The sequence below is a fragment of the Sphaerodactylus townsendi genome, linkage group LG12 (assembly GCF_021028975.2).
Source record: "Sphaerodactylus townsendi isolate TG3544 linkage group LG12, MPM_Stown_v2.3, whole genome shotgun sequence".
Lineage (NCBI taxonomy): Eukaryota > Metazoa > Chordata > Lepidosauria > Squamata > Sphaerodactylidae > Sphaerodactylus > Sphaerodactylus townsendi.
The window spans coordinates 10,515,700-10,653,210 of NC_059436.1; the positions used below are offsets into that span (position 1 = coordinate 10,515,700).

Here is a 137,511-nt window from a genome sequence, read left to right on the forward strand (position 1 = left end):
AGGTAGCTCTGGATGGTGGTTCTATTGCCCAGAGAAGTTTGGGTGGGGTATATCTAAAGTTGTCAGCCGTTCCTATCTGAGGATAATACTAGACAACACCTTGTGCTGAAGTTCCCACCTGCTATTTTTAAGGTACAGAAGACCAGATAACTATCCTAAGCCAATCACTGATGATGCTTCAGCAAAACTGTAGTAGTTATCAGGGCTTACAATGAGCCTTCATCAAGATGCTCTGTGCACAAAAACACTGTGGGATATGCAAAAACTGTTTAGCAAAGGTGTCTCCTGTCTTGTTCCCAGCCTATCTAGGAAAAGCTGTTTGTTCTGGTGGGGACTGAGTAGTTGGTGCTGGATTCTTTTGGCAGCTTTGTTAATAATTAATTGCTCAGGGTGATTTTGATTTCCTTTGTGGAAGGAAGGACTGTAATTCTTGAAGGCTTTTACAGCCACAGTCTGGTTGGCTGTTGTTGGTTTTCCGGGCTATGTGGTTGTGGCAAGCTGAAATACTGCAGTCAAAGCTCTGCTCCCAACCTGAGCTTGCTCCCAATAGAAGGTAGTTTCAGGTGGCCAGCTCAAGGTTGACTCAGCCTTCCATCCGTCTGAGATCAGGAAAACGAGCACTTGGCTTGCTCAGGGTAAAGTGTAGTAGATAACTGGGGAAGGCAACGGCAAATCACCTCAAAAACCTAGTCTGCCTAGTAAAGGTCACAATATGACATCACCCCATGGGCCAATGCTGACTGGGTGCCTGCACCTTTACTTTTATTTTAAAAATACTATAAAACTGCTTTTGCACATACTTAAGAGCTGTTCCCCTTTCTTTGTTTAATGCATTTTGTAACGTGAATATAAAACCCATGTAGGTAATTTACACTACAAATGCCTCTGTTAGCAAGGATCAAACATTTGCATAAAAGAACAACAGAGAAATGAAAGATTTAAGTTTCTCAGGCACAGTACATCCAAGGCCCTCAGTGTTTTCCTCACAGTTCTTTTCAGCCATTACAGTAGAACATGTTGGGGTCCTTCTAACAACGTGGAGGTCCTCTTGATATGTGTAGTTGCCATGTTGTTTAACATGCATACATGAACTCAGTTCCAGTTAGTACAAAATAACCTCTGGATTTTTCAGGGGTTGTGCTCCATGCATTCTGAGACTATACACACATGATAAATATGTATATAATATAAAGCTGTCCTTAATCATAAGAACATAGGAAGGGCACTGCTGGATCAGACCATGGGCAGACCAGTTATTTACAGGAATCCCACAAACTGGAAGACTGCAGCAGCATCCTTTCGCCCTTGCCCCCAACAACTGATTTAAAGAGGCATGCTACCGCTGATACTGGAAGGAGCAGATACCCCTCATGATCAGTAGCTAGCCACATTTGAGGTTGTAGGAACTAGTTCTGAGCTCCTGTAAGACCGGGGTATAAAGGGAACACCATGGTGACTCTATTCTATCAGCAGTCTTGTGTTTCAGCGTGATTCAGATCTTTGCTGCGACTGTTTGCTTTAGCACCCATACAAGATAAAGAACAGTCTCAATCTCTGTGGAGTTTCAACTCTGTGGATGAAAGCTGCAGGCAGCCTCTGGAGAAATGGCCCTGGACTTGGTGGTATTTTCCTGCTTGCTCCTTGCCTTCATTTCACTTTGGGGTAAGTACATGAGGTTTGCAAATCAAGGCATGTTAGACACAGAGGGGACTGAAATCACCAAGCAGTGAAATGTTCCTCCAGTTCTATGAGCATTTCCAGGAAAGCTGCTACTGGGTTTGATTTCCTTTAGACTTAGGGCATCGACACATTTACTCTATATTCACCTGTGTATGGACAAATGGAGGCAAAGAGGCTCTCCTGCTGGGCAACCAATCTGCTACCCCACTTCTGATCCTTTGAGAGAATTTGCACCATAAGAGGCAAGGCCTTTACTTTATGCATTTCAAACTGTTTTTTCTTCATACACTGAGGAGTTCCATATCAGGAGCCCCCAGAATTTTAAGTCACTTTTTAGAGTCCTTTATGTGCACTGAACGACATCTTGAGGGTGATCTGTAGTGCATGATTTCCCACTGGAAGAAATAACAATTCTCCAGTGCCATTTCAGATTGAGCAAACGGCACAGGGAAAAGATGTAAGCACCCCTTCCCTTACACAGTTCCCTAAATTCTGTAAGGGAGGTTAGTCTGAGAGAGAGAGAGAGAGAGAGAGAGAGAGAGAGAGAGTAAGAGAGGGAGAAAGAGACACCAACAGATTAAGTCAGACTTACCCACTGAACTTCAAAACCAGGCAAGGATTCAACCACCACTCTTCTTCACCCAAGTCCAGCACTATAGCTACTATACCATAGGGCTGTTGAGAACAAACAGCTAAAAAGAGTTCACGGTGTAAGGGATAGCTGCTCCCATGGAAGAAATATCGGCAGCTATTAAACAACATTAATCTCCTTTATTTTGTCAGAGGTCTTAATTTCTGGAAGGTGTTTTTTAATGAAAGATCCATCCGCAATAAACTCATAATAGTAGCTTTTGTTTAATAAGCGATAGTGACTGCACATATAATCTGTGTACAGTGCATGTGACAGTTCTTTGTGCATTGAATAACTCTCTTGTTGCGTTCTCTGCATGTACAGCTGAACACGTGATTAAAACTTTATGTGTGCTTCGGTACTAGTCCCTGGTTGCCTTTGTAAGGTCAATACTCACTGGCTCTTTCTTATAAATAGAAGTCTGGTATTGCAGGCAAGACATATGTGTGTTCACTGTAACATGGGAGCAGAGCTAGCGCTTGATATCTCTTGGCATAAGTTAGGGAAGTAGCTATGGCAGACTGCAAGGGAGGCCCATAGTGTACAAATTCTCAGCTCCCCTGTTACAATAACAAAGCAAGGGGGGAATGGGAGATAAAAAGGTTGTGGAGGGGATAACCCAGAATGAGATTTAGATATGGTGGATGAGCTATCAAGTAGAGTGCAGAGACAAGGAGACTGGTGCTAATTGATGGAAGATGGCTTTAGCAGCAACCAAATACAGGAAGAATCTATGCCTTGGATTTGGGCATCTTAGTTGATAGTTCCATGGGAATGTCAACTCAATGCATGGCAGCTGTGAAAAAGGCAAACTCTATGCTGGGGATAATTAGGAAAGGAGTTGATAATAAAACTGCAAGGATTGTCATGCCCCTTATGTTATCCGTGGTGCGACCGCACTTGGAGTACTGTGTTCAGTTCTGGTCGCCACATCTCAAAAAGGATATCGAAGAGATAGAAAAAGTGCAGAGAAGGGCAACGAGGATGATTAGTTGAAGGATTGGAGCACCTTCCTTATGAGGGGAGAGGGTTGCAGCGTTTGGGACTCCTTTTTTTTAGTTTGGAGAGGAGACGCCTGAGAGGGGATAATAAGGATTGAAGTCTATAAAATTATGCATGGCTGGGTAGCCGTTGGACAGAGAGAAATTTTTCTCTCTTTCTCACAATACTAGAACCAGGGGGCATTCATTGAAAATGCTGGGGGGAAGAATTAGGACTAATAAAAGGAAACACTTCTTCACACAACGTGTGATTGGTGTTTGGAATACGCTGCCACAGGAGGTGGTGATGGCCACTAACCTGGATAGCTTTAAAAGGGGCTTGGACAGATTTATGGAGGAGAAGTCGATCTATGGCTACCAGTCTTGATCTGCCTTGATCTCAGATTGCAAATGCCTTAGCAGACCAGGTGCTCAAGAGCAGCAGCAGAAGGCCATTGCTTTCACCTCCTGCATGTGAGCTCCCAAAGGCACCTGGTGGGCCACTGCGAGTAGCAGAGTGCTGGACTAGATGGACTCTGGTCTGATCCAGCAGGCCAGTTCTTATGTTCTTATGTTCTTATGCCAGATGTAGGAAAGAGAAAGGCCTCTTCTGCACATGCAGAATAATGGACTTTCATTCCACTGTCACAATTCTTTGCTAGTGGATTTTGCTATTTCGCACAGTAAAATGCAGTGGCAAAGTGCCTTGAAAGTGGATTGAAAGTGCATTATTCTGCCTGTGTGGAAGAGGCCAACATGATCCAAGAGTGATGAAACCTGCTTGCCCATTTTTGCATGCCCCACAGGCCACGGGGCAGGCGTGGAGGTGACTGTTCCATCTGATCCGGTGATGCAGCAGAAGGGTTTGAGTGTGGAACTCCCATGCCATTACAAAACCTCAGTCGACAAGAACTTTGCACTGGAATGGAAGTTTGCATCTGGCTCAGCTTCTACTGACAAAGCAAAACAGGTAATGGAGGGCGAGGAAAGGGTTAATTGCTCCAGGTGGAAGAGGCCAACATTGTTCTAGATAAGCTGCTAACACAAACTACTGTTTGTTATGTTTACTGCTTAGTAAAGACCAGATATATGCTCCAGACTCATCCTCTTCCACCAATCAAATTCAAGTTCTGTTTCATGCTGGCCGATAGTGGAAGTTGTTTCTGGAGTCTGTACCCAGCTCTGAAATGGATTCCCAGGCCCCAATGTCTGATAGCCTTACCTGAAACGAAGCATGGAAACTAATTTTTCTGTTCTGGTGGTTATTGTGTCACGGCCACAACAAGGAATGCCAGCCTTCAGGTGGGGAATTGCAGTTCATCTACAGACTACAGAGATCAGTCTCCTTGGGAAAATGGATGCTTCAGTCCAACTTGGCTGTTGTCAGGTGGCCCCAAAAATAGATTCCACAGTGAGAGCAGGACAGCAGTCAGCTGGTGGCAAAGGTGGTGCTGCCAGGTACTGGAGTTGGTCTTGCTGCTGTCAGGCACCTACTGCAGCCTGCTGCTCTTCTGCTGTACCCCAAAGCCACTGCTTCTGCCCACCCAACACCACCCGCTGCCTACCCACTGCCTGCTGTCAGGTTCTGAGACTGAAGTCAACACAAGACTCTAGATTCTTGATCAAAAGTCTTTATTGATAAGAACAACACGTACCTGGCTTTGTGAAAGCCAGTTCTGATCATACTTGCAAGAACAACTGCCTTTATTTCCACCCAGCACCCCTCCCTCCCCCCTCCCAGTCCCTCAGAATGTGAGAAAGACACAGTGGAAAGAAGGAATTGTTGGGGAGGAATTGTTGGGGAGGACAGAATAGCCACAGAAAAGCCACCTGCCGCCCCCCTTCAGAGTCATTACCAGAGTTGTTCCTAGTTATCTTAAGTTGCCAGGATCAAAGGAAATGAAAGGAAGAGAAATGTCCATTAACATAGGAGAGAGGAGCAAGCGCTGTCCCTTCTCCGGGCTAGGCGTGAATGCCTCCCTCGAGAGCGTCCCTTTAATAGAAGGAAGGAGCACCTCCTGACACCTGCACAAGTCTTCCCGCTTTGCGAAGGAGTGACCTGGGCACCCCCAGTCCAATGCTGTCCAGGGCATGAGCCCCACCCTGCCCCAGCCTAGATACACGTCTGCGTCTGGAGATCAGCAATAATCCTGAGAGATCTCCAGGGACCTGCCCATGTGTTTCCTTCCCTCCTAATGCCTAGTTACCTCAACACCCCTAGGGCATCCTACTCTTTGGCATGAAGTTAATTCCAGACGATTCTGGAGATTCCTCCATCAGAATCTGTGTTCTTTCCACAGATTCTCTACTTCACCAACAACGTGCTGTACAAACCAGGCTCTCAGTCTGAACGGCTAAGCCTCCTTCATGACCCACCCACTTGGGGGGATGCATCCATTCGTTTAGACAATGTGCGTGCATCGGATGCCGGCATCTACTCATGTGAGGTGAATGACCCTCCAGATTTCTATGGAACTGGCATTGGATATATCCATTTGGTAGTTTTAAGTAAGTCTGATTTTAAGTATAATGCGGGAAGGGACATGTATGCCTCCCTGTAAGCTCCATGATACTAGGGCTCTATGTCAACTATGATTCTGTGAAATCACTGGAGGGGGGAAGCACAGAATTTGGTGTTGAGCATAGAAGTCAACATTCTAAGAATTTTAACTTGTATATGTAAAGAGGGCAAGTTTCTAGCCCTCGTGATTGTGAAAATATTCTTAGAATTGTGGGAGTTATGCTTAGTGCAGTTGCAAAAGTCAGTGTTTGGGGGCAGGATAACAAGACCCCACATAGCTTTTTTTCTCCTCTCCCATCCCTATCTGGTATTTTGAGACCACTAGGGATTTTTTTCAATTTAAAAAGATGCTAAGTTGAGTCCATCTGCTGTTAGAATGGCCATTCTTAACTTTTCAGTCCCTCTGAGAGAAGAAGATGCATATTCTTCACTAGTGTGAATGAACGGAAATTCTTGTGCATGGACACAAAGGCATTGCACAGTGCACAGCCAGAGGGGTGTGTGTGTGTTAATAAATAGCAAAAAAATATCCCTCCATCTGTGGCAAGGTAAAGGGAATGAAAGCAGGAAGTGGGCTTTGGCCCACTTTTAATTCTTTTTATAGAGAGCTTTCAGTGTTCAAAATGCTTTACATATATTATCATGACCTAAAACTTGCAACAACCTAGATGAGAGACCATCCTGATGATCTCCTCTTCATCCAGGCATTTTGCTAGTCTCTCTGGATGCCCCCTCTGGGATGCTGGTGGTTTGGGGAGCGGGAGGGGGTGAGGGCTCTGGTGGGATTTGTAACCTTGGTATGTTTTTAAGAGATGGATTTGTGTGGGAATGTTTTAGTGTTGTAGCCATCTAGAGATTTTACATATGGGCCGGGTATAAATTTAATACATTAATAAATAAATATGACTCTTGTGGAAGGCCTAGTTGACTTGCCCAAAGCCCACTGGTTAGCTTGTGGCATTTGAACCAGGGGAATCCTACTTCTGGATCCTATAGCTTCACCAGCTGGCATTTTGAGTTTCAGGTTTCTCTTTTTTTTCCCCTCCCCATCAGTGCCTCCATCCAGTCCAGAGTGCAAAGGGGCTACTTACTCTACTGTCGGCTCAGATGCCACCTTCACCTGCAGATCTTCTGAGGGCATGCCAGCACCAGTTTACTCCTGGACTCGGGTGGACCCCAAGACTCCCCTCCCTCTGTCTAACATGGTAAAAAGTAGGTGGGCAGCTCAATAGCCTTGATGTTTCTTTTGTTTTTGTTTGAAATCAGAAGTCGAAGTCAGCTTTAAAAGAGACCCCTGCATATGTGCAATGTTCCTTCCCACCAACAGGTGGCGAGGCCATCTGCAAACTGGTTTTGAGCCACAGGGCGGTTCATCGTGTGAGTGTTTTACATTCCGATTTGAGAACAGGGCAAAAGCTGCTCTCTGCTTTTTCATCATGTCTGATGAAATCTCTTTGTTCAACTCTCTTCTGGTTAAATGGAGGGGAAAATACTTTGAAAAGACATCTTTAAAAAACCTAGTCCAAGCAACAAATAAAAATCCTACCCAACACACACTGGCATCAAAGCCAAGCATTAACAACCACCTACCTCTCCCTGCCTTTGTCCCTTTCTTAAAGGAATGTGATCAAAGGCTCCCAATGTACAATGTAAGTAAATTGGGAAGAGCCCAACTTGGCCTGGAATGGGCAGGACAAAAATCAAGCAGTCAATCAAACAAATAAAGATGTATTTTCCCTGACAGTAGAACAGAAATGTCCTGTTTACATTCTTGCTAACTGCTGGGTTTTCTACATGCTTTTCTCCGGTTGTTGTCGTTGTTAAACCATTAATAGTATCACTTCTTCCCTTCTTTCAAATATCTAAGAAATGGGGTAGAGAAGCTTATCTTATCTTATCTTATCTTATCTTATCTTATCTTATCTTATCTTATCTTATCTTATCTTATCTTAAGTGATAAGATGCATTGAAAGTGGATTGAAAGTGCATTATTCTGCATGTGCAAAAGTACACTGTCTTCTGCTATAGAAGACAAATTCTGCCCCACCTCTGTCTTTTGTGTAACTGCAACAGTATTAGCCATCCTGAGAGGAGGTTGCTTGTCGTGTCTCTCTGGCCGCACATGCAGAATAAAGCACTTTCAATCCACTTTCCGTGCACTTTGCTGTGCAGAATAGCAAAATCCACTTGCAAACAATTGTGAGAGTGGATTGAAAGTGCATTATTCTGCATATGCGGAAGAGGCCTCTGTGTCTTTGGTCACAAAAATGTCGGAGTAATGTTTTGCACTAAAAGAAACAAGTAGCAACTTTAAAAGGCAATTGAATTACATGAAAACCCTAGTAACGTCAATAGTGTAAGACCAGAAATAATAAAAAACTTATAGTTATTCATATGAGCAAGGAATACAAAAACACCTCGACCAAATTTACAGCATAATCAATTTTTTAAAAGGAACATCTATCCATTATGCAAAGAACTTTGTTTTATGTGTCTTAAACTACTGCCTGCCAACTTAATTAGGTACCCCATTACTCTTCTGTTGTGGGAAAGAGAAAATATTGCCTCTCCATTTTTTAACATCATGTATTCACCTATATTAATATTTCTACAAAAGATCACCATGATATATCAAGAAGCTCATTTCTGTTTGCATATTCCTAACTGAATAGGAAGTCACGTATGCAAATAGCTGCTCTGCTACCCAGTCTGATCCAGCAGCTGAAAACAGGGTACACACTGTCCTTTAAAAAAAAAATCTGAAATCCTGCCTGTCTGTCAACTGAAGGGGACTAAGATGGTGGTTTCAATCCCTCACACACCCACTTCTCCCCAAACAACTGGTTGGCAGGATTAATAATGACTTATAATGACCACCCCAAACTGCTCTACACACATACTGTTGATACTAGCCTTGGTTTTCAAAGAGTCAATTGGCCTTTCCCCACTCTCGTCGTTCCCCTCTATGCCTCGCGCTGTTCTCAGCGCGCAGCATCCCAGGTGCACGCCCGGCCGTCCCCACAACCCCGCGCTCTGCGTGGGGCCATCAAAAGGCGCCGTTAAGAAGAGTGCCTGGGATGCTGCTCGCTGAGGGGCGCGACAGCAGCAGCTTTGGGGCGGCTGTGCTGTTGCCGCCCCTCTCAGTGGGGAGTGCCAAGGGACCCCGCGCTACTCTCCTTGAGTAGCGCGGGGCTTAAGGTAAGTGGGGAAAGGCCCAATGTGATGTAGTGGTTAAGAGCAGCAGACTCTAATCTTGTGAACCAGGTTTGTTTCCCCACTCCTCTGCATGAAGCCTGCAGGGTGACTTTGGCCCAGTCACAGTTTTCTCAGAACTCTCTCAGGCCCACCTACCTTATAAGGTGTGGGGAGGGGAAGGGAAGGGAGTTTGCAAACCGCTTTGAGACTCCTTACAGGAGAGAAAGATGGGGTATAAATCCAAACTTCTTCTTTTCTTCAAAGTCTTTAAATCAAGCAATATATTTTAAGTGTTAAGGCTGGACTGATGGTGAAACCTAAAATATATATATAAATTCAATTTTCTACAAGCAAATTTCAGCTAGGAGAATTTCCTTGAGGGGACCATCTTGTGTGTTCACCACTGCTCTGGTCTAGAGTATAGAATTCTGACCTTTCCATAAACTGTACTATTAAAAAATTGCTTTCATTTTCATTCTATCTCCTTTTGTGTTTACAGATGAACAAACTGGGACCCTGATGTTGACAAACATCTCACAAGAGTTCTCTGGAAAGTATCAATGTGTTGCCTCCAATGAGTATGGCCAGAATAGCTGCCAGGTATCTCTCCATGTGTCAGGTGAGTACAGGATTAAAGGTTGCAAGACCTGAGCATTCTTTTGTTTTACTTCCTGCCTGAGCGATGGATACTTGCCAACAGTACTTGGCTGTTTTGATTAGCAAAAGCTAATGCATGCTTCTACAATAAACCCATCTTGCAAAACGCTCTTCAGTTGAGAGTTAAAGCTCCATGGCCCCTTCCGCATATGCAGAATAATGCACCTTCAATCCACTTTCAATCCACTTTGCAGCTGGATTTTACTGTGTGGAATAGCAAAATCCACTTGCAAACAATTGTGAAAGTGGATTGAAAGTGCATTATTTTTGCATGTGCGAAAGGGGCTTGTGAGACACTGGTGACAACTAGTGGCCGATGTGTAACTTTTTTGGTCTCTATTCTGATTTGCTTGTGAAGTGATTGGATGACTGATTAATAATCAGCAGCATCCAAAAGAGATCTGCCAACTCTTCCTGCACCAATCATTAGGCATAATAAAAAATATGTGAAATTCAAAACAACGTGTGCAAGATCACGACCTTGCATTCTGTATTAATTAACTTGAATTCCCTGCCTTGGAGACTTTTATCAAAGTAGTAATAAATAGCCCAATTAATTATTAACCTGTATTTCATGCCCTGATTACCACACGGTTTATACACTCCACAGGCAGGCAGCACAGCTTTTCCTGGAGTGTATCATTTCTGACTGCAGCCTTGTGAAAGGCTGAGTGCACACACACATGGATTTCATGGTGGGGAAAGATACCTATCTGAAAATACAAAAAGAGCACATCAGGGGTCTGATCTCCCTGGAATGCTATTTTTGCATTGACAGGGGATTTGGCATGAAGGGACATTCCAACATACCACGTACACACCACCTAGGAAAAGGGTTTCATTCTGTCAATTACCTGAAGTGCCCTTCACAAACACTTTTGTGCAAGTATCCTCATATCATGCCTAAACATTCATACACACCCTTACCTATACACCCATGAAGAAGAGGAAGAAGAGGAGGAGGAGGAGTTTGGATTTATACCCCACCCTTCTCTTCCGTAAGGAGACCCAAGGTGGCTTACAAACTCCTTTCCCTTCCTCTCCCCACAACAGACACCTTGTGAGGTTGGTGGGGTTGAGAGAGTACTGAGAGAACTGTGACTAGCCCAAGGTCACCTGGCAGGAATGTAGGAGTGTGGAAACAAATCTGGTTCCCCAGATAAGCCTCTGCCACTCAGGTGGAGGAGTGGGAAATCAATCCCGGTTCCCCAGATTAGAATCCACTTGTTCTTAACCATTTCACCATACTGGCTCTTTGCTTGATACTAGTATCTTTATTAAAAGTTTCTATTAAAGGATTCCTTATAGGCTGCTGCAGAATCTGGCTACAAGCGTGTTTACTGTCACAGTGAACTTTTGATCCAGATACTTTTTCTGTGGGTGTTTCTGTTTGCACCAATCACTGCTGACTCCGTCTTTTGTTCCCTGTTTATCACTGGACTAAATCTCGGACATCAGGTCTCTCTTGCCACCCTGTGACATTTTTGTTAATTCAACAAGAGCTTTCTGGGCCAACAGCCAACTTCTCATTAATGCCTAGGACTGCAATAGGCACTGGGTCATATTTCAAGTGGCGTGAATTGTTTCAGCTCTGCTGGAGTGAGTCGTTAACCAACCTGAAGATATGTCCTTTGGGGATGCATCTTTAGGCTTTCCAACACGATGAGATTAATGCAGTCCATTGGTTGCACCACCTCCAGTTGCCTGTGCAGAGAATCTCTGTGGCTTCTGGGCCCTCAGTGGGTGCACAAATGCCGTTGTGTTCATAAAGAGTAAATAAGGACTGGGAAATTAGTATTAGTAGCATAGTTAGGAGTTTGTGGCTCTGGAGCAAACCATGCTGTTAGATCCCTTCTGGTACCCACTATTTAGTTGAGTATGCAGGGATTAAGAATGCTTTTTAACTGCTAAAATTTCACCTCAGGCCCTGGATGAGTGTCCAAAATTAATTTTAATACTTTTTTCAGTGACAAATTTAATCTCTGGCTCCTGTGGAGCACCTCTGAAAGAGCACATCAGCCATGACCAATTCCCACAACAGAAGGAAGGAGGATAAAAATCACACAATTTGACTTCCTGTCAGAGTTTAAAGAGATTTAGGGTCTCCTGTTTTAAAAGGCACTTCCTCCGGCTGGACCTGTCCAGTGCCAAGGAAATTCCTGGCATGAACCCCTGCCCAGTCCAACTCTGCCACCTGACTGCTGTTAAGCAACTTGTGGAATGTTCTGGCATGCGCAGTCACCTCCGCCACTCACGTTCCGTTTTCCTGCCGCATCTCCCACTCAGGTCGGAGTTATGCATTTAATTTGCCCGCCTTCTATGGGCAACCCCCTCATTAGCTGAGCTTCTTAGCACGGCTCAACGGTGACTGCAGGGAAAAATCAGATGGCATCTGGACGCGTTGAAAGGAGAAAACACCCAGACTGGGAGAAGGGGTAGGACGACGGTCGTAGGAGGAAGGAAGATTAATTAAGAGATTTGCAAATTCAGGTCACAAATATTCAGAACGTTTTTTCAAGGCTTTCAAAGACTTTTGGGGAATAAGCTGAAAGAATCACAGGGAGATAGAATGGGTTGAAATGCAAGGAAGCAAATGGAGATCTTATCCTGAAGCGAATGACTTCACTCAAGACTCTAACAAGATCCTTCTTGTTGGTGTTATCTTTATTGTACATCCATTTAATCCCATCTTTCCTCTGAGCTCACTGCAGAATACTTTTTTTTGCCTTTGAGTCACAGTGGTGCCTTGCCATTGCCTGCCTCCCTCCACGTTACAACCTGGTGTTCCTTGGAAGTCTCCCATCCAAATACTGACCAGGGGGTCAGAGCTGAGAGGGTGCAACAGGCCCCAGGTCACCCAGCAAGCTTCCAAGGCACGAGTGGGGATTTGAATTGGGGTTTTCCAGGTCTAGTTTGACACCTTAACCATTGCACCAAGCTGGCAGAATACATTTCCCCCCCTATTCTACTTTATGGTCACAACAACTCTACAAGGTGGGTTAGGCTAAGAAAGGGAATAGAGTGGAGACTTTTATTCTAGTTTATAACTGGTTTAGCTCCCTACACATATTGTGCGCATTGAAATTAACACTCATGGAAGGGGAGAAGACGTGCATGCTGGTGCTATCTCTACCTGTGCATCAGCACAAAGTCTTTGCATGTAGGAAGTGATCAGGAGCCAAGCAGGAGACAGAACTGTGCACTTTCTATGTTCACTTCCTACGTACATGGTCTCTGAGCACAGGAGCTGGTGATTATTGTAAGTGGGGTCCTGGGCCCAGTGTGTAAGAGCATGACAGACCCCTGGGGATGCTGGTTCTCATGCAAACATGTTCTTATTGTGAATTCTGCAATCGTAACAATGTTTCCTTCCTGTTGTCCCTTGCCAAGGTGGGGGGGCAGGGTTCCAATTTGGGGGAGGGAAGACCCATGCAATTAGTCATTTTTATCCATCGCAGGTGGTGGTGGAAAGTGCTATCAAGTTGCAATAAATTTATGGTGACCCCATAGGGTTTTCAAGGCAAGAGACAAAACAGAGGTGGTTGGCCATTGCTTGGCTCTGCCCAGAAACCCTGGACATCGTTGGTGGTCTCCATCCAAGTACCAATCAGGGCCAACCCAACCCGATTTGGCTTCTCAATATGAACAACTGTAGGGCAACAGTTCATGGTAAAAGTCAGGGTTTCTAGAATTATAGAAATAAATGGGACATAATCCTCTAATCCCAGAGTAAAATGAATTAAATATTCAGTCTAATATTCAGAACTAATTGGTGTTCTGAAGTTTGCATCTCTAAAATCTATTTTTATTTCTCGTAGACTTTAGAAGAATATGCACATAGAAGGAGAGAGAGAGCAGGAATTTTGTGGCTGGTTCAAATTACATTTTTGAAAACGAGTGCTTTATAAAAAGTGGAGCAGTTGGGAAGAAGCATATGGTGTGATGCGGTTCTCAAAGCATCTATATTGATATAATGTGGTGGGGAGCTTTTAAAAAGTAGGATCCAGTAGAAGTGGTAAAAGTAGAGAACTATGTTTTAAAAAAAGCTTTGCATGATTATTGTATAAGCACAAATTTGAGAGCATCTAAGAAAATTGACCAAGGGAGGTGCTAAGAAAAATAATTTGACCCTGCCACCAAAAATACAGTTTTGAATCATTATTGTATAAAATGCTTGGAATATCCATCCTAACCTTTCGGGTGGGTATTTAGAGCTTTATCATTACCCTGAACTGTTGTCTAAAAAACAACCAGATTGGAAACATGGATAGCTAAGATGTGCACAGCTACGATTTCTACCTCCCAGAATGTATTTTTGTGGGGGAGGAGATGATCATTTCCCCTTTATGCTGCCTTTTTATACTTGGCTGAGAGCACTCATGCACTTTTGGACCCTCAGTGGGTGGGAAATGGAGCGGGGAGGGGGGTTTCACTGGGGTTCCTGACAGCCTCTTCTCAGGATTATGGTGTGCCTAGGGTTTAGGGTTTTACTTTTTGCAGACAGACCAAATGAGTTGAAAGGCACAGCATCCGTGGTATAAAATGACCAGAGAGAGAGAGAGTGTGAGTGAGTGAGTGAGTGAGAGAGAGAGAGAGAGAGAGAGAGAGAGAGAGAGAGAGAGAGAGAGAGAGTGTAATGGTCGAATCCCCACTTGAAATTTGCACACAGATCCAAACCTGTTCGCTGTGAAACTGTGTCCTCTTCATCGGAGTTTCTCCCTCCCCACCGCAGGGAGCATACAGCAGACACACCCAGTTGCAGAACTCTTAGCAATCCCCACTACCAGGCGAGCTCGCTTCGCCAGTCTCCCCTGATTGGCTGGCATGCCTTGATGGGGCGGGACCTTTTCCCACTGCGGAAACGTACATTGTGGGGGCATGATAAAAAAAAATCAGCGTGTAAAAGTTTACCGTTTAACTGTTTCAACTGTGCAAACAGTTAATCGCTACCTGTGTAAACCATTAATGATTCAAAGTTACACATTTGACTGTTTAATGTTTGCATCCCCTTCTGCTGGTTGATCGCAAAAGCGGAAATGAAATCAAGGAAAGGCTGCGCGCTCATCGCAGCGCTGATTGGTTGCCTGAATTCTGTGTCACACTCCAGGGTGGGAAACGAGTCAGGGTTTCAACCCTCATCCCTCCCCTCAGATCAGCTCTGAACCGTGTCAATGGGGTCTATGCCACTTGCAACCAGATCCTGCCAGAACACGGATTAACGGGGAGAACGAGCACCAGAAACGGAATCTGCCACACAAGCAATGGGGAGGTCGTCCCTTAAACCTGGTTAGCTTGTGTTCTGAAACCTGGCTAAGACAGTAGTGGGGATTCGACCTAATGATGAAAGCAGGCCAACTCAACATTTCTGAGCTGAACCTTTTGCTTAGAAAATCTTAGTGTACCCCACTGAAGCAAATGGCACCCCACAGCTATTTCCAGTTAAGAAACAGGATGGGGGGAGGGTTTAAGCCCCTTCTTCTTGCACATCGTAGTTCCAATTTGAGTGAAGCCTGCAACAGGGCTTTGAAACATGCATCTGATTTCAAGGGGGGAAACGTAATGAGAAGTTAGGTCCCAGTGGCTGTAAAAAACATGGTTTTGTGTGATGAAAACAGGAAGCAAAGTCCCACCAGCAACGGTTCATGAGATGGGAAGTGGGCCATGCAATTCGCTGCCTTATATGATTAACAGCAACTGGTGGTAGAGGGGAAACCACTGGTTCTGTGACTTTTCCTTATCGCTGTCAGAGTTTGAAATCGGCTAAGGTGGTCTCTCTTTGTGTTTTGAAGGCATCACGCAAGCTGGAACAATTGCAGGCGCTATCATTGGAGTCCTCTTAGCTCTTCTACTGCTTGGTGCCCTGGTAATCTGTTTCTTACGCCACCGAAAGCAGCAGGAACAGAAGAAAAAGACACAATCGATATACAGTGGGAATGAAATAAGGTTAGAGCCATTGTCTAAACTAAGGGGTCTGCACCCTGCGGCTCTCCAGATGTTCATGGACTACAATTCCCAATTGGCCATGCTGGCAGGGGCTGCTGGGAATTATAGACCATGAACATCTGGAGAGCCGTAGGTTGCAGACCCCAGAATGGAATTTTGTTGCATTGGAGAATTTCTATTTATTTTCTAAAATAACAATCCTCAGTGGTGAACTTATTCCTCAAGCAGCCCAAGCAGCTGTTCTGCTTCACAAACCTCAGCTCCACTTTGACTTATATTCTTTGTAACCAGTTTCTATAACTGCAAATGGTAAAGGGTGAATTCAGGCAAATAATTATTATATTTAATCAACCTTCCATGTGCCAGCCGGTACTCGCCCGCCCCCCACCCACCTTTTGTCTATTCTGTTTGGGATGGCTACCGCCTTCATACTCTCTTCATTATAGAGAATATGTGATGTGTATCTCCAACAGAAACAAATTATTTCATGTGCTTTACTGCTGCATGTCTGTTGATAAATGCACAGGAGTAGACTGAGTTTTTAAAAATGCTAGAAAACCAGATGGATTTCTTTGGACATAATTAGTTGTGCAGAAGCATGTTGCTCTATAACCAAAATTACCAGTTTCAGTGCCTCTGTGTCTCTTTTGTAATAGCAGTTATTGTGAAGGGAGACACAAAATGGATATCAGGAAGGCAGCCAAAAATGAAAGATGGTAAAACTTGAAAATTTGTCACAAGTGTCCATCTTTGCCGTTAAAATGTGAAAGGCCAGATTAAACTTTGAAATTTGTATGTGACATTTTCCTGTTATTATATTTTGTATGTTTTGGATTTGGAGCCTTTTGTTATTGGGACGTATGTAAATGTCAAATCACATTGTTATCCAGAAAATAGTAAATACTATTGAATGTCACTGATCAAATACTAACAAACGGTAAAGGCAAGTATTGCCAGATATCAAATGCTGATCTCAAATATATGATGAACATTTTTAAAAGGCACATCACACATTAATATTTGCAAAGTAAAATTCCGGACAGTGAATTCCATCTAAGGCCCCTTCCACACATGCAGAATAATGCACTTTCAATCCACTTTCAATGCAGCTGGATTTTAGTGTGCAGAATAGCAAAATCCACTTGCAAATGATTGTGAAAGTGGATTGAAAGTGCATTATTCTGCATGTGCAGAAGGGGCCTAACTCTCACCTGGAGGCAGTCAGTTCTTCTCTAGGGGACCTGCCACAGCAGAGGTCAAAAATTTCACCTGCTGATTGCAGGTGTCAATAATGGATTGCTGAACAACTGATGGTGTGTGTGTGCTAGTAGCAAAGGTAGATAGATTCCAGGTGTTGCTATAGAAGGGGTTATTTAAAATGCCACACCCTTGACAATGGATTTAAAATTGAAATTACTTCTGAAAAGTCTATGCAACTAAATTAATGTATGCGATCTGATATTAATTCTCTTTCATGATTCTTCCTCACTCCCTCACCCCCGTTTAAAGGGAGGATGCCACAGCCCCGGGGATCTCAGAAGATTCCTTGGAGAAAAGAGACAGCAGGTCAGAAAGTCACCTCTTGGAACAGTCATCCTCCAGGCCTGGATCCGCCAGCACCACAAAATCACAACGGCAAAACTTTCTTGTTTGAGTTTATGTCGAGATGGCTTCTGGGCTCGGTGTTTGTGTGCGTTCTGTTTCGTTGCAGTGCAAATGTTTCCTCTGGAGACAACATGCCATATCCGTTTTAGGCAACCCTTTATCTGTTGTCCCCAATCTGCCTGCTAAGTTGCAGTACATGATGCTTTATTCATTATTTTTAACCCCTGAATATGAAGTCAATCTGTACATCTGCTTGTAAAATTGTTTCAGCAATGCACATTAAATAAGAACATAAGAAGAGCAAGAATCCAGCTTAATGACTAACAGAGTCCATTCAGCTCTCTGCTACTCAAGTAGTGGCTCCACCAGGTTTTGAAGAGGCAGATGTGGAAAGCAATGGCCTTCTGCTGCTGTTGCCCTGAGCACCTGGTCTGCTAAGGTATTTGTAATCTGAGATCAAGGAGGATCAAGATTGGTAGCCAGATTGATCTCTCCTCCATAAATCGGTCCAAGCCCTTTGTAGTTATCCAGGTTAGCAGCTATCACCACCTCCTGTGGTGCCATTCCAACACCAACTACACGCTGTAATGAAGAAATGTTTCCTTTTATTAGTCCTAATTCTTCCCCCCAGCATTTTCAATGAATGCCCCCTGGTTCTAGTATTGTGAGAAAGAGAGAAAAATTTCTCTCTGTCAACATTTTCTACCCCATGCATAATTTTATAGACTTCAATCATATCCCCTCAGACGCCTCTCCAAAACTAAAGAGTCTCCAAACGCCTCTCCTCATAAGGAAGGTGCTCCAACTCTTCAATCATCCCCATTGCCCTTCTCTGCACTTTTTCTATCTCTTCATATCCTTGAGATGTGGTGACCAGAACTGAACACAGTACTCCAAGTGCGGTCGCACCACTGCTTTATATAAGGGCATGACAATCTTTGCAGTTTTATTATCAACTCCTTTCCTAATTATCCCCAGCATAGAGTTTGCCTTTTTCACAGCTGCCATGCATTGAGTTGACATTCCCATGGAATCTGCCCCCATTCCTTCCTCTCTGCCCCCATTCCTTCCTCTCTGGGCTGGGCGGCAACTGGGAAGATGCTCCCTACACCCCACTTCTAAGATACCCTGACAGCCACACCTTCCAGCAGGTCATAATTAAAGCAGACTCATGTGAACAAACCAGAGATTCCTGATGGAACATTGTGTGCGATGTTGTGTCCAGCTCCTGCCATTAAAACTAGAGCATCCACCTTCATCCAAAATGAGGATAGGTGCAACGAACTTTCCTAGCTCAGTAACAATTGCACCAAATGGCTTATTCCAAAATGGAGGATGATAGCTGAATGAAGGGATTGTGATTAGCAAGCTGTCCAAACAGAAATCTACAGCCTCTTGCGGGTATTTCAAATCATAACCAGAGAGTGTATGCATAATCCTGGGCCAGTTGGAAGAGACTTACCTCAGGATCAGAACTTACTGAAATCTGCTCATCTCGGAACACATCTTATGGTCCTGCTATTATTAGTGTCTTGTTTAATTAATGATGCTGCATCTTCTGTTTGTGCAGTTGATTTGTGTTTAAGGCTTTCATCGTACCATGAGTAAGACAACTGTAACTTGTACTTTTACATTTGTTTTCCGTGCCTTTATTTCTTTGAGTTACGAGGTGTTGTATCAGACAGAGATACTGTATATTTGATTTTATTATACTGAATAAGTGTTTTTGGATTATTAAGTTAAGTTTTTGGATTATTAAGTTAAGTTTAAGCCAACATTTAAAAAGTTGCTGTTGCTTTAAGATATTTTGGAGTAAGCCATTTGGTGCAATTTGTTACTAATGCTAGAGCAGCACTTAGAACCAAGATAAATGATGGTTTATTTTGGTTTATTTAAGGAGGTTTGCACAGCAACCTCCAATTCGCATCATTCTGGCCAGTTCAGGTTTTATGTCTGCTTAACAAGTGGCTGGGTTACCTGGGTATCCCCATCTCTGGAGCTGAGGTGGGCAATGGCTGGGGGCTGGGGCTGTTTAGTAGTGGTGCCACATTGATAAAATACTCTTCACTTCAGCAGGCTTACCTGGTGTCACCTTTGCTGATATTCAGGCATCAAGCAAAGGCCTTTTTTTCCTTCTGTTGTCTTTGTTTGAGCAGTGTTGCGTGTTGTGAATTTGCACTAAGATTACCCTAATTTTAATGCTGCTTTAGCTGATTTGCCTTTCCTTGATGTTTTAATCTGCCAGCATTACCATTGCAGTTTTTAATGGAAGGTAATATGCTACTGTATGTCTGATTTTTCCACCTTCTTAAATGTTCCAGTTCAACGAATTACGCTGCAATAATGTATATACTTTACGTGGTTTTGTGCACCATTTTGAATAGTCTGGCAAATAAATGACACTTTATGCAGGAACCCTCAAAGCCTCAAGGGCAAGAAGGCTCTGAAATCTGACATGGTGCCTGAACTGTTGGATTCTGTGCCTGGTGCCAGTTTCTGTCCTTGAAACCGCACAATTGCCAAATCCACATTCCTGTAATAGGAATCCCTGCTAGGTGCAGAAAGACCCAGGCTGCTCCAAGGTTTCATATCAACATTCCTTTATTCACATTCCATCTTGGTAGAAGAAATCACATGCAAAAACCAAAAGGATATTTCAAAAGACAATTGCACTAACTCCTGCCGACTGCGAAAGATGCGGAGAGAGGCGTGCACAAGGACAGGGTAAAGAGGACGGGGTATTTGCAAGCCAGAGGAAGGAACAGGGGGATGATTGGAAGGTTCTGAATGGGCAAGAAAAGTTCCTGCATGTTGTTCTCTTTAGAATTCAAAGAGTTCCCTGGTTTCTTGGCATTTGCCTCTCCAGTTCGGTTGCTGTCCTGCCTCTAACAGTTATAAAAGAAAACTCAGCCACTGTTTTATTGTTGTTTTGCTCTTCTCCATCACATACACTGTTCTCTGTTCTGCTCTGGAATCTTACCTTCAATCAGTGAGAGGGAACAAGGTGGTGGGATGAGGGGAACAGGTGGGCAGATGAAGCCCTGGCTGCATGTGACTTCTTTTTCAGTGTCAGGTGTGTCAGGGATCCCTTTTCAGCAGCTGGTGTGTCAGGGAGCCTCTTCCTTTTCAATAGCTGTTGTGTCAGGGATCCTCTTCTTTTTCACTGTCAGGTGTGCCAGGGATCCTCTTCTTTTTCAGTGTGTCAGGGAGCCTCTTCTTTATCAGTGGCTGGTGTGTCAGGGATCCTCTTCTTTTTCAGCAGCTGTTGTATCAGGGATCTTCTTGTTCAGCAGCTGGTGTGTCAAGGAGTCTCTTCTTTTTCAGTGGTTGGTGTGTCAGGGAGCCTCTTTATCAGTGGTTAGTGTGTCAAGTATCCTCTTCTTTTTCAGTGGCTGTTGTGTCAGGGATCATCTTCTTTTTCAGTGGTTGATGTGTCAGGGATCCTCTTCTTTTTCAGTGGCTGGTGTGTCAGGGATCCTCTTCTTTTTCAGCAGCTGGTGTGTCAGGGATCCTCTTCTTTTTCAGCAGCTGGTGTGTCAGGGATCCTCTTCTTTTTCAGCAGCTGTTGTGTCAGGGATCTTCTTGTTCAGCAGCTGGTGTGTCAAGGAGTCTCTTCTTTTTCAGTGTGTCAGGGATCCTCTTCCTTTTCAATAGCTGTTGTGTCAGGGATCCTCTTCTTTTTCAGCAGCTGGTGTGTCAGGGAGCCTCTTCTTTATCAGTGGCTGGTGTGTCAGGGATCCTCTTCTTTTTCAGCAGCTGTTGTGTCAGGGATCTTCTTGTTCAGCAGCTGGTGTGTCAAGGAGTCTCTTCTTTTTCAGTGTGTCAGGGATCCTCTTCCTTTTCAATAGCTGTTGTGTCAGGGAGCCTCTTCTTTTTCAGCAGCTGGTGTGTCAGGGAGCCTCTTCTTTATCAGTGGCTGGTGTGTCAGGGAGCCTCTTCTTTTTCAGTGTCAGGTGTGTCAGGGAGCCTCTTCTTTTTCAGTGGCTGGTGTGTCAGGGAGCCTCTTCTTTTTCAGTGGCTGGTGTGTCAGGGAGCCTCTTCTTTTTCAGTGGCTGGTGTGTCAAGTATCCTCTTCTTTTTCAGTGGCTGTTGTGTCAGGGATCCTCTTCTTTTTCAGTGGCTGTTGTGTCAGGGAGCCTCTTCTTTTTCAGTGGCTGGTGTGTCAGGGATCCTCTTCTTTTTCAGTGGTTGGTGTGTCAGGGATCCTCTTCCTTTTCAATAGCTGTTGTGTCAGGGATTATCTTCTTTTTCAGTGGTTGATGTGTCAGGGATTCTCTTCTTTTCCAGTGGCTGTTGTGTCAGGGATCATCTTCTTTTTCAGTGGCTGGTGTGTCAGGGATCCTCTTCCTTTTCAATAGCTGTTGTGTCAGGGATCATCTTCTTTTTCAGTGGTTGATGTGTCAGGGATCCTCTTCTTTTCTAGTGGCTGTTGTGTCAGGGATTATCTTCTTTTTCAGTGGTTGGTGTGTCAGGGAGCCTCTTCCTTTTCAAAAGCTGTTGTGTCAGGGATCATCTTCTTTTCCAGTGGCTGGTGTGTCAGGGATCCTCTTCTTTTTCAGTGGTTGATGTGTCAGGGATCCTCTTCCTTTTCAATAGCTGTTGTGTCAGGGATCCTCTTCTTTTTCAGCAGCTGGTGTGTCAAGGATCCTCTTCCTTTTCAATAGCTGTTGTGTCAGGGATCCTCTTCTTTTTTAGTGGCTGGTGTGTCAGGGAGCCTCTTCTTTTTCAGTGGCTGGTGTGTCAGGGATCCTCTTCAGCGGTTGCTGTATCAGATCCTTTTTCAGTGGCTGGTGTGTCAAGTATCCTCTTCTTTTTCAGTGGCTGTTGTGTCAGGGACTCTCCTCTTTTCAGTGGCTGTCGTCAGGGATCTCTTCTTTCAGCAGCCGGTGGCCGTCAAGTATCCCTTCTCTTTCTTACGAGGTGGTTGGTGTGTCAGGGATCCTCTTCCTTTTCAATAGCTGTTGTGTCAGGGATCCTCTTCTTTTTCAGTGGCTGGTGTGTCAGGGATCCTCTTCTTTTTCAGTGGTTGTTGTATCAGGGATCCTCTTCTTTTTCAGTGGCTGGTGTCTCAGAAAGGCCAAAAAAATTTAGGACTGTCATCTTCAAAGAACATACAATCAGCATTTCAACTGGAATGAAGAATGCATGATTTGGGAAGGGAGTGTTAATGGGGAATATGAAAACAGGACTTTTCACCATGGTTCCAAAACTAAGGGTTGTAGGACAACTATGGCAAACAATTTTACACCATAAATTTAGAGGCAAATTGGATCTTATGTCAATTAAGACTTTCGATGTTTAAGGTGGAATCCTAGAAATTATGAGCTCCCACCACCCCCCTAACAGACTTGGGAATCATTAAGACCCTGTTCTTTAGCGAATGTTAAGTTCATAGAAAAAGTGCTCACCACGCCATGAAAACAACTGAGGACACTGATAGAATTAATATCTCAACCTTGAATTTACTGATGAATGGGAATGTTAAAGGAGGAGACTGGGTTAAGAAAAGAAGGTTGGCTGCAGAAAATCTTTAAAGGGATTTTCTGAAGCCGTGGAATACACAGGAAAAAACTGGCATGCAGCATGCATGAAAAGACTTCATGGAACACCAAGTTGCAATGAAGGAAAGGGTTATATATTTCTGTTCCAGTTGGAAAAAGAGGTGAGTTTTTTTAGAGGGTTAAAGGTGGTATCAAAGTAGTGCTATACACCAACTCATCCCACTTCTTTGTCTGACAAACAAATGGGGCAGAATCAATGCCCACTCTTGCTCTTTCCCACTCTGTGCATCAGGATGGCTGTTTGCTATATACATTTCATCAAATTAAATACATATGTGTGTGTTTATCCTTTACCTAATGAAAATAAATCTAAAAAACCGTTAAAAACAGTTGCATAAGTATTCTGGGGATGAATACCGACAGTGAAGTCAGTGATAGCATGGACAGCTACCCATGTTATCTATTCTGTTTCTTCTGGCACACTGGAAACTTATAGAATAGATGCAGAATAATGTCTGAGCTTTCAGAACAGTGAAAATGCTTTCAGATCCTCTCTCTTGCAATTAAAATGTTACATCTGGTTATAGGCAGTGATGGTTAAAATTAATGAGAAAATTTACAAGGCTGTAGGGTTTCCAAAAGCCAGTAAATCTGAACGAAGAGAGACAGATCCAGTTAAGTGTGGTAGAAAAGTATGGTAGAAATGGTTTGAACGTATCTGCATGGCACTGAAGATTCTTGTATCTGACTTTGAGCAAGCTCTGGAAATATGTTTCTGCAAGTTTTCACTGCATCAGGCCAAGGAAATTGTGGTGTGGGGGGAAACTGCCAGGAAAATGGTGCATCAGCTGGTTTGAGTTCTCATGAGCTCCCTGCCACACATTACTGGGAGGGGCGGGGAGGAGGTTGTGATGGGTACTTATTGGTTAGTACCTGCGACATCAACATGGTCTCTTCCCTGCTAATCCCCAGAACAGATTTGCTACTCACTGTTTTTAAAGATTTTGTTAACAAACAGGATAAACATTCCTGTGTATAGATACACACATGCCTTTAAAATACATAGCCCAATGAAAGGACAAGAGGAGAGACAAAAGGGAGAAGGGATCCACCATTCAACTTTAACTACTCACAAAACACATACAGACGTGTATGCAAGTTATGGAGCTAGTTCATACCCCAGGTGCAGAGTCTGCTGTGATCATTGCTAAGAATATTATGCCTTTCTTTGCAGAGATTACAGTGGGTAAAACCTACGTGCACCAGTACATCTATCTTACTATTCCCAATGCTATGTTCTGTCTCCAGTTGCCAAAAAGGCAGCAAAGAACAAGCAATGCAAGAAGTAACCTCTCCCCACACTGTCTAAGGAAATGGGGCTCTGCAGGAAATGCCCAGATGCTCTACAGGGCTGGTCAGGGGTATCAAAGAAGTAAGATCAAAGTGGGCATGGAAAGTCAAGAAACACAGGACGGATTATCAGTTCTGCACATAAAAGACTGTGCGTTATATGTTTATGTAATGATGTGTGCAGTACAAGATATGATCTGGGAGTTGAGGAGCTAATATGTGCAGAGTAAGGGCAGAGACCTAGCGCAGAGGAGGAATCCAAGGTCTGTGCGGGAAGGGGATAGAAGGGAACATCAGCATCATGTTTCGAGTGGACGGGATGGTAATGACGGTTCTGGAATCAAAGGCAGTCCAGGGAGAAAGCTGCAGAGCGCTGTGTCTCTTCTGTGGTCAGACTGGCTAGGCTGATGATTGCTCTTCTGGAAGCTGGAAGGTGCTGTTCAGAGGACCAATCAAAAACCTGGCTGGATGCTGCTGTTTCATCCACTTCTTCATAGCCACTGCAGGAAGAAAAGAGCTCAGTTAAACTTGCCCTGGGCTGACTGCACTCAGCATGCTGTTCAACCACCTCCCAGAAAATTAAAAAATGAAAAAAACACAGTAGAGATAGGGTAGAGATAGGGTAGAATGAGATGCAGCCCTGAACTTCTGGTTCCTAAGTGAAAGTAGAAAAATCACAGATTTCTTTATAGCACATTCAGTTGGGCTTTTAGATGAAGAGTAGAAGAAGAGTTTGGATTTATACCCTGCTTTTCTCAACTGTAAAGAGTCTCAGAGTGGCTTACAAACTCCTTCCCTTCTTCACCCTACAACAGACACCTTGTGAGATTGGTAGGGGCTGAAAGAGTTCCATGAGAACTGTGACTGGCCCAAGGTCACCCAGCAGGCTCCAAGTAGAGGAGTGGAGAAAAAAAAACCTGGTTCATCAGATTAGAGTTTGCCACTCATGTGGATGGGTGGCGAATCAAACCTGGCTCTCCATATTAGAGTCCACCTGCTCTTAGCCACTACACCATGCTGGTTCTCAGGATCTTCTCAGAAGGTCCCTGTTGTTATCAGGGCATGAGCAGTAGAAGAAGAAGAAGAGGAGTTTGGATTTATATCCCCCCTTTCTCTCCTGCAGGAGACTCAAAGGGGCTTACAATCTCCTTGCCCTTCCCCCCTCACAACAAACACCCTGTGAGTTAGGTGGGGCTGAGAGAGCTCCGAGAAGCTGTGACTAGCCCAAGGTCACCCAGCTGGCATGTGTGGGAGTGTACAGGCTAATCTGAATTCCCCAGATGAGCCTCCACAGCTCAGGCGGCAGAGCTGGGAATCAAACCTGGTTCCTCCAGATTAGATACATGAGCTCTTAACCTCCTACGCCACTGCTGCTCCATAGCTTCATGGTAGAGCAAATGCTCTGCATATCATGATGGAAAGTGGCATAAAGTTGCAGCCTACTTTTGATGACCCAGTAGAGTTTTTAAGGCAAGAGATGTCCGGACGTGGTTTGCCATTGCCTGACTCTGTGCAGCAGCCCTGGTCCTCCTTGGTTGGCCTCCTGTCCAAGTACTACCAGTGCAGACCCTCCTTAGCTTCTGGGATCTGAGGTGGCTACACACAGACAGTATCCAATTTAATCCCCAGCACCTACGGATAAAGGAAGCAGCAAGTATTCGAAAAGACCTTTATGACCAGAGACTGGAGAGCTGCTGCTACTCAGAGGGGACAATAGTGAGCTAGGAGAACCCAGGGCCGATTGGGCATGAAGCAGTTTCATATGTTCACCTGTCTTGCCTTGCTAGCCCTTGAAGCCAGTCATATCTATTTTCACCAACAATGTCAACATCTGGTGCAGGGATTTGTGCCTCTTCCTTGATGAAACTGTATATTCATTGTGCAGACACCACCCACAGATCTCCTAACTGTGGCTAATGATATATCTGTATTGAAGAGAAGCAATTCCTTCACATTTCTTGCATTGTTTATGGCCAAAACTCCTCTTACATTTCAGCTCAGCCTTCCCCAAATCTACACTAATGAGTAGCACACACCATCTCCCTAGTACCCCCTTGATTAAAATGGCTTCAAAGTGGGCAATGCAAAACTCACATAGATGCAAATGAAATTGCAATTTTGGGCCATAATATCTTTCCCCTCCTGGCTACAGATCTGCATTTTATAGGGAAAGCAGCTGGATTCTTGCAATATTAATGACACACTAGCTGTTTCTAAGCAAAAGACCACAACTGGAGATAACCTCCCCTAATTAGAGTGAAGAAAGGATTTTACAAAAAGAAACTGAATTGTTGAATGTATTTATTTTATTTATTTATTTATTTTTGAGATTTTTATACCGCCCAACCCCTGAAGGGCAGATCCAGGCAGCAGAACCATGGTACTTTGGAGTATTTCTTGGGTTGTGGTTACATATGAATGAATGTCAAGGGTGTTTATATAGGATGGTGCCATAGCACCACTGATGATGAAGGAGCAGGAGGAGCAGGAGCAGGAGCAGGAGCAGGAGGTGGAGAAGAAGAAGAAGAAGAAGAAGAAGAAGAAGAAGAAGAAGAAGAAGAAGAAGAAGAAGAAGAAGAAGCAGAAGGAGCAGGAGGAGCAGGAGCAGGAGCAGGAGCAGGAGCAGAAGCAGAAGCAGAAGCGGAGGAGGAGGAGGAGGAGGAGGAGGAGGAGGAGGAGGAGGAGGAGGAGCAGGAGCAGGAGCAGGAGAAGGAGAAGGAGAAGGAGAAGGGGAAGGAGAAGAAGAGGAAGAGGAAGAGGAAGAGGAGGAGGAGGAGGAGTTTGGACTTATATCCTCCCTTTCTCTCCTGTAAGAAAACTCAAAGGGGCTTACAATCTCCTTTCCCTTTCCTCCCCCCACCCCGGAACAAACACCCTGTGAGGGGAGTGGGGCTGAGAGAGCTCTGAGAAGCTGTGACTAGCCCAAGATCACCCAGCTGGCGTGTGTGGGAGTGTACAGGCTAATCTGAATTCCCCAGATAAGCCTCCACAGCTCAGGCAGCAGAGCAGGGAATCAAACCCGGTTCCTCCAGATTAGATACACAAGCTCTGCGTAGGAGGATTTATGCTCCACTTTTCTCAACATAAGGAGTCTCAAAACACTTTACAAATCCCTTCTTCTCTTCACAACAGACCCCTTGTGAGGTAGGTGGGACTGAGAGAGTTCAAAGAGAACTGGGACTAGTCCAAGGTTCATGTGGAGGAGTGGAGAAACAAACACAGTTCACCTGATTAGAGTCCACGTGCTCTTAATCACTATACCAAGTGGCATTCACTTAACAAATGAAACCAGGGGTCCTTACCTGGAGAAACATGAGCCTTAAATCACATGTCCGGTTGTATATATGTTGAATGTAGCATGAGAAATATTCAGTGAACACATACAAAAATCAAGTGATCCATGTCCGTGCATTACACATGCGCTCATTGCTACTTGTGAATATACTTGTGAACTTGGCTCAAAGGTACACTGAATGTTGTGTGTGCCTTCGCTGTAACTTGTAAACAGGACTCTAGTGACTGCAGAATGCAAGCCTCTTAAATCTGGATGGTGGTTGGCAGGAAAGGTAGATTATAAATATATAAATAAAGAGGGAAGTATTTGATGATAGTGCGGGGGATTGAAGGTAAAAAGCCATTAACTTAGATCAGCCATTCTCAACCAGGGTGTACCATGAAATTCTTGGGGTGCCGTGGCAACACCATATCACTCTCATTTTTTTGTGTCTCCCAATCGCACCCGCCAGGCTCACACAAGGTCAGAAGCCACACACAGACACGCCATGCTTCCCTTCACCCTGGGGGGGGAAGGTGGGGGTGCGGGTACAGGGCAATTGGAGGGGAAGGTGGAGGGTGGCGGCAGGGGTACCGTGAGATATGAAGAGTGAGGTCAAGGGTACCCTGACCTCGAAAAGGTTGGGAAACACTGACTTAGATCCTTGATGAAGCCCCATCTTCCTTCTCAGGGATTTGATGTTTGGAGCTGTCCCGGGTCCTGTACAGACCTGTCTCTTAGTGAAGCAGGTGATTATTGCTGACTCTTTCCACTGACCCAGCTTCTCCAGGCCTAGATTAGCACCCTCAAGGTACGAAGCCTGGCTACAAGAACAGGCCACTCCTGACTTGGAATCAACATCTTACCCAGAAGGTCAGCTCAAAGCAAGTAATTCTGGCTATTTAGCCTCTATGGGATTGTGCCGGGATGGATGTTAGGAGTAATTTTGGTTGAAGCCTGGTACTGAGCCCACAGGGTCCATCTTGTTGGGAAGAGTGCCTAAAGGCAGTAGAGAAGAAGAAAGCCAGTGTTGTGTAACAGCTGGAGTCTCAGACTAGTATCTTGGACAGCCAGGATTTGGGTTGGGAGTGGGTGTTTTGAGGAGGCCACATGACACAATTCTGTTTTTGCTCTTGTATTTTGCTACTTATACCCTGCTTTTCTCCCTAGCAGGGCTCCAAAGCAGCTTACAACAACATTTTCCCTCCATTTGATCCTCATTACAACAACCCTGTGAGGTAGTTTAGCTGAGAGAGTCTGGTTCCCTGGTAACCTTCCATGGCAGAGTGGAGATTGAAAGGGTCCCCCAGGTTTTAGCCTCTTTCTCTCCCTACACCACACTGGCTTTCAATCCCCACCTAACAAATCGAAGGCAGTATCTGGCAGTATTTGGCAGTATCGAATTCAGCAGGTCTTACTTTTTTAGCCAGTTTAAAGGTTTTACCATTAAAAGTTTAAAAGTTTTCAAACAAAAAACAAGGGAAAAAACACAGGGAATATATTTAACAAAAGGACTCCCGATTTCGTGTGCACCAAAATTACTGAGTGGGTCTTACTTCTGAGTAAACGTGCACAGGATCTGGCAGCCCTCCAGCTGGATTTGGCTCCTGCAGGATGAACTGACAATGTTACATCCCTAACGTCTGTCTCATGTGGAACAGTCAGAAATGCTCTGAATCACGGGCAGGCGCCATTCCCTCGTAAGGCTGGACTGGCTGTGCTCAACCTCTGGGGGAGTGGAAGCTGGTGTCCTGTCTGTTGGTAGGAAGGAACGATGGGGTTAGGAGAGCGGAAGGGAAGAGGTGGGACATGCAGGAAGCACGGGGAAAGCTTTCAGAACTCGCCGTCTCTGTTTGGAGGAGGAAGTGGAGGAGAGAACGGCTTTCTTTCTCGCTTATAAACAGAGATTTGCAGAGGGTGTGTGGGCGTCAAGGGACTCTGGTTCCTGCTATTTTCTGCCAGATGGTTGCTGATAACTACTCTCCTCTCTTGTATTTTGTGGCACGGGGGGCTCTTGTTTTTCACTTTGCTGCTGCCACATAAAGCCTTGCGCAGTCTGGCAGAGAGAGCTTTCTCATCATCCTCAAGGGAGTGTGAATCATCCCCCATGGATTCCTGGTGGTGATACGCTGCTTGCCACCACCTGCAAATCTGGCCTTCACAAAAAACAGGGGAATTAGCCAATGTCTTAAGAACCAGCTCTTCTCTCCGCTACGGGGATTATTTGCATTATTAGGATATTCTTATTTCCTAATAATGAGGTGTTCCTAATGTACGCCAGCAAATAAATAAAAATAATCCAATATGGGAAAATATACTAATACATCCTTGGAGGAAGGATTTGGCTGGGTGCTGCCCCTCCCCCCCTCCACATACACATGGGACAAATGTTTCTTCTTGGGTGCTGTGTGGTTTCCGGGCTGTATGGCCGTGTTCTAGCAGCATTCTCTCCGGACGTTTCGCCTGCATCTGTGGCTGGCATCTTCAGAGGATCTTCAGCAAGTAATCTTCAGCAAGTAATCATCTTCAGATGATCCTATGAAGATGCCAGCCACAGATGCAGGTAATCTTCAGTAATCTTCAGATGCAAGTAATCTTCAGCGAGTAATCATTTTCAGATGATCCTCTGAAGATGCCAACCACAGATGCAGGCGAAACGTCAGGAGAGAATGCTGCTAGAACACGGCCATACAGCCCGGAAATCACACAGCACCCAAGTGATTCCAGCCGTGAAAGCCTTCGACAATAAAATGTTTCTTCCTCTGTTTTCACATTTTCCCCTTCAGTCTTGCCTACTTCCGGTTAAAATTCCTGGAGATTTTGGAAGTGGAGTCTGAAGAAAGTAGAGTTTGGGGAAGTTCAACTTGGATCTGGCAATTCTGCCCCCCATCCCTCACCAATGGCCAGATGAGAACTAGCAACCCTAGCAAACATGCATATCAGGTTGAGCATACTCTCCCAGTATGTGGGATAGGTGTACCAGTTGAAACAACTGACCCTCTGTCTGTCTATATCATCTTTCTTTCAAGGAACCTAGGGTGGGATACAAATTCCCCCCCCCACACACACACACACATTACATCACCTCCAAAATTCTAACAAGGGACAGATCAGCCAGCCCCCTCCAGAAGGTTTTTCCTCAAAGCGTGGAGCTATTACAGAACAACTCCAGAGCTATCATCCCAGAAGATGGCCTCTCTGTCTTCTTCTATTCTCAGCTGGGGGAATGGCTTAGCGTTGTTCTGGAACACACTAAGAATGTAACTTACATTTCTCAACAAAGATTAAACCATGCTTGGAGCACTTCAAAGCATATAACTCGCTTCCACAGCTACCTGATCCTGGGAAGTCATGCCTTTAGGATGACTGCTGTTATGACCCCCCCTAATGACACTGTGCAATAAGGCTAATAATTTAAAGATAAGCATTAAGTTGGCATTTGCTTTTTTTTAAGAACTCATTTGTTATACCTTATTGGATTCTTGCCACGTTTCTATCTCGTCTATCTTTGTTTATGTCTGTGCAGCATCTGTTTTTGTAGTAGGAGGGCGTTTTGCATGAAATTGTAAAATGGGATCTGTTTTACATGGGGGTTTGGTTTTGCAGAATGGGAAAGGTCTTCCGGTAGGCCTCTATTCCTTGGCACACAGATGAACATACAGAATCCCATTCACCTTCCTCCGCCCATGTTGAGGAGAAGTGGGAGCCCTGCATGTTTCGAATGGCAAAATGATTGCTTTCCCCTAAACCCGATGCATTCTGCCTTCCATGCAGGATTGCCAGCCCCACCTTCAGAAATTTCTGTAAATCTGGGGGTAGATCCTGGGGAAGGTGGGGCTTTCAAAGGGGCACGCATATTCCTTCCTAATACTGAATCTGACTGAATCAGGAACAGTACTGTCTACTCAGACTGGTAGTGGCTGTCCAAGATCTCAGGCAGACGTCTTTCACTTCTCAGTCTGCCTGTTCCTTTTAACTGGAGACCCCAGGGATTGAACCTGAGGATCTCTGCATGCCAAACAGATACTCTACCACGAAGCCACACCCTTCACTAGCTCAGCATGGATGCAATGCAATGGAGCCCACCCTCAGAAGTGTGTTCTCTCCTGCCATCAAAGTACAGACTTGTGGTGCAAGGTTTCACACCTGGCTGAGGGGAAGAGATGATCTTCTTCATCCCCAGATAGGTTAATGGATCTTGTTCTTTCCTTTGATGCATGCAACTGTAGGTAACTAGAAGCACCCCTGGCACCTTCCCAGAGGGAGGGGGTGGCAGGTGGCTGAGAACAATCACTGTGCTGATCTTGAGATGTTCAACTCCCAAACAACCCTCTTTCTGTTGTGTGATTCTCACACCCCATGGGAATCCGGGGTGGGTGGGAATGGGACGATTTATGGTGGGAACTCTGAGGGGATAAAGGCAAATGTATTTTTGTAGATTGGCAGAACAGGCTTTCTGAAAGCCAGATTACTAACTGTTATCAATAAAGACTTCAGATCCAGCATTCAGAGTCTGCTTATTGACTTCAGCCTTAAGACCAGACATGAAGCTGCCATTCTCTCCAGGGAAGCTGATCTGGGTAGCCTGGAGATCAGTTGTAATTCCTGGAGATCTCCAGACCCTGCCTGGAGGTGGGCAGCTCTATTATTTGGGCTGATACACATAGATCGTCTGCTTTTCCTGTCCTTCTTCAGCCCATAGTACATGGGCCATTTCACACTGCCCCACAAATTCCCTGAACCTAGATCCCACAGAGGCATGAGAAATCCCAGCTCCGGCTTGAAGTGGTTGTTTGAGTTTAGGTCCCTTAGTGCAAGACCCCTGCAAGTCGGTCAGTAACTCAATGCATGGATGCACACGAAAGGCAGAGATTCTTGCACAATATCTATCTCTGATTTACTCCATTCTATGTACTTTTTACTGCCAGGCGATGGGTTTAAAAATAACCTCTGCTTAGGAGAGGCATTCAATGTAGTGTTGCTAAGGAAGAAATTAAATTCAAATTCAGGTCCTTCGCCTCCTTTGGGGAGTTACTATTGGTTTCCATGATAACTACCAGTGTGTAGGGTTCGCTTGCCACATAAAACTGGGACATACAGCTGTGACTCTTCAACTACATTGGGGGAGCTCACAAAAGCCTTTTGACTCTGGCTAAACAAACCAAAGTCATTGTCGGCGGAAATACTTCCCTCCGTGTGTCAATTAAGTTGTGAGTGAAAAGCAGGTGCATATTTATAATTCGCTCTACAGTGAAGGAAGATTTTAATTTCACTATATCCTGCTTTTCTCCCTGATGGAGACTCAGAGCAGCTTTCATCATTTGCCTCTCCTCCATTTCATCTTCACAACAACCCTGTAAGGCAGATTTAAACTGAGTGACTGGCTGAAATTCACCCAGCAAGCTTCCAGGCCAGGGCGAAAATTTGAATGTGGGACTCCTATATCCTAGTCTGGCACTCTACATGCGTATACTATGATGGCCATGGCCCCAGGTGGAGGATTTGGGAGAGGCACCTGTCTCCAAAGACCCTGGGAAATGATGAGGAAAGGTGTTTTAGGCACTCTGTTTTTTGACCAGGGAGTATGTAAAGCAGGGGGTGGCTTCCTTAGATGGCAATGGGCTGCAGCAAGCCCCCTTCTGCACAGGCCAATAAACACGGGCTAACCACAGTATGAAACCCATGTTGGAGGGGGACTTTGCATGGATCCCACTCCAAATGCAAGTCCACTCCTCATTTTCCCCTCAACTGGGGTTTTTCAAGTATTACACTATCAGCGATTCTTTAGTTTTAACACAGATTGCAGCCGCGGCCGAGCAAATGGCTTCCCCAGGAAACGTGTTACTTGGCCACACTTCCCACCCCCCCACACACACAGTCTCTGCCTCTCTGCTGCGTAGCTACAGAGGCCACAGGGACAGCAGCATAGCTGTGGAAGTCCATGCCTGCCTGGTTTCATAGCTACTCAGTGGAGGGAAGTGAGTGAAAAAAAGCACCTCCATGCAAATGTGCAATGGCAACCTGCGCTGCCTCCATGTGCTCTGCTGCCTGCATGGAGGCATACGAACGCCCCAACGGCAACACTGGTTGTTTCACCCCGACTGCAACCCGCTGTACTTTGCCTGTGTGGAAAGGGCCCAGGAAAGTTCTGTTCCACCAACAGAAGTGAGAGGAATTTTCAGTCTGGTTCCAACCAGTAGAGAACTTCAATGGAGGCTGTACGTTGGTCTCAGTGATGGAACTACTTAACCTCACTCAGAAGCTGGTTGAGTACTTCCCCCTTTCCATCCTTAAATGCAGAGTTTCATTGGTCAATAATGTATGCTGATATATTAAAGTCTTCCTATGGAAATGTAGAAAGACATTCTTCCTACAGTGACTCACTATCCCATGCGAGTACGCAACCGATAACTCATTAGCAAAGTTGGTTCTAGGACAGTTAAAAGAAAAAGATGAAAGGACTCGCTCTCTTTCTCTTCACTTACTTTTTGCAATTTTAATTTGTCATAAGGCCCCACTTTTTAAAGGTTTTTTTTTTCCTTCACTGCATGGTGTGCAAATGGCGTTCTGGAGAAAGTTCTACATTTGCATATATAAATAGCTTTCACACATGGATTGGGTATGTGGTTGCTAATATTTGCAAGGGGGAAGTATGGTTGCACAGGATAGAGACGGCAACTTCAGATGCCCTAGAAGGGTCTCGTCTAACTACACCAACTCAGGCGTCATCCATCTTTCCCTGGTCATTTCCCCACTTACAAAATGGTGGTTGATAGCTGCGGTTTCCTTTGCTGCAGGACCTTTTGAGCGCGGGCTCACAGTCCCCACCACAGCTTCCTCCCCTTGGTCAAATGAATTTTGCAGCCATGCAGCAGCTACGCAGGACTCCCCACAATCTGCTCAGGGGCTGTCCTGATTGGCTGCTGCGCTGTTCTGGGGTGGGGATTTTTTTATTTTCAAAAGAATGAAACCATGTCTCCATGCTGTGCCATGGAATCCATGTGTATTTGAACAGACACAATACACCTCTATGCCCATGTGCACTCAGAACGATGTGGAGACGTAGATTTTTAGCGTGAAAAGAAAAAATTAAAACCCAGGCTGCATGCGCATAGCGCACACCCCGCTGTTGCCTAACTGGAGGGAGGGCTCTATGTAGGGTGACCATCCATCCCGATTTTCGCGGGACACTCACGCTTTTGCGTGATGTGTCCCGCGTCCCGCCGGGCTTTAACATTGTCCCGGTGTTCCGGCGGCCGCATGTATCGCAAGAGGAGCACACTGTTTTGTAGCGGCGCTCATTAGAAGACAGGGAAGTTTCCAGAAGGCACCTCTTTTCGCTGTAAGGCTAAACTTCTGGTCACCTTACTCTACGTCACCAGCAACGGCGGGAAACTTAAACCTGGAGTCACCCCCCGGGCTTCCCCACTCCCCTGCGCACCCCCGCGCTCAGCTCGGGGTTTTTGAAAAGGTTTTCAACCAAACAGGAACTGAAATAACGCGCATAAAGGAGGACGGAGAGTGGCAGAATCGGCGTCGCTGTGTTGTCGCCACTTAGGTAGTGGGCAATGCAGCAGGCCCCCGGATTATTTGGTGCAGGTACCTCACAACAAAAAGTGATTGGGGAAACAGCTCCTGTTTCAGTGACAGTGCAAAACAATTGCAGATGTTTGTCATACCAATCAATGGAAATGGTTTGTGATGAAGATATGAAGCTGCTTTTTACTTTATAAGACTATCAGGTCGTCTAGCTCAGTAATCTATTGGCAGCATCTTTTCAAGGTTTCAGGATGATGAAAATCTTTCACTAGAAAGGTCAGTGAGTGGAAATCTTCTGAATGCAAAGAGAAAAAGGCTACCATTTAGCCGTTTGCACATGGAGGTTTTTCTCCTTCCTGGCTTCCAAACCAGAATGCTTTTTGGGCAGGAGGGGATTCCATATCAGACAGTTGTTCTGTTTCCAGGTTTTGCCTGACCAGCAAACCCTCATCCCCAAATTTTAGAAAGAGGATAGTCTGAATGCCTTAGCATATCGTCTAGGAGGAATGGCATGCATTATCTCACCACATCCCAGAGTTCAATTGAACTTACTCCCAAATAAATGTTTACACACCTTTTGCCCTGGCTTCTTGTGCTGATTTTCAGTGTCTGTCTATTACTGACATGCAGTTTCAGTCTTGAATGCAAAGAAGCCTAGTTTTAAAACAGATGGAATGTTCTGTAGGCAGGTTGATTGGCAGTGCGATCCTAAACAGTTATTTCCTCATTACAGTGAAGTTAACAGGCTTAGAAGACTATAACACCGCTACAAACTTCACATTTTCTGTTGCTGATGAACAGTATGAACTAATGTGTTGTACCTGAACCAGATTATTATTTCTCCAGTCACCATCTGTTAAGATATATTTTATATCTATGCATATTCTACAGTCACTTGGGTAAACATTTTTAAGAACTTGCACAATTAATTTGGTTCACCAGGGAGGTCAGATATATATATCTGACCTCCCCAGTGAACCAAATTAATTAGGGTCGGTGCTAACATTTATCTAAGATTCAGGGGTGCTAATCAAGTTATTTTCTTGTCACATAAAAATATTCCCAATCTGCACACATAGACATCTACTGAGCTGGCTTGCCTATTCATTACATATTTTCCTCTACTAGTTTTAGGCAGCTGATGGTATAAAAATAGTTAAAGCTTCCTCTCTTTTTTTAAAAAAACAGATGGTTGATTCTGAAGTGCTTGAACCATTTATGTACATGAATTAGTGTGATAATAAAAATAATGAGCTTGTTAATTTAATGTATCCATCTCAAAAGGAATTAATCATGTTTGCATAATTTTTTTGCAGTCGGAATGTTATGTTTTGGAATTAAAATGTAGCTTTCCTAATAGAATGAAATTTTGCGGAGGGATGGTCAGACAACCTTGCAGGGGCAAGATCCTGAAAACCCATAACCCTCCTTTTATCTTTGGTGGCTACACAATGCCTAATTCTAAGGGAAAGTGGTGGTGCGGAGAGGATAAGGGACACAACATGCATTGCTTGGCCCATGCAGTGCCCTTCAATTTGTCTTAATGTAACAACCTGCGTGAGAATCCTAACTCGAAAACGTGCCTTCGAATGGCACCATGAAGTTCATTAATTGCCTCTTCCCGCTGGTGCTCCAGCTCAGCTTACTCAGAGGGGTGGGAGGAAGCTAAGTGGCCCCTCGCTGCGTTAATAACCATTGAGAACAATTTACTTCTAAAGGGTAATCCCATTCCCTGGAACCTCAGTGGCTTTTCACAACCACATTGGAGGAACAGATTCAACATCTCAGGCAAGTGTGCTTGAAAGAGAACTAAATGGGCCAGAGATTGGTGTTTATCGATAGGAGGGTAAGATTCTCATAATCATTTGTAATTGATATTCATAATTCATAAACCAGGAATTAGTTTCACTTTTAATCGTGATGTGTACATCTAACTAGCTCTCTGTAGAGATTCCTTTCCATTCATGTGAACTGGGAACCTGCCAGCTATCTTGCTCTGCTGTCCATTCAACCCAGTTGATAGCGTGGTGTAATGGTTAGTGTCGGATGAGGCTCTGGGGAGCCCAAGTTGAATCCCCAGTTTGCCATGGAAGCTCACAAGCAATGTTGGATGACCCTGGGTCAGTCAGGCTCACTAAGCCTAACCTACCTCATAGAATCATTGTGTCAGAATATAATGGAGGAGGACAGAGTGGATCTCCATTGGAGAGAAGAGCAAGATTTATAAAGTACAAACTGTGGTTAGCAAACCAGTTAGAAACCCAAGTTTGAAATCCACTTTTGGTGCCAACTGAATGGTGTAGTTAAGAGCAGATGGACTGTAATCTGGAAAACCGAGTTTGATTCCTCACTCCTCCACATGAGTGGCAGACTCTTATCTGGTGGACTGGATTTGTTTCCCTGCTCCTACACATGAAGCCTGTTGGGCGACTTTGGGCTAGTCATCCTTCTCTCCGAACTCTCCCCACCAACCTCGCAAGGTGCCTGTTTGGGGGCGAAGAGCAGAAGGGAGTTTGTAAGCTGCTTTTAGACTTACAGGAGAGAAAGGTGGGGTATAAATCCAAACTCCTCCTCTTTCTAACTGATGCTTGCTTGATCAAACCATGATTTACAAACCTCACAAGGGGAGAATGCAGCTTGAGCATGTCTTCTTGGTGGTTTCATTGCAACTTCCAGAGGGAGAATCTGAATAATTTCTCCTGTCATGCAGTTTGATCCAGAAAGAATGTTTAATCTCAACCAGGGGAACATCTTTCCCTTCAGTTTCTCATGGGATAGACAATTTCTCACTATGCAAGCCAGCATGGCCTAGTGGTTAGAGTGCCTCACTAGCATCTGAAAGACTTGGGTTCAAATGTCCAATCTTCCCTGGAAGCTCATGGGATGCTGATTCTCTCTCAGACTAGATAAACTCACAGGGCTGTTGTCATGAGGATAGGGGAGAATATTTAAACACTTTGGGTCACCATTAGTGAGAAAAGAGAAGTGTAAGTAGATAAATAAGTGAACAAATGTTAGTTATAACAGGAAATGAACCCAGCACTTGGTTGGGCTGAGCTCACATGGGGCTATAGTGTGACACAAACACAAATAGCCCCAGAGAAGATCTAAGTTTGATCCTGTCTTGCTATAACAATCACGCTGCTAATTTTATATTAAATCAACAACACCAAAAAACACCTTACTAGAGTCAGCAATGCAAAACCAACTTGGCTGAGCACAGAAGGCATGGAAGGAAAAACACAGAGGAGTTTCCAGACCTAGCAATCTTGCACAGCACCTGTCTTTATCACATTGAATAGGAAGGGGTGTCAAGAATAATCTAGTCTGATGGTTTTGGCAAGATTCCCTAGAGGAAGGCCTTCAGAGAAATCCAAATTGGCATCTGGAATAAATTATGCAAAGTAAGCATGCTTGTGGTTTTGTGCTGGCATTCTGCTCCCGAGAAATTTAGAGGACTGGAATCCCTGGGTTCTAATGACAGCAAATGCTGCTCACACCCACATCCCCAATGGTCATTTGTACTCTTGTGGTCTCCTTCACATTGAGTATTCATTCCCTTTGGGTTGGATTTTTGGTTACGCACACATTCCCCCCTCTCCTGAATTCACTGCGCCTCAGATCAGAGAATCTCCACAGTTTCTGAAACCTCTGAAAGTGTGACTTTTCCTCTCCCTTTGCAGGTTTTTCTCACTCTGCACGACTTTCCCCACCCACACAGCAGCAGTTACTCCTGCTGCTCCGGCCACTACTTTGGAAGGAATGAAAGGGCTTTTAAAAAAAATGTTCACATTGATGTCCTATAGCTTAAGTCTTGAAATTGACCTGAAATTGACATGGTCTAGGAAATTTACACCAGACCAAAGATGGCACCCCCCCCCCCAAAAGGCAGCAGTCAATGTCCCCAGATGGAGGTTGCATGAATAGAATAAAGGAGTGAGGGGCAGGCAAAATGGTGGACACGTCACAGCAGGAGAACTCCTGATTAAACAAAGAAATGCACAAAAACCCCACTTGCAGGTGTGTAGAAATGTCTCTCTTTTCCGTTCATGACTCTAGTTTCCAGACTTAACATTGAAGTTTCTTCAGTGGTGAATAGGGTTTTTTTCCCCCTATAAGGTCCTAAGTGAACTTCATGACAGAGTCAGGATGTGAAGCTGGATCTCCCTGGGAAGTGGTAGAGCGTTAGACTTGCCTGCAGAAGGTGCATCATGGTTCAGTTCCTGGCATCTTCAAGTATCAGGTGACGTGAAAGATTCTGCCGTGGGATCCTGAAAAGCTACTGCCAGTCAGACAATATGAACCTTCGCAGACACCATGGCGTGGTCTGATTCACTACAAGGAAGCATCACGTGTCCCTAGCTTCTCCGGATTCATATTCAGCTGCAGAAATCCTATACTTTTGACACTACTCTTATTATTTGCTGAAGGCCTAAAGCCAGCCCCTAAGGCATGCCAGCATCTAGCTTTTGGGAGGAATGAACCAACATACAGTGTGGTGAACACATGATTTTGAAACACTGCACCATCTCAGCAATTCCTATCTGCCTGGATGCTCCAGTACTGAAACAGAAAATATTGGGAGGGAAAAGGAAGAGTTGGATTACCAAGAAATACAACCTAGCAGGCAGGGATGTGATACCATTGCAATACCATCGGTAGAATTTCATTCTCTGTCCTCAATTCTAGACCTGTGGAGGGCAGGCTGCACCAGAGACTTGCTCTGACCCACTTTTGCGCATCTATTTCTGCTTCAATCTCATCTTGCTCCGCACACCCCCATCTTCTCCTCCCTTTCTCACTATCAGTTGGCAGAAAGCCCACCCTGCTACTGTCTCAGCAGCAGAAAATTCTCCGGGCTGCTGAAGACATGAAGACAGGCTGATGATAACTTGCTAAAAGAAGCGAAAAGCTGCCTTGGGGGAGGGGGGGCTGGCATGCCAGGCAGCCACTGGTGAAACATCTGGCTCACTGGAGTTAAGGAACTTCTTGCCACTCTTTCCGAAGGGATGTGGGCTGTAAAGAGGCTAAATATAAAGGGGGTGATGAGCTGGGGAAAGGAAACAAGATAATGAACCGACTTTTACGAAGCACATGGCAGGGCAGTGAGTTCCATGGAACTGTGCGTCTTCGTAAATGCAAAACATTTAGTCGCCATCTTGGACAGAGAATCTGCTCTTTAAAGACTTCCAGGGCTGAAATGTTTGCCGTGTTCCCTTCACCCTGCCCCTGTCACAGTGTGGTTTTGAACAAGATGAGAGAAACTGCTATTTGCCTTTTTTTAAAAAAAAAACCCTCTGGTGAGCTTCCCTTGCAGACCAGTGGCTTTTCTTACACCACTGTAAATGTCTGAAAAAGCACGTGGTTAAACAGAGTACCCATTCAGAATGTATACGGATAGTTCATCTCTTTGAATCTCTGTTCATAAGATGTAGGAAACTAATTACAGATTAATTCTTGTCCCAATTTTAAGTGACCGCTTTCAGAACAAACTTCAGCCAGCCCTGTCTTTGATTTCAGATATACTTGAGGAACAAGCAAACGCCAATTTTCTCTCTCAAAGAAAAGGCTACCTAATGAAGGTTATGCTGCTCTGCAGAAATGGGCAACGGAAGCAGTGGCATTTCATTTATCATACTCACTCTGAAGCTGTTGGGCAGAATAATAAGAGGTTATCATGATGACCATTAGACTAATGCACTGTGCTAGGAAGAAATACAGAAGGGTAATGGGTAATTTGTTAGCTGCTGCCAACACAGGAGTTGCAAAAAATTAGAAAACTGTGACAGTTTCTTAGAATGGAACGGCATCGTAAAACCTAGCACGTGTTGCGAATGAATAAATCAGTGCTCCCTAAATTTTGTATCATGGCTCCTGCCAATTTGTTTCTTGCATTGTTGCTTCTTGAATCTTGGGGATAAACCCAAAAGATCTTGAAAAAGAAAAAAGGAGGGGGGGAAACAGGAAGTTTTGTTTTGCTCACCCTTGCCTTGGCTGCCTATAAAACCTCACCGTCTTTGGAAGTGGAAAGAAAAATAAGGTCCTCCCCATGGGAGTCGTTTTGTGATTGGCTTTGTCCTCATCCCACCCACTGCCACCAGTTATTCTTGTGGTTCTGTCCATTACCCTTTCTTAAAACCATAAAAATGTCCACAAGCTCTACAAGGTTGGGCAGCCTTAAAATAAAATAATAGTAATAATCAGAACAAGGTTGGTAGGAGTTAATTTTTTTTAATAAAGGATGATGGGAAATCCATGTTAGTGGACAATGGTTGGCCAACAAGAATATCAATGTCCACACGAATTAGCTGGATCTATTGAACAAACAGTGTCTGATGGTGTTGAATGTACTAAAACTAGGTACTAAAACTGATAGAACGATAGAGTGTCAGTATACATTGCTTTAAATAAAATCATAAAGTTGAAGGTTTAAGACTTTGTATCAGTAGCTGTAATAAGATCCTTTCCCAATTTTAACATAAGGGGAAAGAAATGTTAGAAAGCTGCATAACGTTGACTGTAATGTGTGGTCTTCATGCCACAGTGGTCTGTTTTCTTGGATGGAAACTTGGATGGAAAACCAACAAAACCGTTCTGTCCCCAGACTACCCCTTTTGCAAATATATAAATTAATTTCATAAATGAACCTGATTATGAAACAAGTTCTTTCGCAGTCAACTTTTTTTTTGGCATTTTTGCTGCAGGCCTACATTTCCCATGAGATACTGGTTAGATTAAAAGCTTGAAGTGGTATCATGAAAATAGTCTCACTCACACTCCACACAACAATTTTACCCTGTGATAACAGTTGCCACATGAAAACCCTAAAGCAGACACTAGTCTTCAACTACCAGTTCCTCTTCACCAAGGACAATGAAGAAGAAGAGTTTGGATGTATACCCTGCTTTTCTCTCCTTCAAGGAGTCTCAAAGTGGCTTACAAACTCCTCTTCCTCTCCCCACAACAGACAATGCCCTTTTAAAGGCATGAAAATTCCAAAGCAGTGATACCCAGTGGCTCAATTGCTCAAGAACCACATGTGGCTCTTTGGCATGTTACCTGCTGTGCCCCTTCTGATTACCTGGCCAATGTTTAAGGGAGATGGGTAGGGCTCTTGCCTGGTGGGGCTTCAGGCTGGCAGGTGGTTCATACCTTGAGAACCAGTGTGTTGTAGTGGTTAAGAGAAGGTGGAGTCTAATCTGGAGAACCAGGTTTGATTTCCCACTTCTTCACATGAGCAGTGAACTCTTATCTGGTGAACTGGATTTGTTTCCCCACTTCTACACATGAAGCCTGCTGGGTGACCTTGGGCTAGTCAGTGAACTCTTTCAGCCCCATCGACCTCACAAGGTGTCTGTTGTGGGAGGGGAAGGGAAGGAGTTCATAAACTGTTTTGAGACTCCTTACAAGAGAGAAAGACGGGGTATACATCCAAACTCTCCTTCTTCTCCTCTTGAAACAGCCACCACTGGAGGAATGGATCATCTACCAGCTTCCCTCAGTTGCTGGGTTCAGGCTGGGATCATCTACCAGCTTCCCTCAGTTGCTGGGTTTCTTCTGATGGTAGTTGTGATCATGGTGTTATCCATCTAGTCACTGAGGTTAGCCAATTAACCAAGGTTAGGTAGTTTGGTACAATGGTAATTAAACCAGATGCAATGAATGGCTCTCCAGACTCAAACCCCAACAACCTCTTGTAAACAAGGAAATGTGGATTGGAGGTTCAGATTCTTACCCATCTGCTTAATCGCCGTTGCGTAAGTCCCCTGCACGGGCACTGCTTGTACACTCCGGGTCCTTCCTCTTGCGCTCCCGTTCACCCCCTTTAATCTTCTTCCTAGTCATATGACCACGGAAACTGGCTTGGATCTTAGCCGCAGCTGCGTTGGCACCTGGGTCATCCAGGGGAATATCCAAGATGTCTTCATCCAGCTTAGTGCAAGCTCCTTCCTGAAACAAAAAGAAGATACTAATGTCAACACTGCAGGCCATGTGCTATCAGGTCCATCCATCCCATGTCCCAGCATGCTTCTTTGGGACGTCGAACAGCAAGAAATTGGTAGAGAACTTAAGGACATAAGAAAGAGCCTGCTGGATCAGACCAGAGTCCATCTAGTCCAGCACTCTGCTACCAGTACTGCAGTGGTCCACCAGGTGCCTTTGGGAGTCTGGCTCACATGGCAGGGATGTGAAAGCAATGGTCTTCTGCTGCTGCTGCTGCTCCCAAGCACTTGGTCTGCTAAGGCATTTGCAATCTGAGATCAAGGAGGATCAAGATTGGTAGCCATAGATTGACTTCTCCTTCATAAATTTGTCCAAGTTCCTTTTAAAGCTATAACACAAGAGATGTTATGTTAGAAAGTATGGCTAAAAAGCAAACAGAATAGAATGTACAAGGGTAGCAGGAGATGATGGGTACCTTTTGGAAGTAAACGGAACAAAAATAAAAAATGAATACTGATTTGTTTCCAACGTATACCCACTTGTGCTCAATGAGCGCCAGTGTGGTGTGGTGGTTAAGAGCAGGTAGATTCTAATCTGGAGAACTGGGTTTGATTCCCCACTCCTCCACCTGAGTGGTGGAGGTTTATCTGGTAAACCAGATGTGTTTCCGCACTCCTACATTCCTGCTGGGTGACCTTGGGCTAGTCACTGAATGCTTTCAGCTCCACCTTCCTCACAAGGTGTCTGTTGTGGGGAGAGGAAGGGAAAGGAGCTTGTAAGCCACCTTGAGTCTCCTTACAGGAGAGAAAGGTTGGGTATAAATCCAAACTCTTCTTCAATCTGTGTTGAATTTGTGCCTAATATTTCAATATGATCTCTGAAATATACCTTCTTGATTGGTAGGCTTTTCTTATTTTTTTTCAATTAGCTGTGATAGGCCACCCCTAATCTTCCCAGCTCGAGGCAACTTACAACATAGATATGAAACATACATATAAAACATAAAAGCATCTAAGAATATTAAAGCATTCCACTAAATCCCATCAATTCACTATTCAATCCAAGAAGTAAGATACAACAGTCCTGTGGGGGTAAACACATCAATATCCCGATGGAAAAGATGGAAAACCAAAGGGAAGGGGAGGGAGGCCAGATGGTATTATGGCCACCTCAACCATATACCTGGTGGAACAGATCCAACTTACAGGCCCTGCGGAATTGCATAATATCCCACAGGGCCCTGGGCTTGCTAAACAGAGCATTCCATCAGGCTGGGGCCAGGACCGGAGAAGCTCTAACCCTGGTTGAGGCTAGCTGAAATTATCTGGGGCCAGGGAGCACCAGAAGATTATTGCTCCCAGATTTAAGTGCTCTTTGGGGAACACACCAGGACAGGCATATACACAAGTCCAAAGAAATGTTTTAAGTGATGGGCAAAAGTAAATATTGTTTCAAGTTCTTTCTTCGCATCTTGGTAAACCTTAGCCAGTAGCTGAATAACCCAGGTTTTCAGAGCTTGGGAGCTATGCAGAGTTTGACCCGAGGCAGTACTTGGATGGAAAACCAACAATGAAGACTGGGAATGCTATACAGAGAAGGTCAATGGCAAACCACCTCTGTCTGCTCATCTCTTGCCTGGAACGCCCTGCGGATGGGGTCACAATTGACTCAGTTGTGACTCGACAGCATGTTCCTGTTCAAATCTTAGTCACATGGAAGCATCTTGTTCGCATCTCATTTTTACTTCCACACAGAATCACATGTTGTAAAAGAAGCTGAGGGTTTTCACTATTATATACCAATAATTCTGGTGAATTAGCCTGATTCTGATGACCCATTGGTCTCTTTCCCAATCTCAGTTTTCCTCCTATTTGGCATGGCTGGTTACCACATTATTTTTTTTCAGATACTTCTCTCTGTCTGCTGAAAAGAACCCAATGATGGCTGAGAAGCTGAGTTTCCTCCAATCACCATCACACTCCTTTTTGATTGATTTTTATCATCCAATAGGCAGCAAGACTTTGCAATCCTTTTCCTTAAACTTCTCTTTAACCTTTTTGTGTCTTCGTCTCTTTTAAGCCATCCTCAAACACTTTTTGAAAACTATTAAAACCCACCTTCGAACCCCTTGTCACTTTCCAAATGCAATCCAGTTATTCCCCACCTTAGAAGGATTTCCTACAGCCACAGACTAAGCAGCAGTATCTCATCTCATCATTTTAATTGTATGTGGAGTTTGGAAACAGGTTGCTAATGTGGTAATAAATGGATAAATGGATTCAGTCAAAACTGCGAATCTGTCATCTGTGATTCATTGTTTATATAAAATTCCACATGTTCCACTGGGATTAGTGTCTGATGAGGAATTACAATAACAATGAGTATGGGGAGGAACCCTACAACCCTAAGAAGTCTTCTGCTTGTGACCAGAACTCTCAGAATACAAACAGACCATAAACAGTGCCCTGTATGTATTGTCAAGGTTTTCATTGTCGAATATTATGTTGTGGAGTTTGACAAGGCCATGTTCTAGCAGCTGCTAGAACACGGCCATACAGCCCAGAAACCACAGCACCCAAGTGCCCCCCCAGGCGTTGTCGGTTGCCGAATATACTTTGGTGTTGTAGCTGACAAAGGGCTGCTGTTCTAGCAGCTGCTAGAACACGGCCATACAGCCCAGAAACCACACAGCACCCAAGTGCCCTGTATGCTATCATTCTATTCAGCAAAGACTGAAGTTTTTTTGCCAGCTTGAAGAGCCTTTCCCCAACTTCGGTGGTTCTTATGTTGGAAAAAAGGATCCTTAGGATGGAGGAAGGCTTCAGATTTTGATGCATAGAGTAGTAGGAGACAAGTCATTACCAACATAGGCAATCCTTTTCCTATCTGCACCTTTTACTGCTTATAATAAAGATAGTTTAAATGGGGAGTGGACACCCTCGTTCCCTGCTTTTCTGGCAATCCCTGGCTGCTTGGAACCTTTGAGATCACCTACAGTTTGCTGCACTGATGACTTCCCAATCCATGACCCTGCAGCCAATGCCATTGGGACTCACCGACACATGTGCAACAACACCTAGTGAGGAGCTACAAAATTGCCATGCTCCAGTTTGTTCCAACAATTAGACGCTACCATCCTATGGTAGCCATGTGCCAACAACCTCTACCCAGAAACTAAGGCCCCTTCCGCACATGCAAAATAATGTGTTTTCAAACCACTTTCACAACTGTTTGCAAGTGGATTTTGCCATTTCGCACAGCTTCAAAGAGCACTGAAAGCAGTTTGAAAGTGCATTATTCTGCATGTGCGGAATGAGCCTAAGCTTCCTGGTGATGTAGCTCCCAGGTATACCTAAGTTTTACTAGACTAAAATGATTGTCATACCAAAGAAAGAAAGAAAGAAAGAAAGAAAGAAAGAAAGAAAGAAAGAAAGAAAGAAAGAAAGAAAGAAAGAAAGAAAGAAAGAAAGAAAGAAAGAAAGAAAGAAAGAAAGAAAGAAAGACGACTGTTTGTTTCTTCTGTCTTCTCCCTCAAGTTTCCTCAAAGGGTTGAGTTTATGCTAACTTAATTACAGCTTGGCTGACTTCAACCCACCATATCTTCTCACTGCAAATAGCTACAGGTTTGTTGGAACATGAGTGACTTTTTGTTGTAGGTTTGTCAAACAAGTGCTATATTATTTTTTCCCTTTCAAAACAAAGAAAGCTGCCAAGATTGAGGCAAGAAGAGGGGGAAAAAAGAATACCAGAAAGGCAAAAAAACAGATATCTCTTACAGTTGGGGTTGGTGTAATGAACCAGCAAGCTGGTCGGTGGGCTGGAATGACAATAGTTTGGGGGATGCCAAAGTATAAACAATATGCAACATTCATAGCGCATATATTAAAGATCTGAAGCGAATATTATCTTGGTAGAACTTTCTAAAGCTGTCTTGTATTATTTTTCCCATTAGAGAACAGTAGAGAATGGTAGAGAACGGTGCAGTCCCAGGCAGAGCAGGGGGCGTGGCTCAGTTGAAACAGCTTCTGTTTGGCAAGCAGAAAGTCCCAGGTTCAATCCCCTGCATCTCCAATTAAAGGGTTCAGTAGGAGGTGATATGAAATTCCTCCACCTGAGAGCTGATTCAGCCACTACAGTATAGTGGATTCCATAGAGCAGTGGTGGCGAACCTTTGGCACTCCAGATGTTATGGACTACAATTCCCATAAGCCCATGCCAGCATAAACTCAATTGGCCATGCTGGCATGGGCTGATGGGAATTGTAGTCCATAACATCTGGAGTGCCAAAGGTTCGCCACCACGGCCATAGAGCATATTTATGATGATTCCAACTCGTATGAATAGACAACAGAGGCCTTGATGGGTTAAAGGTATCATTCAGTATAAAGACAGCATAATGTGTTACATCCTCCTTAGTCCAATGAAGACAACAGAGTTACTTAAAGCTATCTAATGGCTGGATGGGCTGTTGGAACCGAGATTTCTGAGCTTAGCACTGTTAGCTGGGATGCTTTGCCAGCTCTCAAAAGGAAGCACCAAGCGAGGCATTGAGGTGGGATGTTTCTGTGCGTAAATACTTTTATCCCACTTCTCTCTCACGCTGGGGTCTGCGCATGACTTACAAAGCAAAAGGCACATCAAGAATAGGAATGTAAACAAAAATATACCACCAGCAAACCCAGACTTAAAACAGGACGTGAGTCACAACCACATGCTGTTTGGTGCTGTTTGCACAGGGGACCCCAGGGTGCAAACCAGGGCTTACGAGTCAAGAACCTTTCCGCTCACTCTTCTGGCCAAGAGGCTTTTGGTTACCTGCATTAAGGGAAGGGCATCATGAGGCCCTAAGTCAGGGATCTTCAGCCTTTCTAGAGCTGGGACATGCCAGTCCCAGATGCGAGTGAAATGTTAGGACCTAAAACCACCAGACCACACAGCTTGGAAAACACACAACAGCCAGGAATTTGAACTGGGGCTCTAAGTCAGGGTCTTGAGTTTTTCCCATAGCATTTAGTGAATTGTAAGCACATAACAGGGAACACAAGCTGAGCACTGGCTGTTTACTATAATGAGGAACTTGTCCAGATCACAGGCATGGAGATATTCTCCACATCTGATTTGCCTGGCCCCAGCATCCTGCCCCTCCTATTGAATATCATACAAAGAGATGCAGGAGATGCAGAATCCTTGCTCTCTACTCTAAAGACAATGGCATCTTCAGATACTGTTCACATTTATAGGCATGTGGTAGTGAACTGTATTTGTTTTGAACTGTACCCTATCCACATAGACTCCAGAGGCTGCTTCTGATCTTACCAATAAAGCATTAACAAAGTTAGTAATAACAAATAGATTAATCAGCAATACAACCATTAAAGGCACAACAACAAACAAAAAACACATTAATGCCAGAAATATCCCAAGGTATATAAAAGACAAGTCTGTAAAGCAGTAACACAATTTCCACTTCCTCTCAGCCCTGCCCATCTGCTTTTTAGAATCAGAATCATAGAGTTGGAAGAGACCACAAGGGGCATCAAGCCCAACCCCCAGCCATGCAGGAACACACAATCAAAGCACTCCCAACATATGTTCACCCAGCCTCTATTTAAACAACCCCAAAGAAGGAGACTCCACCACTCTCTGAGTCAGTCAGTTCCACTGTCAAACAGCTCTGACAGTCAGAAAGTTCTTCCTAATGTTTAGGTGGAATCTCTTTTCCTGCACCTTGAATCCATTACTCCATGTCCTAGTCTCTGAGGAAACCAAGCTTGCTCCCTCTTTGACATGGCATCCCTTCAAATATTTAAACATCCCCCCTTGATCTTCACTTCTCCAGACTAAGTAGCCTTCAGAAGCCTTCACTTGAAATGATACTCTGGCTGAATTTTTTCCCATTAAGCAGAGCAAATGTTTGAGGAATTTTTCAGCCTCCTTTAAAAAAATATGTTGGGTAACAAAAATATTCCCAACAAATGAACATACCTGATGAAGGGAGCTTGAATTGAATTGTCAAAGGCTTTCACAGCTGGAACTAACTGGCTGCGGTGGCTTTTCCAGGCTGTGTGGCCATACATGGTGGTTTTAACTCCTAATGTACCAGCCACAGATGCGGGCAAAACATTAGGACCTAAAACTGCCGACCACAGCCACACAGCATGGAAAAATCACAACAGCCAGGACTTTCTCAAAAGAAATCTTTCTCAAAAGCTTATACCCTGAAAATCTTGTGAGTCTTTAAGGTGCTACTAGACTCAAATCTTGCTCTTCTACTGCAGAACAACATGGCTACCCACTTTAAAAGATCTCTCTCGTCTTTTTCTCCCTTTCTATATCCCTGAGTGCAGGTGCCATTGAACTAAATCCTCCAGTTGCTATGGGTAAGGATATGTTGCTGGGGGTAAGGATATGGAAACCCATTTCCTTTTAAAGAAAGCAACCAAATACACACACACACCCTGCCTTACAATGGCTCTGCCCATTTTCTGAAAAGCTCAGCAGACTCTCTGAGGGAAATACTGACAGGCTTCGTGGCACCCATGGGCACCCTGTTGGGGAACCCTGCTTTAACATTTTGGATCCCTAGTATTTGCATGACCCTGCCTCTGATGGCTCAGACTCTGCCCCTGTCTTCTCAGATATCAAGAGCTGATTTGCGAGGAACAGCAAGACTGAAAGTAAAAAATGACAGCCTAAAAAGAGAGAGGGACTTGAGTAAGAGGAGGACAGGGAGAATGTGGTGGCCTTCGTTCATGTTATATGGCATCACGTCGCGACTGTAAAATCCCCAAGAGATTATGCTCAGCTCGGTATAATTGCAACACAACAGCTTCTGCTCTTGGCTCCAAAGTTGCTGACAAGTGACTGCCAGTGCCTTTCTGAGCAGAGTTACACCCTTCTAAGCACACTGATGGCAGCTTGAATTCAGTAAGCAAAGAGCTGTACTTGTCACAATAGGGTCATCGGTGGTAGCTGTATCTTAAAATGTGTCCCTGTTTTCACCTGTGAAATGTTGGACAGTATGGGCTAGATGCAGACCAAACTGGCAATTTCCACTGACTCTTCCCACTGCAGACCCCCCACATTTCATAGCTCAGAGCCCCCCTGTCTATGATTGGCAACGTCCAGGTAGTCAACACAGATAAAAAGGGATAGAAGGGGAGTGGTACACAAAATATCTGAAACAAAAGCAATACCATATAGGTAGCATTAAAGATCAGTTGTTGAAATTTTGATCTCCCATCTCAATATATGTCTAGTTGTATATGCAATCTGTGAGTACTATTTAAAGCTCTGTATATATTGTTAATGAATCTATAGAAAGCTTTAGCAAGACCAAGTTTTTGCCAACGATATACTTTTGATTAGATGGTACCCTCCATGTGGCGGCTGTAGAGCTCCCACTTTTACAACTGATTTCTAGATGACAGAGATGAGTTCATCTGGAGAAAATGGCCGCTTTGGAGAGTGGATTGTATTGCATCCCACTGGAGAACCGGGTTTGATTCCCCACTCCTCCACTTGAGTGGCGGAGGCTTATCTGGTGAACCAGTTGTGTTTCTGCACTCCTACATTCCTGCTGGGTGACCTTGGCCTGGTCACAGTCCTTCAGAACTCTCTCTGCCCCACCTACAGAAATGGGATCCAGCAGGTTCTCACAGGTTCCCAAGAGTAGGTTACTAATTATTTGTGTGTGCCGAGAGGGGGTTACTAATTGGTGATTTTGCCGCGTGATTTTTGCCTTAGTTACGCCCCTCCTCTCAGCAGTAGCGTGCAGAACTTGAAGCAGTCTAGCAGGAGGTGCACCGGTGTACGTGGCAGCCTGCGCCTGCGTGCATTTGTTTCCCGCCCAAGGACCGGCACAGCGGCTGCGTCCTTGCCACAGCCCTGCCCCCGGAATGCCCGGCCACGCCCCGATTGTGCCCCACCCAGCCCCATTGGCGCCATGGGAACCTGTTACTAAAATTTTTGGATCCCACCACTGCCCACCTACCCCCAAAAGTGTCTTTAATGGGGAGAGGAAGGGAAAGGAGCTTGCAAGCCACCTTGAGTCTCTTTACAGGAGAGAAAGGTGGGGTATAAATCCAAACCCTTCTTCTTCTTAGGCTCCACACCCCTAATCTCCAGGAATTTCCCACTCCTGAGCTGGCAACCCTACCGCTTATCCCCCAGGAGATTTTGAGGAGACCAGTGGCTTGCAATCAAGGTCTGGGGTGAGGGGATTTCCAATCGGTCATTGGAAAATTTAGCTAGGATCCAACCATGTGTCTCTGCCAACTGCTGCTGTTTATTCAGTTTTATTCAGTTGTATTAAAATGTGCTTTTACTGATTTTTTTTTCTACAAAAATTGGACTTGGTCGTGATCTTTAATTAGACAATACAAAGAAATGAAAAGAAGAATGACAGACACAAAGAAACTCCGTAATTTTGTTTGTATTTCCATAAGTAAAGTGGATATAATTTTTTTTTCAAAATGCTGAAAGCAACCTGTAATTTTCCTGAAAGGGGCTGGATCAAGCTCCCACGGCCATCTTTCACAGCTAAGGCCTTGTTGGAGGTGGGGTTTTGAATGATGGAAGAAAAATATAGATATTTGTAAAAAAAAAAAACTTGCGTGTGTGTAAAACTCCTAGTGTATAGGTTGTGGAAAGCTTCCTGCAGAATTAAGAGCTTGTTTAAAATGCTGCAATAGGACTTTAAGAATGCCTTTAGCGGGGGAGGAAGATATTAAAGGCAATGGCAGAATCACATGTACTAGTCGCAGTGGTGGCGAACCTTTGGCACTCCAGATGGCCATGCTGGAAGGGGCTGATGGGAATTGTAGTCCATAACATCTGGAGTGCCAAAGGTTCGCCACCACGGTACTAGTGTAATCCTTATTGCTTTGATGGCATTACACTAATGTAAATGATCCGTGATCCATAGATGTTGCTCATGCGCTTGACACAAATATGGCTGTTTCAATTTTTAAAAACACTTTCTTTTAAAGCTTCTCAAATCCTTGGAGGCTTAATATTTCTGGAAGCTATTTTAAGATTCCTTTAAACTAAAATGCCGCATGGTAAGCATTGGCTGCATTGTATCGCATTTTCCATGTCAGTTCAGCACATTAATATTACACAGCTGGCAATGGTTATGTAAGCCCATCTCCATTTGGCGGGTAACAACTAGTCTAACACCCTGCTATTTACAACTCCTTTTTTTATTTCTGGAAGGCGAAAAGCTGACTTTGTGATGCTGATGGGTTCCTGGTCTGGTTTTGATTCATAACCTTGCTCTGTGTAGGTGGGGAACTAGCAAAATTAATGAGGTAAGATTGCCACATTTTATCCTGCCACTTTTTGGACAGTCCAGCCCGCTTCCTGCATTAGTAAGACAAAACAAACTATGCATTAGTCAGATGTTTCAGGAAAGATGCAAGAATATGACTTCATGCAACTTGTGATTGGCTTGTCAAACTCACCATCACGGGATGAACTGAAGGCTGTTTACTTAGATGCTCTTTAAAATGGTTATACAGGTTCAAGATATGTCTGGATCAGTTCTATTGTGAGCTCCAAATGCTGGGGGTAAACAGCCCAGGAAGGATGTTCTTTTGATACCTTGCTTGTGAGCACTCCAGAGTCATCTGGTCTGCTACGGCTAGCGACACACTGCCGGACAAGGAAGTTCCCCAATGTGATCCATTATGTATTAGTAAATTATTCTGTTGTGCACTGCCTTGAGCCCAACCTTGGTTGGGAGGGCAGGATAAATATATATTTCACTTTTACTGCTAGTGGATAATTGCAGCTACTGATATAAATATTAAATCTAGAGTTAGAAAACAGGTCACTACTCTCTCAGACCCCGGAGTGTCCTAGGGTTGGTAAATGGGGAAAAATTCGGCCCTGGTTCGGATTTGAGTCCAGTTCGGGTGTATGGGCTCGGATCCCCCCCAGTTCCGAGCCTGCCAGGTTCGGATACACCTGAATTTGTGGTGACATCCGAGATTTTCGGATGTGTTTTTATTTTTTTGCTGTTTTTTCACGTTTTGGCCTGCAGGGGGCGCATTTTAAAGGTATAGGCATGAAAATGTCAGGGCATCTTCTGAGTACTGTCCTGATGATGTTCCCCAAGTTTGGTGCAGTTTGGTTCAGGAAAGCCCAAGTTATGGACCACCAAACGGGATGCCCCTATCCCCATTGTTTCCAATGGGAGCTAATAGAAGATAGGGGCTATATTTGAGGGTCCATAACTTGTGCCCCCCTGGACCAAACTGCACCAAACTTTGAGTACATCATCATGACAGTATTCAGAAGGTATCCTGAAATTTTCATACCGATACCTTGAAAAATGCGCCCCCTGCAGGCACCCCCAGAAATTTGCCCAAGATTCTGTGTTCTGCATTGAACTGTCATATAGTGGATAAAATCAACAGAAATAGATGGCGTAATGTTCATTCCTTTGCTACACCCAGTTTGAAAACTGAAATGAGCAAGCAGGATAATGCACTCCCATTATTTTATCCTGCTTGCTCATTTCACTTAATGTTGCTGTTAACAGCTTCAGAGTAAATCTTTTTTTGTTTTAGAAACTCAAAGCAGGACTACAGGCTGCATCTGGAGCCTGTGTGTGGACAGCTTGCGGGTTATACATTTTTAAAAGTATGCAATCATGTGCTGCTAAGTCCCAGGGGTATCCCAAGATACAACCAGAGTGGGGTTTGCCTTGTGCAAAGAGCCATCAAATCACAGTCAATATGTGGTGACCCAGGAGGGGCTTTTAAGGCAAGTTGAGAAGCAGAGGTGGTTTGTCATTGCCTTCGTCTGCAGAGTCTTCCTTGGAGTTCCTCCCTTCAGAACTGGATTTACAGATCAACTAAGTAACCTACAGTAATATGAGTGGTTTCTAAATATGAAAAAAATGTTAAATTGTCTCAGTTAAATCTCTGACTGCCCAAGGTCACCCAGCAGGCTACAAACAGAAGAGTTCTCCAGATAAGAGTTCATTGCTCTTTATCACTACACCATGCTGGCTCATTTTTTCAATTACTCAACTCTTTGTCCCCAGTGAGAACCCAAAGCGTCTTATATCATTCTGCTCTCCTCCATTTTATTCTGACAACAATCTGGTGAGTTGGACTAGTCTGAGTGTGCATGATTGGCTCAAAGTCACCCAGCAAGCTTCCATGGCAGAGTGGAGATTCAAACCTGGGTCTTCCAGATCCTAGTTTGATGTTGTAACCACTACACTGCTCTGGATCCTAAGCATTGTCCCCTTTCATGGTGCACCCTTTTTAATGGTAGTGGCAGTACTCTGTGTATCACCTGGTGTGTATCTCAAGACCTTGGAGCTTCCATTCATGCAAGGTCAGTGTTTTTCAATTATTTGAAAAGTATTGCCAAAGCAGTAGATGAAAAGGTCTACAAATGGGAGCAAGACTTGGGATCCACACACATATTACATAGAACAAAATATATAAATACAAACTGAATGAATTAGGAAAAATGGTTTTCTGTCTCTAGAAGTGAACAATTGAAATTTCAATGGAGTGAGTGAGAACATAAGAGGGAAGGACAAGAGTGAGAAGGAGAACAAATAACAGAGAGACCTCAGGAAGTGGGGAAGGAAAGGCAACAAGAGAAGGATGTGAACTGGAACATGTTCAGGCATTAGTTGAGTTGAGAAGGCAAGGACTAAAAGGGTTAAACCAATGGCTTCCTAGCCAAGGGGAGGGCTATGAGCGGAGAGAGGGAAAGCAGGAAGTTGACCCTGAGAAGAAGTGATGGGAGATAGTTGCTTGAGAGAAGCTGGGAGGGGTGGATACTCAAAGGTCACAGGCCAGGGTACAACTGGAACTAAAGTCAGAACAGGGCAAGGCACTGGAGTACCAGTTCCAATGACTGTTAGAATGGGCTGGGCTGGAAAACGCTATAACACATAGAGCAGATCAACCCTACGGAAAACTCAGCATTTGCCATTCAGAACTCACAACCAAGATTCATTGCAAGATATCTTTTTGTCTGGTAAATCTGAATGCCTGCCCATTTATGCTCTGCAGTTACTGTTCTCCTCTCTGGGAATGAAAAGGGCTTCACAAGGTCCTGAGATCTTATATCTCCTTTGCAGTTTAAAAACAAATTTGACATCATGGTGGTAACAGTGGTTGTGTGCTGAAACTAGAACACCCCCCCCCCCCAGCTTTTCCCATCAGCACATATGCATGCTGGATTAAAGATTCACTAGCAGAATTTCTGCCTGGCTGCCTTTCTTGTTAAAAACACCAGACTTCTTCCAGGGGCGAGGGAAGAGTCCATGCTCCTCACTTGCATGAAGAATGTACCTCTTTAGTATTTGGGGTTATAGGTGCTCTCAAATCCCCAAAGTGTTAGAATGGCAGTTGCCTTCTAGGGTTGTTCCAATTCAATCCTAGATTCGCAAACATTTCTCATTGTGTGCTGTGTGGTTTCCGGGCTGTATGGCCGTGTTCTAGCAGCATTCTCTCCTGACGTTTTGCCTGCATCTGTGGCTGGCATCTTCAGAGGATCAAAGCCTTCGACAATACATTTCTCATTGTCCTTGTCGAGGAGAAGAGATACTGTTGGTGGAGCTTGTTCACGTTTTTGCTATCGTGACTTATTCCTCCTGAGAGATGAAATACAGTGAGGCGGTCACTTCTGAAAGCCGAACGGAGCAACTCTGAACAGAGCTCTCGTTTCATAATTATTTGAGAGGAAAGGGTTTCCAAGGACAGTGAAGAAACAGAAAGCTTTATTTTAAAAAGGAAGGGTATATTGTTTTGTAGAAATAATAAGTCACGGGGGACCATTCTACACATAAAAGGAGTCTTCTGCTCATGGAAAGCTGCTGTAGACGTCATGCTAGAACATTGCTTGAGAAAAGCTAGCTCAAGCGAACTATGGTATTCCATTTCTCAAGAGAGTGAGCAACCTCCAGTGCACATGGATGTGTGAAAACTGTATGGAGTGACTGCTTGTTGAACCAGTTCTTCTACAATTGGTTGCAAAACAGCAATAGCAGTTCGGTTCCTTTGGTTTGGGGTTCACTGGATAGCCAACCATAATGTCTTGTTTATAAACGATGTCCCATGCTGAAAACTGAAAAGGCTGAGAAGGATGCTGAGGAGCTTCAACATACATTGTCTACCTAGGACAGAAATGCCTGTCTCTGGGAAAGGGAATATCCAAAATGTGATATAATAATGTTTAACATTTGTATATCACTGAAGACGCTGGATGTCCTTCATACAGATTATCTGGTTATAAAACTTAGGTGAGTAATTGCCTATAGACTGGAATTGGTGGCAGGACTGAGGATGAGAGCAACTTAGATAAGGCAATCTATTGAGTTCATGGCAGAAATGAAATTCAAAGGGGGAAGGGCTGGTTTGGAGTTCAGTCTTAGCCAGCACACCACACAAGGGGTCTTCAGTTCATGGGTCAGGACAGGTGGATAACAGATACTGGTTGGGTTGCGAGTCCTTATCAAGTCACCATATTAATAACATAAGAACATAAGAAAGAGCCTGCTGGATCAGACCAGAGCCCATCTAGTCCAGCACTCTGGTACTTGCAGTGGTCCACCAGATGCCTGTGGGAGCTCACATGCAGGATGTGAAAGCAATGGCCTTCTGCTGCTGCTGCTCCCGAGCACCTGGTCTGCTAAAACATTTGCAATCTCAGATCAAAGAGGATCAAGATTGGTAGCCAAAGATCGACTCGATAAATCTGTCCAAGCCCCTTTTAAAGCTATCCAGGTTAGTGGCCATCACCACCTCCTATGGCAGCATATTCCAATTCTGCCTTTTGGAAGGATCTGCTGTTAGTGCCGATGCAGGAGATATTCTCCTCCTATCTCTTGGCATGACAAAGTCAGTGCAGAGAATTCCTCCATGTCTATGACCCTTGGCTTCTTCCTCACTGTGGCACACAGCCCCCTATTCAGCTTGCATTCCTTGTCCCCAGCTCTCTTGGTCTGCTGTCCATGGTCCTAGCCTGGTCTCCAATGAAGTCACTACTGAAGTCAATCCTCTTCCCATCATGGCATTGTGAAGTCATATGACTGATGTAATGTGCTATAGCTCAATGGATCTCAGAATTGGAAAGGTCAACCAGCACTTGCTACACAGAACATTTTAAAAAGAACCATCCAAAAACCAGTAGGAGAACTTTTCAGTTTCCCAGGACTCTGCTGTTGTTCTATGTCATCATCTCTCAACAAAAACTCTGCAAAGGGGACAGGAATAAAAATTGCTCCCGTTTGAAATTAGAACACTAGAATTTATCATCAGATCTGATACCTGTACATTTGCACTGCTCTGACCCAAGTTACCCCGATCTTGTCAGATCTCAGGAGCTGATCAGGCTTGACTTGGTTAGTACTTGGATAGGAGGCCACCAAGGAAATCCAGGGTTGCTATGCAGAGGCAGGCAATGGCAAACCACCTCTGTTCATCTCTTTGCCATAAGGGGGTTGGTCCAACTTGATGGCACTTTCCACCACCACCACCACATTTGCACTTGAGAGCATGGACTTCTTTCCCATTTCAGGTGTTAGATTAGCACAGCAAGAACGGTAGTGCTATCACCTATAGCTGTTGCTGTAAAAGGAGTCATTCTGTTCTCATTTGTGCTTTGCATAGTAGTAATGTTGCAGACTCATCTCTGTTCTCTTCCTTTATTATCCCAATAATTTAAAGGAGGCTACTCTGATTACCCTGCCATTGGAATAGCCTTAATATCCTCTTGTTTTGCTGACCTGTGTCTTGCCAGCTGACCCATAACCCTTAGAATGGTTCATGTTCCTCGGCCATTTGGAGAAACTTATTGTGTATTTTCTGCTTGTTGCACACTGGGAAGTGCATTGCTTGGTAAACATTCAATGCTCATTCTCCACCTGAGCCACCCAAGCACCTGCTTGGGGTAACACAAAGAAGAGGTTGCCTGATGTTCCCCCAAAGGCTCCATTGGCTCCTGGCCATAGACAGTGTGGTAGGCAATGTGCATTTCCTATAGTACTTGCTAGATGTTGAGCCACTGTGCCCTTGCCAGAGGGGTTTAACTCAGACACAGTAAGCAGAAGCATAGGAAGGGCATTGGGCACATCTTGCTGACATATATACATATGTGCTGCCAAGTCACAATGGATCTATGGCAACTCCGGCAAAGGACTTTCAAGGCAGGGGGCAAGCAGAGGTTGTTTGCCATTGCCTGCTTCCTCTGCAGAGCTTTCCTTGGTGATCTCCCATGCAAGTACTGATCCTGCTTAGCTGCCAAGATTTGATGAGCTCAGGCTATACCCTGCTGCCTGCCCTCCATATCTTGCTTAGAAAGTCAGAATACCCTGAATTGGCCCTGTGGTGTTTTGGGAAACTGCAGTTTGGGAGGCTCCAGAATAGCATAGACCAACCCACCAACTTGCCCACCCTGCTCTTGGATGCCCTCGCAGTTCCAAACCTTCCATGTACAGCGAGATGATGCAAATTTTTATTTCCTGAGACCACATGACCTGGTTTTGATTCCACTTCATCAGATGCAATATAACTCTGCCATCTCCTAATTGGAATTGCTGGAAATAAAACCCAAGTCCCTGTTAGAACCAAGGGGAAATCAGTGCTAGAATCTGCTCGCTGTGCAAATTGGATTGTGTTCCAACTTGAGTACTCAATGTGCATGTCAAATTCTTCTTCATATGGCTCCATGGATTTTGGGATCAGGCTCTTACAGTGATTAAAGGCTTCTGGTTAACTCTGGTCTCGTGGCAGATCGTGGCATCTACCTGGACTGGACTTCACTTTGTATTGTTAATAGAAAAGGCCTTTCATCTTTTGGATCCTTAAATGTATAAACCCTGGTGTGGAAATAAGGGCTTCTTGGCTTTTAATATCCAAAAGGTGAGACTTTTTCCATCTCTGCATTTGCCTTCTTGGAAAAAGATTCCCTTAATACATTTTTGTGTGCCAAGAAGATGCTAAAAATCACAGTCGTTCTACAAAGGTGGAAAGTACACACCTTGGCTACCTTATTGAGAAACTTTATTTCTTTAGGTATGTACACCTCACTTTTCTCCCCCAATGAAAACCCAAACTGACTTTCAATATTGTTTTGCTCTCCCCCATTTCATCCCCACCACAACAACCCTATGAGGTAGATTAGGCTGACCCAGTGAGCTTCCATGGCAGAATGAAAATTCGAACCTGAGTCTCTGAGATCCTAATCTTCCACTCTAGTCTCTACACCCAGAGCCCTTCATCTATCTATTTTTAGCTCACCTTTTCTCTTAGGAGCTCAGGATGTTGTACATGGTTCTTTCTCATTTGCCTCTTACAACCCTGTGAAGCAGGTTAGGCTGAGACAGGATGACTTGTTTGAGGATCATTCGTAAGCAGGGATTTGAATCCAAGTCTTCTAAATCCTAGCCCAGCACGCTGACCACTACACAATACTACACAGCACTCCGTGCATGAGCACTGGACAGCATTTGGCTGGTGTGCAGCCGTTTTCTCCCACTCCTGTCTGCACAGCATGGCCAGATATGCCTCTCCATGCATTATTACCCCTAGTGACTGAGAAATTGCCATGAACAGAGTTGAGGAATAGGTTGAGCTCACGTATCTAGCCATTTAGCAAGACCTTGCGTGGGCACTGCTAAGCACTGACACCGGAGAGTGGGTTAAGAGTCTGTGCTTCTTTGTAGGCTCAACACTTAAGTAATAGCAGGGAATAAACAACACAGGATACGTAGCCCACCCATATGAATAAACTTCACAGGATGTCTTCCCCACCCCTACAATTTCAGCTTTTTGCTGTTGAAAAACACAATTCTTCCTGTCCCTTAAGAGTTCTGGTTGTCTAAAGTTCAGCATTTTAGTGAGTATTCTTATAAACGGGGGGGGGACACCCCAGCCCTGTACCCAGCTTTTATCTAGCAATCGCCTCTTGTTCTCTCTCCCCCACCCCACCGCCCCTCATCAAAGGACTTAGTTTTCCCCTCTCCCTCTTTCTCACCCCAGTTTGCAAGAACAGAAATAAGCAGCGACTCCCACACACAAACTAAGTGTTCTGCCAATCCTATTATTATTATTATTTCATGTTTAAAATTTCGGCAACAGGAAAAACCACTCTACCGTGCAGAGAAGCCTGTGTCCCAAAGCAACCTCTTTTGAAAACAGTGAAAAAAATCTTAGACGAAACTCATCTCCTTTGGAAATGAAACAGACTCCGAAGAGTTTGGCGAATACAATATCCTCCAAGTAGAACCATTTCCAAGATCGCAAGAGTCCAAGTCAGCAGTGCATGCAGATCAGAGCTCAGTTACCTCCTTCCCCAAAGGTCTTGGACCCACAAAGAACAGTCAAATACCTCACGCAGGTCCACAGCAGTTCAGCAACGAAAGTCACAATGGCACAACCAGCCCCCCCCCCCTTGCAATCTTTTGCACCACCAGTTCATGTACAATTTCTGTGCCTTAATAAAAACATATACAAGATCTATACGTACATTACAGCAATCCATCCTGGATGCCACTGTGATGGGAATTTTCCAGGCAGCACGAGGCTGGTACAACAGGAAGGCAGAGATCCACTTTTTTTTGGCTTTTGAGAACTTGCTTTCTCTCCCACTTGTCTCTGGAGCAGCTCTTTCTGCAGGTGCCCAAGTTGTGTGGGGCTAATTGCCTACGTAACCCAGTTACTCGCGGCTGGGGAGCCTATCAGACCCACTCAAGCAGCTCCAGTTCGTATGCTTTTTAATTTCTCTCTCGCTCCCTCTGCCTCTCTCCCCAGCTTATTTTACAGCAGCAACTCCCCTTTGCTTCCAACATCCTTCAAATGCTTAAAGACACAGGCAGGCTGGCATTAGGATGCCTTTTGTGCCATAGAAATACACTATAGAACAAGCAGTCCCAAACATTCAGCGGCTGCTTTCGCAAGGTTCCTTTGTTAGGGCACGACCAGGAGTTCTCTTCGTACCTGGGCTCAATCAGATTTGATTAACTGATTGGAAAGATAATCCGACTGAATCCTTTTCTTGCTTCCTAACCTGTTTCAGTTACATGTTTGGGAAGGGATCCTTTGCCTGTATGTGCTCGGTATACATTTTTCAACATGGCTGCTGCTCTGTGGCCATCAGTTCTCGATCTTCTTATTTGCTTTAGGTAAGACCTTCAGGCAGTTCCCTGAGTTACTTTTTGAAAGCCAAACGAGGAGGAAGTTGCATTTTCTTTTGTCACAAGCAGTGCATTGATAACTCTGTGTGTTGTCCTACCTGCTGCGTTAATCTGACTTCAGATCAGGTAAAATGTCAACCTTATCCTCCTTGGTCAAAACTTGGGATACCAAAGTGGTGGTAGTGGTAGTGGTAGTAGTAGAAGAAGAGGAGTTTGGATTTATATCCCCCCTTTCTTTCCTATAAGGAAACTCAAAGGGGTTTATAATCTCCTTTCCCTTCCCTACCCCCACAATCCTGTGAGGTGGGTGGGGCTGAGAGAGCTCCAAATAACTGTGACTAGTCCAAGGTCACCCAGATGGCATGTGTTGGAGTGCACAAGCTAATCTAGTTCACCAGATAAGCTTCCACAGCTCAAGTGGCAGAGTTTTATGCCATCAAACCCTGTTCTTCAGGTTAGAGTGCACCTGCTCTTAACCACTGCACCGTGCTAAGCCAATCTTGTCCTCCCTGGCCAAAACTTTGGATACCAAAGTGGTTATATAAGCCATACTAACATAAACATACCCTGACCTGGATGGCCCATGCTAGCCTGAACTCACCAGATCTCATATGCTAAGCAGGGTCGGCCTTGGTTAGTACTTGGATAGATGATCACCAATGAACTCCAGGGTTGTTATGCAGAGACAGGCAGTGGCAAACCACCTCTTAAGCCTCCTGCCTGGAGGGTCTTCTTAAATTGGCTGCAACTTGGCAGCTCTTTACACATCCACAACATGAACATAATAACACGGGAGCCCTCCTGCTTGTGGAAATTCCTGGAGATTTGGGAGCAATATGCAAAGAGAGGGGATTGAGGGGAGGGAACGTAATAGGGATCTGAAGGGCTCTACACTCTGCCTCCCACAGCTGCCATTTCTTTCAAAGTAACTGTTCTCCATAGCCTGGAGACCAACTGTAATCTCAGAACTCCAGGCCTCACCTGGAGGTTGGCAACTCAAGTATGAACTTGTGAACTTGCAGTAACAAGTGGAGTGAAAGAGAAGGTTCCTTTAGCTGCCTTTTTAAAAAAGGAAGCCAAACAGCAACCTCCACCTTTTGCACACTGAAGTCATAAAATCCAAGCTAATGACACCAGCATTGTAATGCAACAAGCATGACATGCTGTAGCTGACCTACTTGCCTAAAGAGACACCCCACTTTCTGGAATCTAAGATGAACTAAAATACACTTGTCTCATTACAGACGCTACAATCGCTGGGTACGTGCAGATGACAGCTTCTTTTGCTCCTCAAAGAATCTACAAAAAGCAGAAATGGCTCTCATTTCAGCCGTGTGTTTTGGCAACAGATAAGAAAGGGGGGAAGCTCTTTGTAAGCTAATACATTGCTAGGGGTGTGTCTGTGCTGGAAATGAAACACAAATCTGGTGGCACTTTGGAAGCTAGCAAATATTTCAGTACGAAGAGATTCAGAGAGGTGTAGGAGTGGGAGATTTGGACTAGGTTCTGGGAGCCCAGATGGAAAGCTTGCTGGGTGACCTTGGGCCAGTTGCTGTTGTCATGAGGAGAAACTGGAGAGGGACACGATGTAAGCCACTTTATGGTCCCATTGGGAAGAAAAACAGGTTACAAATAAAGTAAAATAGATGAAATAAAAATATGGCCTTTCCACACTTCAGACACCCGTGGAAATCAAGCTGAGCATCCATTTCATGGGGAAGGTTATGGGGTGGGAGAGTCAAGGCAGTAGGATAATTCCATCATGGGTCTTTTCAAGCCAGCGTGGGGTAGTGGTTAAGACTAGGTGGATTCTAATCTGGAGAACCAGGTTTGATTCCCCACTCCTCCACCTGAGTGGCAGAGGCTTATCTGGTGAACCAGATGTGTTTCCGCAATCCTACACATGAAGCCTGCAGGGTGACCTTGGGCTAGTCACAGTTCTCTCAGAACTCTCTCAGCCCCACCTACCTCACAAGGTGTGGGGAGAAGAAGGGAAAGGAGCTTGTAAGCCACCTTGAGTCTCCATACGGAAGAGAAAGATGGTGTATAAATCCAAACTACTCCTCCTCCTCCTTCTAGTATAAATTCACTATTTCGTAAAAATGAGGTAGGGATGTATGAATCACATAATAAAATTGCAAAGTGTGACCTCAGATAGTTGAAGTAGCATGCCGAGTTGTGAAGTTTACAGTAAAATCCTTAGGAAAGTTACACCCTCCATGACTATTGTGAGCTTCTGCTTAAAAGGGTGTAACTCTAGGATTGCCCTGTTACTGGCATAGCTAGAATACTTGGGCCCTAGGATGTATTATTCCACTCATCCTAACCTTGTGCTTATACAGGGCAACTACAACATTTCAGATGATGACCACTTATAAACGCATACCAAAAATTCCCTTCTCTCCCTCCATCTTGCTTCACTAATCCTTAGCTTTTCCTGTAACCAGGTTTCGGAATGGAAGATCTTGTGTAAACTTTTTTTTCTTAAATGATAAAAGCTCATAGTTGCAAAGCCTTCCTCATTACATAGATTTCTATACTGTAAATGTGAAGGACAGTCAGCATGGTGTAGTGTACAGGTGTCAAACTTGCGCCCCTCCAGATGTTATGGACTACACTTCCCATCATCCCCTGCCAGCATGATGCTGGCAGGGGATGATGGGAACTGTAGTCCATAACATCTGGAGGGCCGCGAGTTTGACACCTATGGTGTAGTGGTTAAGAGCAGGTGGACTCTAATCTGGAGAACTGAGTTTGATTCCCCACTCCTCCACGTGAGTGGCGGATCCTAATCTGGTGACCAGATCCTCCACAAGAAGCCTGCTGCTGGGTGAGCTTGGGCTAGTCACAGTTCTGTCTGAACTCTCTCAGCCCTGCCTACCTCACAAGGGAAGGAGTTTGTAAACTTCTTTGAGATTCCTTGCAGTTGAGAAAAGCGGGGTATAAATCCAAACTCTTCTCTTCTTCAGGTCATGCTGTACAAAATATTGTGATGTGATTATGTCCACAGTATATTTAATACACAAAACTCCCGACATTTACATAGATAGGTCCAGATCAGAATTCATCATGTGAGAACAGATACAAGGAAAAGCTGCCATGCCACCTTTCCATCTGGCCTTTTGCCTCCTCTAAGCCTCCGCATTTTGCGCCCAAACCAAATGCCTCTTTTGCCCACTCCTGCCCAACCATTCGCTTGTGAGCAGCTGCAACCCAGGATTTTTTAAAAGACTCACTAATATTGCGATTCTCAAAAAACCCGGTTTGGGGAAAATAACAAGGGGCAGACTTGTTTTAGGGGTGGGATCTGTGAAAAGTCCCTCCCCACCCTGTGGGTTTTTTACCATCCTTAACCCGTTTGATTTGGCCCGTGTGGAATGGGCCAGGATTTCTCACTGACATGAGATCTCATTGCTGCGATGTCTAGGCAATTGAATATATACTGAGAAAGCTGGGAGAAACTTTTGTGCTTGTCTGCATGCGAGGGAAGGAAGAGTCTGAGAATCAGTCAGACTCAACTGTGTATTTTCTCCCATCTGAGCTCCCTGCCTACGTTAAAAAATTCACTGCCATAAAATAAAGGCTTGGATGTTGCTAAGCAACCTTACGGTCTCCCACTCTGTGTTGCTACTGTTCAGAGGGCTCTTGGTTTCTTATTGCCTGGAGAGTTGTTTCTCCAAAAATCTTTGCACTTCCAGGCACAGGGTTTTATAAGGCTTTTAAAGAAGCACTAACATTTGCATCTGAAAATCCAATGCAAAAATCAACAGGGCATCCACTGCTTTGTTCCCCAAAAACACCAGTTAGTGCAAGCTGACCATCTGGCACTGATGTATATTACTCAAGAGTCAGAGCCTCGAATTCAACAGGATTTACTTCCTATAAAGGCTGCGATCCTGTACATGCTGATATGGACATGGGATCAGCTGAACACAGGGAGACCTATTTCCAAACCAGTATGAACAGGATCGGGCTCCTTGTGTTCTAACAAGCTTAACTTTAATGCATCACTCAAAAGAAAAAGATGCCGGCTGCCATTCTCGGCAGTTAAACTGTGCGTTGGATTGTAGCCATTATAAACTGGGAGTGCAATTACTGTCATGTACATTCTAAAACTTGGCAGGTTTTGTTTGTGTTGATGTAATGATGCTGAACAGTGTAATATGCAATAAATGTAATGTGGTTTAAAGGACTAGAGCTGGAAGCTCCCAAGCACACAGGTAGTAACGATCAGATATGCTGTTTGCAACCTGGCCTGCAATGATGCCTTCTCACAAACATGTTTTATCGGCTGGCAAAGGCGATAAACATCTTCCAGGTATCCGGCAACAGGAATTTCAACTCAGGGTTTCTGAGAGTTGAACAATGGGGCTATGATCTCTGCATGACTGTGGCTTGCTGAAGGACAGAGCTGCTGGAAGATGATCAAAGGTGGCATTGCAGCTAATAACTCCTGGGTCAATGGGGTTTCACCTAGTCCTAGACTGTTTTTTTCACACAATAACTGTGTGGGGTCAGGAGAGATATTTCCCTGGTATTGCACGTGCGCAGATGCTCCATGGGGCGTGGCAAAATCAGTGAACTAAACTCCTCCCTCCATAATAGTTTTTGCACAAGAAACTGGGGGGGGGGATCCCTTTCTCTCCCCACAGTGCAATTCAAAATCCATTTAGACTCTGCTTTTTTAAAAAAAAGAAGAAGCAATTTCCCGCAGCTGCTGTGGGGCTGCAAGGAACACAGGAAAACTAGTATACTCTAGTGAAAACATGTACTGTGTAGTTTGCCACTCAGACGTGACCAGTGGCAACAACAGTGGGCATTGTAGAATGGCCAGCTTCATGTTGGAGACTGGAAGGTGGGGTTTGAACCTGAGGGAGGACAGGGTTTGGGGAGGGGATGTATCTCAACAGAGTATAATATTATGGAGTCCACACTCCATAAGAGCTATTTTCTTCAGGGAACTGATCTCTGTATTCTGGAGATGAATTGTAATTGCTGTATTGCTGCAGCTCAGCATGGCTGGCTCTTAGCCTGGTGGCCATCCAGAGCAGCAATGCAGTGGGAACATTTCCTGGAAATTATGGGCCTGATCCTCCTCTGGTGCAGGGAAAGAGTAACCCTCTGTCTCCCAGCATCACAGTCTGCATCAAACCCCACCCCCCACCCTCTGGCATCTCTTAAATAAAATTAAAGACATCAGGAGATCTGATCGCGGTTCTCCCACATCTTGTCTAATTGCAGAGGACACGTGGGAACCAGAGCTCTGTCTACAGAAAGCGGAGAGTGTTTGGTTACCAGATTGACTAGAAATTAGGCAAATGTGATTCCTCCCCCCCCCCCTTTTAGCTGGCAAGTTTTTTCCTTCTTTTTTGGAATGGGAGGTTTTTATAGCACCTCTCGAGTCCTTATCGTCTGTCTCAGCAGCTCTTACTTGCAAACATAAGGTTCGAATTCTTGCAAATGTCATTCTTCCCATCACTGTCAGTGGGGAGGAGGTGTTTTTTAAAAAAATCTTGCCACTGTTGTTTTCAATAACATTTGCATTAAAATCATCTCCCAGATTTCTAAATAAAGGCCTCCATTTCTGTGGCTTGAATCCCAACTCTGTGCAAAAGAAAGCGAAGTTTTCTATTGCTTTTAGTGGGTGTTACAAACCCTGTTGGCAGTCCTCCACGGGAGACTATTTTTCTATTTGATCGTAGACAAAAGTTCACATGTGCTTTTGGATTGCTTTGAGATCTGATAGCATTTTTTTTCATAGCTTTTCCCACTGCTAAATTTTCCCTCTTTTCTTCTTCTTTTAATCAGCCATTTTCACTTTGCTGGTTAGCTTTCCCAACCGACGGCTAATTTCTTTGGTCTTCCCTTATTGCTTGGGCAATGCAACAATGATAGTTTATAGACTGTAGGATTTAGACTGGGGAGATCCTGGTTTCAGTCCCTGCTAATCTTGGCTCATCTAGAGTCAGTCACTAACCATTTCTTGGGTTCGAGGTAGACTGCAGCCTACAGCCTGTATGAGCATTTACCAGGGTGGGGGTGGGGGACAAGTGAGCTAGCATCATACTGGTGAGCAAGATCACTTCTGGTAAAAGATGGATACGATGTTATGATTTCAGGGTAATGCTGTAGGATTCACACACAAAAAAAACCCCACTCTCCAATTAAACCATGGAGTTTTTAGTGAATTTGCCGCCATTTTTCTCCCACCAACCTTTCAGGCACCTTTGGACAACAAAGGATTCCTGGGCCCCTTCCGCACATGCAGAATAATCCACTTTGAGCCCAGTCTGTTTCCCTTTACAATATCTGCCAATCTCTATACCCTAGTAGCCTAGAGAGAAAGCCAGCAATGGCCAGTCAGGTCCCTTTCCCTTAGAACCTTTGTAGAGAAAAGGGGAGGGAAGGAGCAGAAGAAAAATAACTGATAAAATAAGTTTTAGAGGTTCCTTAAACAGGCTAGGTATCACACAGGTTAGGTATCACACTCTATTTCATCAGGTGGAAGTGAGGAGTTTCGTATAATGGCCTAGTCTGGCACACACTGGTTGATGGTTGTCCTATGTAGTCTTTCAGGGTTATTTGAAACCTACAGGTCTGTGAGGCTTAAAAGACTCTAGTGAAGAATTTTAAAAATTAGGAAACTGATGGAAGAAAGCAACTGCTTTTAAAGTCCAAAAAAGGTCATCTGACAGTTATTAAGATGCTCTATCTTGGTGTCTCAATAGGTTTACACTTATACAAAGTTGGTCCTGAACACCCCCAGTTTACTTTTTCCTCTCTGTAAAATATTTTTACTCTTCTTGTGTTACGTCTTTGTTCTCTTCCTTGGTTATTAAGGGCAGGCAAGGACAGAGCAGGGTTTTACTAAGGCAAGGGAGAGGCTATCTCAGAAACACTGTCTCAATTTACCTCAGAGGTGGCAAGCTATAAAGAGTACTAAGCATTGGCAGGCTAGTTACTGAATATTTCTGAGGCCTCTTTCACAGCTGTGCTTGGTTATGTGACAGGGAAGTGTGGTGTGGGTTGTAGTCTTCAATTAATCCCAAAATAAATACATCCTATCATCCTGAGGACAGTATTACTGGACTGAGTGGGGGTTTCCTGCCAAAAACATACTTGTGCCCTTCTTGACATCCTAACATTTACCAAGTGTTGGCAGAACAATGGGATCTTTATATTGCTGCCTGCTTTATATTACTGGTTGGAGCTGTTGGAAAGGTAAATCAGTTTTTATCCAAGAAAGTTAAATGAGATTGCAGGTATGCATTTGGGTTTTGCTTGCTTGTTTTTTTGGTGCAATCCATGCCTATGAATGACTGTTTAAACTGGTGGATATTCTGAACATTGTTACCTACTTTTTTCTGGCATGCTCCTCCACCATTAGACACACCATCACCACCGCTAGTACCACAACCACTGCTAGGAAAATCAGGCGGCAGTAAGAATGACTGAGAAAGGGATGTGCAGTCCAAAAGCAATTTACTCTGTGCATGAATAACTGATGGAGGCCCATGTCAAGAGTCAGTGGCTTTAAAGGACTAGATGGAATTTCATCACTATGCCATACCATACCACAGAAATTTTGTTGCTTTGGCTCTTACAATTTCTATAGACCAGTGGTGGCGAACCTTTGGCACTCCAGATGTTGTGGACTATAATTCCCATCAGCCCCTGCCAGCATGGGCAATTGGCCATGTTGGGAGGGGCTGATAGGAACTGTAGTCCATAACATCTGGAGTGCCAAAGGTTTGCCACCACGGCTATAGACCATAGTGTTGGCTGTATGGGAATTGGCAATTAAAACACACAGGTTGATTGGGGTATATAGGACAGGCAATGGGAGTATAATAAGAGAAGATATATTTGATACAACAAGGCTGACTCAACCGCTGACAGTCTTGAAGCCAGCAGTGATTTAAACCACCTTGGCTGCATTCTTGTTTACTCTTCCATGTTCAGAATTGATCCAATATTTTCAATCCTCCTAGGTACCAGTTAGAGGTGAGGTTGACATAATGTGCAGTTTTATTCAGGAAAGAAATGCCACTCAGCTGATTTTGCGGAAAGAGGAGGAGGAGGAGCTGATGCTAAAATGGGCTTGGTTCCGATGGGAAGAGAAGTGGGCCTGACTATGGAATGGAGTGGGAACGGACGCAGGATTAAGGGATCCAGTGTGCTTACACTGGCCGAAGACACATTTAGTGCTTTCAGAGTGCCCAAAATGTAGGCTGCTGTTACTGTTAATTTGTTTTTTATGACATTGTCATATATCCAAATCCCATTGGCTGTATTGGAGGTTTCCAATCATGTTGACTTTGTGGGCAATTTTGAACTTTGAGAACCACCAGTGGATACTGCCACAAAATGGTTGGCAAGGTGGGGTAGGGCACAGTCAGGCACAATATGACTCCTGGTGAGGCTGAGGTCTGACTAAAACGTTGAGAAGTTCCAAGATATGAAGGAAGAGGCACTTGGATGGTCGAAGGCTTTCACAGCCAGACTCGACTGGTTGTTGTGGGCTTTCCAGGCTGTGTGGCCGTGGCCGCACAGAAGATATGAAGGAAGAGGCACTTGTTTCCAAATGACTTTTCTATGCACAAACAATATCGGTTTGATTCAATATGAGGCAGCTTCCTGTGTGTACTCTACTTCTTGCTCCAACAAGATAGTGGAAAGCCAAGAGAAACTGTTTCCTTTGGAGAAGAGATGCTTCAGAGAGGAAGGGAGAGAGCACCAGAAAATACACCAGTGGATGCCAACTGTGCTGAGGATTGCTGAATCACAAGATCATTGCACTGTTCCAGAATAATCAGGCAGTCTGGGGGGAAAAATTGAGCCAGTGCAGCTGACAACCGAGACCACAAATGCCAGCAAACCAACAGAAAAGAAGTGGACGTTGATGGAAGACTTGGAGGACATTTCAGCTGTTCTGAAATTGCACTGAAAAGGTTTGTTGTCAACTATTCAGCTCATTTATAATTCGGACAACTGTCACATCCGTCCATTCTAGATTTTGTTTTAAGTGTGTTAGTCGTGTCATAATAAAGACAAGAATACAGCCGGGTTTTATTTCAACTGCAAACTGAGCCCAATTGACTCAGAGTTAAGCTGACCCAACCCATGTGATGCCAATTAAGTTGACAAGTTGGACTGTACAGGGATTAGCTATGCAATTATTCCACTATCGGTTACCATTCCGAGAGACTTGCTTCCAAATTACCGAAGGAAGATGACCCTAATGGATACAGTGAAAACTCTTTGATTTAAGCAGGCTTCCTGACACTTTCCCTGTTCCTTACTGGTATTTTGCAGACGCTGTTTTCTAACAGGAAAGGAAAGTCAAATGCCAAATCATTAGTAGCATATTGATTTTGAGCTTGTATATTTTCTTCTGCTATACTTCTTGGGTTGAGAACATGGTTGATGCATTGAGCCAGATATTACTGTTGCATTTTTTCTAAAAAAAACATGTACTCATATTTTTCTTGGCAAGCCACTCTTACATTAATTTCAGCTTCCTTCTTCTGCAAGAGAATCGCAAAACTTTGTTTTCAAGAACAGGCTAAGTCCAAATAAAGTGTACACCTTTAAAATGGTCCAGCCCAGCTCTTTCAACCTTTCATTCTGCACCTCAGAAGAAGCTATGCCATAGCTCTTCCTCAGGTCCAGTATCAACACACCCACCTCTTCAGAAACCTGGACCTCGAGTTGGCCTATTTTTACTGTAAAACATCCCAAGGTAGTTCTGAGTTGTGGATAGCGTATGAAAATCAGTAATGTCACGAAAGCAAGGAACTAGTATTGCATGGATGCTTTAATCTAACCCCCAGTCCTCATTCTTGCCTGGAACAAAGCTTACGTCTGTGTCATGGTCTCTGCTCACATTCATTTCCACTCACACTCCACCTGGCAGAGTTTATATACTCCTGATGCTATGTGTCCATTTAATCAAAATATACAGATTGTGCAAAGCAGTCTCTGGTTTATGACAAGTGTTATTAAGCGGAAGGCAATCCGAATCAGCTCTGATAATGCTTGGAAAAAACACATTGTACTATTGGGACTATGCCACTTCAGAATGCAGGTAGAGGACTGGCAGGTATCCTTTCATGAGGTGATGGATTTACAAGAGCTGGACATCAATCTACAGTTAGGTACAACTGCCCCCTTTGGGTATACTCCAGTATCATGTCCAGATCAGATTCAACTCAGTCCTCTTCTATGCTTTAAAATGACAATATTAACAGCAATAAGCATTCAAATGGCACATTCCAAGATTTGAACAGATTCATGTGCTTTATCTCATTAATCCACACAATTCCATATGGTAGGCTAGTATTAATGTCACAAAAAGTCCAGTAGTACCGCAAAGACTAACAGCATTAGTGAGTCACTGCCCACTTCTTTAGATAAATATTTGAAGGGAAAATCACACAGGGAAATCTCATGGGGAAGGTGTGTAAAGGGGGAGCCATGAATCATTACATCATCACTAATCTCTAAGAGAAAATCTCAGCCTGAAGGGGGAAGGGTTAGGTGTGAGCCCAGTGGTGGGATCCAAAAATTTTAGTAACAGGTTCCCATGGTGATGGGATTCAAACTGTGGCGTAGCGCCAATGGGGCTGGATGGGGCATGACAGGGGCATGGCTGGGCATTCTGGGGGTGGGGCATTCATGGGCGGGGCTGTGGCCGCTGTGCCGATCCTTGGGTGGGAAACAAATGCACGCAGGCGCAGGCTGCCACGCACGCTGGTGCACCTCCTGCTAGACTGCTTCAAGTTCTGCGTGCTACTGCTGAGAGGAGGGGCGTAACTAAGGCAAAAATCACATGGCAAAATCACCAATTAGTAACCCCCTCTCGGCACACACAAATAATTAGTAACCTACTCTCGGGAACCTGTGAGAACCTGCTGGATCCCACCTCTGTGTGAGCCCCAATGTAAATCAACAGAAACAGCAGTTAATGGGTACTGGATGGTGAGGGAGGCCAGAGGTTCAAACAGATATATAGTTTACGTGAAAATTAGCTGATGTTGGTATCAGGTTATCAACTGATAAAACATGTTAAGAACATGTTAAGATCAGCCAATTAAAATTCCTAAAACGTTTAATAGAGCTTTCAAAGATGGGAAGAAATCCAACCACCTTTATTTTTAAACTTTATTTTATTTTTCTATTTATATTCCACCCTCCCCAACTGGGCTCAGGGCAGTGAACAATAAAAACAACCATAAAACCATTTCAAACATAAAACTGGTTTAAAAAACCCCCACAACCACAGATGGCGGCATCCCTCCCTCCCCACCGTACCCACAGAAGGCCAATGGTGGTAACAGTCAAGTCAGTCGGGCTGGCCAGATGGGAATGCCGGGCATAAAAGCTCATTCTTACAGGCCCCACAGAAACAATTTAGGTCATGCAGGGCCCTGATCTCATTTGGGAGTTTATTCCACCAGGTAGGGGCCAGAGCCGTAAAAGCTCTGGCCCTTGGGGTGGCCAGCCAAATATTACATGGACCAGGGACCTCCAACAGATTCTCCTCCAACGAGCAGAGGGACCTAGTGAGGTAATACGGCAAGATTGGGGCCTGCAAGGTCAGAATTCCATCATGACAACTTGAGACATCCAGCTCAAAACAGAGGATTGACATTCGGGAAAATGTGGCTCAGTACCCTTAAAGAGGACGAGGGTAAATAGCCAAGGCAGCTGCCACCAGAAGCAAAGTAGTCCCAACTGGGCTGAAGTGCAACAGGGCAGGCTGCCCAGAGGATGGGCTCCTGGTTACGTGGGGTCTTTCCAGATGTTGGGCTGGGCACATAAGGCAGAGGTGAAGTGGGGTTGGGAGTGGCCAGAAATAGAGGAGGAAGATCTACAGAAGACAGGAGAAGTCAGAAAGTGCTGGATTGTGAAGAGCTGTAAACACTTGGCAAACCCTAAGTAAAATGAAGAACCCTTGAACCATGGAGTGCCCCTTCTTATTAAACCACTGAGGCTCATCTGAGTTTACAGTATCGGCCCTCCAACTACCACGTGCCTGCATCCCAGTTGCAGCTGCACCAGGTCTCTGTTTAAGCCAGGATAACATGTAACCTGAGTTCGAATTCACTGTTGTATATTCTCTCCCTACTTGTCCCAGTTCTAGGGAATAAAGAAAGTTGTTTGGAGCATACAAAGACTATTCATCTGCTGAATAATAACAATGCCAAGATAACTGGAAAAACCACTGAATTTTTATTAGAAGTGCTCAAGTCAAAGACATAACGGAAGCTTGACCACCTACTTTGTACCAACCTTACATGCTTTCTCCAGTTTTATGTCCTGTTTTAGCACCCAATCTGTCCTGTATTTTGTTTTATTTTTACTGATATGCCTAATGAAGGTCAGTTGAAGTTGGAAGAAGTTGAAGTTGGTATATTCTCTTTGAAGGGGTTTTTTTTTTGACAGAACAGTAACTAATAATATGTCCTGGACTCTTCGTGTTGTGAATTCTTACATCCAGTTTAGCGCTCACTGATTTTCTCATGCAGAGCCTGACATGTTTGTCCAATGCTGTCACTTTATTGGCATAAATATTCCCATACTGCAGAGTGATGATCTGAGGTTAACAAAATAGTGGCTTGCCTGCGGTCGCCTAGGGTGTTTGTGGCTGAAATCAGAACCCAAGACTTCTTGGCTCACACTCTGAGACACTGTGCCACATCGGCTGTATCTGTGTTGCTGGCAAAGGCAAGCTGAGGCAGCTACATGGAAGAGATTGATGTATCTGAGGATAACATTGTGATCTCCACCTGCTGAAGAGGCCTTTGTGCCAACCTTCTACTAGCATGGGCTATAAGCCACCTGTTGCTTCTTCTGTTGTGTTACTGCAACTAATAATAGAAGCAGCAAGGCTGTTTCCTTTTACTAACCCATCTAGATCCTTCACTTAGCAACCAGGTTCACATTGTTTTGTCCAAAGAAAGAGCCCTGAAATCAGGCAACTTTTCCCTACAGATCATCCCACAGGATCCTTTAGGTTTTGGGATGGTATACTACCTTGTCCCCATTAGGAAACATTCACACCAGTGTTGGTTGGGAAAGACCAAAATAGATGTTGCATTAGATAGTTTCTCATCTAGAGAACTGTTACTCTGCCAAAGTCCATTTCTCCAACAAACAGCCTCGGAATCGCAGCACTCTACAGCCAGCCTTGACGGCTGTGAGATATAGCAAATAAACAAAGATAAAATAAATTTTATATAGGAATGGACACATTGCTATCAACTTGGCCTTCAGCTATTACAGTTTGGTGGTCCTACTTTGTACACCAGGACAATGAGCTCAGTCCTCTCCATACACGTGATTGCCACTTTCTGGTTTTGGTGTATACAATATGAAACCAAGTGGTGTTGTGAACACCCATTTGCATGCACTGAGGCTGGAAAAAAGATGTGTTGCCTTATGCCTGCAAAATGTACTTTTTGCAATTTACTGCACTCAAGATCTAGCGTGGTGCAGTGGGTAAGAGCAGGTGCACTCTAATCTGGGGAACAGGGTTTGTTTCCCCGCTCTGCCACTTCAGCTGTGGAGGCTTATCTGGGGATCCAGATTAACTTGTGCACTCCAGCACATGCCAGCTGGGTGACCTTGGGCTAGTCACAGTTCTTCGGAGCTCTCTCAGTCCCACCCACCTCAAAGAGTGTTTGTTGTGGGGGGAAGGGAAAGGAGAGTGTAAGCCCCTTTGAGACTCCTTACAGGAGAGAAAGGGGGGGGGGTATAAATCCAAACTACTAATCCTACTCTTCTTTTTCTTCTTCTTCTTCTTCTTCTTCTTCTTCTTCTTCTTCTTCTTCTTCTTCTTCTTCTTCTTCTTCTTCTTCTTCTTCTTCTTCTTCTTCTTCCACACTTCCACGATTGGGCAAAACTGCTATATTAACCAAATGTGCCCAGTACCATCATGCAGAACTTGCTTACCAAAGCCAGAAGTGTGTGGGTCTTGTTGATGTCACCTTCTTGCTTTTCCTTCCCCAGATTATGAGGGATGGCTTGGAGGAGGCAGGATGCTCTGTCATTAGCTACCACCAGTCTTCTGGTCCCAGTCCTGCCAGGTGGTCCTTGAAGTGTTGGAAGAATCCTGAATCAGACAGCAGACACCTGACTTTATTTTACTTTAATATATTACATAATTTTGCCTTCAGGGCTGAGCATGATCTCAGCAAGGGGAGCGAGGAGGCGGCGGCAGAGGAGTTGCCGCCCATCCATAGTGCGTGCGGATTGTTCATATTTTGGAAGTTTGGAGCTGTCAAAAGCTAAAAATGTATAATGGATAGAGTTTGTTATTTGTGTGAGAAGTTAGCTTTAAATCACCCCTGTCTCCAGCTTCAGAAATGCACATTTAAGGTCCCTGAAGGCAGCAAAAAGAAGCATTAAATATGCTTTTGACAGACAAACCACACAACTAAGTCCGATTGTTTTATAGAGACTGGATGCATAGTGAGTCTGTGCTGCTGTTGGCCAGATCTAAACCACAGGGGCTTGGTTTGGATTTGACTACTGGTAGTAGTCCCAAGCAGTTGAATGTACTTTGCTTGAGATAACAAATGCCTTCAACCAGCGCTGGCACTTGGAGACACTTCTGTGTCAAGGGCAAAATGCTTTCCTCTCCTGCTGTTGGTTCATCCTCCCCTGACAGAAACCCTGTAGGCTCTTTTTTGGCACACTTTGTTGTAATTACAAGTTTTTAGCTATAATAGTTGTAGTGGTTAAGAGTGGTAGATTCTAATCCAGAGAACTGGGTTTGATTCCCCACTCCTCCACATAAGTGGTGGACTCATATCTGGTGAGCCAGATTTATTTCCCCACTCTTACACATGAAACCTGTTGGGTGACCTTGGACTGGTCACAGTTCTCTCAGAATTCTTTCAGCCTGACCTTCACAAGGTGTCTGATGTGGGGAGAGGAAAGGAAGGAGTTTGTTCTTCCGAGCTCTCTCAGCCCCCCCCCCCCCCTCACAGGGTGTGTTTACATTTTGTGGGGGACAGAAGGGGGGGGAAGGAGACTATGTAAGCCCCTTTGAGACTCCTTACAGGAGAGAAAAGTGGCGTAGAAATCAAAACTCCTCCTCTCCTCCGCTATCACAGTAGTAGTCCTTACCTGGATCGGCAAGGTTATGATCTCATGAGATCTTCACAAGCTAAGCAGGATCAGCCATGGTAGGTAATTTGATAGGAAATCACCAAGGAAGTGCTTCAGAGTAAGGCAATGACAGCCTCCCTCTGTTCATCTCTTGCCTTGAAACCCTACAAGGACACCATAAATGGACTGCAGCTTGTTGGCACTTTCCACCACCACCGCAGTGATGGTCAAGTTAAGTTTATCTGAAGAGACTTCTATTCAGGCCCATGGCCACAGTGGTGCAAAAAGGGGCTGGGCCCCATCAATCTTTGGTCATGCCCCTCCAATCAGCACTAGGGTCGGTGCGGAAACCCATTAAGAGTCTTTCAAGTGTAAATCCTCTATGGGAAAAAAGGAAGGAGCTGAAGGAAAAAGGTGTGAATCCCCTAATAAATCATCCAAACGTGACTTCTCTATGCAATTGTCTGGAACAGAATTATCAATTAGCAGGGCTAATTGTCCCAATTTTAAAAGCCCAGGGTGGGGGGCGGGGAGAATGACATAAGGATGTCTAATACTTTTTTGCACTTTTCTAATTTTTGCAACCCTGGCTCTATTGCACTGCTAATGAGATCCCTCATTGTATTAAATTACATAGCTTTAGACCGTGTATGCACCTAGAGTCTCCAGCACAAAAATTGGTAAATAAATAATAAAGCACAAATAAATAATAAAGAAAATAAATAATGATGGGCTGACCCCCACTGTACTCATTTGCTCCCCACCAAGAAAAGGTTTTGGCTACGGGCCTACTTCTATTCCGTGCCACGGAGGAGGAAAAGTGCATTTGAAAACCTGTCTATTCAGAACTGAGCAGCGCCTTGTACGTGGGAGATACTGGCTTGACAGAGACTTTCCCTGTGACCTGCTCACCATAGAGCTGCTTCTGGCCACTGCATATTCATGAGGCAATGAGATAACAGCAAATGTCACGTTCTTCCCTCACGAAGGGAGCTGAGACAGCCTCCTGAGTGCTGGGAGACTAAAATTAGCACCATGAACGGGATCGTCGAGGGAGAGGCACATATAGATAACTTTCCCTAACACGCATCCTTGTGGGATGGAGGTTCTCAGAGAAGACAGCAAGAATGTTCTTACCTTAGACATGCAGTGATGAGTAAGAAGTCTCAGGGGATTTATTATAATAGCAGCAGGCCTCTGGGGAAACATCCAGTTATTGATGGCAATTTATTAAGTTTTCATTAAACAAACTTTTCTCCTGATGAGCGACCCTCCTTCCCAAAGAGTTTTGAAGAAGCTCTGTGGTAAAGGGAGATCTTTTGTTCTTCCATCATTTGTTTTTAGACGTGTTGTGATGATGGGAAGGGAAGCGTTGATCAAAAAGAACTGACAACCACTGTGCTCGGTTTGGCAGGCTGTGTCCCAACATCACGTTTTCATGAGGGGAAAAAAACCTACGGAGATTTAATTTCCTACACCTTGGATAATCAAAGTGTAATTCCCGCTGAATTTAAACTGGAGGCACACCACACTGTGGAAGGATAAGTTGGACTCAGAAGAGTTCCGTACTGAAAAGGATTTTTTCCCCTACAGCAATGGGCAAGCACATCTCTCCTCAAATCACAATCTAATTGCCGATAGTAAGCATCACCCTCGGACACTTGAAAAAAAATGTTTGTTTTATACAAAGCAATTGGAAAAGTCAAAATCATATTGCAGATGTCTCATGTGTTCATGTTTTATGCTGTTCTCCTGCAAATGGCTTCCTCTGCCATTTGCCCAGCCCACTCAAGAGGGGAAAAAACACACACATTTAGAAAAGAAATGTTTTCTTTTATTGTTTTGAGCATGCTTCGGCAAAGGAAAACTATGTGCCTTTCTCTTTATTACTGCCAGCTCCAGGAGATTTGGGGGTACAGCCCGGATAGGGAGGGGCTTGGAGAGGGGAGGGATCTCGGCAGAGTATAATGTCATGAAGTCATGGAGATCAGTTGTAGTATTGGGAGATCCCAAGCTTTCCAGGCTTCACCTGGAAGTTGGCAACCCTACCCACTGGCTTGAAACACATCAGCAAGGGGGCAGGGGAAATTCACAGGGGGTCTCTCTTTACTACAAACACTTCAGAATAGGACAGAACAATCCTGGGCCCAGCGAACAACAGACACAAAGCTTAGTTCAGTATTGTGTTTTCCTCTGAAACCAAATTATCCGCCTGGAAATTCAGCATTAACAAAGCTGCTATCTTGTAGCTTCACTTAGCAGCCTACACCCTTTTTAGTCCATTGACTTCAGCGTACTTAGAAGGGTGCAACTCTGCTAAGGACTGCACCATAAACCAGCTGCGTTGGCTTAAATCTTTGCAAACTGCACCGAGAAATTATCTTCCTGAGTCTAGCAGGATGAACTGTGTCCATGTCAGTGATTCCCACATAGAGGGCAAATTGTCTATCAGTCCAACAGCTTTTAACACACCCTTCCTCCAAGGAGATCAGGCTGACACATAGAGATCTCCCTTCCCTCATTTGATCCCAGCTGGTGGAAAATGATTCCTACAAGAACAAAACTGCATGACAGTAATAGGCCCATGGTCAGTGAGAATTAAATGAAAGGGAAAATTTGAATTCAGGTCTTCCACATTCTACATCAACACATGAACCACTACACTATAGTGACACTTGTGCGTTGTAATGTATAGTACAGGTTACTACATGGAAGAAGTGCACAAGGCCTGCAGCCTACATTTCTCTGTGGGGCACTTTTGGAGCTCAAAGGCAGGCATGAAAACCCCACGCTTGGGCTGCAATCCATAGAAGCACAAACAACTATTATGTATGAGACCAGCAGCCCCTCTAGTGAAGACCAACATGGCTACACTCCGAATCTATACACACAGTGGTGGGATTTGACAGGTTCTACCACTTCGGCAGAACCAGTTGTTAAAATGGTGCTTGTAAACAACCAGTTGCTAAATTATTTGAATCTCACCACCGGAACCGGTTGTTAAATTATTTGAATCCCACCACTGTATACATAGCTATGTATTTCACAATCATGATGCAGAATGCCCCCACTGGTGGCAGTTGCTCTTCTGCTGCTTTTCTGCAGCAAGTTGTTAACAGGGTCGCAGTTTGATTAAGAGTGCTGAACTGGGATCTGAGAAACGCAAGTTCAAATCCCCACTCTGCCATGGAATCTGAACACTGGGAGATCTAAAGCAGCCAAGTCATACTTTGGGGAGGGGCAAGTGGGGCATAAATAACTTCAGCATGAATACATTTTTTGAGCTTTCATACACAACCCTGGAGGACCGGTACCAATGACGAATGTTCTAGAGCTGTCTGGTTGTGGAAGAGCTTTTCCAATCTGTTCTGACACTGTTTGGAAGGCCGGAAAAGACAGGAAACCGCTTCCTTCCTCTTTGCAGAGGTTTTCACACCCCGACAAGCACCATCTGGTGGCTATTATTTGCACCTCACCTAATATCAGATTATTTATAACTCCGAGATAATGATTACAGAATTACAGAAGCATCTACGCCAACACAAGGCTGTTATTATACTTTGTTCGCTCCTAACCCAGAATCCTAAGCAACTACACCCACAAAGGATCTGAAATGTTTACTATTGTGCTATGTAAATGTTTTCCCATTTTTTTTACCTAGGGGATATTTAAATGCGAAAGATATTAAATGTCTTAGTGGAAGATTTTCAGACATACTTAAAGGAGCCAGAAAATATACATAAGAATTACCCACAGAAACGAAAGCAGTAAGGAGGAGGGAAAATATTTTTAGAAGCAGGATCGTTGTGAAATCAAAACCTTCTGCCTTAGATGACCGCGTGTCTTCCTGCTCGGGTGGCACTGAAGGTTAATGCAAATACACTATACTTCTGTCACACGTCTACTTTGGCAACTGCGCCATTGCTGACTGCAGGGATGTAGGTAAGGGGAGCTTCTCGGGTTCAAACCCCTCCCATTACATGTCCGGCTTCACTAAAACAATGCATGGAATGGAACAGCCGGGAAGCCCTCAGTCACCGAACCCATCCCATAAAAAATCTATACCTACGTCGCTGGCTGACTGTGTGTTTGTCTGCAAGAGATGTTCATTGTGCATGTGGCACCAACATTTGTGCCCACTTCACTGTGCGAAGTTGCAAGGATGCTGCGTTGGGCCACACACCTAAGCATTGGGCTACCGTGAATCTGAAACCCGGATGCTGGCCCCTGCAGTGGCGAGCACTCCTTTGAATTGGGCTGAAAGTATTTTTTAAAAAGTATTCCTCTCCAGTGGTGTCGAACTCGTGGCCCGCCAGATGTTATGGACTACAGTTGCCATCATCCCCTGCCAGCATGATGCTGGCAGGGGATGATGGCGGGGGGGGGTGGGGGGGGGGGGGGGTGGGGGGGGGGGGGGGGGGGGGGGGGGGGGGGGGGGGGGGGGGGGGGGTGGGGGCGGGGAGGGAGGGGGGGGCGGGGATGGGGGGGGGGGGGAGGGTGGAGGGGGGGGGGGGAGGGGGGGGGGGGGAGGGGTTGGGGGGGGGGGGGGGTGAGGGGGGGGGGGGGGAGGGGGGGGAGGGGGAGGCAGGGGTGGGGGGGAGGTTGGGGGGGGGGGTGGGGGGGGGGAGGGCGGTGGGGGGGGGGGGGGGTGGGGGGGGGGGGGGGTGGGGGGGGGGGGGGGTGGGGGGGGGGGGGGGTGGGGGGGGGGGGGGGTGGGGGGGGGGGGGGGTGGGGGGGGGGGGGGGTGGGGGGGGGGGGGGGTGGGGGGGGGGGGGGGTGGGGGGGGGGGGGGGTGGGGGGGGGGGGGGGTGGGGGGGGGGGGGGGTGGGGGGGGGGGGGGGTGGGGGGGGGGGGGGGTGGGGGGGGGGGGGGGTGGGGGGGGGGGGGGGTGGGGGGGGGGGGGGGTGGGGGGGGGGGGGGGTGGGGGGGGGGGGGGGTGGGGGGGGGGGGGGGTGGGGGGGGGGGGGGGTGGGGGGGGGGGGGGGTGGGGGGGGGGGGGGGTGGGGGGGGGGGGGGGTGGGGGGGGGGGGGGGTGGGGGGGGGGGGGGGTGGGGGGGGGGGGGGGTGGGGGGGGGGGGGGGTGGGGGGGGGGGGGGGTGGGGGGGGGGGGGGGTGGGGGGGGGGGGGGGTGGGGGGGGGGGGGGGTGGGGGGGGGGGGGGGTGGGGGGGGGGGGGGGTGGGGGGGGGGGGGGGTGGGGGGGGGGGGGGGTGGGGGGGGGGGGGGGTGGGGGGGGGGGGGGGTGGGGGGGGGGGGGGGTGGGGGGGGGGGGGGGTGGGGGGGGGGGGGGGTGGGGGGGGGGGGGGGTGGGGGGGGGGGGGGGTGGGGGGGGGGGGGGGTGGGGGGGGGGGGGGGTGGGGGGGGGGGGGGGTGGGGGGGGGGGGGGGTGGGGGGGGGGGGGGGTGGGGGGGGGGGGGGGTGGGGGGGGGGGGGGGTGGGGGGGGGGGGGGGTGGGGGGGGGGGGGGGTGGGGGGGGGGGGGGGTGGGGGGGGGGGGGGGTGGGGGGGGGGGGGGGTGGGGGGGGGGGGGGGTGGGGGGGGGGGGGGGTGGGGGGGGGGGGGGGTGGGGGGGGGGGGGGGTGGGGGGGGGGGGGGGTGGGGGGGGGGGGGGGTGGGGGGGGGGGGGGGTGGGGGGGGGGGGGGGTGGGGGGGGGGGGGGGTGGGGGGGGGGGGGGGTGGGGGGGGGGGGGGGTGGGGGGGGGGGGGGGTGGGGGGGGGGGGGGGTGGGGGGGGGGGGGGGTGGGGGGGGGGGGGGGTGGGGGGGGGGGGGGGTGGGGGGGGGGGGGGGTGGGGGGGGGGGGGGGTGGGGGGGGGGGGGGGTGGGGGGGGGGGGGGGTGGGGGGGGGGGGGGGTGGGGGGGGGGGGGGGTGGGGGGGGGGGGGGGTGGGGGGGGGGGGGGGTGGGGGGGGGGGGGGGTGGGGGGGGGGGGGGGTGGGGGGGGGGGGGGGTGGGGGGGGGGGGGGGTGGGGGGGGGGGGGGGTGGGGGGGGGGGGGGGTGGGGGGGGGGGGGGGTGGGGGGGGGGGGGGGTGGGGGGGGGGGGGGGTGGGGGGGGGGGGGGGTGGGGGGGGGGGGGGGTGGGGGGGGGGGGGGGTGGGGGGGGGGGGGGGTGGGGGGGGGGGGGGGTGGGGGGGGGGGGGGGTGGGGGGGGGGGGGGGTGGGGGGGGGGGGGGGTGGGGGGGGGGGGGGGTGGGGGGGGGGGGGGGTGGGGGGGGGGGGGGGTGGGGGGGGGGGGGGGTGGGGGGGGGGGGGGGTGGGGGGGGGGGGGGGTGGGGGGGGGGGGGGGTGGGGGGGGGGGGGGGTGGGGGGGGGGGGGGGTGGGGGGGGGGGGGGGTGGGGGGGGGGGGGGGTGGGGGGGGGGGGGGGTGGGGGGGGGGGGGGGTGGGGGGGGGGGGGGGTGGGGGGGGGGGGGGGTGGGGGGGGGGGGGGGTGGGGGGGGGGGGGGGTGGGGGGGGGGGGGGGTGGGGGGGGGGGGGGGTGGGGGGGGGGGGGGGTGGGGGGGGGGGGGGGTGGGGGGGGGGGGGGGTGGGGGGGGGGGGGGGTGGGGGGGGGGGGGGGTGGGGGGGGGGGGGGGTGGGGGGGGGGGGGGGTGGGGGGGGGGGGGGGTGGGGGGGGGGGGGGGTGGGGGGGGGGGGGGGTGGGGGGGGGGGGGGGTGGGGGGGGGGGGGGGTGGGGGGGGGGGGGGGTGGGGGGGGGGGGGGGTGGGGGGGGGGGGGGGTGGGGGGGGGGGGGGGTGGGGGGGGGGGGGGGTGGGGGGGGGGGGGGGTGGGGGGGGGGGGGGGTGGGGGGGGGGGGGGGTGGGGGGGGGGGGGGGTGGGGGGGGGGGGGGGTGGGGGGGGGGGGGGGTGGGGGGGGGGGGGGGTGGGGGGGGGGGGGGGTGGGGGGGGGGGGGGGTGGGGGGGGGGGGGGGTGGGGGGGGGGGGGGGTGGGGGGGGGGGGGGGTGGGGGGGGGGGGGGGTGGGGGGGGGGGGGGGTGGGGGGGGGGGGGGGTGGGGGGGGGGGGGGGTGGGGGGGGGGGGGGGTGGGGGGGGGGGGGGGTGGGGGGGGGGGGGGGTGGGGGGGGGGGGGGGTGGGGGGGGGGGGGGGTGGGGGGGGGGGGGGGTGGGGGGGGGGGGGGGTGGGGGGGGGGGGGGGTGGGGGGGGGGGGGGGTGGGGGGGGGGGGGGGTGGGGGGGGGGGGGGGTGGGGGGGGGGGGGGGTGGGGGGGGGGGGGGGTGGGGGGGGGGGGGGGTGGGGGGGGGGGGGGGTGGGGGGGGGGGGGGGTGGGGGGGGGGGGGGGTGGGGGGGGGGGGGGGTGGGGGGGGGGGGGGGTGGGGGGGGGGGGGGGTGGGGGGGGGGGGGGGTGGGGGGGGGGGGGGGTGGGGGGGGGGGGGGGTGGGGGGGGGGGGGGGTGGGGGGGGGGGGGGGTGGGGGGGGGGGGGGGTGGGGGGGGGGGGGGGTGGGGGGGGGGGGGGGTGGGGGGGGGGGGGGGTGGGGGGGGGGGGGGGTGGGGGGGGGGGGGGGTGGGGGGGGGGGGGGGTGGGGGGGGGGGGGGGTGGGGGGGGGGGGGGGTGGGGGGGGGGGGGGGTGGGGGGGGGGGGGGGTGGGGGGGGGGGGGGGTGGGGGGGGGGGGGGGTGGGGGGGGGGGGGGGTGGGGGGGGGGGGGGGTGGGGGGGGGGGGGGGTGGGGGGGGGGGGGGGTGGGGGGGGGGGGGGGTGGGGGGGGGGGGGGGTGGGGGGGGGGGGGGGTGGGGGGGGGGGGGGGTGGGGGGGGGGGGGGGTGGGGGGGGGGGGGGGTGGGGGGGGGGGGGGGTGGGGGGGGGGGGGGGTGGGGGGGGGGGGGGGTGGGGGGGGGGGGGGGTGGGGGGGGGGGGGGGTGGGGGGGGGGGGGGGTGGGGGGGGGGGGGGGTGGGGGGGGGGGGGGGTGGGGGGGGGGGGGGGTGGGGGGGGGGGGGGGTGGGGGGGGGGGGGGGTGGGGGGGGGGGGGGGTGGGGGGGGGGGGGGGTGGGGGGGGGGGGGGGTGGGGGGGGGGGGGGGTGGGGGGGGGGGGGGGTGGGGGGGGGGGGGGGTGGGGGGGGGGGGGGGTGGGGGGGGGGGGGGGTGGGGGGGGGGGGGGGTGGGGGGGGGGGGGGGTGGGGGGGGGGGGGGGTGGGGGGGGGGGGGGGTGGGGGGGGGGGGGGGTGGGGGGGGGGGGGGGTGGGGGGGGGGGGGGGTGGGGGGGGGGGGGGGTGGGGGGGGGGGGGGGTGGGGGGGGGGGGGGGTGGGGGGGGGGGGGGGTGGGGGGGGGGGGGGGTGGGGGGGGGGGGGGGTGGGGGGGGGGGGGGGTGGGGGGGGGGGGGGGTGGGGGGGGGGGGGGGTGGGGGGGGGGGGGGGTGGGGGGGGGGGGGGGTGGGGGGGGGGGGGGGTGGGGGGGGGGGGGGGTGGGGGGGGGGGGGGGTGGGGGGGGGGGGGGGTGGGGGGGGGGGGGGGTGGGGGGGGGGGGGGGTGGGGGGGGGGGGGGGTGGGGGGGGGGGGGGGTGGGGGGGGGGGGGGGTGGGGGGGGGGGGGGGTGGGGGGGGGGGGGGGTGGGGGGGGGGGGGGGTGGGGGGGGGGGGGGGTGGGGGGGGGGGGGGGTGGGGGGGGGGGGGGGTGGGGGGGGGGGGGGGTGGGGGGGGGGGGGGGTGGGGGGGGGGGGGGGTGGGGGGGGGGGGGGGTGGGGGGGGGGGGGGGTGGGGGGGGGGGGGGGTGGGGGGGGGGGGGGGTGGGGGGGGGGGGGGGTGGGGGGGGGGGGGGGTGGGGGGGGGGGGGGGTGGGGGGGGGGGGGGGTGGGGGGGGGGGGGGGTGGGGGGGGGGGGGGGTGGGGGGGGGGGGGGGTGGGGGGGGGGGGGGGTGGGGGGGGGGGGGGGTGGGGGGGGGGGGGGGTGGGGGGGGGGGGGGGTGGGGGGGGGGGGGGGTGGGGGGGGGGGGGGGTGGGGGGGGGGGGGGGTGGGGGGGGGGGGGGGTGGGGGGGGGGGGGGGTGGGGGGGGGGGGGGGTGGGGGGGGGGGGGGGTGGGGGGGGGGGGGGGTGGGGGGGGGGGGGGGTGGGGGGGGGGGGGGGTGGGGGGGGGGGGGGGTGGGGGGGGGGGGGGGTGGGGGGGGGGGGGGGTGGGGGGGGGGGGGGGTGGGGGGGGGGGGGGGTGGGGGGGGGGGGGGGTGGGGGGGGGGGGGGGTGGGGGGGGGGGGGGGTGGGGGGGGGGGGGGGTGGGGGGGGGGGGGGGTGGGGGGGGGGGGGGGTGGGGGGGGGGGGGGGTGGGGGGGGGGGGGGGTGGGGGGGGGGGGGGGTGGGGGGGGGGGGGGGTGGGGGGGGGGGGGGGTGGGGGGGGGGGGGGGTGGGGGGGGGGGGGGGTGGGGGGGGGGGGGGGTGGGGGGGGGGGGGGGTGGGGGGGGGGGGGGGTGGGGGGGGGGGGGGGTGGGGGGGGGGGGGGGTGGGGGGGGGGGGGGGTGGGGGGGGGGGGGGGTGGGGGGGGGGGGGGGTGGGGGGGGGGGGGGGTGGGGGGGGGGGGGGGTGGGGGGGGGGGGGGGTGGGGGGGGGGGGGGGTGGGGGGGGGGGGGGGTGGGGGGGGGGGGGGGTGGGGGGGGGGGGGGGTGGGGGGGGGGGGGGGTGGGGGGGGGGGGGGGTGGGGGGGGGGGGGGGTGGGGGGGGGGGGGGGTGGGGGGGGGGGGGGGTGGGGGGGGGGGGGGGTGGGGGGGGGGGGGGGTGGGGGGGGGGGGGGGTGGGGGGGGGGGGGGGTGGGGGGGGGGGGGGGTGGGGGGGGGGGGGGGTGGGGGGGGGGGGGGGTGGGGGGGGGGGGGGGTGGGGGGGGGGGGGGGTGGGGGGGGGGGGGGGTGGGGGGGGGGGGGGGTGGGGGGGGGGGGGGGTGGGGGGGGGGGGGGGTGGGGGGGGGGGGGGGTGGGGGGGGGGGGGGGTGGGGGGGGGGGGGGGTGGGGGGGGGGGGGGGTGGGGGGGGGGGGGGGTGGGGGGGGGGGGGGGTGGGGGGGGGGGGGGGTGGGGGGGGGGGGGGGTGGGGGGGGGGGGGGGTGGGGGGGGGGGGGGGTGGGGGGGGGGGGGGGTGGGGGGGGGGGGGGGTGGGGGGGGGGGGGGGTGGGGGGGGGGGGGGGTGGGGGGGGGGGGGGGTGGGGGGGGGGGGGGGTGGGGGGGGGGGGGGGTGGGGGGGGGGGGGGGTGGGGGGGGGGGGGGGTGGGGGGGGGGGGGGGTGGGGGGGGGGGGGGGTGGGGGGGGGGGGGGGTGGGGGGGGGGGGGGGTGGGGGGGGGGGGGGGTGGGGGGGGGGGGGGGTGGGGGGGGGGGGGGGTGGGGGGGGGGGGGGGTGGGGGGGGGGGGGGGTGGGGGGGGGGGGGGGTGGGGGGGGGGGGGGGTGGGGGGGGGGGGGGGTGGGGGGGGGGGGGGGTGGGGGGGGGGGGGGGTGGGGGGGGGGGGGGGTGGGGGGGGGGGGGGGTGGGGGGGGGGGGGGGTGGGGGGGGGGGGGGGTGGGGGGGGGGGGGGGTGGGGGGGGGGGGGGGTGGGGGGGGGGGGGGGTGGGGGGGGGGGGGGGTGGGGGGGGGGGGGGGTGGGGGGGGGGGGGGGTGGGGGGGGGGGGGGGTGGGGGGGGGGGGGGGTGGGGGGGGGGGGGGGTGGGGGGGGGGGGGGGTGGGGGGGGGGGGGGGTGGGGGGGGGGGGGGGTGGGGGGGGGGGGGGGTGGGGGGGGGGGGGGGTGGGGGGGGGGGGGGGTGGGGGGGGGGGGGGGTGGGGGGGGGGGGGGGTGGGGGGGGGGGGGGGTGGGGGGGGGGGGGGGTGGGGGGGGGGGGGGGTGGGGGGGGGGGGGGGTGGGGGGGGGGGGGGGTGGGGGGGGGGGGGGGTGGGGGGGGGGGGGGGTGGGGGGGGGGGGGGGTGGGGGGGGGGGGGGGTGGGGGGGGGGGGGGGTGGGGGGGGGGGGGGGTGGGGGGGGGGGGGGGTGGGGGGGGGGGGGGGTGGGGGGGGGGGGGGGTGGGGGGGGGGGGGGGTGGGGGGGGGGGGGGGTGGGGGGGGGGGGGGGTGGGGGGGGGGGGGGGTGGGGGGGGGGGGGGGTGGGGGGGGGGGGGGGTGGGGGGGGGGGGGGGTGGGGGGGGGGGGGGGTGGGGGGGGGGGGGGGTGGGGGGGGGGGGGGGTGGGGGGGGGGGGGGGTGGGGGGGGGGGGGGGTGGGGGGGGGGGGGGGTGGGGGGGGGGGGGGGTGGGGGGGGGGGGGGGTGGGGGGGGGGGGGGGTGGGGGGGGGGGGGGGTGGGGGGGGGGGGGGGTGGGGGGGGGGGGGGGTGGGGGGGGGGGGGGGTGGGGGGGGGGGGGGGTGGGGGGGGGGGGGGGTGGGGGGGGGGGGGGGTGGGGGGGGGGGGGGGTGGGGGGGGGGGGGGGTGGGGGGGGGGGGGGGTGGGGGGGGGGGGGGGTGGGGGGGGGGGGGGGTGGGGGGGGGGGGGGGTGGGGGGGGGGGGGGGTGGGGGGGGGGGGGGGTGGGGGGGGGGGGGGGTGGGGGGGGGGGGGGGTGGGGGGGGGGGGGGGTGGGGGGGGGGGGGGGTGGGGGGGGGGGGGGGTGGGGGGGGGGGGGGGTGGGGGGGGGGGGGGGTGGGGGGGGGGGGGGGTGGGGGGGGGGGGGGGTGGGGGGGGGGGGGGGTGGGGGGGGGGGGGGGTGGGGGGGGGGGGGGGTGGGGGGGGGGGGGGGTGGGGGGGGGGGGGGGTGGGGGGGGGGGGGGGTGGGGGGGGGGGGGGGTGGGGGGGGGGGGGGGTGGGGGGGGGGGGGGGTGGGGGGGGGGGGGGGTGGGGGGGGGGGGGGGTGGGGGGGGGGGGGGGTGGGGGGGGGGGGGGGTGGGGGGGGGGGGGGGTGGGGGGGGGGGGGGGTGGGGGGGGGGGGGGGTGGGGGGGGGGGGGGGTGGGGGGGGGGGGGGGTGGGGGGGGGGGGGGGTGGGGGGGGGGGGGGGTGGGGGGGGGGGGGGGTGGGGGGGGGGGGGGGTGGGGGGGGGGGGGGGTGGGGGGGGGGGGGGGTGGGGGGGGGGGGGGGTGGGGGGGGGGGGGGGTGGGGGGGGGGGGGGGTGGGGGGGGGGGGGGGTGGGGGGGGGGGGGGGTGGGGGGGGGGGGGGGTGGGGGGGGGGGGGGGTGGGGGGGGGGGGGGGTGGGGGGGGGGGGGGGTGGGGGGGGGGGGGGGTGGGGGGGGGGGGGGGTGGGGGGGGGGGGGGGTGGGGGGGGGGGGGGGTGGGGGGGGGGGGGGGTGGGGGGGGGGGGGGGTGGGGGGGGGGGGGGGTGGGGGGGGGGGGGGGTGGGGGGGGGGGGGGGTGGGGGGGGGGGGGGGTGGGGGGGGGGGGGGGTGGGGGGGGGGGGGGGTGGGGGGGGGGGGGGGTGGGGGGGGGGGGGGGTGGGGGGGGGGGGGGGTGGGGGGGGGGGGGGGTGGGGGGGGGGGGGGGTGGGGGGGGGGGGGGGTGGGGGGGGGGGGGGGTGGGGGGGGGGGGGGGTGGGGGGGGGGGGGGGTGGGGGGGGGGGGGGGTGGGGGGGGGGGGGGGTGGGGGGGGGGGGGGGTGGGGGGGGGGGGGGGTGGGGGGGGGGGGGGGTGGGGGGGGGGGGGGGTGGGGGGGGGGGGGGGTGGGGGGGGGGGGGGGTGGGGGGGGGGGGGGGTGGGGGGGGGGGGGGGTGGGGGGGGGGGGGGGTGGGGGGGGGGGGGGGTGGGGGGGGGGGGGGGTGGGGGGGGGGGGGGGTGGGGGGGGGGGGGGGTGGGGGGGGGGGGGGGTGGGGGGGGGGGGGGGTGGGGGGGGGGGGGGGTGGGGGGGGGGGGGGGTGGGGGGGGGGGGGGGTGGGGGGGGGGGGGGGTGGGGGGGGGGGGGGGTGGGGGGGGGGGGGGGTGGGGGGGGGGGGGGGTGGGGGGGGGGGGGGGTGGGGGGGGGGGGGGGTGGGGGGGGGGGGGGGTGGGGGGGGGGGGGGGTGGGGGGGGGGGGGGGTGGGGGGGGGGGGGGGTGGGGGGGGGGGGGGGTGGGGGGGGGGGGGGGTGGGGGGGGGGGGGGGTGGGGGGGGGGGGGGGTGGGGGGGGGGGGGGGTGGGGGGGGGGGGGGGTGGGGGGGGGGGGGGGTGGGGGGGGGGGGGGGTGGGGGGGGGGGGGGGTGGGGGGGGGGGGGGGTGGGGGGGGGGGGGGGTGGGGGGGGGGGGGGGTGGGGGGGGGGGGGGGTGGGGGGGGGGGGGGGTGGGGGGGGGGGGGGGTGGGGGGGGGGGGGGGTGGGGGGGGGGGGGGGTGGGGGGGGGGGGGGGTGGGGGGGGGGGGGGGTGGGGGGGGGGGGGGGTGGGGGGGGGGGGGGGTGGGGGGGGGGGGGGGTGGGGGGGGGGGGGGGTGGGGGGGGGGGGGGGTGGGGGGGGGGGGGGGTGGGGGGGGGGGGGGGTGGGGGGGGGGGGGGGTGGGGGGGGGGGGGGGTGGGGGGGGGGGGGGGTGGGGGGGGGGGGGGGTGGGGGGGGGGGGGGGTGGGGGGGGGGGGGGGTGGGGGGGGGGGGGGGTGGGGGGGGGGGGGGGTGGGGGGGGGGGGGGGTGGGGGGGGGGGGGGGTGGGGGGGGGGGGGGGTGGGGGGGGGGGGGGGTGGGGGGGGGGGGGGGTGGGGGGGGGGGGGGGTGGGGGGGGGGGGGGGTGGGGGGGGGGGGGGGTGGGGGGGGGGGGGGGTGGGGGGGGGGGGGGGTGGGGGGGGGGGGGGGTGGGGGGGGGGGGGGGTGGGGGGGGGGGGGGGTGGGGGGGGGGGGGGGTGGGGGGGGGGGGGGGTGGGGGGGGGGGGGGGTGGGGGGGGGGGGGGGTGGGGGGGGGGGGGGGTGGGGGGGGGGGGGGGTGGGGGGGGGGGGGGGTGGGGGGGGGGGGGGGTGGGGGGGGGGGGGGGTGGGGGGGGGGGGGGGTGGGGGGGGGGGGGGGTGGGGGGGGGGGGGGGTGGGGGGGGGGGGGGGTGGGGGGGGGGGGGGGTGGGGGGGGGGGGGGGTGGGGGGGGGGGGGGGTGGGGGGGGGGGGGGGTGGGGGGGGGGGGGGGTGGGGGGGGGGGGGGGTGGGGGGGGGGGGGGGTGGGGGGGGGGGGGGGTGGGGGGGGGGGGGGGTGGGGGGGGGGGGGGGTGGGGGGGGGGGGGGGTGGGGGGGGGGGGGGGTGGGGGGGGGGGGGGGTGGGGGGGGGGGGGGGTGGGGGGGGGGGGGGGTGGGGGGGGGGGGGGGTGGGGGGGGGGGGGGGTGGGGGGGGGGGGGGGTGGGGGGGGGGGGGGGTGGGGGGGGGGGGGGGTGGGGGGGGGGGGGGGTGGGGGGGGGGGGGGGTGGGGGGGGGGGGGGGTGGGGGGGGGGGGGGGTGGGGGGGGGGGGGGGTGGGGGGGGGGGGGGGTGGGGGGGGGGGGGGGTGGGGGGGGGGGGGGGTGGGGGGGGGGGGGGGTGGGGGGGGGGGGGGGTGGGGGGGGGGGGGGGTGGGGGGGGGGGGGGGTGGGGGGGGGGGGGGGTGGGGGGGGGGGGGGGTGGGGGGGGGGGGGGGTGGGGGGGGGGGGGGGTGGGGGGGGGGGGGGGTGGGGGGGGGGGGGGGTGGGGGGGGGGGGGGGTGGGGGGGGGGGGGGGTGGGGGGGGGGGGGGGTGGGGGGGGGGGGGGGTGGGGGGGGGGGGGGGTGGGGGGGGGGGGGGGTGGGGGGGGGGGGGGGTGGGGGGGGGGGGGGGTGGGGGGGGGGGGGGGTGGGGGGGGGGGGGGGTGGGGGGGGGGGGGGGTGGGGGGGGGGGGGGGTGGGGGGGGGGGGGGGTGGGGGGGGGGGGGGGTGGGGGGGGGGGGGGGTGGGGGGGGGGGGGGGTGGGGGGGGGGGGGGGTGGGGGGGGGGGGGGGTGGGGGGGGGGGGGGGTGGGGGGGGGGGGGGGTGGGGGGGGGGGGGGGTGGGGGGGGGGGGGGGTGGGGGGGGGGGGGGGTGGGGGGGGGGGGGGGTGGGGGGGGGGGGGGGTGGGGGGGGGGGGGGGTGGGGGGGGGGGGGGGTGGGGGGGGGGGGGGGTGGGGGGGGGGGGGGGTGGGGGGGGGGGGGGGTGGGGGGGGGGGGGGGTGGGGGGGGGGGGGGGTGGGGGGGGGGGGGGGTGGGGGGGGGGGGGGGTGGGGGGGGGGGGGGGTGGGGGGGGGGGGGGGTGGGGGGGGGGGGGGGTGGGGGGGGGGGGGGGTGGGGGGGGGGGGGGGTGGGGGGGGGGGGGGGTGGGGGGGGGGGGGGGTGGGGGGGGGGGGGGGTGGGGGGGGGGGGGGGTGGGGGGGGGGGGGGGTGGGGGGGGGGGGGGGTGGGGGGGGGGGGGGGTGGGGGGGGGGGGGGGTGGGGGGGGGGGGGGGTGGGGGGGGGGGGGGGTGGGGGGGGGGGGGGGTGGGGGGGGGGGGGGGTGGGGGGGGGGGGGGGTGGGGGGGGGGGGGGGTGGGGGGGGGGGGGGGTGGGGGGGGGGGGGGGTGGGGGGGGGGGGGGGTGGGGGGGGGGGGGGGTGGGGGGGGGGGGGGGTGGGGGGGGGGGGGGGTGGGGGGGGGGGGGGGTGGGGGGGGGGGGGGGTGGGGGGGGGGGGGGGTGGGGGGGGGGGGGGGTGGGGGGGGGGGGGGGTGGGGGGGGGGGGGGGTGGGGGGGGGGGGGGGTGGGGGGGGGGGGGGGTGGGGGGGGGGGGGGGTGGGGGGGGGGGGGGGTGGGGGGGGGGGGGGGTGGGGGGGGGGGGGGGTGGGGGGGGGGGGGGGTGGGGGGGGGGGGGGGTGGGGGGGGGGGGGGGTGGGGGGGGGGGGGGGTGGGGGGGGGGGGGGGTGGGGGGGGGGGGGGGTGGGGGGGGGGGGGGGTGGGGGGGGGGGGGGGTGGGGGGGGGGGGGGGTGGGGGGGGGGGGGGGTGGGGGGGGGGGGGGGTGGGGGGGGGGGGGGGTGGGGGGGGGGGGGGGTGGGGGGGGGGGGGGGTGGGGGGGGGGGGGGGTGGGGGGGGGGGGGGGTGGGGGGGGGGGGGGGTGGGGGGGGGGGGGGGTGGGGGGGGGGGGGGGTGGGGGGGGGGGGGGGTGGGGGGGGGGGGGGGTGGGGGGGGGGGGGGGTGGGGGGGGGGGGGGGTGGGGGGGGGGGGGGGTGGGGGGGGGGGGGGGTGGGGGGGGGGGGGGGTGGGGGGGGGGGGGGGTGGGGGGGGGGGGGGGTGGGGGGGGGGGGGGGTGGGGGGGGGGGGGGGTGGGGGGGGGGGGGGGTGGGGGGGGGGGGGGGTGGGGGGGGGGGGGGGTGGGGGGGGGGGGGGGTGGGGGGGGGGGGGGGTGGGGGGGGGGGGGGGTGGGGGGGGGGGGGGGTGGGGGGGGGGGGGGGTGGGGGGGGGGGGGGGTGGGGGGGGGGGGGGGTGGGGGGGGGGGGGGGTGGGGGGGGGGGGGGGTGGGGGGGGGGGGGGGTGGGGGGGGGGGGGGGTGGGGGGGGGGGGGGGTGGGGGGGGGGGGGGGTGGGGGGGGGGGGGGGTGGGGGGGGGGGGGGGTGGGGGGGGGGGGGGGTGGGGGGGGGGGGGGGTGGGGGGGGGGGGGGGTGGGGGGGGGGGGGGGTGGGGGGGGGGGGGGGTGGGGGGGGGGGGGGGTGGGGGGGGGGGGGGGTGGGGGGGGGGGGGGGTGGGGGGGGGGGGGGGTGGGGGGGGGGGGGGGTGGGGGGGGGGGGGGGTGGGGGGGGGGGGGGGTGGGGGGGGGGGGGGGTGGGGGGGGGGGGGGGTGGGGGGGGGGGGGGGTGGGGGGGGGGGGGGGTGGGGGGGGGGGGGGGTGGGGGGGGGGGGGGGTGGGGGGGGGGGGGGGTGGGGGGGGGGGGGGGTGGGGGGGGGGGGGGGTGGGGGGGGGGGGGGGTGGGGGGGGGGGGGGGTGGGGGGGGGGGGGGGTGGGGGGGGGGGGGGGTGGGGGGGGGGGGGGGTGGGGGGGGGGGGGGGTGGGGGGGGGGGGGGGTGGGGGGGGGGGGGGGTGGGGGGGGGGGGGGGTGGGGGGGGGGGGGGGTGGGGGGGGGGGGGGGTGGGGGGGGGGGGGGGTGGGGGGGGGGGGGGGTGGGGGGGGGGGGGGGTGGGGGGGGGGGGGGGTGGGGGGGGGGGGGGGTGGGGGGGGGGGGGGGTGGGGGGGGGGGGGGGTGGGGGGGGGGGGGGGTGGGGGGGGGGGGGGGTGGGGGGGGGGGGGGGTGGGGGGGGGGGGGGGTGGGGGGGGGGGGGGGTGGGGGGGGGGGGGGGTGGGGGGGGGGGGGGGTGGGGGGGGGGGGGGGTGGGGGGGGGGGGGGGTGGGGGGGGGGGGGGGTGGGGGGGGGGGGGGGTGGGGGGGGGGGGGGGTGGGGGGGGGGGGGGGTGGGGGGGGGGGGGGGTGGGGGGGGGGGGGGGTGGGGGGGGGGGGGGGTGGGGGGGGGGGGGGGTGGGGGGGGGGGGGGGTGGGGGGGGGGGGGGGTGGGGGGGGGGGGGGGTGGGGGGGGGGGGGGGTGGGGGGGGGGGGGGGTGGGGGGGGGGGGGGGTGGGGGGGGGGGGGGGTGGGGGGGGGGGGGGGTGGGGGGGGGGGGGGGTGGGGGGGGGGGGGGGTGGGGGGGGGGGGGGGTGGGGGGGGGGGGGGGTGGGGGGGGGGGGGGGTGGGGGGGGGGGGGGGTGGGGGGGGGGGGGGGTGGGGGGGGGGGGGGGTGGGGGGGGGGGGGGGTGGGGGGGGGGGGGGGTGGGGGGGGGGGGGGGTGGGGGGGGGGGGGGGTGGGGGGGGGGGGGGGTGGGGGGGGGGGGGGGTGGGGGGGGGGGGGGGTGGGGGGGGGGGGGGGTGGGGGGGGGGGGGGGTGGGGGGGGGGGGGGGTGGGGGGGGGGGGGGGTGGGGGGGGGGGGGGGTGGGGGGGGGGGGGGGTGGGGGGGGGGGGGGGTGGGGGGGGGGGGGGGTGGGGGGGGGGGGGGGTGGGGGGGGGGGGGGGTGGGGGGGGGGGGGGGTGGGGGGGGGGGGGGGTGGGGGGGGGGGGGGGTGGGGGGGGGGGGGGGTGGGGGGGGGGGGGGGTGGGGGGGGGGGGGGGTGGGGGGGGGGGGGGGTGGGGGGGGGGGGGGGTGGGGGGGGGGGGGGGTGGGGGGGGGGGGGGGTGGGGGGGGGGGGGGGTGGGGGGGGGGGGGGGTGGGGGGGGGGGGGGGTGGGGGGGGGGGGGGGTGGGGGGGGGGGGGGGTGGGGGGGGGGGGGGGTGGGGGGGGGGGGGGGTGGGGGGGGGGGGGGGTGGGGGGGGGGGGGGGTGGGGGGGGGGGGGGGTGGGGGGGGGGGGGGGTGGGGGGGGGGGGGGGTGGGGGGGGGGGGGGGTGGGGGGGGGGGGGGGTGGGGGGGGGGGGGGGTGGGGGGGGGGGGGGGTGGGGGGGGGGGGGGGTGGGGGGGGGGGGGGGTGGGGGGGGGGGGGGGTGGGGGGGGGGGGGGGTGGGGGGGGGGGGGGGTGGGGGGGGGGGGGGGTGGGGGGGGGGGGGGGTGGGGGGGGGGGGGGGTGGGGGGGGGGGGGGGTGGGGGGGGGGGGGGGTGGGGGGGGGGGGGGGTGGGGGGGGGGGGGGGTGGGGGGGGGGGGGGGTGGGGGGGGGGGGGGGTGGGGGGGGGGGGGGGTGGGGGGGGGGGGGGGTGGGGGGGGGGGGGGGTGGGGGGGGGGGGGGGTGGGGGGGGGGGGGGGTGGGGGGGGGGGGGGGTGGGGGGGGGGGGGGGTGGGGGGGGGGGGGGGTGGGGGGGGGGGGGGGTGGGGGGGGGGGGGGGTGGGGGGGGGGGGGGGTGGGGGGGGGGGGGGGTGGGGGGGGGGGGGGGTGGGGGGGGGGGGGGGTGGGGGGGGGGGGGGGTGGGGGGGGGGGGGGGTGGGGGGGGGGGGGGGTGGGGGGGGGGGGGGGTGGGGGGGGGGGGGGGTGGGGGGGGGGGGGGGTGGGGGGGGGGGGGGGTGGGGGGGGGGGGGGGTGGGGGGGGGGGGGGGTGGGGGGGGGGGGGGGTGGGGGGGGGGGGGGGTGGGGGGGGGGGGGGGTGGGGGGGGGGGGGGGTGGGGGGGGGGGGGGGTGGGGGGGGGGGGGGGTGGGGGGGGGGGGGGGTGGGGGGGGGGGGGGGTGGGGGGGGGGGGGGGTGGGGGGGGGGGGGGGTGGGGGGGGGGGGGGGTGGGGGGGGGGGGGGGTGGGGGGGGGGGGGGGTGGGGGGGGGGGGGGGTGGGGGGGGGGGGGGGTGGGGGGGGGGGGGGGTGGGGGGGGGGGGGGGTGGGGGGGGGGGGGGGTGGGGGGGGGGGGGGGTGGGGGGGGGGGGGGGTGGGGGGGGGGGGGGGTGGGGGGGGGGGGGGGTGGGGGGGGGGGGGGGTGGGGGGGGGGGGGGGTGGGGGGGGGGGGGGGTGGGGGGGGGGGGGGGTGGGGGGGGGGGGGGGTGGGGGGGGGGGGGGGTGGGGGGGGGGGGGGGTGGGGGGGGGGGGGGGTGGGGGGGGGGGGGGGTGGGGGGGGGGGGGGGTGGGGGGGGGGGGGGGTGGGGGGGGGGGGGGGTGGGGGGGGGGGGGGGTGGGGGGGGGGGGGGGTGGGGGGGGGGGGGGGTGGGGGGGGGGGGGGGTGGGGGGGGGGGGGGGTGGGGGGGGGGGGGGGTGGGGGGGGGGGGGGGTGGGGGGGGGGGGGGGTGGGGGGGGGGGGGGGTGGGGGGGGGGGGGGGTGGGGGGGGGGGGGGGTGGGGGGGGGGGGGGGTGGGGGGGGGGGGGGGTGGGGGGGGGGGGGGGTGGGGGGGGGGGGGGGTGGGGGGGGGGGGGGGTGGGGGGGGGGGGGGGTGGGGGGGGGGGGGGGTGGGGGGGGGGGGGGGTGGGGGGGGGGGGGGGTGGGGGGGGGGGGGGGTGGGGGGGGGGGGGGGTGGGGGGGGGGGGGGGTGGGGGGGGGGGGGGGTGGGGGGGGGGGGGGGTGGGGGGGGGGGGGGGTGGGGGGGGGGGGGGGTGGGGGGGGGGGGGGGTGGGGGGGGGGGGGGGTGGGGGGGGGGGGGGGTGGGGGGGGGGGGGGGTGGGGGGGGGGGGGGGTGGGGGGGGGGGGGGGTGGGGGGGGGGGGGGGTGGGGGGGGGGGGGGGTGGGGGGGGGGGGGGGTGGGGGGGGGGGGGGGTGGGGGGGGGGGGGGGTGGGGGGGGGGGGGGGTGGGGGGGGGGGGGGGTGGGGGGGGGGGGGGGTGGGGGGGGGGGGGGGTGGGGGGGGGGGGGGGTGGGGGGGGGGGGGGGTGGGGGGGGGGGGGGGTGGGGGGGGGGGGGGGTGGGGGGGGGGGGGGGTGGGGGGGGGGGGGGGTGGGGGGGGGGGGGGGTGGGGGGGGGGGGGGGTGGGGGGGGGGGGGGGTGGGGGGGGGGGGGGGTGGGGGGGGGGGGGGGTGGGGGGGGGGGGGGGTGGGGGGGGGGGGGGGTGGGGGGGGGGGGGGGTGGGGGGGGGGGGGGGTGGGGGGGGGGGGGGGTGGGGGGGGGGGGGGGTGGGGGGGGGGGGGGGTGGGGGGGGGGGGGGGTGGGGGGGGGGGGGGGTGGGGGGGGGGGGGGGTGGGGGGGGGGGGGGGTGGGGGGGGGGGGGGGTGGGGGGGGGGGGGGGTGGGGGGGGGGGGGGGTGGGGGGGGGGGGGGGTGGGGGGGGGGGGGGGTGGGGGGGGGGGGGGGTGGGGGGGGGGGGGGGTGGGGGGGGGGGGGGGTGGGGGGGGGGGGGGGTGGGGGGGGGGGGGGGTGGGGGGGGGGGGGGGTGGGGGGGGGGGGGGGTGGGGGGGGGGGGGGGTGGGGGGGGGGGGGGGTGGGGGGGGGGGGGGGTGGGGGGGGGGGGGGGTGGGGGGGGGGGGGGGTGGGGGGGGGGGGGGGTGGGGGGGGGGGGGGGTGGGGGGGGGGGGGGGTGGGGGGGGGGGGGGGTGGGGGGGGGGGGGGGTGGGGGGGGGGGGGGGTGGGGGGGGGGGGGGGTGGGGGGGGGGGGGGGTGGGGGGGGGGGGGGGTGGGGGGGGGGGGGGGTGGGGGGGGGGGGGGGTGGGGGGGGGGGGGGGTGGGGGGGGGGGGGGGTGGGGGGGGGGGGGGGTGGGGGGGGGGGGGGGTGGGGGGGGGGGGGGGTGGGGGGGGGGGGGGGTGGGGGGGGGGGGGGGTGGGGGGGGGGGGGGGTGGGGGGGGGGGGGGGTGGGGGGGGGGGGGGGTGGGGGGGGGGGGGGGTGGGGGGGGGGGGGGGTGGGGGGGGGGGGGGGTGGGGGGGGGGGGGGGTGGGGGGGGGGGGGGGTGGGGGGGGGGGGGGGTGGGGGGGGGGGGGGGTGGGGGGGGGGGGGGGTGGGGGGGGGGGGGGGTGGGGGGGGGGGGGGGTGGGGGGGGGGGGGGGTGGGGGGGGGGGGGGGTGGGGGGGGGGGGGGGTGGGGGGGGGGGGGGGTGGGGGGGGGGGGGGGTGGGGGGGGGGGGGGGTGGGGGGGGGGGGGGGTGGGGGGGGGGGGGGGTGGGGGGGGGGGGGGGTGGGGGGGGGGGGGGGTGGGGGGGGGGGGGGGTGGGGGGGGGGGGGGGTGGGGGGGGGGGGGGGTGGGGGGGGGGGGGGGTGGGGGGGGGGGGGGGTGGGGGGGGGGGGGGGTGGGGGGGGGGGGGGGTGGGGGGGGGGGGGGGTGGGGGGGGGGGGGGGTGGGGGGGGGGGGGGGTGGGGGGGGGGGGGGGTGGGGGGGGGGGGGGGTGGGGGGGGGGGGGGGTGGGGGGGGGGGGGGGTGGGGGGGGGGGGGGGTGGGGGGGGGGGGGGGTGGGGGGGGGGGGGGGTGGGGGGGGGGGGGGGTGGGGGGGGGGGGGGGTGGGGGGGGGGGGGGGTGGGGGGGGGGGGGGGTGGGGGGGGGGGGGGGTGGGGGGGGGGGGGGGTGGGGGGGGGGGGGGGTGGGGGGGGGGGGGGGTGGGGGGGGGGGGGGGTGGGGGGGGGGGGGGGTGGGGGGGGGGGGGGGTGGGGGGGGGGGGGGGTGGGGGGGGGGGGGGGTGGGGGGGGGGGGGGGTGGGGGGGGGGGGGGGTGGGGGGGGGGGGGGGTGGGGGGGGGGGGGGGTGGGGGGGGGGGGGGGTGGGGGGGGGGGGGGGTGGGGGGGGGGGGGGGTGGGGGGGGGGGGGGGTGGGGGGGGGGGGGGGTGGGGGGGGGGGGGGGTGGGGGGGGGGGGGGGTGGGGGGGGGGGGGGGTGGGGGGGGGGGGGGGTGGGGGGGGGGGGGGGTGGGGGGGGGGGGGGGTGGGGGGGGGGGGGGGTGGGGGGGGGGGGGGGTGGGGGGGGGGGGGGGTGGGGGGGGGGGGGGGTGGGGGGGGGGGGGGGTGGGGGGGGGGGGGGGTGGGGGGGGGGGGGGGTGGGGGGGGGGGGGGGTGGGGGGGGGGGGGGGTGGGGGGGGGGGGGGGTGGGGGGGGGGGGGGGTGGGGGGGGGGGGGGGTGGGGGGGGGGGGGGGTGGGGGGGGGGGGGGGTGGGGGGGGGGGGGGGTGGGGGGGGGGGGGGGTGGGGGGGGGGGGGGGTGGGGGGGGGGGGGGGTGGGGGGGGGGGGGGGTGGGGGGGGGGGGGGGTGGGGGGGGGGGGGGGTGGGGGGGGGGGGGGGTGGGGGGGGGGGGGGGTGGGGGGGGGGGGGGGTGGGGGGGGGGGGGGGTGGGGGGGGGGGGGGGTGGGGGGGGGGGGGGGTGGGGGGGGGGGGGGGTGGGGGGGGGGGGGGGTGGGGGGGGGGGGGGGTGGGGGGGGGGGGGGGTGGGGGGGGGGGGGGGTGGGGGGGGGGGGGGGTGGGGGGGGGGGGGGGTGGGGGGGGGGGGGGGTGGGGGGGGGGGGGGGTGGGGGGGGGGGGGGGTGGGGGGGGGGGGGGGTGGGGGGGGGGGGGGGTGGGGGGGGGGGGGGGTGGGGGGGGGGGGGGGTGGGGGGGGGGGGGGGTGGGGGGGGGGGGGGGTGGGGGGGGGGGGGGGTGGGGGGGGGGGGGGGTGGGGGGGGGGGGGGGTGGGGGGGGGGGGGGGTGGGGGGGGGGGGGGGTGGGGGGGGGGGGGGGTGGGGGGGGGGGGGGGTGGGGGGGGGGGGGGGTGGGGGGGGGGGGGGGTGGGGGGGGGGGGGGGTGGGGGGGGGGGGGGGTGGGGGGGGGGGGGGGTGGGGGGGGGGGGGGGTGGGGGGGGGGGGGGGTGGGGGGGGGGGGGGGTGGGGGGGGGGGGGGGTGGGGGGGGGGGGGGGTGGGGGGGGGGGGGGGTGGGGGGGGGGGGGGGTGGGGGGGGGGGGGGGTGGGGGGGGGGGGGGGTGGGGGGGGGGGGGGGTGGGGGGGGGGGGGGGTGGGGGGGGGGGGGGGTGGGGGGGGGGGGGGGTGGGGGGGGGGGGGGGTGGGGGGGGGGGGGGGTGGGGGGGGGGGGGGGTGGGGGGGGGGGGGGGTGGGGGGGGGGGGGGGTGGGGGGGGGGGGGGGTGGGGGGGGGGGGGGGTGGGGGGGGGGGGGGGTGGGGGGGGGGGGGGGTGGGGGGGGGGGGGGGTGGGGGGGGGGGGGGGTGGGGGGGGGGGGGGGTGGGGGGGGGGGGGGGTGGGGGGGGGGGGGGGTGGGGGGGGGGGGGGGTGGGGGGGGGGGGGGGTGGGGGGGGGGGGGGGTGGGGGGGGGGGGGGGTGGGGGGGGGGGGGGGTGGGGGGGGGGGGGGGTGGGGGGGGGGGGGGGTGGGGGGGGGGGGGGGTGGGGGGGGGGGGGGGTGGGGGGGGGGGGGGGTGGGGGGGGGGGGGGGTGGGGGGGGGGGGGGGTGGGGGGGGGGGGGGGTGGGGGGGGGGGGGGGTGGGGGGGGGGGGGGGTGGGGGGGGGGGGGGGTGGGGGGGGGGGGGGGTGGGGGGGGGGGGGGGTGGGGGGGGGGGGGGGTGGGGGGGGGGGGGGGTGGGGGGGGGGGGGGGTGGGGGGGGGGGGGGGTGGGGGGGGGGGGGGGTGGGGGGGGGGGGGGGTGGGGGGGGGGGGGGGTGGGGGGGGGGGGGGGTGGGGGGGGGGGGGGGTGGGGGGGGGGGGGGGTGGGGGGGGGGGGGGGTGGGGGGGGGGGGGGGTGGGGGGGGGGGGGGGTGGGGGGGGGGGGGGGTGGGGGGGGGGGGGGGTGGGGGGGGGGGGGGGTGGGGGGGGGGGGGGGTGGGGGGGGGGGGGGGTGGGGGGGGGGGGGGGTGGGGGGGGGGGGGGGTGGGGGGGGGGGGGGGTGGGGGGGGGGGGGGGTGGGGGGGGGGGGGGGTGGGGGGGGGGGGGGGTGGGGGGGGGGGGGGGTGGGGGGGGGGGGGGGTGGGGGGGGGGGGGGGTGGGGGGGGGGGGGGGTGGGGGGGGGGGGGGGTGGGGGGGGGGGGGGGTGGGGGGGGGGGGGGGTGGGGGGGGGGGGGGGTGGGGGGGGGGGGGGGTGGGGGGGGGGGGGGGTGGGGGGGGGGGGGGGTGGGGGGGGGGGGGGGTGGGGGGGGGGGGGGGTGGGGGGGGGGGGGGGTGGGGGGGGGGGGGGGTGGGGGGGGGGGGGGGTGGGGGGGGGGGGGGGTGGGGGGGGGGGGGGGTGGGGGGGGGGGGGGGTGGGGGGGGGGGGGGGTGGGGGGGGGGGGGGGTGGGGGGGGGGGGGGGTGGGGGGGGGGGGGGGTGGGGGGGGGGGGGGGTGGGGGGGGGGGGGGGTGGGGGGGGGGGGGGGTGGGGGGGGGGGGGGGTGGGGGGGGGGGGGGGTGGGGGGGGGGGGGGGTGGGGGGGGGGGGGGGTGGGGGGGGGGGGGGGTGGGGGGGGGGGGGGGTGGGGGGGGGGGGGGGTGGGGGGGGGGGGGGGTGGGGGGGGGGGGGGGTGGGGGGGGGGGGGGGTGGGGGGGGGGGGGGGTGGGGGGGGGGGGGGGTGGGGGGGGGGGGGGGTGGGGGGGGGGGGGGGTGGGGGGGGGGGGGGGTGGGGGGGGGGGGGGGTGGGGGGGGGGGGGGGTGGGGGGGGGGGGGGGTGGGGGGGGGGGGGGGTGGGGGGGGGGGGGGGTGGGGGGGGGGGGGGGTGGGGGGGGGGGGGGGTGGGGGGGGGGGGGGGTGGGGGGGGGGGGGGGTGGGGGGGGGGGGGGGTGGGGGGGGGGGGGGGTGGGGGGGGGGGGGGGTGGGGGGGGGGGGGGGTGGGGGGGGGGGGGGGTGGGGGGGGGGGGGGGTGGGGGGGGGGGGGGGTGGGGGGGGGGGGGGGTGGGGGGGGGGGGGGGTGGGGGGGGGGGGGGGTGGGGGGGGGGGGGGGTGGGGGGGGGGGGGGGTGGGGGGGGGGGGGGGTGGGGGGGGGGGGGGGTGGGGGGGGGGGGGGGTGGGGGGGGGGGGGGGTGGGGGGGGGGGGGGGTGGGGGGGGGGGGGGGTGGGGGGGGGGGGGGGTGGGGGGGGGGGGGGGTGGGGGGGGGGGGGGGTGGGGGGGGGGGGGGGTGGGGGGGGGGGGGGGTGGGGGGGGGGGGGGGTGGGGGGGGGGGGGGGTGGGGGGGGGGGGGGGTGGGGGGGGGGGGGGGTGGGGGGGGGGGGGGGTGGGGGGGGGGGGGGGTGGGGGGGGGGGGGGGTGGGGGGGGGGGGGGGTGGGGGGGGGGGGGGGTGGGGGGGGGGGGGGGTGGGGGGGGGGGGGGGTGGGGGGGGGGGGGGGTGGGGGGGGGGGGGGGTGGGGGGGGGGGGGGGTGGGGGGGGGGGGGGGTGGGGGGGGGGGGGGGTGGGGGGGGGGGGGGGTGGGGGGGGGGGGGGGTGGGGGGGGGGGGGGGTGGGGGGGGGGGGGGGTGGGGGGGGGGGGGGGTGGGGGGGGGGGGGGGTGGGGGGGGGGGGGGGTGGGGGGGGGGGGGGGTGGGGGGGGGGGGGGGTGGGGGGGGGGGGGGGTGGGGGGGGGGGGGGGTGGGGGGGGGGGGGGGTGGGGGGGGGGGGGGGTGGGGGGGGGGGGGGGTGGGGGGGGGGGGGGGTGGGGGGGGGGGGGGGTGGGGGGGGGGGGGGGTGGGGGGGGGGGGGGGTGGGGGGGGGGGGGGGTGGGGGGGGGGGGGGGTGGGGGGGGGGGGGGGTGGGGGGGGGGGGGGGTGGGGGGGGGGGGGGGTGGGGGGGGGGGGGGGTGGGGGGGGGGGGGGGTGGGGGGGGGGGGGGGTGGGGGGGGGGGGGGGTGGGGGGGGGGGGGGGTGGGGGGGGGGGGGGGTGGGGGGGGGGGGGGGTGGGGGGGGGGGGGGGTGGGGGGGGGGGGGGGTGGGGGGGGGGGGGGGTGGGGGGGGGGGGGGGTGGGGGGGGGGGGGGGTGGGGGGGGGGGGGGGTGGGGGGGGGGGGGGGTGGGGGGGGGGGGGGGTGGGGGGGGGGGGGGGTGGGGGGGGGGGGGGGTGGGGGGGGGGGGGGGTGGGGGGGGGGGGGGGTGGGGGGGGGGGGGGGTGGGGGGGGGGGGGGGTGGGGGGGGGGGGGGGTGGGGGGGGGGGGGGGTGGGGGGGGGGGGGGGTGGGGGGGGGGGGGGGTGGGGGGGGGGGGGGGTGGGGGGGGGGGGGGGTGGGGGGGGGGGGGGGTGGGGGGGGGGGGGGGTGGGGGGGGGGGGGGGTGGGGGGGGGGGGGGGTGGGGGGGGGGGGGGGTGGGGGGGGGGGGGGGTGGGGGGGGGGGGGGGTGGGGGGGGGGGGGGGTGGGGGGGGGGGGGGGTGGGGGGGGGGGGGGGTGGGGGGGGGGGGGGGTGGGGGGGGGGGGGGGTGGGGGGGGGGGGGGGTGGGGGGGGGGGGGGGTGGGGGGGGGGGGGGGTGGGGGGGGGGGGGGGTGGGGGGGGGGGGGGGTGGGGGGGGGGGGGGGTGGGGGGGGGGGGGGGTGGGGGGGGGGGGGGGTGGGGGGGGGGGGGGGTGGGGGGGGGGGGGGGTGGGGGGGGGGGGGGGTGGGGGGGGGGGGGGGTGGGGGGGGGGGGGGGTGGGGGGGGGGGGGGGTGGGGGGGGGGGGGGGTGGGGGGGGGGGGGGGTGGGGGGGGGGGGGGGTGGGGGGGGGGGGGGGTGGGGGGGGGGGGGGGTGGGGGGGGGGGGGGGTGGGGGGGGGGGGGGGTGGGGGGGGGGGGGGGTGGGGGGGGGGGGGGGTGGGGGGGGGGGGGGGTGGGGGGGGGGGGGGGTGGGGGGGGGGGGGGGTGGGGGGGGGGGGGGGTGGGGGGGGGGGGGGGTGGGGGGGGGGGGGGGTGGGGGGGGGGGGGGGTGGGGGGGGGGGGGGGTGGGGGGGGGGGGGGGTGGGGGGGGGGGGGGGTGGGGGGGGGGGGGGGTGGGGGGGGGGGGGGGTGGGGGGGGGGGGGGGTGGGGGGGGGGGGGGGTGGGGGGGGGGGGGGGTGGGGGGGGGGGGGGGTGGGGGGGGGGGGGGGTGGGGGGGGGGGGGGGTGGGGGGGGGGGGGGGTGGGGGGGGGGGGGGGTGGGGGGGGGGGGGGGTGGGGGGGGGGGGGGGTGGGGGGGGGGGGGGGTGGGGGGGGGGGGGGGTGGGGGGGGGGGGGGGTGGGGGGGGGGGGGGGTGGGGGGGGGGGGGGGTGGGGGGGGGGGGGGGTGGGGGGGGGGGGGGGTGGGGGGGGGGGGGGGTGGGGGGGGGGGGGGGTGGGGGGGGGGGGGGGTGGGGGGGGGGGGGGGTGGGGGGGGGGGGGGGTGGGGGGGGGGGGGGGTGGGGGGGGGGGGGGGTGGGGGGGGGGGGGGGTGGGGGGGGGGGGGGGTGGGGGGGGGGGGGGGTGGGGGGGGGGGGGGGTGGGGGGGGGGGGGGGTGGGGGGGGGGGGGGGTGGGGGGGGGGGGGGGTGGGGGGGGGGGGGGGTGGGGGGGGGGGGGGGTGGGGGGGGGGGGGGGTGGGGGGGGGGGGGGGTGGGGGGGGGGGGGGGTGGGGGGGGGGGGGGGTGGGGGGGGGGGGGGGTGGGGGGGGGGGGGGGTGGGGGGGGGGGGGGGTGGGGGGGGGGGGGGGTGGGGGGGGGGGGGGGTGGGGGGGGGGGGGGGTGGGGGGGGGGGGGGGTGGGGGGGGGGGGGGGTGGGGGGGGGGGGGGGTGGGGGGGGGGGGGGGTGGGGGGGGGGGGGGGTGGGGGGGGGGGGGGGTGGGGGGGGGGGGGGGTGGGGGGGGGGGGGGGTGGGGGGGGGGGGGGGTGGGGGGGGGGGGGGGTGGGGGGGGGGGGGGGTGGGGGGGGGGGGGGGTGGGGGGGGGGGGGGGTGGGGGGGGGGGGGGGTGGGGGGGGGGGGGGGTGGGGGGGGGGGGGGGTGGGGGGGGGGGGGGGTGGGGGGGGGGGGGGGTGGGGGGGGGGGGGGGTGGGGGGGGGGGGGGGTGGGGGGGGGGGGGGGTGGGGGGGGGGGGGGGTGGGGGGGGGGGGGGGTGGGGGGGGGGGGGGGTGGGGGGGGGGGGGGGTGGGGGGGGGGGGGGGTGGGGGGGGGGGGGGGTGGGGGGGGGGGGGGGTGGGGGGGGGGGGGGGTGGGGGGGGGGGGGGGTGGGGGGGGGGGGGGGTGGGGGGGGGGGGGGGTGGGGGGGGGGGGGGGTGGGGGGGGGGGGGGGTGGGGGGGGGGGGGGGTGGGGGGGGGGGGGGGTGGGGGGGGGGGGGGGTGGGGGGGGGGGGGGGTGGGGGGGGGGGGGGGTGGGGGGGGGGGGGGGTGGGGGGGGGGGGGGGTGGGGGGGGGGGGGGGTGGGGGGGGGGGGGGGTGGGGGGGGGGGGGGGTGGGGGGGGGGGGGGGTGGGGGGGGGGGGGGGTGGGGGGGGGGGGGGGTGGGGGGGGGGGGGGGTGGGGGGGGGGGGGGGTGGGGGGGGGGGGGGGTGGGGGGGGGGGGGGGTGGGGGGGGGGGGGGGTGGGGGGGGGGGGGGGTGGGGGGGGGGGGGGGTGGGGGGGGGGGGGGGTGGGGGGGGGGGGGGGTGGGGGGGGGGGGGGGTGGGGGGGGGGGGGGGTGGGGGGGGGGGGGGGTGGGGGGGGGGGGGGGTGGGGGGGGGGGGGGGTGGGGGGGGGGGGGGGTGGGGGGGGGGGGGGGTGGGGGGGGGGGGGGGTGGGGGGGGGGGGGGGTGGGGGGGGGGGGGGGTGGGGGGGGGGGGGGGTGGGGGGGGGGGGGGGTGGGGGGGGGGGGGGGTGGGGGGGGGGGGGGGTGGGGGGGGGGGGGGGTGGGGGGGGGGGGGGGTGGGGGGGGGGGGGGGTGGGGGGGGGGGGGGGTGGGGGGGGGGGGGGGTGGGGGGGGGGGGGGGTGGGGGGGGGGGGGGGTGGGGGGGGGGGGGGGTGGGGGGGGGGGGGGGTGGGGGGGGGGGGGGGTGGGGGGGGGGGGGGGTGGGGGGGGGGGGGGGTGGGGGGGGGGGGGGGTGGGGGGGGGGGGGGGTGGGGGGGGGGGGGGGTGGGGGGGGGGGGGGGTGGGGGGGGGGGGGGGTGGGGGGGGGGGGGGGTGGGGGGGGGGGGGGGTGGGGGGGGGGGGGGGTGGGGGGGGGGGGGGGTGGGGGGGGGGGGGGGTGGGGGGGGGGGGGGGTGGGGGGGGGGGGGGGTGGGGGGGGGGGGGGGTGGGGGGGGGGGGGGGTGGGGGGGGGGGGGGGTGGGGGGGGGGGGGGGTGGGGGGGGGGGGGGGTGGGGGGGGGGGGGGGTGGGGGGGGGGGGGGGTGGGGGGGGGGGGGGGTGGGGGGGGGGGGGGGTGGGGGGGGGGGGGGGTGGGGGGGGGGGGGGGTGGGGGGGGGGGGGGGTGGGGGGGGGGGGGGGTGGGGGGGGGGGGGGGTGGGGGGGGGGGGGGGTGGGGGGGGGGGGGGGTGGGGGGGGGGGGGGGTGGGGGGGGGGGGGGGTGGGGGGGGGGGGGGGTGGGGGGGGGGGGGGGTGGGGGGGGGGGGGGGTGGGGGGGGGGGGGGGTGGGGGGGGGGGGGGGTGGGGGGGGGGGGGGGTGGGGGGGGGGGGGGGTGGGGGGGGGGGGGGGTGGGGGGGGGGGGGGGTGGGGGGGGGGGGGGGTGGGGGGGGGGGGGGGTGGGGGGGGGGGGGGGTGGGGGGGGGGGGGGGTGGGGGGGGGGGGGGGTGGGGGGGGGGGGGGGTGGGGGGGGGGGGGGGTGGGGGGGGGGGGGGGTGGGGGGGGGGGGGGGTGGGGGGGGGGGGGGGTGGGGGGGGGGGGGGGTGGGGGGGGGGGGGGGTGGGGGGGGGGGGGGGTGGGGGGGGGGGGGGGTGGGGGGGGGGGGGGGTGGGGGGGGGGGGGGGTGGGGGGGGGGGGGGGTGGGGGGGGGGGGGGGTGGGGGGGGGGGGGGGTGGGGGGGGGGGGGGGTGGGGGGGGGGGGGGGTGGGGGGGGGGGGGGGTGGGGGGGGGGGGGGGTGGGGGGGGGGGGGGGTGGGGGGGGGGGGGGGTGGGGGGGGGGGGGGGTGGGGGGGGGGGGGGGTGGGGGGGGGGGGGGGTGGGGGGGGGGGGGGGTGGGGGGGGGGGGGGGTGGGGGGGGGGGGGGGTGGGGGGGGGGGGGGGTGGGGGGGGGGGGGGGTGGGGGGGGGGGGGGGTGGGGGGGGGGGGGGGTGGGGGGGGGGGGGGGTGGGGGGGGGGGGGGGTGGGGGGGGGGGGGGGTGGGGGGGGGGGGGGGTGGGGGGGGGGGGGGGTGGGGGGGGGGGGGGGTGGGGGGGGGGGGGGGTGGGGGGGGGGGGGGGTGGGGGGGGGGGGGGGTGGGGGGGGGGGGGGGTGGGGGGGGGGGGGGGTGGGGGGGGGGGGGGGTGGGGGGGGGGGGGGGTGGGGGGGGGGGGGGGTGGGGGGGGGGGGGGGTGGGGGGGGGGGGGGGTGGGGGGGGGGGGGGGTGGGGGGGGGGGGGGGTGGGGGGGGGGGGGGGTGGGGGGGGGGGGGGGTGGGGGGGGGGGGGGGTGGGGGGGGGGGGGGGTGGGGGGGGGGGGGGGTGGGGGGGGGGGGGGGTGGGGGGGGGGGGGGGTGGGGGGGGGGGGGGGTGGGGGGGGGGGGGGGTGGGGGGGGGGGGGGGTGGGGGGGGGGGGGGGTGGGGGGGGGGGGGGGTGGGGGGGGGGGGGGGTGGGGGGGGGGGGGGGTGGGGGGGGGGGGGGGTGGGGGGGGGGGGGGGTGGGGGGGGGGGGGGGTGGGGGGGGGGGGGGGTGGGGGGGGGGGGGGGTGGGGGGGGGGGGGGGTGGGGGGGGGGGGGGGTGGGGGGGGGGGGGGGTGGGGGGGGGGGGGGGTGGGGGGGGGGGGGGGTGGGGGGGGGGGGGGGTGGGGGGGGGGGGGGGTGGGGGGGGGGGGGGGTGGGGGGGGGGGGGGGTGGGGGGGGGGGGGGGTGGGGGGGGGGGGGGGTGGGGGGGGGGGGGGGTGGGGGGGGGGGGGGGTGGGGGGGGGGGGGGGTGGGGGGGGGGGGGGGTGGGGGGGGGGGGGGGTGGGGGGGGGGGGGGGTGGGGGGGGGGGGGGGTGGGGGGGGGGGGGGGTGGGGGGGGGGGGGGGTGGGGGGGGGGGGGGGTGGGGGGGGGGGGGGGTGGGGGGGGGGGGGGGTGGGGGGGGGGGGGGGTGGGGGGGGGGGGGGGTGGGGGGGGGGGGGGGTGGGGGGGGGGGGGGGTGGGGGGGGGGGGGGGTGGGGGGGGGGGGGGGTGGGGGGGGGGGGGGGTGGGGGGGGGGGGGGGTGGGGGGGGGGGGGGGTGGGGGGGGGGGGGGGTGGGGGGGGGGGGGGGTGGGGGGGGGGGGGGGTGGGGGGGGGGGGGGGTGGGGGGGGGGGGGGGTGGGGGGGGGGGGGGGTGGGGGGGGGGGGGGGTGGGGGGGGGGGGGGGTGGGGGGGGGGGGGGGTGGGGGGGGGGGGGGGTGGGGGGGGGGGGGGGTGGGGGGGGGGGGGGGTGGGGGGGGGGGGGGGTGGGGGGGGGGGGGGGTGGGGGGGGGGGGGGGTGGGGGGGGGGGGGGGTGGGGGGGGGGGGGGGTGGGGGGGGGGGGGGGTGGGGGGGGGGGGGGGTGGGGGGGGGGGGGGGTGGGGGGGGGGGGGGGTGGGGGGGGGGGGGGGTGGGGGGGGGGGGGGGTGGGGGGGGGGGGGGGTGGGGGGGGGGGGGGGTGGGGGGGGGGGGGGGTGGGGGGGGGGGGGGGTGGGGGGGGGGGGGGGTGGGGGGGGGGGGGGGTGGGGGGGGGGGGGGGTGGGGGGGGGGGGGGGTGGGGGGGGGGGGGGGTGGGGGGGGGGGGGGGTGGGGGGGGGGGGGGGTGGGGGGGGGGGGGGGTGGGGGGGGGGGGGGGTGGGGGGGGGGGGGGGTGGGGGGGGGGGGGGGTGGGGGGGGGGGGGGGTGGGGGGGGGGGGGGGTGGGGGGGGGGGGGGGTGGGGGGGGGGGGGGGTGGGGGGGGGGGGGGGTGGGGGGGGGGGGGGGTGGGGGGGGGGGGGGGTGGGGGGGGGGGGGGGTGGGGGGGGGGGGGGGTGGGGGGGGGGGGGGGTGGGGGGGGGGGGGGGTGGGGGGGGGGGGGGGTGGGGGGGGGGGGGGGTGGGGGGGGGGGGGGGTGGGGGGGGGGGGGGGTGGGGGGGGGGGGGGGTGGGGGGGGGGGGGGGTGGGGGGGGGGGGGGGTGGGGGGGGGGGGGGGTGGGGGGGGGGGGGGGTGGGGGGGGGGGGGGGTGGGGGGGGGGGGGGGTGGGGGGGGGGGGGGGTGGGGGGGGGGGGGGGTGGGGGGGGGGGGGGGTGGGGGGGGGGGGGGGTGGGGGGGGGGGGGGGTGGGGGGGGGGGGGGGTGGGGGGGGGGGGGGGTGGGGGGGGGGGGGGGTGGGGGGGGGGGGGGGTGGGGGGGGGGGGGGGTGGGGGGGGGGGGGGGTGGGGGGGGGGGGGGGTGGGGGGGGGGGGGGGTGGGGGGGGGGGGGGGTGGGGGGGGGGGGGGGTGGGGGGGGGGGGGGGTGGGGGGGGGGGGGGGTGGGGGGGGGGGGGGGTGGGGGGGGGGGGGGGTGGGGGGGGGGGGGGGTGGGGGGGGGGGGGGGTGGGGGGGGGGGGGGGTGGGGGGGGGGGGGGGTGGGGGGGGGGGGGGGTGGGGGGGGGGGGGGGTGGGGGGGGGGGGGGGTGGGGGGGGGGGGGGGTGGGGGGGGGGGGGGGTGGGGGGGGGGGGGGGTGGGGGGGGGGGGGGGTGGGGGGGGGGGGGGGTGGGGGGGGGGGGGGGTGGGGGGGGGGGGGGGTGGGGGGGGGGGGGGGTGGGGGGGGGGGGGGGTGGGGGGGGGGGGGGGTGGGGGGGGGGGGGGGTGGGGGGGGGGGGGGGTGGGGGGGGGGGGGGGTGGGGGGGGGGGGGGGTGGGGGGGGGGGGGGGTGGGGGGGGGGGGGGGTGGGGGGGGGGGGGGGTGGGGGGGGGGGGGGGTGGGGGGGGGGGGGGGTGGGGGGGGGGGGGGGTGGGGGGGGGGGGGGGTGGGGGGGGGGGGGGGTGGGGGGGGGGGGGGGTGGGGGGGGGGGGGGGTGGGGGGGGGGGGGGGTGGGGGGGGGGGGGGGTGGGGGGGGGGGGGGGTGGGGGGGGGGGGGGGTGGGGGGGGGGGGGGGTGGGGGGGGGGGGGGGTGGGGGGGGGGGGGGGTGGGGGGGGGGGGGGGTGGGGGGGGGGGGGGGTGGGGGGGGGGGGGGGTGGGGGGGGGGGGGGGTGGGGGGGGGGGGGGGTGGGGGGGGGGGGGGGTGGGGGGGGGGGGGGGTGGGGGGGGGGGGGGGTGGGGGGGGGGGGGGGTGGGGGGGGGGGGGGGTGGGGGGGGGGGGGGGTGGGGGGGGGGGGGGGTGGGGGGGGGGGGGGGTGGGGGGGGGGGGGGGTGGGGGGGGGGGGGGGTGGGGGGGGGGGGGGGTGGGGGGGGGGGGGGGTGGGGGGGGGGGGGGGTGGGGGGGGGGGGGGGTGGGGGGGGGGGGGGGTGGGGGGGGGGGGGGGTGGGGGGGGGGGGGGGTGGGGGGGGGGGGGGGTGGGGGGGGGGGGGGGTGGGGGGGGGGGGGGGTGGGGGGGGGGGGGGGTGGGGGGGGGGGGGGGTGGGGGGGGGGGGGGGTGGGGGGGGGGGGGGGTGGGGGGGGGGGGGGGTGGGGGGGGGGGGGGGTGGGGGGGGGGGGGGGTGGGGGGGGGGGGGGGTGGGGGGGGGGGGGGGTGGGGGGGGGGGGGGGTGGGGGGGGGGGGGGGTGGGGGGGGGGGGGGGTGGGGGGGGGGGGGGGTGGGGGGGGGGGGGGGTGGGGGGGGGGGGGGGTGGGGGGGGGGGGGGGTGGGGGGGGGGGGGGGTGGGGGGGGGGGGGGGTGGGGGGGGGGGGGGGTGGGGGGGGGGGGGGGTGGGGGGGGGGGGGGGTGGGGGGGGGGGGGGGTGGGGGGGGGGGGGGGTGGGGGGGGGGGGGGGTGGGGGGGGGGGGGGGTGGGGGGGGGGGGGGGTGGGGGGGGGGGGGGGTGGGGGGGGGGGGGGGTGGGGGGGGGGGGGGGTGGGGGGGGGGGGGGGTGGGGGGGGGGGGGGGTGGGGGGGGGGGGGGGTGGGGGGGGGGGGGGGTGGGGGGGGGGGGGGGTGGGGGGGGGGGGGGGTGGGGGGGGGGGGGGGTGGGGGGGGGGGGGGGTGGGGGGGGGGGGGGGTGGGGGGGGGGGGGGGTGGGGGGGGGGGGGGGTGGGGGGGGGGGGGGGTGGGGGGGGGGGGGGGTGGGGGGGGGGGGGGGTGGGGGGGGGGGGGGGTGGGGGGGGGGGGGGGTGGGGGGGGGGGGGGGTGGGGGGGGGGGGGGGTGGGGGGGGGGGGGGGTGGGGGGGGGGGGGGGTGGGGGGGGGGGGGGGTGGGGGGGGGGGGGGGTGGGGGGGGGGGGGGGTGGGGGGGGGGGGGGGTGGGGGGGGGGGGGGGTGGGGGGGGGGGGGGGTGGGGGGGGGGGGGGGTGGGGGGGGGGGGGGGTGGGGGGGGGGGGGGGTGGGGGGGGGGGGGGGTGGGGGGGGGGGGGGGTGGGGGGGGGGGGGGGTGGGGGGGGGGGGGGGTGGGGGGGGGGGGGGGTGGGGGGGGGGGGGGGTGGGGGGGGGGGGGGGTGGGGGGGGGGGGGGGTGGGGGGGGGGGGGGGTGGGGGGGGGGGGGGGTGGGGGGGGGGGGGGGTGGGGGGGGGGGGGGGTGGGGGGGGGGGGGGGTGGGGGGGGGGGGGGGTGGGGGGGGGGGGGGGTGGGGGGGGGGGGGGGTGGGGGGGGGGGGGGGTGGGGGGGGGGGGGGGTGGGGGGGGGGGGGGGTGGGGGGGGGGGGGGGTGGGGGGGGGGGGGGGTGGGGGGGGGGGGGGGTGGGGGGGGGGGGGGGTGGGGGGGGGGGGGGGTGGGGGGGGGGGGGGGTGGGGGGGGGGGGGGGTGGGGGGGGGGGGGGGTGGGGGGGGGGGGGGGTGGGGGGGGGGGGGGGTGGGGGGGGGGGGGGGTGGGGGGGGGGGGGGGTGGGGGGGGGGGGGGGTGGGGGGGGGGGGGGGTGGGGGGGGGGGGGGGTGGGGGGGGGGGGGGGTGGGGGGGGGGGGGGGTGGGGGGGGGGGGGGGTGGGGGGGGGGGGGGGTGGGGGGGGGGGGGGGTGGGGGGGGGGGGGGGTGGGGGGGGGGGGGGGTGGGGGGGGGGGGGGGTGGGGGGGGGGGGGGGTGGGGGGGGGGGGGGGTGGGGGGGGGGGGGGGTGGGGGGGGGGGGGGGTGGGGGGGGGGGGGGGTGGGGGGGGGGGGGGGTGGGGGGGGGGGGGGGTGGGGGGGGGGGGGGGTGGGGGGGGGGGGGGGTGGGGGGGGGGGGGGGTGGGGGGGGGGGGGGGTGGGGGGGGGGGGGGGTGGGGGGGGGGGGGGGTGGGGGGGGGGGGGGGTGGGGGGGGGGGGGGGTGGGGGGGGGGGGGGGTGGGGGGGGGGGGGGGTGGGGGGGGGGGGGGGTGGGGGGGGGGGGGGGTGGGGGGGGGGGGGGGTGGGGGGGGGGGGGGGTGGGGGGGGGGGGGGGTGGGGGGGGGGGGGGGTGGGGGGGGGGGGGGGTGGGGGGGGGGGGGGGTGGGGGGGGGGGGGGGTGGGGGGGGGGGGGGGTGGGGGGGGGGGGGGGTGGGGGGGGGGGGGGGTGGGGGGGGGGGGGGGTGGGGGGGGGGGGGGGTGGGGGGGGGGGGGGGTGGGGGGGGGGGGGGGTGGGGGGGGGGGGGGGTGGGGGGGGGGGGGGGTGGGGGGGGGGGGGGGTGGGGGGGGGGGGGGGTGGGGGGGGGGGGGGGTGGGGGGGGGGGGGGGTGGGGGGGGGGGGGGGTGGGGGGGGGGGGGGGTGGGGGGGGGGGGGGGTGGGGGGGGGGGGGGGTGGGGGGGGGGGGGGGTGGGGGGGGGGGGGGGTGGGGGGGGGGGGGGGTGGGGGGGGGGGGGGGTGGGGGGGGGGGGGGGTGGGGGGGGGGGGGGGTGGGGGGGGGGGGGGGTGGGGGGGGGGGGGGGTGGGGGGGGGGGGGGGTGGGGGGGGGGGGGGGTGGGGGGGGGGGGGGGTGGGGGGGGGGGGGGGTGGGGGGGGGGGGGGGTGGGGGGGGGGGGGGGTGGGGGGGGGGGGGGGTGGGGGGGGGGGGGGGTGGGGGGGGGGGGGGGTGGGGGGGGGGGGGGGTGGGGGGGGGGGGGGGTGGGGGGGGGGGGGGGTGGGGGGGGGGGGGGGTGGGGGGGGGGGGGGGTGGGGGGGGGGGGGGGTGGGGGGGGGGGGGGGTGGGGGGGGGGGGGGGTGGGGGGGGGGGGGGGTGGGGGGGGGGGGGGGTGGGGGGGGGGGGGGGTGGGGGGGGGGGGGGGTGGGGGGGGGGGGGGGTGGGGGGGGGGGGGGGTGGGGGGGGGGGGGGGTGGGGGGGGGGGGGGGTGGGGGGGGGGGGGGGTGGGGGGGGGGGGGGGTGGGGGGGGGGGGGGGTGGGGGGGGGGGGGGGTGGGGGGGGGGGGGGGTGGGGGGGGGGGGGGGTGGGGGGGGGGGGGGGTGGGGGGGGGGGGGGGTGGGGGGGGGGGGGGGTGGGGGGGGGGGGGGGTGGGGGGGGGGGGGGGTGGGGGGGGGGGGGGGTGGGGGGGGGGGGGGGTGGGGGGGGGGGGGGGTGGGGGGGGGGGGGGGTGGGGGGGGGGGGGGGTGGGGGGGGGGGGGGGTGGGGGGGGGGGGGGGTGGGGGGGGGGGGGGGTGGGGGGGGGGGGGGGTGGGGGGGGGGGGGGGTGGGGGGGGGGGGGGGTGGGGGGGGGGGGGGGTGGGGGGGGGGGGGGGTGGGGGGGGGGGGGGGTGGGGGGGGGGGGGGGTGGGGGGGGGGGGGGGTGGGGGGGGGGGGGGGTGGGGGGGGGGGGGGGTGGGGGGGGGGGGGGGTGGGGGGGGGGGGGGGTGGGGGGGGGGGGGGGTGGGGGGGGGGGGGGGTGGGGGGGGGGGGGGGTGGGGGGGGGGGGGGGTGGGGGGGGGGGGGGGTGGGGGGGGGGGGGGGTGGGGGGGGGGGGGGGTGGGGGGGGGGGGGGGTGGGGGGGGGGGGGGGTGGGGGGGGGGGGGGGTGGGGGGGGGGGGGGGTGGGGGGGGGGGGGGGTGGGGGGGGGGGGGGGTGGGGGGGGGGGGGGGTGGGGGGGGGGGGGGGTGGGGGGGGGGGGGGGTGGGGGGGGGGGGGGGTGGGGGGGGGGGGGGGTGGGGGGGGGGGGGGGTGGGGGGGGGGGGGGGTGGGGGGGGGGGGGGGTGGGGGGGGGGGGGGGTGGGGGGGGGGGGGGGTGGGGGGGGGGGGGGGTGGGGGGGGGGGGGGGTGGGGGGGGGGGGGGGTGGGGGGGGGGGGGGGTGGGGGGGGGGGGGGGTGGGGGGGGGGGGGGGTGGGGGGGGGGGGGGGTGGGGGGGGGGGGGGGTGGGGGGGGGGGGGGGTGGGGGGGGGGGGGGGTGGGGGGGGGGGGGGGTGGGGGGGGGGGGGGGTGGGGGGGGGGGGGGGTGGGGGGGGGGGGGGGTGGGGGGGGGGGGGGGTGGGGGGGGGGGGGGGTGGGGGGGGGGGGGGGTGGGGGGGGGGGGGGGTGGGGGGGGGGGGGGGTGGGGGGGGGGGGGGGTGGGGGGGGGGGGGGGTGGGGGGGGGGGGGGGTGGGGGGGGGGGGGGGTGGGGGGGGGGGGGGGTGGGGGGGGGGGGGGGTGGGGGGGGGGGGGGGTGGGGGGGGGGGGGGGTGGGGGGGGGGGGGGGTGGGGGGGGGGGGGGGTGGGGGGGGGGGGGGGTGGGGGGGGGGGGGGGTGGGGGGGGGGGGGGGTGGGGGGGGGGGGGGGTGGGGGGGGGGGGGGGTGGGGGGGGGGGGGGGTGGGGGGGGGGGGGGGTGGGGGGGGGGGGGGGTGGGGGGGGGGGGGGGTGGGGGGGGGGGGGGGTGGGGGGGGGGGGGGGTGGGGGGGGGGGGGGGTGGGGGGGGGGGGGGGTGGGGGGGGGGGGGGGTGGGGGGGGGGGGGGGTGGGGGGGGGGGGGGGTGGGGGGGGGGGGGGGTGGGGGGGGGGGGGGGTGGGGGGGGGGGGGGGTGGGGGGGGGGGGGGGTGGGGGGGGGGGGGGGTGGGGGGGGGGGGGGGTGGGGGGGGGGGGGGGTGGGGGGGGGGGGGGGTGGGGGGGGGGGGGGGTGGGGGGGGGGGGGGGTGGGGGGGGGGGGGGGTGGGGGGGGGGGGGGGTGGGGGGGGGGGGGGGTGGGGGGGGGGGGGGGTGGGGGGGGGGGGGGGTGGGGGGGGGGGGGGGTGGGGGGGGGGGGGGGTGGGGGGGGGGGGGGGTGGGGGGGGGGGGGGGTGGGGGGGGGGGGGGGTGGGGGGGGGGGGGGGTGGGGGGGGGGGGGGGTGGGGGGGGGGGGGGGTGGGGGGGGGGGGGGGTGGGGGGGGGGGGGGGTGGGGGGGGGGGGGGGTGGGGGGGGGGGGGGGTGGGGGGGGGGGGGGGTGGGGGGGGGGGGGGGTGGGGGGGGGGGGGGGTGGGGGGGGGGGGGGGTGGGGGGGGGGGGGGGTGGGGGGGGGGGGGGGTGGGGGGGGGGGGGGGTGGGGGGGGGGGGGGGTGGGGGGGGGGGGGGGTGGGGGGGGGGGGGGGTGGGGGGGGGGGGGGGTGGGGGGGGGGGGGGGTGGGGGGGGGGGGGGGTGGGGGGGGGGGGGGGTGGGGGGGGGGGGGGGTGGGGGGGGGGGGGGGTGGGGGGGGGGGGGGGTGGGGGGGGGGGGGGGTGGGGGGGGGGGGGGGTGGGGGGGGGGGGGGGTGGGGGGGGGGGGGGGTGGGGGGGGGGGGGGGTGGGGGGGGGGGGGGGTGGGGGGGGGGGGGGGTGGGGGGGGGGGGGGGTGGGGGGGGGGGGGGGTGGGGGGGGGGGGGGGTGGGGGGGGGGGGGGGTGGGGGGGGGGGGGGGTGGGGGGGGGGGGGGGTGGGGGGGGGGGGGGGTGGGGGGGGGGGGGGGTGGGGGGGGGGGGGGGTGGGGGGGGGGGGGGGTGGGGGGGGGGGGGGGTGGGGGGGGGGGGGGGTGGGGGGGGGGGGGGGTGGGGGGGGGGGGGGGTGGGGGGGGGGGGGGGTGGGGGGGGGGGGGGGTGGGGGGGGGGGGGGGTGGGGGGGGGGGGGGGTGGGGGGGGGGGGGGGTGGGGGGGGGGGGGGGTGGGGGGGGGGGGGGGTGGGGGGGGGGGGGGGTGGGGGGGGGGGGGGGTGGGGGGGGGGGGGGGTGGGGGGGGGGGGGGGTGGGGGGGGGGGGGGGTGGGGGGGGGGGGGGGTGGGGGGGGGGGGGGGTGGGGGGGGGGGGGGGTGGGGGGGGGGGGGGGTGGGGGGGGGGGGGGGTGGGGGGGGGGGGGGGTGGGGGGGGGGGGGGGTGGGGGGGGGGGGGGGTGGGGGGGGGGGGGGGTGGGGGGGGGGGGGGGTGGGGGGGGGGGGGGGTGGGGGGGGGGGGGGGTGGGGGGGGGGGGGGGTGGGGGGGGGGGGGGGTGGGGGGGGGGGGGGGTGGGGGGGGGGGGGGGTGGGGGGGGGGGGGGGTGGGGGGGGGGGGGGGTGGGGGGGGGGGGGGGTGGGGGGGGGGGGGGGTGGGGGGGGGGGGGGGTGGGGGGGGGGGGGGGTGGGGGGGGGGGGGGGTGGGGGGGGGGGGGGGTGGGGGGGGGGGGGGGTGGGGGGGGGGGGGGGTGGGGGGGGGGGGGGGTGGGGGGGGGGGGGGGTGGGGGGGGGGGGGGGTGGGGGGGGGGGGGGGTGGGGGGGGGGGGGGGTGGGGGGGGGGGGGGGTGGGGGGGGGGGGGGGTGGGGGGGGGGGGGGGTGGGGGGGGGGGGGGGTGGGGGGGGGGGGGGGTGGGGGGGGGGGGGGGTGGGGGGGGGGGGGGGTGGGGGGGGGGGGGGGTGGGGGGGGGGGGGGGTGGGGGGGGGGGGGGGTGGGGGGGGGGGGGGGTGGGGGGGGGGGGGGGTGGGGGGGGGGGGGGGTGGGGGGGGGGGGGGGTGGGGGGGGGGGGGGGTGGGGGGGGGGGGGGGTGGGGGGGGGGGGGGGTGGGGGGGGGGGGGGGTGGGGGGGGGGGGGGGTGGGGGGGGGGGGGGGTGGGGGGGGGGGGGGGTGGGGGGGGGGGGGGGTGGGGGGGGGGGGGGGTGGGGGGGGGGGGGGGTGGGGGGGGGGGGGGGTGGGGGGGGGGGGGGGTGGGGGGGGGGGGGGGTGGGGGGGGGGGGGGGTGGGGGGGGGGGGGGGTGGGGGGGGGGGGGGGTGGGGGGGGGGGGGGGTGGGGGGGGGGGGGGGTGGGGGGGGGGGGGGGTGGGGGGGGGGGGGGGTGGGGGGGGGGGGGGGTGGGGGGGGGGGGGGGTGGGGGGGGGGGGGGGTGGGGGGGGGGGGGGGTGGGGGGGGGGGGGGGTGGGGGGGGGGGGGGGTGGGGGGGGGGGGGGGTGGGGGGGGGGGGGGGTGGGGGGGGGGGGGGGTGGGGGGGGGGGGGGGTGGGGGGGGGGGGGGGTGGGGGGGGGGGGGGGTGGGGGGGGGGGGGGGTGGGGGGGGGGGGGGGTGGGGGGGGGGGGGGGTGGGGGGGGGGGGGGGTGGGGGGGGGGGGGGGTGGGGGGGGGGGGGGGTGGGGGGGGGGGGGGGTGGGGGGGGGGGGGGGTGGGGGGGGGGGGGGGTGGGGGGGGGGGGGGGTGGGGGGGGGGGGGGGTGGGGGGGGGGGGGGGTGGGGGGGGGGGGGGGTGGGGGGGGGGGGGGGTGGGGGGGGGGGGGGGTGGGGGGGGGGGGGGGTGGGGGGGGGGGGGGGTGGGGGGGGGGGGGGGTGGGGGGGGGGGGGGGTGGGGGGGGGGGGGGGTGGGGGGGGGGGGGGGTGGGGGGGGGGGGGGGTGGGGGGGGGGGGGGGTGGGGGGGGGGGGGGGTGGGGGGGGGGGGGGGTGGGGGGGGGGGGGGGTGGGGGGGGGGGGGGGTGGGGGGGGGGGGGGGTGGGGGGGGGGGGGGGTGGGGGGGGGGGGGGGTGGGGGGGGGGGGGGGTGGGGGGGGGGGGGGGTGGGGGGGGGGGGGGGTGGGGGGGGGGGGGGGTGGGGGGGGGGGGGGGTGGGGGGGGGGGGGGGTGGGGGGGGGGGGGGGTGGGGGGGGGGGGGGGTGGGGGGGGGGGGGGGTGGGGGGGGGGGGGGGTGGGGGGGGGGGGGGGTGGGGGGGGGGGGGGGTGGGGGGGGGGGGGGGTGGGGGGGGGGGGGGGTGGGGGGGGGGGGGGGTGGGGGGGGGGGGGGGTGGGGGGGGGGGGGGGTGGGGGGGGGGGGGGGTGGGGGGGGGGGGGGGTGGGGGGGGGGGGGGGTGGGGGGGGGGGGGGGTGGGGGGGGGGGGGGGTGGGGGGGGGGGGGGGTGGGGGGGGGGGGGGGTGGGGGGGGGGGGGGGTGGGGGGGGGGGGGGGTGGGGGGGGGGGGGGGTGGGGGGGGGGGGGGGTGGGGGGGGGGGGGGGTGGGGGGGGGGGGGGGTGGGGGGGGGGGGGGGTGGGGGGGGGGGGGGGTGGGGGGGGGGGGGGGTGGGGGGGGGGGGGGGTGGGGGGGGGGGGGGGTGGGGGGGGGGGGGGGTGGGGGGGGGGGGGGGTGGGGGGGGGGGGGGGTGGGGGGGGGGGGGGGTGGGGGGGGGGGGGGGTGGGGGGGGGGGGGGGTGGGGGGGGGGGGGGGTGGGGGGGGGGGGGGGTGGGGGGGGGGGGGGGTGGGGGGGGGGGGGGGTGGGGGGGGGGGGGGGTGGGGGGGGGGGGGGGTGGGGGGGGGGGGGGGTGGGGGGGGGGGGGGGTGGGGGGGGGGGGGGGTGGGGGGGGGGGGGGGTGGGGGGGGGGGGGGGTGGGGGGGGGGGGGGGTGGGGGGGGGGGGGGGTGGGGGGGGGGGGGGGTGGGGGGGGGGGGGGGTGGGGGGGGGGGGGGGTGGGGGGGGGGGGGGGTGGGGGGGGGGGGGGGTGGGGGGGGGGGGGGGTGGGGGGGGGGGGGGGTGGGGGGGGGGGGGGGTGGGGGGGGGGGGGGGTGGGGGGGGGGGGGGGTGGGGGGGGGGGGGGGTGGGGGGGGGGGGGGGTGGGGGGGGGGGGGGGTGGGGGGGGGGGGGGGTGGGGGGGGGGGGGGGTGGGGGGGGGGGGGGGTGGGGGGGGGGGGGGGTGGGGGGGGGGGGGGGTGGGGGGGGGGGGGGGTGGGGGGGGGGGGGGGTGGGGGGGGGGGGGGGTGGGGGGGGGGGGGGGTGGGGGGGGGGGGGGGTGGGGGGGGGGGGGGGTGGGGGGGGGGGGGGGTGGGGGGGGGGGGGGGTGGGGGGGGGGGGGGGTGGGGGGGGGGGGGGGTGGGGGGGGGGGGGGGTGGGGGGGGGGGGGGGTGGGGGGGGGGGGGGGTGGGGGGGGGGGGGGGTGGGGGGGGGGGGGGGTGGGGGGGGGGGGGGGTGGGGGGGGGGGGGGGTGGGGGGGGGGGGGGGTGGGGGGGGGGGGGGGTGGGGGGGGGGGGGGGTGGGGGGGGGGGGGGGTGGGGGGGGGGGGGGGTGGGGGGGGGGGGGGGTGGGGGGGGGGGGGGGTGGGGGGGGGGGGGGGTGGGGGGGGGGGGGGGTGGGGGGGGGGGGGGGTGGGGGGGGGGGGGGGTGGGGGGGGGGGGGGGTGGGGGGGGGGGGGGGTGGGGGGGGGGGGGGGTGGGGGGGGGGGGGGGTGGGGGGGGGGGGGGGTGGGGGGGGGGGGGGGTGGGGGGGGGGGGGGGTGGGGGGGGGGGGGGGTGGGGGGGGGGGGGGGTGGGGGGGGGGGGGGGTGGGGGGGGGGGGGGGTGGGGGGGGGGGGGGGTGGGGGGGGGGGGGGGTGGGGGGGGGGGGGGGTGGGGGGGGGGGGGGGTGGGGGGGGGGGGGGGTGGGGGGGGGGGGGGGTGGGGGGGGGGGGGGGTGGGGGGGGGGGGGGGTGGGGGGGGGGGGGGGTGGGGGGGGGGGGGGGTGGGGGGGGGGGGGGGTGGGGGGGGGGGGGGGTGGGGGGGGGGGGGGGTGGGGGGGGGGGGGGGTGGGGGGGGGGGGGGGTGGGGGGGGGGGGGGGTGGGGGGGGGGGGGGGTGGGGGGGGGGGGGGGTGGGGGGGGGGGGGGGTGGGGGGGGGGGGGGGTGGGGGGGGGGGGGGGTGGGGGGGGGGGGGGGTGGGGGGGGGGGGGGGTGGGGGGGGGGGGGGGTGGGGGGGGGGGGGGGTGGGGGGGGGGGGGGGTGGGGGGGGGGGGGGGTGGGGGGGGGGGGGGGTGGGGGGGGGGGGGGGTGGGGGGGGGGGGGGGTGGGGGGGGGGGGGGGTGGGGGGGGGGGGGGGTGGGGGGGGGGGGGGGTGGGGGGGGGGGGGGGTGGGGGGGGGGGGGGGTGGGGGGGGGGGGGGGTGGGGGGGGGGGGGGGTGGGGGGGGGGGGGGGTGGGGGGGGGGGGGGGTGGGGGGGGGGGGGGGTGGGGGGGGGGGGGGGTGGGGGGGGGGGGGGGTGGGGGGGGGGGGGGGTGGGGGGGGGGGGGGGTGGGGGGGGGGGGGGGTGGGGGGGGGGGGGGGTGGGGGGGGGGGGGGGTGGGGGGGGGGGGGGGTGGGGGGGGGGGGGGGTGGGGGGGGGGGGGGGTGGGGGGGGGGGGGGGTGGGGGGGGGGGGGGGTGGGGGGGGGGGGGGGTGGGGGGGGGGGGGGGTGGGGGGGGGGGGGGGTGGGGGGGGGGGGGGGTGGGGGGGGGGGGGGGTGGGGGGGGGGGGGGGTGGGGGGGGGGGGGGGTGGGGGGGGGGGGGGGTGGGGGGGGGGGGGGGTGGGGGGGGGGGGGGGTGGGGGGGGGGGGGGGTGGGGGGGGGGGGGGGTGGGGGGGGGGGGGGGTGGGGGGGGGGGGGGGTGGGGGGGGGGGGGGGTGGGGGGGGGGGGGGGTGGGGGGGGGGGGGGGTGGGGGGGGGGGGGGGTGGGGGGGGGGGGGGGTGGGGGGGGGGGGGGGTGGGGGGGGGGGGGGGTGGGGGGGGGGGGGGGTGGGGGGGGGGGGGGGTGGGGGGGGGGGGGGGTGGGGGGGGGGGGGGGTGGGGGGGGGGGGGGGTGGGGGGGGGGGGGGGTGGGGGGGGGGGGGGGTGGGGGGGGGGGGGGGTGGGGGGGGGGGGGGGTGGGGGGGGGGGGGGGTGGGGGGGGGGGGGGGTGGGGGGGGGGGGGGGTGGGGGGGGGGGGGGGTGGGGGGGGGGGGGGGTGGGGGGGGGGGGGGGTGGGGGGGGGGGGGGGTGGGGGGGGGGGGGGGTGGGGGGGGGGGGGGGTGGGGGGGGGGGGGGGTGGGGGGGGGGGGGGGTGGGGGGGGGGGGGGGTGGGGGGGGGGGGGGGTGGGGGGGGGGGGGGGTGGGGGGGGGGGGGGGTGGGGGGGGGGGGGGGTGGGGGGGGGGGGGGGTGGGGGGGGGGGGGGGTGGGGGGGGGGGGGGGTGGGGGGGGGGGGGGGTGGGGGGGGGGGGGGGTGGGGGGGGGGGGGGGTGGGGGGGGGGGGGGGTGGGGGGGGGGGGGGGTGGGGGGGGGGGGGGGTGGGGGGGGGGGGGGGTGGGGGGGGGGGGGGGTGGGGGGGGGGGGGGGTGGGGGGGGGGGGGGGTGGGGGGGGGGGGGGGTGGGGGGGGGGGGGGGTGGGGGGGGGGGGGGGTGGGGGGGGGGGGGGGTGGGGGGGGGGGGGGGTGGGGGGGGGGGGGGGTGGGGGGGGGGGGGGGTGGGGGGGGGGGGGGGTGGGGGGGGGGGGGGGTGGGGGGGGGGGGGGGTGGGGGGGGGGGGGGGTGGGGGGGGGGGGGGGTGGGGGGGGGGGGGGGTGGGGGGGGGGGGGGGTGGGGGGGGGGGGGGGTGGGGGGGGGGGGGGGTGGGGGGGGGGGGGGGTGGGGGGGGGGGGGGGTGGGGGGGGGGGGGGGTGGGGGGGGGGGGGGGTGGGGGGGGGGGGGGGTGGGGGGGGGGGGGGGTGGGGGGGGGGGGGGGTGGGGGGGGGGGGGGGTGGGGGGGGGGGGGGGTGGGGGGGGGGGGGGGTGGGGGGGGGGGGGGGTGGGGGGGGGGGGGGGTGGGGGGGGGGGGGGGTGGGGGGGGGGGGGGGTGGGGGGGGGGGGGGGTGGGGGGGGGGGGGGGTGGGGGGGGGGGGGGGTGGGGGGGGGGGGGGGTGGGGGGGGGGGGGGGTGGGGGGGGGGGGGGGTGGGGGGGGGGGGGGGTGGGGGGGGGGGGGGGTGGGGGGGGGGGGGGGTGGGGGGGGGGGGGGGTGGGGGGGGGGGGGGGTGGGGGGGGGGGGGGGTGGGGGGGGGGGGGGGTGGGGGGGGGGGGGGGTGGGGGGGGGGGGGGGTGGGGGGGGGGGGGGGTGGGGGGGGGGGGGGGTGGGGGGGGGGGGGGGTGGGGGGGGGGGGGGGTGGGGGGGGGGGGGGGTGGGGGGGGGGGGGGGTGGGGGGGGGGGGGGGTGGGGGGGGGGGGGGGTGGGGGGGGGGGGGGGTGGGGGGGGGGGGGGGTGGGGGGGGGGGGGGGTGGGGGGGGGGGGGGGTGGGGGGGGGGGGGGGTGGGGGGGGGGGGGGGTGGGGGGGGGGGGGGGTGGGGGGGGGGGGGGGTGGGGGGGGGGGGGGGTGGGGGGGGGGGGGGGTGGGGGGGGGGGGGGGTGGGGGGGGGGGGGGGTGGGGGGGGGGGGGGGTGGGGGGGGGGGGGGGTGGGGGGGGGGGGGGGTGGGGGGGGGGGGGGGTGGGGGGGGGGGGGGGTGGGGGGGGGGGGGGGTGGGGGGGGGGGGGGGTGGGGGGGGGGGGGGGTGGGGGGGGGGGGGGGTGGGGGGGGGGGGGGGTGGGGGGGGGGGGGGGTGGGGGGGGGGGGGGGTGGGGGGGGGGGGGGGTGGGGGGGGGGGGGGGTGGGGGGGGGGGGGGGTGGGGGGGGGGGGGGGTGGGGGGGGGGGGGGGTGGGGGGGGGGGGGGGTGGGGGGGGGGGGGGGTGGGGGGGGGGGGGGGTGGGGGGGGGGGGGGGTGGGGGGGGGGGGGGGTGGGGGGGGGGGGGGGTGGGGGGGGGGGGGGGTGGGGGGGGGGGGGGGTGGGGGGGGGGGGGGGTGGGGGGGGGGGGGGGTGGGGGGGGGGGGGGGTGGGGGGGGGGGGGGGTGGGGGGGGGGGGGGGTGGGGGGGGGGGGGGGTGGGGGGGGGGGGGGGTGGGGGGGGGGGGGGGTGGGGGGGGGGGGGGGTGGGGGGGGGGGGGGGTGGGGGGGGGGGGGGGTGGGGGGGGGGGGGGGTGGGGGGGGGGGGGGGTGGGGGGGGGGGGGGGTGGGGGGGGGGGGGGGTGGGGGGGGGGGGGGGTGGGGGGGGGGGGGGGTGGGGGGGGGGGGGGGTGGGGGGGGGGGGGGGTGGGGGGGGGGGGGGGTGGGGGGGGGGGGGGGTGGGGGGGGGGGGGGGTGGGGGGGGGGGGGGGTGGGGGGGGGGGGGGGTGGGGGGGGGGGGGGGTGGGGGGGGGGGGGGGTGGGGGGGGGGGGGGGTGGGGGGGGGGGGGGGTGGGGGGGGGGGGGGGTGGGGGGGGGGGGGGGTGGGGGGGGGGGGGGGTGGGGGGGGGGGGGGGTGGGGGGGGGGGGGGGTGGGGGGGGGGGGGGGTGGGGGGGGGGGGGGGTGGGGGGGGGGGGGGGTGGGGGGGGGGGGGGGTGGGGGGGGGGGGGGGTGGGGGGGGGGGGGGGTGGGGGGGGGGGGGGGTGGGGGGGGGGGGGGGTGGGGGGGGGGGGGGGTGGGGGGGGGGGGGGGTGGGGGGGGGGGGGGGTGGGGGGGGGGGGGGGTGGGGGGGGGGGGGGGTGGGGGGGGGGGGGGGTGGGGGGGGGGGGGGGTGGGGGGGGGGGGGGGTGGGGGGGGGGGGGGGTGGGGGGGGGGGGGGGTGGGGGGGGGGGGGGGTGGGGGGGGGGGGGGGTGGGGGGGGGGGGGGGTGGGGGGGGGGGGGGGTGGGGGGGGGGGGGGGTGGGGGGGGGGGGGGGTGGGGGGGGGGGGGGGTGGGGGGGGGGGGGGGTGGGGGGGGGGGGGGGTGGGGGGGGGGGGGGGTGGGGGGGGGGGGGGGTGGGGGGGGGGGGGGGTGGGGGGGGGGGGGGGTGGGGGGGGGGGGGGGTGGGGGGGGGGGGGGGTGGGGGGGGGGGGGGGTGGGGGGGGGGGGGGGTGGGGGGGGGGGGGGGTGGGGGGGGGGGGGGGTGGGGGGGGGGGGGGGTGGGGGGGGGGGGGGGTGGGGGGGGGGGGGGGTGGGGGGGGGGGGGGGTGGGGGGGGGGGGGGGTGGGGGGGGGGGGGGGTGGGGGGGGGGGGGGGTGGGGGGGGGGGGGGGTGGGGGGGGGGGGGGGTGGGGGGGGGGGGGGGTGGGGGGGGGGGGGGGTGGGGGGGGGGGGGGGTGGGGGGGGGGGGGGGTGGGGGGGGGGGGGGGTGGGGGGGGGGGGGGGTGGGGGGGGGGGGGGGTGGGGGGGGGGGGGGGTGGGGGGGGGGGGGGGTGGGGGGGGGGGGGGGTGGGGGGGGGGGGGGGTGGGGGGGGGGGGGGGTGGGGGGGGGGGGGGGTGGGGGGGGGGGGGGGTGGGGGGGGGGGGGGGTGGGGGGGGGGGGGGGTGGGGGGGGGGGGGGGTGGGGGGGGGGGGGGGTGGGGGGGGGGGGGGGTGGGGGGGGGGGGGGGTGGGGGGGGGGGGGGGTGGGGGGGGGGGGGGGTGGGGGGGGGGGGGGGTGGGGGGGGGGGGGGGTGGGGGGGGGGGGGGGTGGGGGGGGGGGGGGGTGGGGGGGGGGGGGGGTGGGGGGGGGGGGGGGTGGGGGGGGGGGGGGGTGGGGGGGGGGGGGGGTGGGGGGGGGGGGGGGTGGGGGGGGGGGGGGGTGGGGGGGGGGGGGGGTGGGGGGGGGGGGGGGTGGGGGGGGGGGGGGGTGGGGGGGGGGGGGGGTGGGGGGGGGGGGGGGTGGGGGGGGGGGGGGGTGGGGGGGGGGGGGGGTGGGGGGGGGGGGGGGTGGGGGGGGGGGGGGGTGGGGGGGGGGGGGGGTGGGGGGGGGGGGGGGTGGGGGGGGGGGGGGGTGGGGGGGGGGGGGGGTGGGGGGGGGGGGGGGTGGGGGGGGGGGGGGGTGGGGGGGGGGGGGGGTGGGGGGGGGGGGGGGTGGGGGGGGGGGGGGGTGGGGGGGGGGGGGGGTGGGGGGGGGGGGGGGTGGGGGGGGGGGGGGGTGGGGGGGGGGGGGGGTGGGGGGGGGGGGGGGTGGGGGGGGGGGGGGGTGGGGGGGGGGGGGGGTGGGGGGGGGGGGGGGTGGGGGGGGGGGGGGGTGGGGGGGGGGGGGGGTGGGGGGGGGGGGGGGTGGGGGGGGGGGGGGGTGGGGGGGGGGGGGGGTGGGGGGGGGGGGGGGTGGGGGGGGGGGGGGGTGGGGGGGGGGGGGGGTGGGGGGGGGGGGGGGTGGGGGGGGGGGGGGGTGGGGGGGGGGGGGGGTGGGGGGGGGGGGGGGTGGGGGGGGGGGGGGGTGGGGGGGGGGGGGGGTGGGGGGGGGGGGGGGTGGGGGGGGGGGGGGGTGGGGGGGGGGGGGGGTGGGGGGGGGGGGGGGTGGGGGGGGGGGGGGGTGGGGGGGGGGGGGGGTGGGGGGGGGGGGGGGTGGGGGGGGGGGGGGGTGGGGGGGGGGGGGGGTGGGGGGGGGGGGGGGTGGGGGGGGGGGGGGGTGGGGGGGGGGGGGGGTGGGGGGGGGGGGGGGTGGGGGGGGGGGGGGGTGGGGGGGGGGGGGGGTGGGGGGGGGGGGGGGTGGGGGGGGGGGGGGGTGGGGGGGGGGGGGGGTGGGGGGGGGGGGGGGTGGGGGGGGGGGGGGGTGGGGGGGGGGGGGGGTGGGGGGGGGGGGGGGTGGGGGGGGGGGGGGGTGGGGGGGGGGGGGGGTGGGGGGGGGGGGGGGTGGGGGGGGGGGGGGGTGGGGGGGGGGGGGGGTGGGGGGGGGGGGGGGTGGGGGGGGGGGGGGGTGGGGGGGGGGGGGGGTGGGGGGGGGGGGGGGTGGGGGGGGGGGGGGGTGGGGGGGGGGGGGGGTGGGGGGGGGGGGGGGTGGGGGGGGGGGGGGGTGGGGGGGGGGGGGGGTGGGGGGGGGGGGGGGTGGGGGGGGGGGGGGGTGGGGGGGGGGGGGGGTGGGGGGGGGGGGGGGTGGGGGGGGGGGGGGGTGGGGGGGGGGGGGGGTGGGGGGGGGGGGGGGTGGGGGGGGGGGGGGGTGGGGGGGGGGGGGGGTGGGGGGGGGGGGGGGTGGGGGGGGGGGGGGGTGGGGGGGGGGGGGGGTGGGGGGGGGGGGGGGTGGGGGGGGGGGGGGGTGGGGGGGGGGGGGGGTGGGGGGGGGGGGGGGTGGGGGGGGGGGGGGGTGGGGGGGGGGGGGGGTGGGGGGGGGGGGGGGTGGGGGGGGGGGGGGGTGGGGGGGGGGGGGGGTGGGGGGGGGGGGGGGTGGGGGGGGGGGGGGGTGGGGGGGGGGGGGGGTGGGGGGGGGGGGGGGTGGGGGGGGGGGGGGGTGGGGGGGGGGGGGGGTGGGGGGGGGGGGGGGTGGGGGGGGGGGGGGGTGGGGGGGGGGGGGAAGCAAAATATAAAAATACAATTCAAAATATAAAAAATACAATGCAAAATATAAAAATACAATTCAAATAAGTAAATGCAGTTACATTGGACTGTAAAGAATTAGGAGGGAAATCAGAAAAGGAGAAGACCTCCGACGTTGCAGATACTGAGATCCTAATGGAGATGGAGAACTTAGGAAGTCACAAGTAGTTTTGCAAATGAGCCTCTAGGCACAGACTTAATATATTACAATATATTCTTGGTGTGGTGTCAGTAAGTCTGGAGAATTACTGACAGTATACCCTACACGTAGCCAGACAGAGATCCTGGAATGGTACAGCAAGATAAATATGCCACGGAGCATTTATAGAATCTGACTATACCAAGCCATGAATTACGTATGTCTCTGCGGCTGAGATACACTGATTGATCCCACCCTCAATGGCTCTTCTTATCATGTATCTCTTACCTGTGGTGCCAACTTGCTCCAGTGTGAGTACTTGTGGTCCCCAAGGATTGGACAGCCCAAGCCATAGGCCAAATGGACTCGGAGCTGATGTTTCACTCCTGTGTATGGGTCAAAAGAGAAAGGGGAAGGGAAACTGTTTTTAGACAGCCTCATCTTTAGTGCAGCGGTCAAGCATATCTGCTTCATAATTTCTTCTACGGATGGTTATTTGTTGCCAACATACTGCATATACTGCCCTCCTCTAGAGCTGGGATCCCCAACTGTTTTGAGCATATGGGCACCTTCTGAAGTGAACATAGTGCTTAAAGTGTTTTCTTGCATACGCACAGAGTAAAGCAGTGAAGATCCTGGTGCTATTATCATGTTGATTCGATTAATTCACCGCCCTTTCCTAGAAGGCCCAGGGCATTTTACTATTAATAGAACAATACACTATACAACAATAAATATTTCAAAACCCTAGATACAAAATGTAGGTAATGTAAAATATGTAAAATATAACAAAAGAACTCTCATTAGTTCTCATGCTAATTAATACCTAGTCCCATATTCAATTTATTATAAATAGGACCCCAGCAGAGGGAAAGGGAAAATGGAGGGGGGCCTTCACATGTCTCACCTTTGCTGCCTCAACCAAATGTCTAATGGGACAGCTCTGTCTTACAGGCCCTGCAGAGTGGTGTGAAATCTTGCAGGGCTCTGGTCTCCTCATACGGAGTGTTCCACCGGGCAGGGGCCAGGGCTGAAACAGCCCTGGTCTTGATTGAGGCCAGCTGACGGGATCACCAAACATTTTTTGTTGGCTAATTGTAACGGCCTTCAAGGGACATATTGGAAGAGGTGGTCCTGTTGTGGCAGCTGTTGCTGAAGCAACTCCTAAAATATCTGCACAACCAATTAGATCTCCAATGGTGGATCAGAAGCCCAGCAGGGCAAAAGCCCCACTTGGCCCCGCAAATTTTCTATGAACACTTGACAGGCATCTATAAAGGTATGGGTGAGTACGAAGGCACCAGCACACTGGGCAACCCCTGCCAATCCAGTCTGGCATCAATCCTAGCAAAGAAAAGTGGGTAATTGAAAAGGTATATTATTCCTACTGGAACAAACTACATACTCTGGAACCACACATCTTCCGTATTAATAATACAGCACAAGTGGTAGCAATTTAGATAAAAACCACCAACCTCTCAGACACCTAGTAAGACAGGAGAATCCCAAGAGCCTACGTGACCAAGAGAAGTCGCTTGATTTTTGGATGCCTTATAAAAAGTGTAAAAATCACTAGCCAAAGACTGATTCATGCTAGGCCTTACCTGTGACGGGCTGAAGTTCAAGTAAGGAACAAGAAGAAGCACTGCTCAGAATTCGGTAGCGGGTCACAGCCTTCTGGGCATCTCTATGCTGCCGTATTTTGAACATTTTCCCATCCTCATGGGAAACGCGATAGTTGGGAGCAACTGTCATCTGGGGCAAAGAAAGAGAACTCGATTAGTCAGTGTGTTGGACATTTAAGCATAGTCACAGTGAACAGCCTAAACACTGCAGGCAAGATGATAAGAATGGGGAGTTTGTAACCTAGTAAACTAGCTTATTCCAACCTGAATATATAGTCCCATCCACACTTCTCCTGTATCATATGACTTGGGTGGACCTTGTTAACAGACCTAGCAAATTTGAGCAATAAAACCAATCCACTCAACATGATAAGTTGGTGCTGCAGAACATCTTGGGTGAAGCCAATGCTCACCCTGAAGACACTGGCTCCCCCATGTGATATAAAGGGTACTACTGTCCGCTGACACAGTTCTAACAGTCCAACCCAAAAGTAATATGGATTGAAGAGTGCTCAAGAGTTTTACAACCTTTTCTATTACAATGAACACTGTGTTGAAATTCAGCAGAGCAATAACAGTAATTTGCAGTAGTCAGGAACAAAAGAGGTGCATCAGAAAATGCCCCTATGAGAAATCCTGGCTGAAACAAGCGAGAGGTTACCAACAGGAAGCAAACTCACTTTGAAATGCGACTGGTGGCTTTCCACTTCTTTCTCCATAATGGGAATGTTCACCAGCCCATCTGGGGACTCTGGTTCTCCAATGCAGATGGCCCTGCCAAGGTAACAGACAGTGAAACATTTCAGCCCAATGCTGGACTGCTCATCTCTCCTTGTAATAGGAATGTGTGATCGAGCATTCTTCTCTCAATTGGCACGATGATAAAAATGGCTGCCTCCTAATGGGCACTCATGGCTGATACAATATTCGAGTTTCTCAAAAACAAAGTTGTTGGAATGCTATTAAAATTTTCCATACCAGTATTTTTTTTCCACTTGTCGGGTTCTGAAGAAATGGTGGATTCTGTCTGCAGTGTCCTGGTCCCGCGCCAGCACCATCACGCCCGTGGTCTCTTTGTCTAGCCGGTGACAAAGGTGCAGGGGTTTGGCGTTCATGCCATCCAGCATCTTTGCCAGGATTGGCAGCACATCTGTGATACAAATTTTAACCCCAGGACCACCTGGAAAAGAAAAAAAAGCAGAAACTGTCCTTGTCATGAGCTTTTAAGATATTTTGAATCAGTAGCTGCAGGAAGCATGCCTGCCCCACCCAAAATGCCTTGTGACTATAGCAACGATGGGAAGACCACCCTGCCTACAAGCCAAAGGACCAAAGGTCTTTCGAACATTTGCAAGGGTACGCCAACCAGCTTAATATAAATGCCTTAATAATTCTTCTCCCTGTTCTGGAACTGTCAGACTGATCTCCCTCCTCTACCTTTTCTCTCCATTCTGTTTCCCTTGAGTCTTTTAAGCCTGAGTCTTATTTTCATTTACATACAGCTGGTTTGCTGTGACAGGCAGCTCCTTTCAAGGAAAGGTCTTCCACATTGCTTACTACCTGAACCTTTTGCTTGGAGATGCCAGTTGTCATGCCCCTAGAGACACGCTCGCCATTGTCCTTATTTAAGCCTCAGTTGTACCCTTAGTTAGAATGGGTTTAGTTGCCTTTGTACAGTATTTTGTAGGAAGGAACCTTAGTTAGACCCTGTACCTTTAAGAACCTTCTATAGGCAAAACCTCTATAGCAGTGGTTCTCAACTTGTGGGTCAGGCCCCCTTTGGGGGTTGAACAACCCTTTCACAGGGGTCACCTAAGACTCTCTGCATCAGTGTTCTCCATCTGTAAAATGGATAAATGTTAGGGTTGGGGGTCACCACAACATGAGGAACCGTATTAAAGGGTCGCGGCATTAGGAAGGTTGAGAACCACTGCTCTATACCATTCTTATTAGTTAGCAGTTCCTGTTTTCCAGTCTGTTTAGTTCAGGTGTCTGGGGAAGGCTGGAGACAGCAATATCTCAGATGTTTAAGGTGTTAATCAAGTTTCAACAGAATTGCAGGAAAACAGAGTCCAGCTAGAAGACACCGGGAGAACAGAAGAAGTAGCAAGCAGAACAAATTTCCTTAGAAGCAGTTAAGGAAGGAATGGAACCTGCAAGCTCTTCAGGTAATCTCCAATTGTTTCTAGCATTGCAAGCATTCTGAATTTACTCCTCCTTCACGGGAGGAGTCAGAGTCCTAAACTTTCAACATTATTAAGCCGTTTGAATTGTTGCTTATTTGTCTGTGGGTTTTAAACTTTGTTCTGGCCAAGTGCAAGGCACCTGATTTTAGTTTGCTTGGGGAACAGAACACCAGGGATTGAACCTGGAATCTTCTCCATGCAGAGCACTGAGCCACAGGGCATCTCCTGTTGCATGCCCCCAGTCTGCTAATTAGAGCTCTTCTGCATAATACCAGAAAATGACTCCCTGCGATCCAACTCCACAAGATGACTTTGTATTTAAAGTGCTGAAGAGTCAATACAGATCTCTGAAATAGGCAAGAATTCATGGAAACCATTACAGGACTGATGTAGATACATATCTGGATGGTTAGGGTGATTTTTCAAAATAACCAGCCTGCTGAGCAGAATTTTAATGGGTGTATTAATGTGGAGTACCTGCCTGGGGTAGGCTATTTCCATCAAGGGCTGACTGTGACCACATGCTGTGCCCCTCCCCTCCTGGAAATGGCTGAAAGGAAATTTCTGCCTGGAGACAAAACTGGATTGGTCAAGAATAGGCCTGTTTCCATCTGTTCTACCCTGTACCCACAGGCATAAGTGGATGGCTTTATTCAGTAATCTGTACTGTGCGAATTTAATGTTTCTTTGTTTTTGTACGTGTGGGTTTTGAATGAAGAAAAGTCGGTTAAATGTTAAAAAAATAAGGATACAGAAACAAAGACTGCATTACTCTCACCATGTACGGGAAGACCATATGGCTTATTAATCACCACAATCTCTTTATTCTGGTACAGGATTCCCTGTTTGAGTGCTTTGGCCAATACATTAGGATGAACCCGCTGAAGCTGTTGGGTGAGCTGGACAAGTTCTTGTACACGCCTCAGCACTGGATCTTTTGGAACCTGCAGACAGTCAAGGAAAATAATCGAATAAGTGCTGGTATTTTATAAACAAGACAGAAAACAGGTAAATACACCTGAGAGATAACTTAACAAGGACACTCTTTAAACAGAACTCTGCTTGAAAACTTTAAAATAACAAATTCATAAACAGGGTTATCAGAACTGCAGCATGAAAACATGGTTTCATTCTGGACAAATCTATTGAGGGTGCAACCTTATGCAGTCCCCTTTTAGTGGGCTTAGGTGGAGTAACACTGCAGAGCTTCACTGTAAAATTTCTAGCTCAACACTTCATGACAAAAGCATGCCAATCTTTTCATCTCCCCCACCATAAAAACTCCCAGAAAAATATTACGTGATATATAGTCAATGACTTTGTAGTGTACTTATGGAGGTGTAGCTGAAGTGCTGATAATTAGACTTCTGTCCTGGTTTTCTTCAAGGACTCCAGTGTGGCATTCGGGAGTTTCCCTTCAGTTTGATCCTCACAACAAGTCAGAGAGATAGGTTAGGCGGAGTGTGACGGGCCACCTATTAAACTTCACAACCACAAACTCCTCAATCACAGTTTGATAGTCTAAACAGAACTCACGGATAGCACAGCTCTCATTTTTTTCCCATACAATGTCTTTAAAGTAAGATACATAAAACCAAGGTTCAAATCCCCGCTCTGCCATGGAAATTGACTGGGACTGCTTAAGCCATTCATTCAGACTACCCTACCTCAAAGAGTTGCTGTGATAAAATGGAGGCGGAGAAAGCGATATTGTAAGCTTTTGTGTCCCCTGGGTGGCCAAAAGAATGTGCAGTCGAGTCACAACCAACTCATGGCAACAACATCCACTAGGCCCTCCTGGTAACAGAGGAGATGTGACGGCTTTCCATTACCTTTCTCTACGTAACAACCCCAAGTATAAACAAACAGATACCCTCCTAATAGTCCAATCGGCCATCAATTGCATACAGATGTGTTTTAAGGAACATGTAAAGGAGAAATAATTCTTGGCATCAGAACCAAGATACAAAGCTTCATGTGTAAATTGGAATTAATTGCATATTTGGTACCAAAACATAGTTAAAATATAATTTTAAAAAGAGAAGAGGGGAGTGTGGCTGTTACCTCTCCTTCCCTCGTGCTACAACACTACCCGTGGTGGCGAACCTTTGGCACTCCAGATGTTATGGACTACAATTCCCATCAGCCCCTGCCAGCATGGCCAAGCCACAGTTTCACCCTTCTAAACCTGACTCTAAAGCAGGAGTGTCCAACTCTGGTCCTCTAGATTTTAATGGGCTACGACTCCCAAGGGCTGATGGGAATTGTAGTCCATGAACCTTTGGGGGCCAGAGTTAGACACCCATGCTCTAAAAGGGTGCACTGAGCTTCGGATTGAAGCGTTAATAGCTGTTGGGATGGGTCGTTAATACGTTCCGTGGATGAAAACCACAATCGTTCTGCGGCGCAGTGCATGATGGGAATCGTAGTCCCCGCTTGCCTCAGCTCAGCCCAACCGTCAAACGGCTACAGGACTCACTTCCTGCTTCGGTGTTTTTTGTTGCTTCTGCGCACGTATTTTCTCCGCCAGCTGTTCCGCGGTGCAAGCAGCGGCAACGCTCTGGCTTTGAGAGAAGAGCCGGCCTCCCGGTTTCACCGCAAAGCTCCCGAGGCGACACACGGCGCTTCCCCGAGCCGCCATCTTGACTGGGAATCGTTGGGAACAGACAGAAGCTGGCGGCGTGTGGACGCGCGAGCGAATCAGAAAAGTAGGAGGGCTACTGAAAGAGAAGCGACCAATGAGCGCTAACCCTTGAGGGGGAGGCGGTGCAATAACGCTGTGGTTGGTGTGGAGATAAGAGATTTATTGGCCAATAAGAATGCTAGGGCGGGAGCAAGACGGGCCAATAGGAAACGCGCACTCCCAAAAAGGGTGGGGCTGCGTTAAACCTGGCAGTTTTCGGTTGAAACGGCCGTTGGGGAGAGCGACAATAGTGCAGGCACGAGGGCGCGGTTGAGCTGCGGAAGTGTGCGCGTGTCTCTCTGTGAGTTTATATGTTGTCTTTATCCTCATATGTCTCTTTGCTGCTTTTTACCTCCAAACTCTGCAGCGTGGCATGCATGGTACCTGTCCCCTCACTTTTAGTTTCACAACAGTCCCGTGGAGAAGGTGACGCCAAGTGAGATTGGGGGGTTCAAAATTAAGCTCACCGGTTTCATGCCCGAGGGGAGATTTGAACCCAGATCTCCACCCCCCCCAGTCGTTACTTAAGCTCATTGACTGCGATTAATCTGCATACCGTTATAGTGCTAGTGAATATTTCTGACCAAACAAAAGAAAAATTTTAAAAATCCAAATGTATATTTATTTTTAGTTCGCATGTGACTTACTCCCTTTTAAAGAACTGCTTGAGGTGGTGTATAGTTAACATCACAGCCGCAATTAGAAAATAACAAAGCTCAGTTAAAGCACAATTTCCTTTAGTTAAATTCCTAATTAATACCAGAGTAGAAATTTAGTTGTAAATGTGTAACTATCAACGTATGACCGTCTGGAAGGAAAGGCCAATGGTATAGGCTTGGACGAACCATATTGTTTTTCTCTCATTCTCCTTTATCCTAAGTACATAAGAGGCTAAGCAGTTCATTAAGGTTCCAAGTCTTGATCTTACTTAATAGGGGTAATGGCATTTGTTCATACTTGTGCCACTGCCCTATTTATTTATTGAATTTTGCCCTATTTTTTCACCTGAGCAGTGGCAATTAAAATTATCAGATTATCAGTTAAAAATATGATCTTTGTGAAGTTTTGGATGGATGCTTGGCTGCTCTGTCTTCTTCCTTTGGCCGTACATACTGCTGTCCCACCTTTTTTCCATCGTGAGATTCAAAGCAGCATATGCATGGCTTCCATAAGGTCTCCCATCCATGCCTGTAAATGTGAATATCCCATACCTTCAGACATAGCCGACAGTCTGCACTTCCACTAACAATTTAAGGTTGTACGCATATTGGAGATAGGGATTGACTTGTACTCGTGGTGTTCTGCTGCAGATTTTAATGGGCTACGATTACCTGTAACCCAATATAAATAACGTCATACACCATTCCTTTGAATTCAAGGACTTCTAAGCAAACATTTATGCTGCTTGTCTCACTGCTTGGGATTAGGACAAAAAAATAATTTTATGTTGCAGCGTGCAACACACATAGCAACAAACCTATTTACATGTCCTTATTTGCTTCCAAGATCAACTCTATGTGTTATGTATATTTTCTGTCAACTGCATATGTTGAAAGAAACTGCAGAGCTAGAATGGGACTTCTCTAAATGTTCTTAAATGACTTCAAAGTAATGTAAGAAGTTTATTTCTTAAAGTAACAAAACTTTTACATCTCTTACTCTTGGAGGAGTAACTCCATAAGAGTGCTGTATACATGTATAGAAATGGAAACTTCAGTCTGCACTCACGCAAACTCTCTTTGCAGCTTTTTCTAAAATTTCGTGGTTTTTCTCGGTATCATGGAGCCTGCTCTTAATTTCCATCTGTTCATTTGCTTTTGTTTCAGTGTGCTTTGTTTTTTTGCACTGTGGAAGTTCAATGCGTCCTCGACGCACAAAGTGACTGATGCGAGACTCCAAACCTTCACATTTGGGGCGATCCATTAATGGTTTGTAGTTGCGGGCTTTCACTCCTTCGATCAAAGCACTGATTTGGTTGTGGACTGGAGGCTTTATCTCCTTCCAAAGAATTGTAGAGTCGTTGCTCAAACCTGTAAATATATATATAAAACCATCTGTCAGAATGGTTACACCCTGTCAGAAAAATTCATAACACACTATCCATACCTTTTGCTGTATTCCTTTTAGACTGCTGTAAAATATACACATGTAATAATAAAAGGAGTATTTTATATCATCCACTGACCCAAATGCAATAAACATTGGATTAGAAATGCATACAATCCTACCTTGCGCTGTAGATATTTCAGCAAAATCCAGCCCCAGTAACATGCTGAGCAGCATATGAGATTTAACAGCATGGTTAGCCCAAAGCTGCTGTAAATGAGAAACGTTAAATTCCTGGACTTCATGGTCATAGATCCAGTTGATGTTTTCAAACTCACAGTCGAAAAGAACCAGGGGAAATTCCACTGCCATGCTGTCAAAAAACAAAACTAGTTTGAAATGAAAACTAAAATCTAGATTTGATATTTCAGTGCAGCAAGAATGCATGTGTGGAAGCTGGCATCCATGTGAAGGACCCTTACCGGACTGAGAATAGCAAACAACTAGTGATGTGGCTGCAAATAATCACATGCATATTGCTGATCTGGATCCTACGGAATGATCTGGATATTCTGTTGATGCAGACAGGGAAAGGCAATTTTATTTCAATTTTTATTTTCTACTCTTGGGTTCATTCCGCACATGCAGAATAATGCACTTTCAAACTGCTTTCAGTGCTCTTTGAAGCTGTGCGGAATGGCAAAATTCACTTGCAAACAGTTGTGAAAGTGGTTTGAAAACGCATTATTTTGCGTGTGCGGAAGGGGCCTTGTAGTGGATAAGAGCAACAGTCTTTAAGAGCCCTCATCAGTTAATTATACAAAATGGCAAAATAAACAGAAATGGTGATTCATTAAACTTTGGACCTGCATATTCTTGATTCCACGGGAAGACACTAATTTTCATATATAGTATGCTATTCTGATAAAACCAGATGTTTGTGAACACAGTTGATTAAATAGAATCGGAAGGATATGATATTGTATATCTTAAATCTTAGGCTGCAAACACTAAAAGTGATGAAAGATTAAGTGCCAAAATCCCACAGAAAGCACCGTTGTCTCCATACTATAGTAGCCTGGCTGATATCAGACTAATGAAATGCAATATGAATAATCAAGAATCCATATAGATTTAGGTTCTAATAAATGAAGGCAGTACTACCCCACCTTTTTTAACTAAGTGTGCTACAGGTTGAGTTTAAATGTAGTCTGTAACCTGCCTTGCATATGGACAATAGAAAGACAGATTATAAATACTTTTAATAAATAAATAACTCTAATGTACATTTACTGTCTGTAGTGGTTTACCTCCAGTTCAATACACATGAGATCAGGCTGAAGTGCCACATGTACTAAGTCTGGCTCCTTGCCTTTCTTCCAAACATTCACATTAATATAAGAGAGGAAATGCAGAATCCCAAGGCACCCTAAGGCAATTGTGCAAGCTTGTGAAAGACAAGGCTGTCTCAGATCTACAATAATGTCAGTTTTAAGGTACTGTAGGACAACAGGAAAGACTCCTAGCTAATGGCAGAATGTACGAAGTGTACCCAGGTTCAACCTCCAGTTAATACGAGATTTCAAAGAAGAGGGCTGAGAAACACCCCCACTGGGTTTCATGAACCTATAGCCAGCACAATTAAATCACTGTTTGCTAATTTTTGCTGTAACAGACTAACGTGGATATTAATTTTTTTTTAGCCAAGTATTACCTATATTGTGGTTTTCTAGGGTTGTTTTCTATATCCATCAACTCATCAATGATTTCTGGCTTCTCCATCCTTTGTCCAATCAGGAAGAGGATAGCCATCATACAGCGGACTTGATGATAGAGGAAGGCCTGGCCTGTCACTTCAAACTGGTACATTTGGAAAGGGTCTTGTTGCATGGTTATTTCTTTATCCACAGGCTGCACCTCTGCATTAAGAATTGTTCTTTGAAAGTTGGTCACACCATTAGCTACGTCCATTTTACATAGATTACGAAAATCATGGGTTCCCACAAATCTCTGTGCTGCAGCATTCATGAGAGCTACATCCAAGTCACCAAGAGGGAAAAAATAGCGATAAGTCCTCTTTAGGCAGTTGAATCTGGCGCTGAAGCTGGGATTTACTGGGGCCCAGGCCAATACTCGTATGTCAGGAGGGAGCACCCGATTTAAAATGTGGGTGTAGCGGATCTCCTTAGATGTACTGCTAGCTTTGTCTTTTGCAGCAATTCCAGATTTATCTACTGTCTTTGAGATGCTTGACCGGAGATCCAAGGAGATCACCTGTAGCATTGAAGAGAAGCATTATACTTTATAGTTACATGTGTAAACAAGAATAAGTACATTAGTAAACTTAATTTTTAGATGAGATTCAGTTTCAAAGCTGTGTACTTCTCTGATTATTTGGAACTTGACTGTTGTGATGATAGAATTTGGGTATGGCACAGCTGTGGAGATGGGAGTAGGGTGAATTTGACTGACCCCATGCCCATGTGGAGATGGCAAACAGAGTGAGCCCTGCTTGCCAGCTCTCAGTTGCACTCCCAAACAAGGAGTTCCCAACTGAGGTGCAGCGAGGGGGAGCAGGGTGCAGCTGCAAAATGCACCTCCAGTAGTAACACCTGGAGTGAAGACTCCCCCCTCCCCTTCATCTATACATTTGCTACTGGTTTTAAGCACTATATGCCATTAGCTCAAGTCTCTAGAACAATAGAGATCCAATTGTCAAGGTATTTAAATTTCATTGTAATTTAAAGTTGATTGTAACTTTGATGATGTTATAGAAATCATTGCTGCCTATTGATCCATCCCCTGCTCATAGATCTAAATAGAGAACAACAAATAGAGAACAAATGCTTTTAAAAAAGGTGAGAAAAAGATGAAGGGATAGATTGGCCATCTTAAACTACACAACCAAGTTAACAATCCCATATGGAGGTCTGACAAACATAGTGCTTACCTGTCCAAAGGCACTAACTCCTTTGTCTGTTCGCCCACAGCGATGATAATTAGATGTCTGCCTACTCTCCACTAGCCGAGTTTTGCTTAGAGCCTCGAAGAGCTTCTCTTCAATAGTATTGGTGGTGTTCTCCTGGCTGGCAAAGCCCTGGTATTCCCAGCCCAGGTAGGCTATCTTCAGAGCTACATGTCTTTGGCCATAAGCACTGAAATCAAATGGCCGCTGATGATGCTTCTTACTTTTTCCAGATGTTGGAGGGGCCTTTCCTGTACCTGTGGCCTCTAAGAGTTTTTCTTGCAGACTCTGTACAGTATCTTCCAGCTCCTGAACCCTCTTCAATAGTTTTTCTGTTTCTGTACCGTTTTTCTCC

The 137,511-nt window shown here is 60.4% G+C and overlaps 5 protein-coding genes across 9 annotated transcripts in view; 2 read left to right on the top strand and 3 right to left on the bottom strand.

The window, feature by feature from the left end:
- The first annotated feature begins 1,604 nt into the window (after positions 1 to 1,604).
- VSIG2 (V-set and immunoglobulin domain containing 2) lies at positions 1,605 to 12,003 on the top strand. Its single transcript, XM_048513091.1, has 6 exons — positions 1,605 to 1,662; positions 4,098 to 4,261; positions 5,592 to 5,799; positions 6,866 to 7,024; positions 9,507 to 9,626; positions 11,951 to 12,003. The coding sequence occupies exons 1-6, from the start codon at positions 1,605 to 1,607 to the stop codon at positions 12,001 to 12,003; spliced, it is 762 nt and encodes a 253-aa protein (XP_048369048.1).
- A 10,129-nt stretch (positions 12,004 to 22,132) lies between these two features.
- NRGN (neurogranin) lies at positions 22,133 to 60,616 on the bottom strand. Its single transcript, XM_048512804.1, has 3 exons — positions 60,323 to 60,616; positions 42,612 to 42,826; positions 22,133 to 24,563 (listed from the first exon to the last, which is right to left on the bottom strand). The coding sequence occupies exons 1-2, from the start codon at positions 60,335 to 60,337 to the stop codon at positions 42,620 to 42,622; spliced, it is 222 nt and encodes a 73-aa protein (XP_048368761.1). The 5' UTR covers positions 60,338 to 60,616; the 3' UTR covers positions 22,133 to 24,563; positions 42,612 to 42,619.
- A 65,308-nt stretch (positions 60,617 to 125,924) lies between these two features.
- On the bottom strand, positions 125,925 to 132,140 carry RPUSD4 (RNA pseudouridine synthase D4). The gene is made up of 6 exons (XM_048513026.1): positions 131,942 to 132,140; positions 130,241 to 130,406; positions 128,255 to 128,456; positions 127,957 to 128,050; positions 127,256 to 127,406; positions 125,925 to 126,037 (listed from the first exon to the last, which is right to left on the bottom strand). Exons 1-6 carry the CDS (start codon positions 132,101 to 132,103, stop codon positions 125,925 to 125,927), a joined length of 888 nt encoding a protein of 295 aa, XP_048368983.1. The 5' UTR covers positions 132,104 to 132,140.
- A 196-nt stretch (positions 132,141 to 132,336) lies between these two features.
- The window catches only part of HYLS1 (HYLS1 centriolar and ciliogenesis associated), a 7,801-nt gene continuing 2,626 nt past the window's right edge, over positions 132,337 to 137,511 (top strand). For 2 of the 4 annotated variants that reach the window (XM_048512880.1, XM_048512879.1), the window contains exon 1: positions 137,182 to 137,306. The gene's annotated coding sequence lies outside the window, so the exon portion shown is untranslated. Of the gene's footprint in view, positions 132,447 to 133,971; positions 134,074 to 137,181; positions 137,307 to 137,511 lie in introns of those variants that run through there. The other 2 variants (XM_048512883.1, XM_048512881.1) reach the window with 2 other exon arrangements.
- The window catches only part of PUS3 (pseudouridine synthase 3), a 9,305-nt gene continuing 5,541 nt past the window's right edge, over positions 133,748 to 137,511 (bottom strand). For both annotated transcript variants that reach the window (XM_048512878.1, XM_048512877.1), the window contains exons 2-5: positions 137,142 to 137,511; positions 135,906 to 136,465; positions 134,374 to 134,564; positions 133,748 to 134,175 (exon numbers count right to left, since the gene is read on the bottom strand). The exon at positions 137,142 to 137,511 is cut by the window's right edge. In XM_048512878.1, the coding sequence (XP_048368835.1) occupies positions 133,859 to 134,175; positions 134,374 to 134,564; positions 135,906 to 136,465; positions 137,142 to 137,511 (1,438 nt within the window). In that variant the 3' untranslated portion in view covers positions 133,748 to 133,858. The remainder of the gene's footprint in view (positions 134,176 to 134,373; positions 134,565 to 135,905; positions 136,466 to 137,141) is intronic.

Excerpts from the sequence above, each read along its gene's own strand:
- VSIG2 (XM_048513091.1), top strand. The coding sequence starts at position 1,605 with ATGGCCCTGGACTTGGTGGTATTTTCCTGCTTGCTCCTTGCCTTCATT. Across the intron at positions 1,663-4,097 it reads TGCCTTCATTTCACTTTGGG|GCCACGGGGCAGGCGTGGAG; the intron begins GTAAGTACATGA and ends CATGCCCCACAG. Across the intron at positions 4,262-5,591 it reads CTACTGACAAAGCAAAACAG|ATTCTCTACTTCACCAACAA; the intron begins GTAATGGAGGGC and ends TTCTTTCCACAG.
- RPUSD4 (XM_048513026.1), bottom strand. The coding sequence starts at position 132,103 with ATGGCGGCTCGGGGAAGCGCCGTGTGTCGCCTCGGGAGCTTTGCGGTG. Across the intron at positions 130,407-131,941 it reads AAAAAACACCGAAGCAGGAA|GTTCCAAAAGATCCAGTGCT; the intron begins GTGAGTCCTGTA and ends GACTGTCTGCAG. Across the intron at positions 127,407-127,956 it reads GCCACCAGTCGCATTTCAAA|ATGACAGTTGCTCCCAACTA; the intron begins GTGAGTTTGCTT and ends TCTTTGCCCCAG.